At 44.6% G+C, this 104876-nt stretch overlaps 1 protein-coding gene across 1 annotated transcript; it reads right to left on the bottom strand.

Annotated features, from left to right (window-relative positions):
• Positions 1-10978: 10978 nt before the first annotated feature.
• Positions 10979-73965, bottom strand: NWD1 (NACHT and WD repeat domain containing 1). Its single transcript, XM_063113118.1, is given in 19 exon segments — positions 10979-11280; positions 13009-13114; positions 15634-16184; positions 18132-18408; positions 21615-21769; positions 26242-26332; positions 32337-32609; positions 35220-35428; positions 40995-41117; positions 43802-43999; positions 48753-48911; positions 50320-50437; positions 51777-51936; positions 52925-53128; positions 59402-60674; positions 65881-66178; positions 71412-71528; positions 73886-73920; positions 73923-73965. Coding segments are annotated over 19 exon segments (4692 nt in total).
• Positions 73966-104876: the final 30911 nt, after the last annotated feature.

Raw genomic sequence — 104876 nt, 5'->3', positions numbered from 1 at the left:
TGTTTCACCGCAGCAGCGCAACAGCGGAGTGAGTAGACGCGAAAAGCGAAAACTCCTAAGAACTGTGGAGCCTGATATATTTGCTATCTGGCCCTTTATGGAGATAGTTTTGGACTCCTACTTTAAAGGGTTGATGTGACTGTGGGGTTTGGGCACTGACACAGATTCTTTGCGTGGCCAAACTCTTATTTTTATTTTTTTAAGTTGTTTCATACTAGTTTATTTAGGGGTTCCATTTTTATTCCTCCATGGATTTTAGGTATTTCCCATATGCTTCCTCACTCATTAGTTCATCGAGTTCTGAAGGGTAACTCAATGCCATCTTGATTAGCCAACCATCTACATAACAGGGTTTGTTGACAAGTCCTGGATTTTCTGTAAGAGCTTCATTAATTTCAGTTACTTCTCGTGATAGAGGAAAATAGAGTTCATTAGAGGTTTTCACACTTTCCACTTTCCAAAATTTTGAATTTTGTCCCAACTTCAGGCAGACTACAGTAATAAACATTTCCCGAAGCTTCCTATGCAAAATTGCTGATTCCCATTGTTCCAGTACTGTTTTCTGTTGTTATTCATTCATGGTTGTGAATTTATGCACTGTTTCCAGGAAGTAGCTGAGTCTTCAATACGTTATCCTTGTTTTAGCTAGCAAAAATCCAGATCCAGTGCTTTAATTTTAACAAGTAATTTTACTTTGGAGTTCTCAATGATGGTCCATTTAGTAAACTAAAGACTTCCACATTTAGGGTCTCATAATGCACACAAATGCAAAATAAATTGAGGTCACTAAGAAGATTAGCGATGTTTGCCTGGCTTCTCCAAGCATGAGCAGCCAACGTCCTTAGGGGACCAGCCCAGACACCACCGCCTCGGAGACCTGCAGGCCTCCCCCTCCTGCACAGTACAAAGATCGCATGTGTCTTCTCACACCTACTTAAGAGGAAGAAGCAGTCACAAAACTAGGGCAGGGTTCGCCCTCTCTCTGCACTGCCAGGTGGCTCATTGCCCAAGTCCGACTCAGCTTGGGAAGAGAGAGTTAAGGCGGGGAGGGAGGTGCCCAGCTCGCCCCATGTGTCCACTGCACTTACCCGAGAACAGAGTGGGTGGCATGTGCAGTGTTCAGATGGCACCCGGTGTCAGCCTCCAGGGTCATCATGGGCTGGGCCCGGTGGGCACAGGAGTCACATGCAGCCTGCAGACCTTGGCCCTCACACTCCGCGCTGCTCGCAGTGCCACTGACTTCTGAATCTTCTTCTAGACCAAGCTGTGCACTTCCTTGTAAAATCCAATTTTAGTAAAGACCCTGCTAAAAGTTAACAAGAACCCTCCATCAGGCTCCTCCTCCTCCACCATCCCCCAGGCGTGTCTGATCAACCTGGCCTGTCTTCAGCAAGAATCCTGTTAGGTCAGTTTATCCAGAATCCTCCTTACCACTGATGTTTCCTTTTAGTAATTGTCCATCTACTGACCCCCACCCTACTCCTTGACTATAAATTCCCACTTGTCCTTGCTGTGTTTGGAGTTGAGCTCAGTCTCTCTCTCTCCAAATGCAAGACCCCATTGCAGTGGTCCCTATACCCATCACTATGGTCCTGAATAGAGTCTTCCTTACCTTGCTTTAACAAGTATCACTGAATAATTTTACTTTAACAGCATACAGCACCCTAATGCAGGGCTCTGTGGGGTGAATTTTTGCTAAATGGTCCTTGACTTTGTTCTACTCCTCTTTTCTTTACTTCCCTAGTCTTGACCCAATCCTTTCCCAACGGGACCAGTTCAGGGGCCTCCTACCTAGTTTTCCCAGCTGTGGTGCTATCAAGAACTCAGATCAGGGTTGGCCAGTTAGCTCAGTTGGTTACAGCATGGTGCTAATAACACCAAGGTCAAGGGTTCGGATCCCCATACCAGCCAGCCACCAAAACCAAAAGCACTCAGATCATTCTACCACTGTTACTAAACCTCCAAGGTCTTCCTATTTCTTATGAGATGGAATGTAAGCACATACATTGCAGACCTTTGGACCTGGCCCTTATGAACATTTTCTCGCAGAATTTTCCACCTGAGCAAACTGCCCTCTATCCATGCAGAATTCCTGCCATTGCGTGACCAGCCTGGCTGCTTCTTGGCTCCATGCATGGGCACACACCACTTCCTTTGCTGGAAGTACTGTTCCATCTCTTTGTCATCCAGAAAACACCTACGCATCCTTCAAAACCCAACCAAAATATTCTCTTCCCTGAGGAAGCTTCTCCTGACCCCTCCTGTGTCCTCTCGCTGTCCCTTATAGGTCATCTTCGTTTTGTGGTTCATCTCTAACACAAACCCCTGACACAGAGCCACATCAGTGAGCATTTGGCAGATGAATAAACATTCAATTAACAACCAAATGGCACCTCTTTTTCTACACGAAGAAGTGCAGGGAAGCAGATAATAAAATGGCCCTGAGCACACGGTTTACCAGGCACTGTGCTGGGTGTCAGGAATAGAAGAGTGAAAACCAACATGGACTTTGCCCTCACAGCTTTCAGTCTTTCAGGATAGACAAATAGAAAGCAAATAATCCCACATGCAAATATAAAGTTTCGACCGCAACAAATATTTCAAAGAGAAAGTGTGACAATTACTAAGTTCTTGTTACTATGGCTATGTAACAAAGCAGCCCAAGATTTAGAAGCTTAAAATGACAGCAATGTTTATTTCACTCTCAATCCGCAATTTGGGCAGGAATAGCTCATCCCTGGTCCTGCTGGTCGTCAGCTGGGATGGCTCAAAGGCTGGGGCTGGAATCATCTAAACATTTGCACCCAGATATCCGTCAGTTGCTACTGGCTGTAGGCTGAGACCCTTGCTGGGGCTGTTGCCTGGAACACCCGCACGGGGCCTCCTCATGCAGCCTGAGCTTCCTCACAAGATGGCAGCAGGGTCCCAAGAACATTTGTGAGAGTGAGTGAGCAAACACACCAGGTGAAAACCATATCGTCTTCTCTGACCCAGCTTCAGAAGTCACACAGAGTTATCTCCATTGCGTGGATGGAAAGAATACACAGAAGTTTTCCATAGAGGCTGTTACAAAGGCCCTCCCAAATTCAAGAGGAGGACAAATGGACTCTAGAACCTGAGGAGTGGCCAGGTTCTGGAATACCATGTGGAACAGGAAATACACTATGACTATTTTTAGAAAATACCACCTGCCTCTGGGGGGACTTAGTCTAGCAGGGGATGAAGGAGGCTTCCCAGAGGAGGTGGCATTCCAGGTGAGATCTAAGAATGCATAGACATTCACTATGAGAAAAGTTATGAGCAGCTGTGCAAAGGCCCTGGGGCGGGAGGGAGCACAGCACATTTGAAGAACTTAAACAAACAAACAAACAAACAAAAACCAGTGTCCCTGGACTGCAGAGAAGGAGGGGGAGAAAGAATGCAGGATAATTGTGGAGCGGTGAGAGGGGCGGACCATGCAGTGCTTTATGGGATGAGTTAAGGCTTTTGGTCTTAGCATTAGCACTGGTGGAAACCACGCATGGGTTTTCAGCAGAGAAACTGAACAATCAGGGTTGCATTTGGAAGTGATTGCTCTGGCTGCTCTGCAGGGAATTCAGGGGGAGCACAAAGAGGCTGTTTATCATTTAGGCGAAGGATGATGGTGGCTTAGACCAGGATGGAAGTAGTGGAGGAAGAGAGATGGGGGTGGAAGAGAGTGATATTTAGAAGATAAAGCAGAGGGATCTTGGTACTTGGTAGATGTGAGGGGCGAGGGGGAAGGAAGGATCGAGGATACATGACTCCCAGCCTAGAAAGGGATCTGCTTGGTTTCAGCACATTCCTGTAAGAACAGCAGTGAAGGCAGCCTAAATCCTTCATGGCCACCAGATGTCTGGACAGTCCATTTCACACCAATGCCGCCCAGCAACCTATCAGTCACTGTCCTCGAGGGCCAACAGAGTGTGTGCTATCAAGTCATGCCAATAGGGTCCTCACACAATGCCCTCCCTCCCCCAAAAGGAGTGTGCGTTCTATTCAAATTTGAAGGATCACTTGCAGTTTTCTCTCAGATGGTCAGATGAAGCCCTCATTCATTTGCAGAACAGGAAACCACAGGCAGTTCACCTGTGGCACATGTGTGCACATGTGCGTATGTGTGCGCATGCGTATGTCTATCACAAAGACAATAGTACAAGCATACTTCAAAAAGTTCGTGGAAAAATTGAATTAAGACTTAATACCAATCTTCCCATGAACTTTTTAAAGTACCCTCATCCACATACATCTTTTCATTCTTATTTTTATTCACCATAGAGAGTTGCTACACTATTTTCTTTTATTATTTTAAAAATTTTTTGCTATTTTCAGCTACACAGATTAAATTGAAAAGAGTTGACAATTTGGATAGACCAACTTTGGAATGCAAATTTCCTTACCATTTGTCAAATTTAATGCCATTAAGGCAAGATTCTTAGGTAGGTCTTTTATGGGACAGTATTTTGGCAAGGTTAAAATGACAAGATCAGAATACCTATTTTGAACTAATCTAATCTTCCCAGGTGGCAGACTTAGTGACCAAAATCTCTGAAGTCCAGAATCATGTGTTATAGTAGTCAAAATTCTAAGATGGCTCCCAAAATTCTCACTCTGCAGTATGCATGTCCCATCTAAATCCCCACCCTGGGATGTGCACAGGATCTACGAATATGACAGATGTCGCTGCTGTGATTACGTTACCCTACTTGACAAAGGTGAAGGGATTTTGCAGATATATTTAAGGTTCCAAAATAAGTTGGTTTTGAGTTCATCAGAAAGGAGATTACCCTGGTGGACTTGACCTAATCAGGGATGTCGCTTAAAAGACAGTGTGGAGGTCAGAGACTGGAAGCTGCAGAGAAATATGAACCTGCTGGCCTTGAATAAGGAACCAGCTGTTTTACGAACTACCAGTAGAGAGGGGCACCTCTCTAGGAGCTGAGGTCTGTTGGAGTGAGCAGGACTGAAGCCATGTTGGGACCTAAAGCTGCCTGGGCTGCGGAGGGAGGGAGGATTTTAAAAAGGGCAGTTTTGGGGGGCCAGCCCGTGGCTCACTTGGGAGAGTGTGGTGCTGATAACACTAAGGCCAAGGGTTTGGATCCCATACAGGGATGGCCGGTTAGCTCAATGGGTGAGCATGGTGCTGACAACACCAAGTCAAGGGTTAAGACCCCCTTACCGCTCATCTTTTTTCTTTTTTTTTTTTTGTCTTTTTGTGACCGGTAAGGGGATCGCAACCCTTGGTGTGGTGTCGCTCGCACCGTGCTCAGCCAGTGAGCGCACCGGCCAGTCCTATATAGGATCCGAACCTGCGGCGGGGCTCCCAAGCGCTGCACTCTCCCGAGTGCACCACAGGGCCGGCCCGCAGTCGTCTTTTAAAAAATAAAAAATTTAAAAATTAAAAGGGCAGTTTTTTTTCTCTCCACTCTTTCTTCCCATCCCCTGACTTTCTCAATCTCGCTAAGTAGGAAAACAAGGCTGAGAAGCTAATTAGTACTCTGCAAAGCTAACAGTTCTTTCTTTGAGGCTTGTAGAGTTTTGAGAAATGATCAAGGCCAAATGACTGAAGCTGACCTTGGGCACCAGCCAAGTACACTGGCACAAATCAAACTCTTTCAGGGTCCTGAGATAACAGTGAAGATGAGAACAGAAACCAGATGAGGCCTTGGCAAGACCTTGTAACTGACCCATAGAAACAGACCCCTCGTAACTCCCATCTCCTGCTCTCCTGCTTTTCACCTCCCACATTCCATTCCCTCAACCCCTCCTTTAAAAACCCCTCAGTAAATGCAAATCTTTGAGATGGGACAGCCTGCCATCTCCTTCAGCTGAATACATCTGCTTTTCTAACACCAACCGTTTGACTTCTGAGGTTTTTTTTTTTTCTTTCCTTTTCAAGGGGGCGGGCAGCCGGACCTGAGTACGGTAACAGGTACACAATCCTACAGCTTCAAGGAGTTCAATTCGGCAAACAGTCTGAACTTGGATGAAAACTCTGAGCCTCTTGATGAGAACCTTGTAAGACATCTTGTGAGACCCTAAACAAAGAACCCAGTCACGCCATGCCCGCAGACACCTAACCCACAGAAATTATGAGATTGTCAGTGGATGTTGTTTTAAGCTGCTAAATTTGCAGTAATTTGTTATGCAACGATAGAGAACTAATACACTTATTGTTACTGATTTAGGCTCTTGGGTCCCAAAGCCATAGAAATGAACAATGTACCCAGCAGTAAAGCAAGTAATGCTTTATTAAAAGAGGAGATAGACTTATGCATAAGGGGGTTTGCTACAGGAAAGCTAGTGCCTTGAGGGGAGCTGTTCAGGGTCTTTTATAGGGAAAGGAGTTAAGGGGTGCCGGCCAGCGTCACTGCAGGTGGTCCACTCTGTTCTTCCTGTTTACATCATGGACGCATGTTCAGTTAGGGCTTTGGTCCTTGCACCTGCTCAGTAGGTCCGAGATGGTGGTGATGTTCATCACTGTCACCCCAGGTGAGTCACTGTAGCAGTCACCTTGAAATTTTGTGCCCATGTGGGAATTTCTAAAGGGGTCTCAAGGTTAATCTGTAACTTAATGTTTACAATCACAGTAAACAAGGCTTGGGGAGGGGTTTTGCAACTCAGCGAATATCTGTTCCCCTCTTATCTCAGTCTATTTAATCAGGGCAGCCATCGGGTAATCATGTGCCCTGGGGGTCTCATGACTGAGGAGTGGAAAAGTAATGAAGTGTCCACTGCAGGAAAAGGGAGTCTGTGTGGTTCACAGGCCTGGCATTGCTCTGTTTCATTATGAAGTATCCTTATCAAAATGTCCACCCTGTGATAATGATGTGTCAATGTAGGTTCACCCATCATAACAAATGCACTGTGGTGGGGATGTTGAAAATGAGGGACTGTGAGTGTGTAGGGATGGGGGGATATGGGAATTCTCTGTACCTTCTGTTCCATCTTGCTGTGAACCTAAAACTGCTCTAAAAATGTTAAATCCATTTTTTAAAAAAGTTTATCCTAAATCTAATCAAACCTTAAGCCCAAGGGTTAACTTTTTTTTTTTTTTTTTTTTTTTTTTTTTTTTTTTTTTTGTAAAGGGCCAAATTGTAAATTTTTGGCTTTGGGGCCATGCATTCTCTGTTACAACTATTCAACTTTGCCACATGGAAGCAGCTGCAAGCAATACCTAAATAAATGAGCAATGCTGTGTTCCAATAAAACTTTATTTATAAAAATAGGTGGCAGGCCTGTGGGCTGTAGCCAGTTGACCCCTACTCTAGAATATAGAGACAAAATAACCAATATGTACTGCACAAACACATCTTGATTGCATCCTAGTTTGAAGGAAATGGCTGTAAAAGATGCTTTAGGGCAAATTGGGGAAATTTTACTCTGAGATGCCTATTAAAAGATACTAACTTACAATTGGTAGTTCTCTTAGGTATGTGTGGTTGTGTAGGAGAATGACTTTATTCCTAAGAGACTCACTCTGATGTATTTAGGGAGTGAGGTTGTTAGAAGGAACAGGACAGAAGCCATTTTGGCACCTAAAACTGCCTGGGCTTTATGAAAATTTTTGAAGACACAGTTTGCTTATTTTTCTTAGCATGCATTTCTCTGAGTTCCCACTTTTGCCGTGATTACTTGATATTTTGAACCTTGGTTGTGGGGCAGGATGACGTAATTAACATAAGTGTGGAGCTGTTTTTCAGACCATGAGAAACCAAGGAAGATAACAATAAAGCTATGCTGATTCCACCTCAAAGCAAAACATAATCCTGCAGGACCCTAAGATAACATCAAGGATGAGAACTGAAGCCAGATGGAGCCTTGGTGAGATTTTGCATCTGGCTCCTTACACAGAGCCGCCACAGCACACATCCCCCTCCCTCCTGCTTTTCGCTTCCTGTGTCTTACCCCATAAAAACCCTTGGTGAACTTGAGAATAGGAGATGGGTGAGGCTACCATCCCCTTCAGGTTACCTGGTCCTGAGTAAAGCTGCCTTCCCTTTTCACCAACATTTGACTTTGGCGTTTGTTTCTGTATTGCAGCAGGCAGCCAGACTTAGTTTTGATAACAAGGTGTCTTGATGTCACGAGGCCCAGGATTAGGGTAGACAGGGTGCAGGGTCAGACCCTACCTTTATATAAAATGTTGATATTTTGTTCATTATTCATTTTAAAATTCATTTTTTAAAAATACAATAATAAAATATGATTTGTCTTGATGGCTGAGTTTTTCGGCACCCCTTAAATTTTGTGCCTTAGATGAGTGCCTCACCTGCCTGAGCCTAATCCTGGCCCTCACTTTGAAACGGTTTAACAGGGGACTGACAGCAATTGGGCAATTGTTAAATCTCGGCGGTGTGATTACGGTCCTCATATTGCAATTTTGCTGTAGGTTTGAACATTTTCATAAAGGAAAAAGTTGAGATAAGGAAGTAAACAAAAAGCCTCTAGAATTTAACCTAAATTCATTTTTGCTGCAACTAAAGGGGATTTATATTCCAAGTGTCTTGGAGTAGTCCAGTTTATTTCAGTTGTCAAGGAGTAATTGTTAAAAGTGTCCTCTTTTTTTCTCAGAAAGTGTCCCAATTTGGATAATATGTGGGGATTTTTGTTGTTGTTTGTTTGTTTGTTTTTTGGCAGCTGGCCAGTATGGGAATCCGAACCCCTGACCATGCTCTAACTAACTGAGCTAAGCAGCCAGCCCTGGACGATATGTTATATGATCATGTTCATCTGTAAGACAGAAAGGTGAGGATGGAAATAACCATGCTGTCATCCTGGTTGTGCCATGACTGGGAGACCCTTGGCAAGCCACTCTTCTGCAAAGCACAGTGACTGTCAAACATTCATAGCCACCAAACTCTTTCTTGAATAAAAACTCACAGCAAAATCCTCCAATACAAGCAACAATTGGCAGTAGCATTTTATTAGTAAAAATTTCTTTCCCATGTTCAAATTAGTATTTATACAAAGCAATTGATTTCACTGAGGCTGTTGAGATGGACACAGAAATTTCCAACCAAACGTTGTAGATGAAATCTTACTGTCAGAATATCCACTTCATTTCCGCATTGGGTAAACCCCTGATTCACAGAAAAATGGTGGAAAAGAGTAGCTATTTTTTTCAAGGGCTCTCCTTGCAATCTAAATAGGTTCTTCATTTAATGGAGATAACAGGGGAATCCTAAATTAGTAATCCCCAACACTTTAAAAGCTGCTGCCCAAAGCACCTGAGCATTCATTTTTAAATTACAGTTTCAAATATTTTTAAAAAAATGGAATTTGACACTAACATTTGCAGAACTGCCAAAGCCCACCTGGTTTGGGAAATGAATGAATGAGATAGTCAGTAGGGTCTCATCTAGCTCAAAAACCTGTTTCTAAGGTTGCTTTTTCTGAAACTCCATCTGGAATTCAGTGGAGGAGAGAAGAAATAGCACCTTGAAGATTTGGATTCTCCTACCATTATAGCAAAAGCCCCAGAAGAAAGTGGGGCTTTTAGAAGGCTGTGGGCAAAGAAGAAAGATCCATTTATGTAGAATGGAAACAGTTTGTTTGACTGTTGAACTTGAGCAAGGCAGATGGTCCAAAAGTGAAGCATGGAGATGTCAACGGCTCTTCCTGTCTGCTTCCGAAAGCCTCCAGTTTCTGAGATTATGAAAAAGCATCTTTACACTAAAAATTTGGGAGCCAAGGAGTAAGGATAGAACTATAGCGTGTTTATTGTTTTAATGCCAGCTCGAGTCATGAGGTCAGTTTATGAACTAAAGACACATGGGCCAAAAGTGCCTATAGATAAAAGTTTGAGCCAATCGCCAATTTTTAAAAATGGGAACATTTTGCATAAAAGTTCAGGTCTCTGGATTTGCTTATCACAACAGGAAGATCTGACAACATGGGACTGTGTTGTCATGGTGATTCTGGGCTAGTCAGGATGCCTGCGCCCACCCTAGACACAACCTGTGCCCTCCACATGTCCACATTCTCCATTGCTCCTTGTTGCTCATACAGGTGCACGGAAATCATCTAGAATATTCGTTAGCCCCTGTGAGCATTTAAGTGTGCCATTAACATCTGTTAACACAGAAAGACCCATTGACATCTCTATGCTTCACTTTTGGACCATATACCTTGTGCAAGTTCAACAGTCAAACTGTTTCCATTCTATGTAAATGGATCTTTCTTCTTTGCCCATCTATACCTGTGGGATAGATGGATGTGCTTCAGAGACTAAAACTGGAGTGAGGTGGTCCAGCAAGGATTGGAACAAAAGGCTCCTGGCTCTCAGAGCTCTTGCACCTTGCACTTATAACCTGGAGCAAATCACAGCTACCTCTGCAAGGCTCAGTTTCCTCATCTGTAATATGGGCGCAGAAACTCCTGCCCTTCCTAAAGTATGTGCTGTGATGAGGATCAGATGACAGTAGCAGGTGCTTTTTTAATAGACTGTAAAGCCCTATGGTCCACATCAGTGGTTTGGTCTGGCTCACGTTCATCCATCACCCCTTCACCTGGTACCAGTACCCCAGTTTCCCTCTCAGAAATACCCTCTTCTATTCTCGGCCCACATGGTTGGGTGGTATTATCTCCAACCTCAGCCCCAATGATGGGCACTGGGTCAGGCCAGACAATCAAAGATAATGATTGGTTCAGAGATGGATGCTTGAGCCAATTGGGACAGATACAGTTGGGGCTAAGACTGGTTTCAGCTGTTAGGAAAAGGAAGCTCTCTTTTTCACTGAACTCGGGGATGGTAGCATAATGGCCACCATGTTGCTAACCTGGGGATGGCAGGTCTAAGAATGGAACCAACAAGGAGGAAAGAAGAATAGAAAGATGGGAAGAGGCAAGGTCCAGGTCACATAATGAGTTCTTGCACCCAAAGCAAGTGCATTCTCTTTGCTTCAACCAGATTAAACATGGCTAACTCACTGGCACCCCATGCCCCCATGGGGGTTTTCTACACTATAAGGCAGATTTGTGAGTGTTTGTTTGATTTGCATTCATTTCCCTGGGAACTCTCCAATCCCGGGTCCTGGGGTGTTCCTGTGGCTGCAGCCAGCTCTTCTCTCTGCCTGGATTTGACCATCCACACTGCCTTCTTGAAGTTCTTGAGAGGGTCATGCTGTGAGGCTCTTGATGAAGGGCACTGGAATCGCTCTCGGATGAGATAACCATGTCTGGTGGGGGCAATGAAGCCATTGGAGGTTGGGATGATTCTGTTTACCACAGCATGGACAAACTGGACAGCGAGCAGGGTGCCTGGGGGGGTGGGGAGGTGAAGCGCAGGACTGAAATGAGAAAAGTGGGGTGCAGAGGTCCAATCCTACATATTCTAGAGTTGGCTGCACAGGGTCAAATTCCTGCTATGCTCTTTACTAGCTTAAACATGACACATAACCTCTGAGTCCCTCTTGCTTCATCTGCAAAATGGGAATGATAACAGAACATACCTGTTCAGGGGAATTTTAAAGATTTAAATACATCATGCAAGACAGGTGCTTATTATAGGTTTCTGTCCCAGATAGAGCTCAGTAAGTATTATTATTATTGGAGGAGAAGTAGGAAGAGAGGTTGTGAACATGCTAAGGATGGGCTTTTAAGGTCACAATCCTCAGAGCTCAGCTTCTGAGACATTTGTGACTTTTTGCCAGGTATCTCTGCTGCAGTGTGTTAGACTAAAATATATTCAACTACAGTGTATTAGATTACAGTGTATGTAACTACAAAGTACTAGATTACAGTGTATTTGACTACAATGCATTAGGCTCTACCTGATATTTATTCAGTCACTTACTTGCTTTGTGATCTTGGACAAGTGTCCTAAACTCTCCAAACCTCAGCTTCTTCACTTGTTGAACAAGGATAACAATGATACCTACCCCCTTCTAGTGTCATAAGGGTTCAAAGAGGTAATACATGTTGACAGTCTTCTCAATGAGAGACAGTGTAAGAAAGTGACAAAGGTGAGCACTGGAATCAGGCAGACCAGCTTCAAATTGCAGCCTACCAGTTACTCACTATGTGAGTAATGACTTTGAGCAAGTCACACAGTCTCTCAGAGCTCCAGTTTTTGCTCTGTAAAATGGGGGTGACCATTGAAATAATTGAATGACTTGAGGACAGTACTCAGTACATGACACATGTTAACTTTTGCTAATGTGACCTTCACATAATGTTGAACAGACCAAAAGACATGGGGTTTTCAAAGTGATCAGTCTGAAAACAGGATGCCCCTAACATTTATAGGTCCTGGGGCAAGAGAAATCAAGGCCCACATTCTGTAAGACACAATATATAAACATCACAAATACAGTGAATAAACCATTTAATAAAATACACTCTATCCTCCTACATTGATGAAGGTACCTTCACAACCACCTGGGAGGCCAGGTTCAAAGTGAGAATTCTTGAGCTCTTCAGAGTTCAGTGCTGGAATGTAGTCAGTCCCCCACTGTTTGTGGTTTGGTCCCTCTCTCTTCCCACTCTTTCCAGCTCCATCCTACACCTTGAGGGGCCTCACACATATGTATATGTTATGGGTTAAAAGTGTCCCCCAAAAGTTCATGTATTGGAAACTTAACCCCCATTGTAACAATGTGAAGAGGGTGGGAAATACTATTATGGTAATTGAAAAGTGGGGACTTTAGGAGGTGATTAGATTGTGAGACTGTGCCCTGGTGAATGGATTGATCCATTCATGGAGTAATGGGCATAGTTCTGATGGCTTTAAAAGGAGAGCAAGTGAGGAGGTTAGCCTATGCTTGTCCTAAAGAGGACCCAAGGCCATGTGGGGAGGGTGTTCTGAAGTTCCAGACCCTGAGTCAAGGAAAGGGGTCATGGGTCAATGCCCTCGACCTGCAGACACCTCCCTACACAAGGGACCAGCTAGGGGAGGCCAGAGTGGGGTCCTCTAATACCCAGAACCCAGGACAAGGCCCTTTCTTTCCAGATCAAAGCTCAGTACTGCCTGAAGGCAAAATGACTCACCATCCAGCACACTCCAGACAATTATGGAACGATCCTTCAAGCCCACGTACACATATTTGTCGTCCTTGGAGAAGCAAGCACATTGGACCCCTCTGCAGTAAGAATTCTGTTGAAAACAGACAATATGATCCTGATTTCAAATGGAAGGATACCCAGAAGACAAACCCCAAGGAGCCAGGCTCTGAAGCAACCCACAGGGGATGGGTCAAGTGAATACCTGGAGAGATGGGTAGCATAGCTATTCCCAGGATCAAGGCACATCTCCGTAGAGATTGGATTGAAAGGAATAGAGACATTTTGCATTGGAGAGTGAGAAGTATAGGGTTCAATTTCTTAAATGACCTTGATTATACAAATGTTAGCTATAATTATATTTAATTAAACTTAAATAAACTGAATTTAACTTAAATATAATTATATTTAATTAAAATTATGTGCTAAATGCAATATAGATCCAGCATCCTGATAGCATCCTAGTACAGAAAAAGGGAATTAGTTGAAACACTAGTAAGATACCAATAAAGTCAACAGTTTTTAGTTCCTAGTATTGTTCCCATGTTAATTTCTTAGTTTTGACTTAGGTACACTTGTTACACATAATGTTAACATTAGGGGAGTTGGATAAAAAAGGCTAGATGGAAACTCTTCATACTATCTTTGCAACTTTTCTGTAAATCTAAAATCATTCCAAATTTAAGTTTACTCAAAAAAAAAAAGAAAGAAAGAAAGCTGTGTGTATTTAACTGCTGTGGTGAAATTTCTCATCTCAACAGGGCAAAAGATGACTTACATCCCAGTCTTATAGTGGCCTCATAAAAATAAATAAGTCGGGTGAGACAAGGGTCTTTTAAGATGAAACTACACATACTCCGCTCTCTTAATTACAAAATTGTCTATGTTAATTATCAATTTTTACATCTTGGAACATAAGGTATGCCCTTAGCTCCCCATCTGAAAAATTGGAATAATAACAACCACTTTATAAAACTGTTGTGAGGATTAAATCATATAATGATGTATATATATATATGTATGTATGTATGTACAGTCAGTCCTCTGTATTTGCAGGTTCTACATCCATGGGTTCAACGAACCACAGATTAAAAACATTTGGGGAAAAAAACAATAAAAAGTAACAGTACTACAATAAAAAAATACAGCATAGCAACTATTTACATAGCATCTACACTGTATTAGGCATTATAAGTAATCTAGAGATTATTTAAAGTATACGGGAGGATGTGCATAGGTTATATGCAAATACTTTGCCATTTACATAAAAGACTTGAGCATCCGTGGATTTTGGTATCTGCAGGGAGGTGCTGGAACCAATTTCCCACAGATACCGAGGGACTACTGTATATGTGGGGTCTTCAAAAACTTTACGGAAAGATTTGTATTATCTTTTAATTCTGTTTTTCCACAGACTTCTTGAAGTGCCCTGGTGTAAATTATAATGTACAAATATGTACATAAATGTATAACATATGAATATATAAATAAATAATATGTAATAAACTCTGAAGAATAATATTGACACAAAATGATAAAATCTCCATATGAGAGGACTCTAAGACACTTTGTATATAAAGGGCTTGTCATTTTCCTTCCTCAAAGCCTTCGCAGCTGCTGTTCCTTCTGACTAGAATGCTGTTCCACCAGATTTACATGGTGCTCCTAAACAGTAGCCCTTGCCACTCTCTACCCCCCTTACTTCTCTGTATTTGTTTCTGAAACCCTTATTACTCCCAGCTCTTCATGTATTTGCTGCTTTGTTTTATTTCACAATTACTGAGCACCGAGGAAAGGTCAGGGGCTCTCCCAGGGACAGAGAACACAAAAAAAATCCTGCCCTCCCGGAGCTCACTGTGTCCCCGCCACGAGAAAGTGGATCCACGATATGGTCTGCCCTGGTCGCAGCCACTTCCCCAGTGCTAGAAAGGGGCCTGGCAGAGGTTGTGCGGTAGGTATCAGTTGAATGAAAGAATGGCACGGTACTGGGATTGGGGTGAGGAGAGTGAGGTAGGGATGTGCCAGTGCAGGATTTGATCCTGTCTTTATCTATCATGTGGAAATTTTGCACCTTGTGGATTTTGGGCACTCATTCTGTGCTTTTAAAAAATATATATTGCGGGGCCAAGCCCGTGGCACACTCGGGAGAGTGCAGCGCTGGGAGCGCGGCGACGCTCCGGCCGCGGGTTCGGATCCTATATAGGAATGGCCGGCTGAGTACCGGTCACGAAAAAGACAAGAAAAAAATAAAATAAAATAAAAAAAAAAAAAAAAAAAAAAAAATATATATATATATATTGCGGGCTGGCCAGTTAGCTCAGTTGGTTAGAGCGAGGTGTTATAACACTAAGGTCAAGTTCAAGGGTTTGGATCCCTATACTGGCCAGCCACCTTCCAGCCCCCCCAAAATGTATATTTGTATGGCATTAATGTATTATTTCTCTTGGTGGCTGAGTTTTTTGGCACCCCCTTAACCTTGGCCCCCAAGGCTAGTGTCTCCCTTGCCTGACTTAGTGCCAACCCTGGTCGATGGCACATGATGTGCACTTAATAAATGACGGCTGTTTTCTAAAACCAGGAACGTGCATGAACGAGGTGGGGCAGGCCACGCACCGTGTATTTCATCTCAAATTTCCACTTGCATGCCTGCAGGTCCCAGAGACACAGCAGGGCTTCCTCAGACCCGCTGACTGCCAGCTGCTCCCTGTGGCTGACCTCCACGCAAGTGACTCGGCTCCCATGGGCCTCCAAAGGGAACACTTTGGAATTCGCACACTTGTAAAGAAAGAGGTCGCCGTTGGTCATGCCGTAGACCACACGGTAGTCGGTCAGAATGGCCACGCTGGAGATTGTCTCAGGCAGTTGGGTATAAAAGGTGTACGTGGGCCCATCAATGACTGGACAGGGGTCCCCAGGGCCAATGTCCAACACCAGGATGATGTTGTCATAGGCGATGGCCAGACGGTCCTCACTCTTGCTTAAGGACATGCAGTTGATGGCTTTCCGGGCCTCGGGAGGGGGGATGCACATCACATCCTGCCTGGAATTCAGGGGGAACACAAGGACGATCCCTGAAATCAGGCCAGTGAAAAGCAGCTTGGCCTGCTCGGCGACCTCCAGACACCTGACTTCATTGGACGTGTCCAGGGCGTCTTGTTCCTCACCTGCCAGGGGAGAAGACCACACCAAGAATGGATCATAGAGATACTGGTTCCCTGGTTTTCTTACTTTTAGGATTTTTTTTTTAAAACACTTTCAATCACCCATAGTCCTAATCTTGGGCACTGATAGTTTCCCTGATTCCATTTCTGATCTCCCACAATCTGAGGGGTTTTGTTTGCTGATTTGTTTGTGTGTTTTGCAGCTGGCTGGTACAGGGGTCCAAACCCTTCACCTTTGTGTTTTCAGCACCATGCTCTAACCAACTGAGCTAACCAGCCAGCCAATCTGAGATTTTTACAATGAAAATCAGGTCATTTCAACCCTCTCAAGGCTTCCTGTAACTTTCAGAACATAATGCAAACTCCTTTCCACAGTCTTAGAGGCTTTACATGACCTCTCAGACCTCATCCCAAACTTTTCCTTCACAAACTTCTGAAAAGGGCCACTCTCCATTTCCTAGTGTCCTGCTTTGCCCCCCAAGTAGCAGACAAGCACCTCAAGAATAGTGACCTTGGGCCGGCCTGTGGCTCACTCGGGAGAGTGTGGTGCTGATAACACCAAGGCCACGGGTTCGGATCCCATATAGGGATGGCCAGTTGCTCACTGGGTGAGCATGGTGCTGACAACACCAAGTCAAGGGTTAAGATCCCCTTACTGGTCATCTTTTAAAGAAAAAAAAAAAAAGAATAGTAACCTTGTCTGTCTTGCTCATAACCCCCTGAGCCCAGCCTAGCCAGTTGGCACTCAAAACATGTTTGCCAAATCAGTGAATGAATGAACTTGGGAATGAACTTGAGAATCAGAATTCTTTTTGCATGTCCCCAATCCCAGTGGGGACTGTAGCAGGTGCTGCTGGTGACATGCTCAGACCCCCTTCACCAGCCAGTTCTAAATGTTTGTGCCCCCCACCCCCTGAATTCATATATTGAAACCTCATCCCCAGGGTGATGGTACTATGAGGTGGGCCTTTGGGAGGTGGTTAGGGCATGAGACTGGAGCCCTCATGAGTGGGATTAATTCCCTTATAAAAGGGACCCCAGAGAGCTCCCTCACTCCTTCTGCCATGTAAGGATGCAGCAAGAAGACACTAGGTGTGAACCAGGAAGCAGGTCCTCACCAGACGCCCACTCTGCTGGTGCCTTGATCTTGGACTTCTGGTCTCCAGAACTGTGAGCAATAAATTTCTGTTATTTCTAAGCCACCCAGTCTATGGTATTCTGTTGTAGCAGCCCAGATGCACGAATATAGTGGTGCAATTCACCCTCCAGGGCTCCCCGCAGGACAAGGCTGGTGGGGGCAGCAGCTGAGTCCTCCCCCTGTTTGTTTCCCTCACTGTCTCTCAGGGTTCTCCTGGAAACACCCCCGAATACTTGTGCAAATATCCTCATCAGAGGCCCAGCTTCTAGGATACTGAACTAAAACAGGAATTGACAAGCAGATTATCAATTGCCTTATGTTGGAAATGGACAAAATCAAGTCCTATTTCTGATTAGCCACTTTCAACTTGGCTGAAGTTATGGGGGTGTTACGGATTGAATGATTGTGTCTCCCCCCACCCCCTGCCAAATTCCTATGTTGAAATCTTTGCCACCAATGGGCTGGTATCAGGAGGTGGGGCCTTTCGGAGGTGATTAGGTCATGAGGGTGCAGCAATCATGAATGGGATAGTGCCCTTTGTAAGAAGAGACACAAAAAGCTTATTCTGTCTCTCTGCCATGTGAGGACATAGCGAGAATGCAGCCACCTGCAAACTAGGAAGCAGGCCCTCACCAGACACTGGATTTGCTGGCACCTTGATCTTGAACTTCCCAGACTCCAGAACTGTGAGAAGTAAATGTCTGTTGCTTAAGCTACCCAGGCTGTGGTAATTTGTCATGGCATCCTGAATTAAGAAAGACTGGATTTTCTATTCTTACCCACATAAGTGATCATACTTATATCTTACAAACCTTCTGCCAAGTCCCAAATGGTGACTTTGTTTCTGTCTCCAACTTTGGGGAAGTAGACGTAGCTTCCATTGTGGGACACTGCTGTGAGGCCGGTGCGGTCCAGAAAAGGGGTAGAGGCCGAGGGCTTCTGAATTTTGCTGAGATCCCAGACTTTGAAAGATGAGGACTGCTGGGAAGCAGAAGCCACCAAAGCCCCACCCCGGGCCAGCAGGTTCACAGGTGCTCCAACGCCTTCCAGGATGCTCACCAGGCTCCCCTGCTCTGACAGACTCCACACCTGAGGATGGAGAACAGGAGGGCAGATCTGACCTCTTCCTGATACAACTGTAGCTCAGAAATATGCTTAAGCCCATTCGTCCACTTGAGGTGAATTTTTAGGCTGTTGCTTAAGGGTCTTTACATATCCCCATCTCCTTAAACTTCCCCATACCTCACGAGTCAGCAACAACAGCAGTTCCCAAAGTATGTCTCAGGGAACCCCTGGAGGGTACCCCAGGTCCTTTCAGAGAGTCTGCAAGGTCAAAACTATTTTCATAATAATTTGAAGATATTATTTGCCTTTATAACTCTCCTCTCATGAGTAAGCAGTAGAGTTTTCCAGAAACTCTATGACATGTGATATCAGAACAAATATGAGAATATAGAATCAAATATGAGAATCCAGCTGTCTTCTAATAAGCCAGACAATAAGGAGATTTGCAAAAATGTGAAATGATGCCACTCTTCTCATGAATTTTTTTGGGTTTTGGTTTCAGGAACTATAATTATTTTTCATGAAAACATTATGTGAACATGTCATGTTAATGCATTCATGGATGCTTACTTTTGAGTTGTCTCTTTTTCATTTTTAATATGGTAAATATCAATAGATACTAAATGCAGTGAGATCCTGGAATTAAGAAAGGACATTTTTTTGATTTCTGAACCAAAAACACTTTGTTCATGGTGAAACCTGAACAGAGTCTGCAGATCAGTTAATGTACTGTTCCCATGTTCATGTCCTGGTTTTGATAAATGTATCAAGGTAATTTGGGATGTTAACATAGGGGAAGGATATATGGGCACTCTCTGTGCTCTCTTTGCAACTTTTCTGTAAATCTAAAATTATTCCAAAGGAAATCATATGCTAATATATATATTAAATAGATATAACCTACACACACAAACTCTCTCTGGGGTCGTCAATAATCTTTAAAAATGTATTGAGGATATGACTTTAATCTCACACCATATAAAACTCAAAATGGATTAAAGACTTAAACATAAGACCTGAAACTATAAAACTACTAGAAGAAAACATAAGGGAAAAGCTCCATTGGTCCGGACAATGACTTTTTGCATCTGACCCTGAAAGCATGGGCAACAAAAGCAAAAATAGAAAAACAGGATTATGTCAAACTAAAAAGCTTCTGCACAGCAAGGGAAACAATCAACAGAGCAAAGAGACAACCTGCAGAGTGGGAGAAAATACAGTCAACCCTCCTTATCCGTGGGTTCCATATTCATGGATTCAACCAACCACAGATCAAAAATATCTGGGAAAAAAATACCATAAAAATAACAATACAACAGTAAAACAAACAAACAAACAAAAAACCCCAATAAAAAACAATACAGTTAACAATTATTTACATAGCATTTACATTGTATTGGATACAAGCAATCTAGAGATGACTTAAAGTATAGGGGAGGATGTGGGTAAGTTATATGCAAATACCATGCAATTTTATACAAGGGACTTGAGCATCTGTGGATTTTGGTATCTGTGGAGACTTCTGGAAACAATTTCCCATGGATACCAAGAGACAATTGTATTCGCAGACTGAACATCTCACAAAAGGTTAATATCCAAAATGTACAAGGAAATCAAACAACTCAATAGCAAGAAAACTACCTGATTAAAAAATGGGTAAGGGATCTGAATAGACATTTGTCAAAAGAAGACATACAAATGGCCAACAGGTATGTGAAAAAAATGCTCAGCATCACTCATCATCAGAGAAATGCAAATGAAAACCACATAGAGATATCACCTTAAACCTGTTCAAATGACTATTACCAAAAAGTGGAAAGATAACAGGTGTTGGTGAGAAAAGGAAATCTTTGTACTCTGTTGTCGGGAGAGTAAGATAGATTAGTGCGGGCATTGTGGAAAACAGTATGGAAGTTCCTCAACAAATTAAAAGTAGAACTACCACAGGACCCAGCAATCCCCCTTCTGGGGATATACCCAAAGGAAACGAAATCATCATGTCAAAGGGATACCTGCACTCCCATGTTCATTGTAGCTCTATTTCCAACAGCCAAGATATGGAATCAACCTAAGTGTCCACCAGTGGATGACTGGATTAAAAAAATGCAGTGTATATACACAATGGCATACTATTCAGCCCTAAAAAAGTATGAAATTCTGCCATTTGGGACGACGTGGATGAACCAGAAGGACATTATATTATGTGGAATAAACCAGGCACAGAAAGACAAATACTGCATGATCTCACTTACATGTGGAATCTAAAAAAGCTGGACTCACAGAAGGGAATGGTGGTTACCAGAGGGGTGGGATTTGGAAGGGGATGGGGAGATTTGGGTCAAAGGATACAAAATTACAGTTTGGAGGAGTAAGTTCAAGAGATCTATGGTATGGGGGCTGGCAGGTTAGCTCAGCTGGTTAGAGCACAATGTTATAACACCAAGGTCAAGGGTTCCAATCCCCGTGCTGCCCAGCCACAGGAAAAAAAAAAAAAAGAGAGAGAGAGAGAGATCTATGGTACGGCATGGTGACTCTAGTTAATAATTATGCATTGTGTATTTGAAAATCTCTGAGTAGATTGTTAAGTGTTCTCACCACCAGAAACTAAGCATGTGAGAAAATGCATATGTTAATGAGCTAGATTTAGCTGTTCCAGAATACACACATATTTCAAAACATCATGTTATACACCATACACATATACATTTTTTGTTTGTCAAATTTTTAAAAAGCTGCAAAGAAACAGCTCATAAAAAGGGAAAAAAGACATGTGAAGAGGTACTGAGACTAAACCATTGGAGAACTGATACTTTATCACATTTTTCTCACCAGCTTCGACAACTTTGAACTCCTCCCGCCCAACCCTGCTCCACTCTGCAGGCCAAAATCCTGCCGGTTTTTCAAGTTCAGTTGGCTACCTCCTTCACTGAACATTTTATTTTATTTTATTTTATTTTATTGGCGGCTGTCCAGTACAGGGATCTGAACCCTTGACCTTGGTGTTACCAGCACCACACTCTAACCAAGTGAGCTAACTGGCCAGCCCATTCATTGAATATTTTAGTAATTCCCACCCAGGTCTATTGTTGGAGCTCAGGAGACTCCCCCGTATGACCTGCTCTATTCTGTCTGCATTCATTTTTGTGCGTTTCTGTATTTTGCAGCCAAAAGATCCCTGAAGAATCACATTTTCTATTCCAGAGGCAGAGAGGTCCTGGCTGTCCCCTCACCTGAATGAAAGCGTCATGGGACCCAGTGACAATCAGATTGTTCTCGGGACCAAACACGGCTGTCTCTACTGTGTCCTCGTGCTGCAGATCGGTGGCCATGAATCGATGAAAGCCCTGCGAATCGGCCAAGAATATCCGCACGGATCTTCCGAAGCCTGAAACAGCAGGGACTGGGGTTATGCATCTCGTGCCCGGAGGAGCTGGGGAATCATTCATTCAATCAACAAAGGTTTTTTGGAGCACCTTCTATGTGCCCGGAGAAGGGATACAGGGACGAAGAAGGTGGACGCGGTCCTCATCCTCACGTAGCTGACAGGTGGAGGGGGGTTGATAATCAATGGTAATCAATCGTCTTAAGGAAACCTGTAAAGTTACTGATTATCACAAGACTATGAGTTTCCAGGGGGCAGGGACTGCCTGTTTAGGCTCCTTATGGTATCTTAGAAGCCACAAAGCTTGGCACAGAGTAGTCCCTCGATAAATACAATGGAAGGGAGTGAGGGAAGGAAGGAAGGCTGTTCTAGCAGCCCCAGGACATTTGAACTGGTTTTAGAGGAATGAGGAGGTGGCAGCTGCTGGAAAGGTGGAAACAACCTGGGACGACCAGGAGGTAGGAAAGTCCTGGGCATGTCTGAGGAGCAGCAAGGAGGCCCAAGTGGCTGGAGGGGAGTGAAGGAGGGGGAGACAGACGGAGAGACAGGCAGACTGAGGGAAAATAAAACCCACAAAGAAACAAAAACACAAAAGATAACCAAGACTCCCAGTTAAATCTGAATGACAGATAAATAATGCATTTTTATTAGTATAAGTATATCCCTAATAATTGCATGGGATGTACTGATCCTACAAACTTGATTTGTTGTTGATTTGCAATGCACATTTCACTGAGGCTCCTGTATTTTTCCTGGCAACCCTACCCAAGGGGACTTGCTCACTTGTGTTCCAAATATGGTCTGGGTGATGTTTTTTGGGAGGACCCCCGAGCAGGGCAGGGAGGTGGGCAAAGGCCAGATTATGCAGGGTCTCCAAGGCCCCATCTGGGAGACAAATCAGGCCTCTTCTGCTCGGTGAGTGAGTGCACCATGGGGTCCACCCCTGCAGCTGGAAAAGATGGCAAAAATACAGCTGGCAAAAATACAGCTGTTTATATGTATGTGTTATATGCATATGTTTATGTTTATATGTATAAGCCTGTGTATATTTTTGTCTCCTCTGCATAGGAAGGAAGCTACCTTCTTTCTTCCTTTAGGAAAAGAGGTCTGTTCCTGGGTAACCCATTGAGTTGCTCGTTTCCACTGGCACTGACAGTTCAGGTGTTGTGTGTGCTGGGTGAACACGGGCACCATGCAAGTGGGCACTCTGCACTTCCACGGGAATTACTGCTTACAAGATGTGCAGAAACAAAATATTATTGGTAAATAAACAGATCTTCTGATGCAGGGCAGCGTCGCGTTTGAGGGTGGGGAGTCAAGCCAAACTCTGGGTTCAAATCCCAGCCCCTCCACTTACAGCTGTGTGGCCTCAGGCAAGTTATTTAACTTCTCTGTGCTCAGTTTCCTCATCCATAAATGAGAACAGTGAAAACATCTACCTTACAGGGCAATCGTTGGGGACTAAAGGAGTTGGTACTTGTAAATGCTTAGGAAAGATTCTGACAAATTGTAAGCACCAAGTATTAGCCATTAATACAACAGTAACTTTCCTATTGAGGGCTTATGGTGTGAGTCGCTGGGCTATCTCAGGTTAGCCTCCTGACAACCTCTGGATTAAGTCAGGTCAGCTGGAAGCTGGGGACTGGAAGTCCATCTTACCGCCTTTTCCACACCTTCTGTGGAACTGTTTTTATTGGATTGTACTTGGATGTGAGGGTCCCCCAGAAGAATGTTACGGAAAACAGTCTGATAAAATGCATCAAAATATTTGCTGTTCAAGGGCATTTGCATGACATTCTTATGTAGTAAAAGATGAACTCGGCAGGCCTGGCTTGTCCACACCCTGCACATTAAAGGTTTAGCCTTGATCTGCTCCTGGAAAGTGACCTCTAAGCCCTTGGGATGTCCTGCCTGATAAGGGTGTCTTTATGTACTGGGGGAAGAGGGGGGGATTTGGGTCACACCAGATAGTAACAAAGTGATTTATGGTGGGAGCTTTGGGACATGCAGTATCAGCTCAACCTCTGGAAGGGTTGGAGACTACAGTCAACTGTGCAGACGGTCAGCCATGTCCTTGAAATTGACTCCCATCAAAAACCCTGGACACCGAGGCTCTGGGGAGCTGAGCTACCCCGCTTGGCAGTACACCATGCATGTTGCCCCACATCATTGCTGGGAGAATTAAGAGCCATCCACATGACCCTTCTGGGACAGAAGAACCTGAAGCTCAAACCTGGGGGTCTCCTGGACTCTGCCCCATGCTCCTCTTCTCTCTGCTGATTTAAATCTCTACGCTTTTGCTGCAGTAAATTGTAACTGTAAATATGAAAGCATTTGCTTTTTCTGAGTTCTGTGAGCCCTGGGGAATCACTGAACCTGAAGGTGGTCTCAGGGACCCCCAAACTGCAATTCTACTTACGACCCTCAAAAGAAATCCTTGTCTGATCTCAGCTAAGTCGGGGTATGACTCCCCAAGCAACAGATTGGCTCCCGAAACTGTGAGTAGAGAAACTGCCCAGACTCCCTCTTTTCACTGGCTGCTGGAAAGAGGCACACGTGAAGCCCAACCATAGCAAATTTCTAGGCCACTGAGGTCCTTGATGTCTTTGGCCTCTGCCCTGATTCTATTTTGTGCCCGTACCCGTTTTTCTTTCTTCTTTCATTCCTATTTCCTGTGCTATATATTACACACACACAAACCACCAAAAATTCTTTTGGAAACAGGATAGAGGGTATATACCAATCAATAATCAATCAGTCTAGGAAGATATACATTTGTCTGTAGACCTGCTCTGTCCAATGTGGCTTTTAATGTGACTGGTCTGAATTGAGGTATTCCGTAAATGTAAAATATACACCGGATTTCAAAACTTAGTACATTAACAATAAAAAAGAATGTAAAATATCCCACTAATAATTTTTTTTTGGAAGGTGGCTGGTATGGTATTTTTATGGGTCAAACCCTTGACCTTGGTGTTATAACACCACACATAAACTAACTGAGCTAACTGGCCAACCTCCATTAATAATTTTTATATTGATTTCATCTCAAGTTTTTGGGTGTATTGGATTAAATAAGATATATGAGTAACACAAATGCCAACTGTTTCTTTTTATCTTTTTAAATAGGATCACTAGAACATGCACAATTATAATTGAGGCTTGAATTATCAGACAGTGTTGGTCTGGTGTCTTTGACCCCTAGAAATAGTTTTGTAAAAATCAGGTTGCAGAGGATCTATCTGTTGGTCACCTCCCCTGGGAAGCCCTCCCTGACTGCCCCAGAGTAAGGAAGGGAACCCGTGACATGCTCCCATAGCCCCTAATTCTTGTCTTGTCATAACACCAACCATAATTTCTTATGGTGACCTGATTGTTCTTTCCTGCTAGGCTGGAGTTGTGTGCACTTGTTCCTCTGTATGTAAAAAGCATTCCTACCCCATCCTCTCACCCAGCCTCACTCTCAGCAAGATTGTCCCACAGGGATAACGGTTCCCATTTCAAAGATAATGAGCCCAAGTACCCCGGGCTCTCCCGAGCCAGGGTAGTGGGGGACCTTGGGCCTTGGCCACACCCCCCTGACACCCACAACCAGCCTAGTGGTGGCCACCGAGCTACTTTTGGAAGTGCCCCAGGCTCTCCCAAGCTGGGGTGGTGGGGGGCACGAGGGCCTCGGCCATGCCCCTTCAACATGTGCAACCAGCCCAGTGAAGACCACCAAGCAGCAGCAAGAAGGGCCCTGGGTTCCTGAGCTGGGATGGTGTGGGGTGAGGGCTTTTGCCACACCCCCCTGACATCTGCACCCAGCCCAGCAGTAACCAAGCCACTGCTGGAAGCCCCCTGGTCTCCCCTATGGGAATGAGGGGGTGCCACAGGCCTCAATCCCACCCCTCCTCCTTCCTCCTTCTTCCATCCCAATTCCTTCCCCTTTCCCCGCTCCCCCCTCAGCTGCTCCACAGCAACATCTTAGAATGTAAAAAATAATATTAATAAAATTAAATTTTATTAAAAAAAAACAAAAAACAAAGATAATGAGCCCAAAGACCAGAAAGGTTAGGAGATTCCCCAAGAACAGAGGTTGGCAAACTACAGCCCATGAGCCCATGAGCTAAGAATAGTTTCCATATTTTCAAATGGTTGGAAAAAATCAAAGTAAGTTTAATATTTCATGACACATGAAAATGATATGGAATATGAATGTGGATGTCCATAAAATTTTATTGGCACATGGACACACCCAGTTATTTAAAGAGTGTCCATGGCGACTTTCGTGCCATAATGGCAGAGTTGAGTTGGTGCAACAGAGACTGTCTTTTTTGAGCTCAAAAACCCAAAGATATTTATTACTCAGCTCTTTACAGAAAAAATTTGGTAGCCTCTGGCCTAGGACTCCTCTTTGTCCCCAAGGCCCATCCCCATTTCCAACCCAATCTTGACTTGCCTCCTCGACATTCCAAAATGAGAGCCAACGCTACCTGCAGCAAGAAGGGACTCATCTTCAGAGACCACCAGGAAACCCACAGCATCTGGAAGCTTCTCCAACAATCTGTCTCCTTCAGAGGATACCTGTGTAGAGTCAAGAATGTCCGTCAGGCGTATCCACAGGGTTAAAGGTCAAGAGCTTGGAGTTGACCCAGGGCTCTGTCACAACCAGCTCTGCAACTCTAAGCAAGTTCCTTAACCCCCTAGCGCCTCAGTTTCCCCCCTCTTAAACATGAGGTGATATCAGGACTCCCTCGCAGGGCTAGCATGGGCTGAAAAGTGTGTAGAGTCGTTCTCTAGCACACAGTCAGCCCTCCCAAAGTGGTGGCTGTTATTATTGTTGTCGACATCATGGTTGTTGGAAACACTCAGGGACCCAAAGAACATTCCAGCACACCTACTGCTATCTGGTGGGTGGAGGCCAGGGATGCTGCTAAACATCATAGAATGCACAGGACTTCCTCCACAGCAAAGAATGCTCCAACCCTAAATGTCAACAGTCTCAGGTCAAGAAGCCCTGCTCTTGGGGAGGGAGCCTAGCCATTAAGAGCACAGATTCTAGAGCCAGATTGCTTGAGTTCAGAATCACTCACCAGCTGTGTGACTTTGGGCAAATGACTTCTCCTCTCTGTGCCTCAGTTTACTCATCCATAATAGAGATAATGACAGCAGCTACATCTTAGTTAAATAAGTTATTTAACTAAGTTATTCAGGGTTAAATAAGTTCACAGATCGAAAGTCCTCAGAACAGTGAGCAGTACATGAAATTTTGTTGCTATTTCCATGAAAATGCCTCTAGTCCAAGGGTTGGCAAACTTTTCCCATAAAGGTCCAGATAGCTTTTGGGTTTGCCATCCACATGGCCTCAGCCCTGCCATTGTTACTCAAAAGCTGCCACAGACAACAAGTACAACGATGGGCATGGCTTTGTGCCAATAAAACTTTATTTATGGACACTGAAATTTGGATTTCATCGAATTGTCACTTGTCACAATGATGTTTATTCAACCATTTAAAATTATAAACATCCTTCTCAGCTTGTGAGATTACAAAAAGAGGCAGTAGGCCATAGTTTGCCGACTCCTGCTCTAAACTGAGTTTTTAATAATGTCATCTTGCATGCTATGAAAGTTCCTAAACTTATTTAACCACTTTCCCATGTATGAACATTTGAGATAATGTCAATGTTTTATTATCACAAAGAGCTGCAGCAAATGTTATCATCGAGGCTGGTCTTTTAAGTGAGGGGTATGTTCCTGAAGACCTCAGAAGACACAAAGCATGAGGAGTTTGAGAGAGATCTTCCCCTGGGTCTGATAAGGAACCGCAGTAGGTATTCTGCTCAGCAGCTACAGTGCTGACACTGCTGGCAGTAGCGTAAACACAGTCCACATTCACCTCTTCGCCCTGCCACCCGGCTGTGAGATCATGAGATGCTGGACACATTTTTAAATGTTTTTGCATTTTTACTATTTCAAATTTGCACATAAGACTGAATACTTTTATATTCTTATTTCAAATTTACCAAATTCAAATTCACAGAAAATGTAGCCACACTGTGTTCACAGTTATGTGCACATGTACAATATTTAGTATAGATTTCTGCAACCGGATTTGCTGAGTTTGATGAGATTGTGCTAGACACAGCAGGATTGCTTTCCCAAAGAGCTTCCCCAATTTGTACCCCCACGAAGAAGATAAAATAGAGCCCAAGAAATGGATTTTCTTTTTAAAATAATTTACTTATTGTGTTCAATATAAGAGCTTCATTCCATGCATCTTCCTAAACCAGATAATTCTTGGGAGGTGTTGTTAAAACATGAATATTTAAATAATAAAATAAAGCTCCCATCTCTGTAGAAAGCATCACTCCACACATAGATCAGTTAAAAAATGTCAGTAAATAGGCCGGCCCATGGCTCACTCGGTAGAGTGCAGTGCTGATAACACCAAGGCCACAGGTTCGGATCCTATATAGGGATGGCCGGTTTGCTCACTGGCTGAGCGTGGTGCTGACAACATCAAGCCAAGGGTTGAGATCCCCTTACCAGTCATCTTTAAAAAAAAAAAAAAAATGTCAGTAAATTGTAATGATGAAAGGTCACAGTTAGCGGATGGGTCTCAGAATTGGTACTTTGGTCTGGACTGCCTCGTGCAGTTGCCACATGCAATGGAACAGTTGCGCCCATGAGAGGTGTGTGTTTATTTCTGTGGGAGCAGAATGGAGTCTACCTGCATTTTTAAAACCCTTGCTCTAGAGTTTATTTCAATACCAGCCTCTTGGTGCACACATATGTGATCTTCATTTTGTAGTTCACAAGTCTAATGATTCTTCATCTTGGGGTTCACTAGGGGCTTGAACATTTCAGGGCCAGCTTGGATGAGGAGTTCTGGTTTGGGGGACTACTCAGGAACTTTGATGGCAGAAGACTGCTTTTCCAGGACCAAACAGTTCCAGTGTCTTTGAGTAACTGCCTGTTCAGTCTTCTGATTTTCCTAGAACACAGATAGCTTTGGGCTGAACTTTCTTTCCTAGTTACCTTTCTGAATATCTTCATTCATTCATTGAGTGTCCATATGATATTTTCTTTCAGCCTGAAGAATTACTTTTTAGCACAAATTTGTTGGAGATAAATTCTCTCAGATCTCATTTACCTGAAATGTCTTTATTTTGCCTTCAGTTTTAAAGGCTATTTTCACTGGATATAGAAGTCTAGGCTGGCAGGTTTTGTTTTTTCTTTCAAGTTACAGATGTCATTCCATTGTCTTCTGTCTTCATTGTTTCTGATGAGAAGTTGGCTGAAATTCTTATCATTGTCATACAGTGTACATAATGGATCTTTTTTCCTCTGGCTGATTTTACAATTTTCTCTTCATCTTTTTTTTTTTTTTTTTTTTAGCAGTTTGAGTATGATGTATTAAACGTGGTTTTCTTTCTTTTTACTCTGCTTGGGGCTTTATGAACTGTTGGATCTTTGGGCTGATGTCTTGCATAAATTTTGGAAAGTTCTCAACCATTATCTCTTCAAATATTTCTTCTGCTGCATTCTCTCCTCTACTTCAGGCACTTTAATTGTACTTTAGACCATTTGAGATTGTCCTATAATGCTCAGATTCTTTGTTCCTTTTCCCTTTGTTGGCTTTTTATCTTCACATATATGTTTCAATAATTTCCATTAATTTGTTTTTAAGTTCGCTGATCTTTCTCTTCACTGACTAGTCTACTTTTAAGCATTATCAGATGAATTATTCATTTATGTCATTGTGTTTTTTATTTATCACATTTCCATTTGATCCTTTTTTTAGTTTTTATTTTGAAATTTTGAAATTTCCCATCTGTTCACCTATATTATACACCTTTTCCACTTTTTATCATAAATATTTTTAAATTCTTGTCTGATCATTTAAACGTCAGAGTCATTTTGTGTCTACTTCTATTAATTGTTTTTGCTCTTGATTATTGTCCCATTTTCTTCCTTCTTTGTGTGTAATAATCTTTGTAATATAATGGGCATTGTATATAAAGGAACAGTAGTGCCTAAATATATAATATTTACCCTTAGAAGAGGACATGCTCCTTCTGTTAGACTTCTAGTGTGGAGGGGTCTGAATCAATCTAATTTGTACTCCAGCTGTGTCTTTGCTTTGTTAAATCTTTAGTTAAATTCAATTTATCATCATTTTCAAATGTTTTGAGGGTGGTATTAAGACTTTCCCTTCAGAAGGGCTGGGATCTGAGCACTGGGGAAATCCAAAGATCCCCTATTCATTAAAGCTTGGCCACCATTTTTCAGAATTACAAGGTTTTTCTCTCTACTTTAGGTCTGACCACCATATTTTGGGGTTGCTGGGGATTATCTTCCAGTTCCGCCTGCAGCTTTTTGCCCCAGTGTACATTTTGCCAGAAATCTGGTCTGGGTTCCTCCAGAAACAGAAACTGAGATAGTATTTGAATGCAAATAGTTTACTTGGGAATTGATCTCAGGAAATACTGGTAGCAAATGGAGAGCTGAGATAGGGAATTGAAGGCAGCCAACAAATGTGGCTCATCAAGCCAGTTAATGTGGGCAACTAGAGCTCAGTCCTACTGAGAAGCTCTAGGAGATGGTATAGAACATGCTTCAGAGTTGTCCCCACTGAGGGACCAGGAGCTGAAGTATTGTCCACCAGCCATCAGTGGTTGGTGGAGGGCTGCTCCCAAGAGCATTAACACATAGACCAAGTGCACTGGGCATGGAGAGGGAGTCAGGGGAAAAAAACAAGCCAGGTACAGAGTTGCAGGTATTTGCAGTAAGGAGCCTTCAAGAACAGAGAACACTAAGGGGTATGGATAGAACCCCAACAGTGAGCTATATAAGGAGTTGTAAATTCAGAAACCTGAGTTTAACCAGCACCATATTTTCAACTCACTCCAGTGATATCTTAGTGCCCCTCCTACCCCCCCCCCACAGATTGGAAGCCCGAGCAGGTGCCCATCTGTCCATCCCTTGCCCAAGCTCTAAATCTGGGTGTCATTTTATCCCCATTTTACAAATGAGGGAACCGAGGCTCAGAATAGGGGCTGAGCTAGCCCAAGAGCACAGCTAGTCAAAGGCAGGAGTGGATTTTCAAACTCAGGTGTGTCTGACCCCAAAGTCCAAGGTCCTTTCTGGCTTATTGAAGAGAATCAGTGAATGAAGGGAAAGTAGAGCTAAACAACCAAGAGACCTGATCAAAGGATTTGGGATTACGTTTTATTGTTGGGTTTGGTGCCCTGAGAGCTCATGGAGCTCATGAGTTCCAGAAATGTGGAGCTTTGTAATGAGTTTTTAGAGGTCATATTCCTCCCCTCTTCAAAGGCTCACCTCCTCAGCAGGACATAGAAGACCCTGTGATCTGTCTCCACGCCAACTCTCTTTTCCCTAAAATGCCAGGCATGCTCCTACCTCCCCACTACAATATTCTCTATTCCCTCAATCTTCTATTTTTCATCTGGGAAATCTTTCTTACTCCAAGCCTGCCTCTTCTGGGGAGCCTCCCCAGATTACTTTTCAGACATATTTGCTCCTTAACCAGACCAAGAGCACACTGTTTCTACCTCTGCAGAAAACAGACTCTGTTCCTCTTAGTGTCACTGTAAGTTGTTCACAAGCCCATCTTCCTCCCTTGATTGAGTTCCTTGAAGGTGAGGTTGGGGCTTATGTATTTCTAAAGCCTGTCCAGCACCTAGTATGGAACCCATGCTTCTCCACTATGACTCCTTATATAATTTTCCATCGACATCCCATCCACATCCCTTCAACATCCTCCTCTATTCCTGAAGTCTTCTTATTGCAAGCACCTTTGACTTTGCACAGGAAGACTTTTTCCCCCTGACTTACCCAGTGCTATGGTTTGAATGTGCACCCCCTCCCACCACCAAAGTTCATGTGTTGGAAATGTAATCCCCACTGGAACATTGTTGAGAAGTGGGACCTTTCAGAGGTGATTAGCTCATGAGTGTTCTGCCCTCATGAATGGATTAATGCTGTTATCGTGGGAGTGGGTTAGTTATTGTGGGAGTTCTGCCCCGTTTCTTTCCCAGTCTTGGGATCTCACTTCCTCTCTTGCCTTCCATCATGGGATGACCTTGTGAGATGCTGGTGAAATGCTCTTAGGCTTCCCAGCCTCAAGAACCACGGGCCAAATAAACTTTTGTTCTTTATAAATTACCCAGTCCATGCTATTCTGTTACAGCATCAGAAAATGAACTAAGACAGCCAGATTGTTTGGTCCACATGTTAGTGCTCATGGGAGCAGATGTCCACCAACCACCAATGGAGCTGGGAGATAGTACCCAGCTTTTGACCCCTCAGTAGGACAACTCTGAAGCATGTTCTACACCATCACCCAGAGCTTCCCAGAAGGACTGAGTTCCAACAGTTGCCCACATTGGCCCGCCCCCAGGAGACACCAATAGATGTTTACTGAATTGTAGATCCCTAGAATTAAGAAGACAAATGTCATTTATTAAAAGATATAAGGCAAGGTCATTTCTCTCAACTTCTAGAACGTCTGAGCACTTTTGAGCTGAGTTAATGTTGGTGTCGTGGTCAGTAAAGTTGCTTACCAAAGAAATGGAGCCGTTGCTAAACCCAATAACCATCTTTCCTTCTTTCTGAACTGACACTGCACAGGTAGATGTCTCTTCTTTGATACTGGACAAATGTTGCTTCCCCTGCAGTTTTCCCACAGCTGAGCTCCACAGACTGACCACACCATCCTTGGACACTGTCAGCAGCCTAGCCTGGGAAGCCAGCACAGCCGTGCACATCCAGGGATCGGAGGCATCTCCCAGGATGTGGAAAACCAGCTCTGCAGTTTCCAGATTCCAAGCATTGATCTAATGGAATAATGAAGAGGAAGAGACATATCAGTGGGAGACCTAGACTGCAAGTTTTCCAGAGCCAAATGCAAGACCTGTTTTCTTTTTTTAAAATAGTTTATACATTATATTTTCAACACTGTCAGTTCAGGAAAAAGCAGGGGAGGGGCAAATTCTGTACTGGATCCTGGAAAAACAAAAGGACATGTACGGAACAGTTGATAAAATCCAAATAAATTCTGGGGTTTAGTTGATAGCAATCATCAATATTAGCATCTTAGTTATGACAAATGTCCTCATGTAAGATGCTGATATTAACAGAGGCTGGATGAAGGGTATATAGGAACTCTCTGTATGATCTTTTCAGCTTTTTCATAAATCTTAAATTGTTCTAAAATAAAAAGTTCTAAAAATAAAAAAATAGGTTAGCAGCATCATATGCATTAACATATGGAGGAAAATGAAGGAAAACACCTGTTAAAGATGGAGGCACTCTTGCTCTCCTGTATTTTGCCTGTCTCAGCAGGATGTGAATACACCATGTCAGCAAGATTTTGCAAGGCTTAACTGCAAACCACAGACTTCCTATTGAGTTACCTAGGAGATGGGGAGGTGATGGGAGGGGTTTGCAGCTGGCTGAAACATATATAATACCTGCTTTTCCCCAATAAATTTGCTTAGTGTGTGCGCTAAGCCCCAGAACTTTGTGTCTGGTCTGTGGTTGACCACCTCCCCAGGCGGCAGCCCCTAGCTCAAGGGGCTAAGCAACTCACCTTCCTGCACTCTCTTGGCAGGGCTATGTGCAGCCCTGCTCCTGAGGGACTCCTGGCAGAGGCTATATGTAGTCCTGCCCCCTGAGATCCCCCAGGACCAAGAAAAAGGTGCAAACATATATGTTCACTACAAGTGATTATTGATTACAGCAGTTTTCATATTTGATCCCCCAGGACCAAGAAAAAGGTGCAAACATATATGTTCACTACAAGTGATTATTGATTACAGCAGTTTTCATATTTGATTTCACATCCCCAAAAGTATCTTTTTATCAACAGTAAACATTTAAATTTTAAACAGTTGCCCACTAACTCAACTTCTGGGGTTTACACTAAAGAAATAAGGAAAGATATAGGCAAATATATATGTATAAGGAAAGTTGTTTCAGTTATTTGTATGAGCAAAGAACTAGAAACAACATGTGTGCCCAAAAATAAGGGATTAGTTAAATAAACATTAGTGGAACCATACAAATAAATCGTATGCAATCACTAAGCATGATATTTTTGAAGAATATTTAAGGTTATGGGCAAAATGCTCATGAGCTCATAAAATATTAAGTGGGAAAAATAACTTTGTAAAACTGCATATATGGTTTAATCCTAATTTTGTTACATATGCACACACCACATGTGATTTTAAATGTTTTCATTACACACCTTAAAAAAGGTAAAAAGAAACAGGTAAAACCAGTCTTAATAATATCTTTTATTTAACCCAAGATGTCCAAATGTTATCACTTCAAGATGTCATCAATATAAAAATTACTAAGATAGTTTATATTATTTTTATTGTACTAAATCTTTTTAGTGTGTCCAAACAGCCACAGTTCAAGTGTTCAATAGCCACATCTGGCTGGTGACTCCCATATTGGATGGCACAGTTTATAAGCACCAATATTACTGTTAACAACCACTAATGTAATATAATAGTGAATAGATACCAATTATATGGTGCTTACTATGTGCCAAGCACTATGCTGAGTGGTTTGCAGTCATTATCTTATGAAGTAGAAAAGGAAATGAGACCCTGAATGGGGAAGTGACATACCAAGGTCACTCAGCTCCCAAGAAACTCAACAGGGAGTTAAACACAGATTTTCCCCCTGGTTTTAGCTACTAAGCTCTTACCCACTATGCTGTTGTGTCTCCACTCATAAAACTATCAAATTATAGGGTTATGATTGACATAATGGAATGATACAGTGGAATATACATTGTTTTCAAAGTCCTTATCTTTTTTTTTTTTTTGCTATTATGTGTTTATTTTTTTATTGACGCATAATTGATTATACATACTTTGAGGGCACAGTGTTGACTATCATTATTCGTGTACAATATGTGAGGATCAAATCATTATTCAGATGTACATGTAACATTTACCAAAAGAGACAATAAAACAAATCTCAGTAAATTCCAAAGGATTCACATAATACAAAAGGAATTCAATTAGAAAAAAAAAAAATAGTAGAACACTATCTGGGAGCTCCTCAAATATTTGGAAACGACAGCACACTTCTAAATAGCCCATCGATCAAATAAGAACATGAATCCTGAAAGCATTTTGAACTGAATGTAAATGTGAACACAGCATATCAAAATTTGTGGGATGAAGGTAAAGCAGTACTAAGAGGGAAATTTAGAGCCCTACATGACTATATTTAAAAAGATGAAAGGTCTCAAATCTAAGAGTCAGAAAGAACTATCAGGATCATCTAAACCAACTATGAAGTAATGTACCCCTGTTTACACTCATCCCCCTCTTTTCAGGGAGCCCCTCCTTACAGATGCAGCCTACTCTCTTTGAAGGCTCTCGTCCCTGTTTTCCTTTACAAACAGACAAATTATTTGTTACCTTCGTGCCAGAAGTCGAATACACAACCTTATTTGCTTCATCCACATGAAGGCTCCAGATCTGAGGTTCTGTGGGACTTTTTGAACCTCCATCCCAAATGACAAATTTCTCCTGGCCGGAAAGTAAGTTCCATAAGCGCAGTGTGTGGTCCTTTGAGGCGGAGATGGCGAATGTCCCTTTGCCAAACACTTTCACACACCTCACCTCTCCTGCAGCAGATCAGGGAGGGGGAAAGGATATTAGCTGGTAACACTTTGACCTTGTAACTACCAAAATGCCTGTTGGCTTGGAAATACCTTGGTTTAGGTGGTTTTTTGTTTGTTTCTTTGTTTTAAGATGGGGTTTTTTTTGTTTGGTTTGGGTTTTTTGGCAGCTGGCCAGTACAAGTTTCCAAACCTATGACCTTGGTGTTATTACCAAGAAAAAGATGGATGATTCAAACATATCCAAATTAGAAATAATGGAATGTGACAAAGCAAAAAGAGTGCCACAAATGGTTGAAATTCAATCAGTTGCCCCAAACAAAGCTAATTGAATTTGGAGGAGGCGGAGGGGGAAGGGGAGTGGTTGCATAAGGGGCATAAAGAATAAGTGTGATTTGTAACAATGAGGGGCTGGCCAGTTTCTCACTTGGTTAGAGCATGGTGCTAATAACACCAAGGGCAAGGGTTCAGACTTGTATGAATACGCTAATAATAAATAAATAGATAGATACATAAATAAATAAATAGAAGAGACGGGGGGGGAAAAAAAGAGGTTATAATGGCTCTACCATACAGCCTAGATGTGTGATAGGCTCTAGGTTTACATACGTGCATTCTACGACATTCGCACAACGATGAAATCGCCTAAAGACACATTTCTGAGAATGTATCCCTGTTGTTAAGTGATGTGTGACTATAGATACATTTTTTTCATATAAGTTTTGCAACTTCTTTTCTCTTCAAATAACACCACGTATTTTAGCTCTTTCCATATTTTATATTTATATATATTTATAATTCATCTTAACAGTGATATTGAGATACTGTTACCATATAAACAGATATATTTAATCTGAAGGAATATGAACCAAATAGCCTGTGAGGGCCGTTAGAACACGGATATGCTGGTAAATGTTCTAACAACTGGCAGCCTACGGGGGCGGGAAAAGCCATGACTTGTAGGATTTGACAATTTCCGTGGTGTAAATAGTCCCACCATGGCTGATTTCAAGCCGCTAAAGTGATGTCACTGAACGTGGTGGAGTTGGGAAGAGATACTCAGTAGCGCACTGTTTCCTCCACACAGACGCAGTAGCCAAGAGCATAGATAATAGTCAGATGTGGTAAAATAAGTAGAAAGTGATGAGTTTGGGGTATTTATTACCTTGTTTTAATATAATGTATTAACTGGAAGCTTGATAATTTAATATTTAATAATGGCTGTGTTTGACAACTGGCCTCACAAAATTCCTGAAATTTTCACAATCAGCCAGCTCCAGCCCGCCACTAGGAGACAGGAAACTTTCACTTTCCACATCATATATATCGATAATACTTTCTTTTTTTTCCCCATAAATTGATTACCGAGTTTTTCTGATCATAAACAATAATGGTTTGTTTACTTAAAAAATATATATATATATCAGCTGGCCGGTTAGCTCAGTTGGTTGGAGAGTGGTGTTATAACACCAAGGTCATGGGTTCAGATCCCCGAACTGGCTAGCTGCCAAAACTAAATGAATGAATACATAAATAAATAAATATCACCATTGGTAAATGAGGCCAGGTCATGAACTGACGGATCACACAAAAAGAAATACAAATATTGAACAGACCTATGGGAAAATAGCCATCCTGAGGAGAATAAAATGAATGGAGTCTGATTTGGCAGATATTTTGTCATTACCCACCTCACCTCCACCCCCAAGAAAAAAAATAGTAAAATAAAAACATCTAATGCTGGGAGCTTTGGGGTTGGGGGATGTTTTAACTTGGGATGGCCTGTTTAGAAAGCAATGACACTTCTCAAAAAACCCATAGAAATGTTCTTATGCTCCAGTTCAAGATTCCTACTCCTTGGAAATTTCTACAGAAGGGAAAAATATTGATTGCAGTAAAAAGAGATTCATCTCAGCATTACCCATAATAGCAGATAACTAGAAATAGCCTAAATATAAAAAAAATATTAAAAACTGTTTAATCAATTCTGGAACATGACTGCTACGATCTGAATGTTTGTGTCCACCTCCCCAACCCACACCGTTCCTATCTAATCTCCAATGTGATTGTATTAGGAGGTGGGACCTCTGAGAGGTAATTATGTCATGAGAGTGGAACCCTCGTGAATGGGATTTGTGCCCTTGTGAAAGAGACCCCCGAGAGCCCCCTCACTGCACCCTCCCCACCGTGTGAGGACACAGAGCGGAGATGCCATCTGTGAACCAGGAAGTGGGCCCTCACCGGAGCCTTGATCCTGGACTTCTCAGCCTCCAGAACTGAGAGAAATAAGTTTATAAGCTACCTGGTTTATGGTATTTTGTCATTGCAGCCCAAAAGGACAAAGACAGTGATCTTTTGGGAACAATGAAATATTTTTGCTGCATTTAAGCATTATAAAAATACAGATTCAATGGATCATAGCAGCATTATTCAAGACAGCCAAAAGTTGAAAACAATGTAAATGTCCATCAGCTGATGAATGGATACACAAACTGTGGTCATTCATGCAATGGAATACCACTCGGCATTGAAAAGCAACAAATTATTGATACATGCAACAGTATGGATAAATCTCAAACACATTTTTCTAAGTGAAAGAAGCCAGATGCAAAAGACCATGTGCTGTATGACTCCATTTATGCAAAATATCCAGAGCAGGCAAATCCATAGAAACAGAAAGCAAATTAGTGATTGCCTGGGGCTAGGGGTGGGAGTGGGGATTAACTCAAAGGAGCATGAGGTTTCTTCTTGGGGAGACGGAAATGTTTTTGTTTTTTTTTTTTAAAGATGACCGGTAAGGGGATCTCAACCCTTGACTTGTTGTTGTCAGCACCACGCTCAGCCAGTGAGCGAATCGGCCTTCCCTATATAGGATCCGAACCCGTGGCCTTGGTGTTATCAGCACCACACTCTCCCGAGTGAGACACGGGCTGGCCCGAGACAGAAATGTTTTAAACCTGGATTGTGGTGATGGTTGCATAACTGGGTAAATTAACTAAAAACCATTGTACCATATATTTAAAACAGGTGAATTTTATAGTACGTAAATTATACCTCGATAAAGTTGTTAAAAAAAATTCAATGGACACAAAAGAATGTTTATAGCAAAATGCTGAGAAAAATAGATTTAGAAAAATGGTGCCCATACTTAGATTGCAATGATATGATATTCTTAACATCTTTATCGAGTTATAATTCACAACCATAAAATTAACCCAATCAATGTACAATTACAAGATCCAACAGTTTTTAGTATGCTCACAGAGTTGTACAATCATCGCCACAGACTAAGTTCAGAATATTGTCATAACCTCAAAAAGCAGTCACTCCCTCCCATTTCTTTCTCATCATTGTAACCATTTCAAAGTGTCAATTCAGTGGCATTTAGCACATTCACGATGTTGTGCAACCGTGACCTCTATCTAGTTCCAGAACATTCTCATCCTTCCAAAGGGAAACCCCGTCCCCATGAGCAGTCACTCCCCATCCCCCTCCCACATTCTCTGGCGACCACCAATCTGCTGTCTGTCTTTATGGATTTGCCTGTTCTGGATATTTCATATCAATGGAATCATACGTTATGTGACCTTCAGTGACATTTTCTTTTATTTGATGTAATCTCCCGAGGTTCAGCCTCATGACTTCCTTGATGTTTTGTGGACTTGCCAGACGTGTTCCCCTCTCAGGGCCTTAGCACTTGCTGCTTCCTGTGCCTGGGAGACTCTTTCTCCTCCTGTGCCCTTCTCAAGCTTCTGCAGGGCCAGGACCAGGGTTAGACAAGTGAGGTATCCGCCTTAGGTGCAAATTTCAGGGGGTGCTAAACAACTGTGATTTTTCCTCTGGCCTCTGGCTCCAATACAGCACAGCATAATCACTGATCTCACCTTTATTTAAGACAGCTTGATATCATATTCATCTTGGATTTTATTTTGCATTATTTTTGACTTTTTAAAACATGGTATTGGACCGGCCCGTGGCTCACTCGGGAGAGTGCGGTGCTGGTAACACCAAGGCCATGGGTTCGGATCCCATACAGGGATGGCCGGTTAGCTCATTGGCTGAGTGTGGTGCTGACAGCACCAAGCCAAGGGTTAAGATCCCCTTCCCAGTCATCTTTAAATAAATAAATAAATAAATAAAAATAATAAAATAAAACATGGTATTAAAATATTCATCTTGCTGACCGAGCTTTTTAGGGCACCTCCTTAATTTAAAAAAAAATTTTTTTTTGAACATGTCATATTTAAAAGGAATTTAATTTTTAAAAAATTGGGGGGGGGGGAGGCTGGCTGGTACAGAGATCCGAACCCTTGACCTTGGTGTTTTAACACTGTATTCTAACCAACTGAGCTAACCAGCCAGCCCATGATTCAACTTTTTAGACCTCATCCACTCTCCCACCCTTTTTTAATTAATTGAAGGGCTTGAATTTGATTATTTGTAGAGCCAATGTTCTGTGGTTTGATCCTGTTAAATTTATTTTTTAAACGAATAGGGTGTTTTAACTTATTTATTCAATAAATATTGAGCATGTTAAAACATACCCCCTTATAATGTGTCAATAAAATTTAAACACACACACACACAGACACACATATTTATAAAGATATACTCCCTCCCCTCAGAAAATAGCAATAGGAATTCACATTAACAAATAATTGCAAATTTTAAGTACTAATGTGATCTGTGTACTATCAAGCTATGGGATAGCACTGGGGGACCAGTTATCAACTCTGCTTCAGCAATCATCTTTCCCAAAGAGATGACCCTTGAGATAAGTCTTTAAGGATGAATCATTTTCCATCCTACTTCTGGCCTGGTCTGTTTCTCTTCAGCACCTAGAACAGGATCTGGTACACAGGAGGCACTCAATAATCAATTGAATGAATGAACTGCACTCAATAATCCATTGAATGAGTGAACCATATCTGTTAAGGGGCTATGCAGAAATGAAAACCTTAGGTAGACAAATTGCAAAATGACCACAATTCTTTACCCTCCCTGATGTATATCCTTGGTAATGTGACTTTGCAGATCCTCTCATTGAGAGATGAAGACTATTTCCCTATTCATTGATTCTGTACTATTCTTGAGACTTCCTCTGGCCAATAAAATGTGACAGGGTACCAGCCCCAAGTCCAGGCCTTAAGATATTTTGTGAGCTTCTATTTGCTTTCTTGAAACCCTGCCTTTGCTGGGACTAGTCTCCTGGAGGATGACACACCACATGGAGCAGAGTTGAGTTGTCTCAGTTAAGAATATCCTGAACCAGCCAGCTCCCAGATGACCCAGTAACTGCGTGTGCACATGCAAGCCTGACTGAGACAAGAAGAACCACCCAGCTGAACCCAGCCTAAATTGCCAACCCATGGAAGGCGAGCTAGGGAAACAGCTTGTTTGAGGCCACTGTGTTTGGGTGGCTTGTTATGCAGCTCTAGCTAACTGATGCAAGAACAAAGGTCAGGGTTTCAATACAGAGAACAGAATCCATGGTGAAGAAGGGGCTCTGGGGACAGACTTAGCTGTGGACACTAGGAAGAAGTTAACCATAACCCCACTCCCCGAGCCTTACCTGTGTGTCCGGTTAAAACGTGGATCACCTGCTGCTCTTTTATGTCCCACACCACAATGATGCCATCCTGGGTGCCAACTGCCAGCAGCTTCTCTTCCAGGCCCCACGCCATGGCAGTGATGCCTGCGGCACACAGAGAAAATGGTAGTGACCTCAGCTCCCATGTTTGAGTGTTCAGCCAGAAGGTCCTCAAATGAATGCCCACTTCACAGATAAGAAAACTGAGGTACAGACAGATTCAGTCCCTTGCTCAAAGCCACACAGCTAGGAAGCAGTAGAGCCCCAGATTTCACAGCCAGTGCTGTCAGACACCAGATTTAGACTCTACACTGTGACATTACATTGCTCTTAGGTGGGAAAAGGGACCACACCACAACTTGGTTGTGTCTTTCTAGTCAATGATTCTCACCTGGGGTGATTCTGCCCCCCAGGAGACACTGAGCAATGGCTGGAGACATTTTTGAGTGCCACAACTGGGGATGAGGGTGGGTGGAGGCATCTGGTGGGTGGAGGCCAGGGACGTTGCCCAACATCCTACAATACACAGGATACTTCCATCCCAGAGAATGATCCAGCCCCAAATGTCAACAGTTCCAATGTTAAGAAACCCTGCTAGGACTAGTTGGCTAGGACTCAGAAATGGAATTATATTGGGTGAGAATGAGGACCCTGCTTGTGAGCTCCACCTGCATGGAAAAATAAAGGCTGGGGTCCTAAAGAAAAGATATTTACCAGTAGTTTGGGCAAACACAGCCCAAGGCTCTCTGCCAGGTGAACTTTGATGAAAACATCACTGAGGAGAGAGTGACACCAACTTAGACTGTGGAAAACACCAGCCCAGATATTAAAAAACCAGACTTTCTGAATGTCCTTGAGTCCTTTCTGAATGTCCTTTTTCTTCCCTTTGCCTTAGTTTGCCCATATGGAAAATGGTTGCGGGGGTGTTGAATTAGAGCTGATCCAGCTCTGAGGATCCAGGATTTTGTTTTCATCTCATTGGGACAAAGAGTGAGAAGAAGAGATTTGTTTCTTGTCATACACTATGTGACCTTAAAAATGTCAACTCAGGGCTGGCCAGTTAGCTCCATTGGTTAGTGTGGTGTTATAACACTAAGGTCAAGTGTTCAGATCCCTGTAATGGCCAGCTGCTAAAAAAATTAAAAAGTTAACTCAAACTTTTTATTTTAAAAATGAAGAAACTGAAACCCAGAGTGGGCAGGATCTTTTTGAACTTCGACATAACTACAGGGTGTACCACAAGGCACAGTGGGTCTGAGACACAAAACACTTCTCTGCTCTAGAGATGACAAAACATCACTCCAACCTCAAACTTCCTCTGCCCGTGCTGTGGCAGACATCATCAATCAATCACAGCACTATCTGTGATTTGTGCCCCTACAGCCATCCTATTATTCTTCCTTCTGTAATGAAGCCCAAAAGCCCATGGGTTTTTGCTGAGTACATGGTTACCCTTACAAAGACCATATTTCCAGGCTCCTTTAAAGTTGGAGATATCCAAGTTCTAGCCAATGAGACAGGAGCAGAAATGGTAAGTTTTACTTCTAGGTCATGCCCTTAAAAAAGGCCTGCCATCCACTTCTTCCCACTTCCCACTGGCTGGAATGCCATTGTGATGGTAGGAGCTGCAGCAGCAATCTTGGGCCAATGAGAGCAGACTCACTTTGAAAATGTCAGAGCAACCAGACTGAAGGGTCTGAGTCCCCAACACCCTGGGGACGACATTTTACCTCCGCTTATGCTTGAACTGTTACATGAGAGAGAAATGAACTCCTGATTTATTTAAGCCACTTTGGCCCTTGTTACAACATCTGAGCCTCTATCGTAACAAATGCACACACTTTCCCACTAAACCAGCTTCAGTCTCAGAATCCTTGAGACAGCGTTCTAGTGGCTGCCCCTAAATCAGTTCCTCCATGTGTTGTACTTAGCATGTCTTAGAATTTCTATTTTGGAAACATTGTGCCAGGGAGAATAGCTTTATCTATCAGGTCACATGGTATAGAAAAAGCCTGAGTGGTAATAACTGACATTTGAACCATGAACTAATCATATTCAGTGGTCTCACAATGAATGTGAGAGGTTGTAGATGGGCAGATAAGGGGATGGATGAATGGAGGTGGATGGGTGGATAAGTGGATAGACAGGAGGCTGGCTGGCTGGGTGGGTGGGTGAATGGATGGGCGGGCAGCTGGGTAGATGGATTAATCCATTTGCAGATGGTGGGCAAGTTGACGGGTGGCTGAGTATATGGATGCGTGGAGGGATAAATGAGTGGATGGAAGATGCCAGATAAGGAAAATGGAAGGATAGGTGGGTAGAGGGGTGAAGGAATGAACGGACAGATGTGGAAGTAAAAATGGGTGACAAATGGATGGCAAAACTAAAATCCTCTTCTCCGCTGGACGTTCTGGGTCCCAGGGGCAGTGTCCAGTTCCATTAGCCTCTCAAGGGCTGGTCAGGAATCAAGTCCTAGCCTCCAGACTTACTAGCATGAGCCTGTAAATTGCAGGAACTCTGTAAGATGAGTGCTAAGTTCTTTGAGATGGGAACCTTGGAGGCATCCTCTAGCTTCACGCTCATTAGTAGTATTTACACTCGGTAGTCTACAGTCTCTGGGGGGCAGAGAGAGCCCTGTCAGCATGAGACAGCAGGGCAGGCCCTGATGACACCCTTGGGGACTCCCGACTGGCAGAAGGGAGTCCCAGAGAGCAGCCCCAAACACCTGCCATCTGCTGTCCCCAGGTAAGAGGGCCAAGCAGGATTTTTGCTATGCTGGAGAGACTCACCTTTATGACAGCCAGTGAGGGTGGCCTGGAGGGGTCCTCCTGGGGGCTGGAGGAATCCTCCAAGGGGCACCAGCACAGGGTGTGGGCACACCCGGAACCAGCTCTGGGCCTGCTGGCACAGCTGTCCCACCAGTGCTGGATGAGAGGTGGCAAAGAAATGGAGTCTGGCCAGGAGTTCTGTGTACAGGATGCTCCTCTCTGCAACAAAGGGGATGCAGGTTAAGTTGCCTGGTTGAGTCCCCCCATGCTGTTGAGCCCTTACCCCTGCAGGGGCTGCAGGAGAGAAGACACAACACCACGGGTACTGGCCCCTGCCATCCTCTCCTGCCCCACTCTCTGCTCTCCAGACACACTCACTATTACATCAAGTGCACCAGGCGGTTTCCAGCCTCTAAGCCATCGCCCATGCTGTTCCCTCTGCCTGGAAGGCTTCCCGTTTCTCCCCCTTTCTGGTACCAATCATATCTTCATCCTCATTTTAGCCCGAAGGTCACTCCTGCCGGAAGCATTCTCCAGCCCAACCCTCCAGCCCCACCCCCAAGCCCAGGTTGTATCACACTTCAGATGTGACTTTGTTGTGGTTATTTATTTGACAGCCACCAGCCTGTACCACTACCCTAGACCTTTAGCTTCCCAAGAACAGAGATGGAGTCTGCCTTGTTCGTGGCTATGTTCCTGGTGCCTAAAACACCATAGACGCTCAGTGAGTAGCTGTTAGGTAAATAATGCTCAATTCCCTGGCAATTCACAGTTACAGCATATATTAGCTTCCTGTGGTTACTGTAGCAAAACCATCTGGGTGGCTTCAAACAATAGAACTTTATTCTCTCACTGTTCTGGAGGCCAGAAGTCTGAGGTCAAGGTGTTGGCAGAGCTGCACGTCCTCCACGTGCTCCAGATAAGGATCCTTCCCTGACTCCTCCAGCTCTGGTAGCTCCAGGAGATCCTTGGCTTGTGGCACATTGCTCCAGTCTCTGCCTCTGTCTTCATGCGGGATTCTTGTGTTTTCTCCTTTTCTGCCTCAAATCTCCCTCTGCCTCCTTCTTATATAAGGACACTTGTGATTGCATTTAGGGCCCAGTGGGGGATAATCCAGGACAATCTTCCCATCTCCAGACCCTTAACTTAATCAGATCTTTTGCCATCTGAGCTAACAGTCACAGGTTCCAAGGATTAGGAAGTAAATACATCTGTTGGGGATGAACAGTTTTTTCTGCCTACCACACAGAGGTATCATCATTCCAAGTTTATAAAATGGAAATCTGAGGCACGGAGAGGCTAAGCAACTTGCCCAAGGTCACACAGCCAGTTAGAGAAGGGAATTTGATCCCCAAAGTGTGATTCCAATGCTGAGTGGTGAAGACCAGGGACGCTGAAGTCAGACTGTTCATTCTGACCCTGTTGTTGGCACTTTCTAACTGTGGGGCCCAGGGCAATGCTGAGAATACCCATCGCCTTGGCTTGCTGGTTGGTGAAATGGGGTGGAACTGGAGACCAGAGAGGAATGTTCCATTCACCGTGGGTGCTAAAGGTGGCACCATCAAGATAAATACTGTTTTAATGCAATATTTTAAAAAATCAAAATTAATGCCCCCTAAAATCCATGATGCACTTTATATCAACCTTTTCCATAAAATCGGCGTCGGAGCAGGGGGTATAAGGGAAATCTCTGTACCTTCCACTCAATTTTGCTGTGAACCTAAAACTGCTCTGAGAAACAAAGTCTATTAAGAGAAGAAAACAGGATCAAAAGTGGCACCATGCTGGGTCATATTGGAGCCTGAAGCAAAAGGGGTAATCGGGGAGACTGATCCTGGTTATCTAGAATTTCCAAACTTGTGGAATGTGCGGGAATGTACCGACCACGCTGTTGTCCAACAGCGCTCTCTGGTGGTAGTATTTGTTCCTACACCTCCTCCTTGTGCTGGGGAGCCCCACGTTGTCAATCAAGGCTTTGCGAAGAAGATGCTGAGATATGGGTTTTTAAATCTTCCTTTAAACTGGGCAGCCAAGTGCAAGGCCATTTTCCCAGAAAGTCGCTTCGGTGAGATTTACGACTCCTGGCGAACACCTGTTGTCATCGTTCTTTCCAGTTGCCTTAAATTCCCCTCACTGTTCACCATGCTGTTTTGCTTCTCTCTTTTGGGAAGTGAGAGAAGACTTAACCTTTCTTGGGCCACCATGGGAGCCACCACCGTGGCTGGAGTAATAGGCAGGTGGTTGACAGGGGTTGCATGAATGAATAAGAGAAGCGCCACCGATTCCACTTGGGTGGCATCCTACACACGTTTAGTTCAATACCATATTTTGCAGACACCAAAACCAGGACTCCAGGCAGAAATGGCTTGTCCAAGGCCATTTACATTAACGATATTGATGTTATCATGTGACAGTAACAGGACCCTTGATAGCCGCCCCCCCCCCAGGCTCTGCATGAATTGATTTGCATACCCTTCCCAGCAGCCCGAGGTGAGAGGGTCAATCAGCATCCCCATTTTGCAGCTGGGAAAACTGAGGACTGTGGGGAGAGAAATGGTGGTAGTAAGGAGCTTACAAGGTCACACTTGCCAGTAAGTGGCACAACCAAGATCTGAATCGACACAGTGAGGTTCAAAATCCACGTTCTTGGCCAGGACTGGTCGATGATGCAGGAGCATGTGGATAATGGCACTATCCTTACACAGCTCTAAGTCTGGTGCGCCAGACAGATGATGCAAAAGAAAACCAAGGGAAATAATAATTAAGCATAAAGACAGATGGAAATGGGGTGCAGTGATAGAAAATGCAGGGGTAGGGGGTAAGAGACAAGGTGGTGTCAAGCTTCAGTGGTGGCCAGACAAGGCTTTTCTGAAGGGCAGCTCTTGGCTGAGCTCCAAAGAGACCTCGGAAAGTTCAGGGCTCCGGGAATGGCAGGTGATGTGGCTGGGCCTGGACACATAAGATTGAGCATTTCCATTGTTGTTTGGGGCAGAGAGGATGGAGACCAGCATCTCCCAGGAAAGTGGGTCATACAAGGCCATCTAGGCTGCAGTACTGGATGAGTCTTTACCCCAAGAGCAATGGAGAATCACCTAGAAGATTCAACAGGGTGCCACTTAGTGAGATTTGAGCTTTCCAAAGGTTCTCCTGACTGCTGGGTGGAAAATGACCTAAGGGGTGAGAATGGAGGTGCGCAGATGGGGAAGATGCTTTGGCAAAGGTCTGGGGGAGGGGAGCTGTGCTGGTCCAGGGCTGGTGGCCGTGAGGGTGGAAAGAAGCAAATAGTTCAAGGATGTTCTGCAGAGCCAGGAATAGAAGCTCTGCACAGGAATCACAAGCCACTACCTGTCCTTTTTGCCATGCTATTCACACTCATGGGAGGGACTTTGGTAACAGGGACTTAAGCACCTTTAATGTCCTCCTTCCTTTGTGCACTTGCTTCCCAATTTATAGCGCTTTGTTAAAATGGTATATTAGCCCCAGTTCTAACCACCTCCTTGGGTTTTCACTTTTTTTTTTCAGTACAGCTCCCATGCACATAAAGTTAAAATTTGTGTGCCTTTACTTCTGTTAATGTGTCTTTTGTTGGTTTAATTCACAGGCCCCAGTTACTGAACATAAAAGGGTAGAGGAAAAGTTTTTTTTTCCCCTCCCACAATTTGATTGTAAAATGGTGCAGTTGCTGTGGAGAACAATCTGGTGGTTCCTCAAAAATTAAACACAGATTTACCATATGATCCAGCAACTCCACTTCTGGGAATATACCCAAAGGAATTAAAAGCAGGGTCTCAAAGAGACATTTGTACACCCATGTTCATAGCAGAATTATTCACAATAGCCAAAAGGTAGAAACAACTCAAATGTCCAAAGACAGATGAATGGATAAACACAATGTGGTGTATCCATGCAATGGAATATTATTCAGCCTTAAAAAGGAAATTCTGACATGTGCTACAATGTGGATGAACCTTGAGGACATTATGCTCAGTGAAATAAGTCAGACAGAAAAGGACAAATACCATATGATTCCACTTGCATGAGGTCCCTAGAGTTGTGAAATTCATAGAGACAGAAAGTAGAATAGTGGGTGCTGGGGGGGATAGAGGAGGAGGGGATGGGGAGTTTGTTTAATGGGGGCAGAGCTTCAGTTTGGGAAGATGAAGAGGTTCTGCAGACGGACGGTGGTAATGGCTGCACAACAGTGTGAATGGACTTAATGCTGCTGAACTGTGCACGCAAAATGGTTAAGATGGTAAATTTTAAGTTACGTGCACTTTGCTGTAATCAAAAAAACAAAACCAAAGCCAAACAAATAAAGCCCCATCCTGGGTGTTCAAGCTCTAGGTCAGAGTTAGTAAATGGTCCCAAGCACCAGACTCAGCCCAATTTGCCTGAGAGTTAAAAATAGTTTTTACAGACCCATCTGTGTGCAATGGATCAGATGACAGGAAACACCAACTGTGAACCCCAATGAAGCAAAATGTTGTCCCCTGAAAAAGAAATCCTTCTTTCTCATTAGTTGACCTGAGTTACAAAAAAGTGTGCTCAACTATGATTATTATATTTTGAATTTCATTAATTAAAAAATGTGGGAACTTGTTTTTTCTCATTATGTAAATACCAGCTTAATTTCCTCTATTTTACTTGAAATATTTCCTATCTGGCCTTTTCTAGAGAAAGGTGCCAGTCCAAGGCAAAGGGACGGGCACTGCTGTGGTAGTTTTTCCTCTAAAGCTCTCCTAGGTTCAATTCAAAATTCCAGAAGCAAAAAAAAAAAAAAGAAAAGAAAAGAAAAGAAAACAGACAAAATTTAAAAAAAGAAAAGTTCTAGAAGCAGTGCTGTGAGAGAACTCACAGGTTTAGACAGAAAAGGTGTGAGAGTTAACAAAAATCCAGCTCACAGTTCAGTGTGGACAGCGGGTTTGTAAGTCAGTGCAGAGTGGACCCTCCCGGCCAGGGCAGCCGGACTCACCCATGCCCCGGAGCTCCACGGCGGGACGGCAGAGCTGGAGGGCTTCGCGGACCAGGCCGACCTCGGGAGAGTCCACGTGAGGGGTGCACAAGTCAAAGTCGTCCAGCAGGCCTTCGATGCCACTGGAGATGCCCCGGCAGGTAATCCAGCTCATGCTGCCTGCGGGGGAGAAGGGGAGGGTATGGGAAGCACACAGCTCTCCCAGTCCATCCGGGGAGGTGGAGAACCACCTGTCCAATTCCCGCACAGGGTCTCAAGCTCGGCAGTGCTGACATTGGGAGCTGGATCTTTCTCTGTGCTGGGGGCTGAATTGTGCATTGCAGGATATAGAGCAGCAACTTTGGCCTCCACCGACCAGATGCCAGCAGTACCCCTGTCCCCAAGTGTGACAATCAAAAATGTCTCCAGTCATTGCCAAGTGTCGCCTGGGAGACAGAATCTCCTCTGGCTGAGAATCACAGGGATGAGGGCCGGCCCGTGGTTCATTTGGGAGAGTGTGGTGCTGGTGGCACCAAGGCCACAGGTTCGGATCCTTATATCGGGATGGCCGGTTAGCTCACTTGGGAAGAGTGTGGTGTTGACAACACCAAGTCGAGGGTTAAGATCCCCTTACCAGTCATCTTTTTAAAAAAAAAAAAGAGAGAGAGAGAATCACAGGGATGGATGGATGGACGGACAGATAGATGACTGGCTGGCTGGCTGAATAGACAGATGGGTGGATAGACAGAAAGATGGATGGATGGATGGACGGATGGACGGACGGACGGACGGACGGATGGAAGGACGGATGGACGGATGGATAGAAGGATGGATGGATGGAGGATGGATGGATGGATGGATGGATGGATGGATGGACGGATGGATGGGTGGGTGGGTGGATGTATGTATGTATGGATGGATGGATGGATGAATGGATGGATGGACAGATGGATGGATGGATGGATGGATGGACAAATAGATAAAAGGATAGAAAAATCGACATACGGATTGGTGGATAGATATATAGTTAGATGGGTGGGTAGGTGGGTGGGTGGATTCATGAATACATAGATAGAACAATGAGTGGATAGACAGATGAGTGGATAGACAGAAGGATGGATGGATGGATGGACAAATAGATAAACAGATAGATAAATAGCCATACAGATGGGCGAATGGATAGATAGATGGGTAGGTGGGTGGATGGACAGATAGACAGATAGACAGGCAGACAGACAGACGGGGTCTCTCTCATGCTCAGGCAGGGTTTCTCACCCTCTGCACTATAAACATTTAGGGCCAGATAATTCTGTCTGGAGACATCCCATGCAGTGCGCAGTATTGAGCGGCATGCCTGTCTCCACACATCAGATTCCAGTAGCACCGCTTCCCTTAGTCGAGACAACCAAAAAGGTCTGCAGACACTGCCAGGTGTCCCTGGGTACAGACTCGCCCCTCGTGAGAACCTATGGCTTTAGAGGAAGCAAAGATTTCTACATTGCCCTTCTCCCTTCCCAGGCTGGGGAAGGTGGGAGCACGGTGGGGCAGCCGGATCTGCTCAGCCCCTCTAAGCCGGGGACAGCCTTACCCAACACCTCCTGCTTCAGCTCCTCGATGCGGCCCGAGCGGAGCAGGTGATAGGGCAGCTCCTCCAGCTTCCGCAGGTTTGCGACTGTGTCTGAGAACCACAGGGGCTGAGGGGCCACCTGGCGGAGAGAGAGGAGGCTGGCAGCTGGAGCCAGAAACAACCTCATTCATTCACTCCACACACACGGGCCGGGTCAGGCACCAGACAGTGCTGGAGGGGACAGGGACACAGGGCAGACAGAGATACCTGGTGGTCAGGGCTGGGGCAGAGGGAGGTACTTGGGACTCAGGGAATCCCACGTGGGAGGGCATGACACTTCTGGGGGAATAAAGTTTCCTGAAGGTGGAGGCATTGGAGCTGGGCCTCAGAGGATAAATGGAAATCTGTCTGGGAAAATGTGTCAGGAATCGATGGCATTCCAGGGCAAGGGAACAGCATGGGCAATGGCCAGGAGGTGTGAGGAAGCAGGCTGAGAGTTTTCGTAGGCAGGGTAGGGGGATGTGGTGGGGAGTGAGACTAGAGAGGCTGTAAATAGCAGGTCATGAAGACACTGAATATCAGGCTGGGACATTGGACTCAAGACAGAGGGCACTGGGGAGCTATGGGAGGTGTTAGAGGAGAGGCATGATCAGACTGGATTGTCAGAAGCATTTTGGGGGAAGACGGTCTCAGGCAAGAGGTTCTGACACTGGGAGACCAGAAAGGTGATGGGACCACATCCCAGAGGGAGGGGGTGGCGCTGAGCCTGCCGGGGCTCTGGACACACAGGAGACGGTCTGTGCAAGGAGAGGAGACTGTGCAGCATTGAGACCATCGGGCCTGGTCCCACCTCTGGCCTCCCCAGTCCAACAGGGGAGACAAAGAAAACAGAAAAATTGGTGGCAATCAAAGAATTAAGTGTCCTTTCCTAGTCGTGATAATCGTGCTACAGTTATATAAGATTTTAACATCTGTGGGGAGAGAGTCCATGGGAACTCCTGTACGCTCTTTGGCACTTTCCTAGAAATCTTAAATTATTTCAAAATTTAAAAAAGTGCAGGTTCAGTCTCACAGCAAAGGGAGTGCAGAGAAAAAAAACAAGTAATTGGGGCCGGCCCCGTGGCTCACTCGGGAGAGTGCGGCGCTGGGAGCGCTGAGGCCGCGGGTTCGCATCCTATATAGGGATGGCCGGTGCACTCACTGGCTGAGTGTGGTGCAGACCACACCGTGCTGAGGGTTGCGATCCCCTTACTGGTCCAAAAAAGAAAAAAAAAAAAGAAAAAATAATTGAGGAGGGAAATCCCAGAAGGCTTCCTGAAGGAGGAGGTATGTGAGCTGAGCCTTGATGTGTTTGAGAAATAAAAAACAAGGTCGTGACATCAAAGCTTAAGGATGTCAAGGCTTGGAGCTCCCGGACATGCAAGAAAAAGGACAGGGTGGAGGTTGCAGGTAGGGAGCAGGGGTCTCCGGCATCTCACCTTGCGGTCCAGGTTCAAGGGCTTCCCCACAAGCGGCAGGGTGATGAGTTTCTTAGTGCCCTGGCTCCAGGCTCCAGAGAAGAAGTCAGCCAAGATGCCATGCCTCTTGGCTCTCTCAGGCCCTGACAGGTAGCGCTCATGAACCACCTCGGCCAACTGTCTGCAGAGAGGGGAAACAGGCTGATGAGCCCGAGGGACCCAGCGAGCTTAGAGGTGACCACTGTCTTCCTGGAGGTAGTTCCCAAATGCCAGGCTGTCCTAAACAACCTTCGGGATGCTTGCTGTGTCTGTGGACCGCCTGTGCTATTTGTTACTTAATACTTATCTCTAAATCTGCCTATCTTTTTTTTTCTTTAAATAAATTTACATTAAAAGGAACCTTTGGGTTCTTCAATAAGTTAAACATAAAATAAGTTAAACATGACCCAGCAATTCCACTCCTGGGTGTATACCCAAAAGAACTGAAAAATAGGTGTTCAAAGAAAAACTTGTACATGCATGTTCATAGCAGCACTATTCACAGCAGCCAGAAGGTGGAACAACCCAAATGTCCATCAACAGATGAACAGAAAAAAAAATCGTGGTCCACCCATACAGTGGGATATTACTCAGCCATAAAAAAGGAGTGAAGTGCTGGCACACGCTACATGGAAGCACCTTGAAAACATGATGTTGAGTGAGAGAAGCCAGACCCAAAAGGATACACGATGTGTGATTCCATTGACATGAAATGTCCAGACAGGCACATCCACAGAGACAGATAGCAGAGTGGTGGTTGCCAGGGGCTGGCGGAGGGAGTCGGGAGTGACTGCTGATGGGGACAGTGTTTCCTTTTGGGGTGATACAAATGTTCTAGAACTAGATAGAGGTGGTGGTTGCACAACACCGTGAATGTACTAAATACTACTGAATCGTACACTTTAAACGTGAGTTATATGTTATGTGAATTTCACCTCTGTTTAAAAAACAGGTTTGTCGTGTTAAAGTCACTGATGTGGAGACCCTGGAATTCTGTGCTAACTGGACTTGATTCCCTGGGAATGGGACATGGACAAGGACCTGGTACAAAGAGGAGCCCCATCAGCGGGCCCTCATTCTCAGGGTCCCACCCGGAGAGTGTCGCCACCGCCACTGCCTCCTGGACCTACCTGTGGGCAATGGCCAGGAGCGTGAAGCCGTCCACGGGCCGCCGGGCCAAGTAGTGACCCAGATCGCGACGCAGCCGCACCCACAGCAGGGGTGGGAAACGCAGCAGCTCCCTGCTGGGCGGGCTCCAGTCCTGGTACACAGCCTGCAGCACTTCATCATCCAAGGACAAAACGTCCTTCAGCTCCGCCTCGGAGAGCCCGTGCCTGCAGGGAGGAGGTTGGGGCTTTGGGACACAAGTCGTGTCCTCTGCATTTGGAGGATGCAGAAGCCGAAAAGGGTGAGACACAGCCACCAGCACAGCGTCGGACACATCGCCCTGACGATCAGCATTTGGACAGTACCCAGCAGGTCCCCACTCCCAGTTACAACTGTACCCACCAAGTAACACCTTTTCTGATCTTTCCCTCTGCACGCGCACCTACAGAACCACGAACCGTGCGCTCCCCAGCCTCTGAGACGGGCGGCATGAGATGGAAGGAAGGTGTAACTCAAGACAGTAATGCAGAAGCCAGCTGCACCCACCCCAGCCCACCCTGTCTCCCGGCCCGAGAAAAGAGTTGGGCAGAGACAGGGAGTGTCTTTAAACAGGATGAGTGATTGAAGTTGTGTGATGCCCTTTATGTGAAATGTCCAGAACAGGCACATCCATAGAGACAGAAAGAAGATTGGTGGTTGCCAGGGGATGGGGAAGGGGGATGGGGAGTGACGGCTGATGGGGACAAGGTTTCCTTTGGGAGTGATGAGAATACTCTGGAACTAGAATGGGGCGATGGTTGCACAACATTGTGAATGTGCTAAATATCACTGAATTGCACACTTTAAAATGGTCGATTTTATATTACATGGATGTCATCTCAATTAAAGGAACAAACTCACTTCTGGTAAAAATACAACAAGGAATCCTGATTCAGCTCTGTAAGCTGCAACCTCAGGACCTGTTCCCCTTTCTACCTCCGCGTCCACGTAAGTCTCCAAACTCAGCAGGGGGGGGGGCAGGGTAGTCTCCCCATTTGTCAGATGGAGAGACTGAGGTTTGCATGCTCATGCCCTTGAGTGACCCCAGGGGAGAGGAATCAAACCCTTGCTCTGCTCTTGAAGATTTTGCAACCTGTGAAATCTAGAAGTACGATATCTCATACAGCAGCCACCTGTGGACATTTAAGGTTAAACTCATTAAAAATTAATGCAATTTAAAATTCAATGTCTGGGTTGTCTTTCAAGTGCTCGACTACCACATCTGGCTTGTAGTTACCATGATACAGAACATGTCCTCATGTAGATTTCTACTACGGGGTACCAGAGAGAGACTGGGGAATGTGCCCATGGTCACAGGTGAGCCACGGTCACTGGGTTGGAGCCCTTCTCCAGCCCCAAAGACATCGACAATGTGGACCCCAGGCCAGGCACCTGGCTTGCTCCACCCCCAGGGGACCCACCTGGTCTGTGTGTGCTCACGTGACCCTGCCTTGCATCCTAGCTGAGGGACCTTGGCAAGGGACATACCTCCTCCTTGCCTCAGTTTCTTCATCTGCACGATACACGCTAGTTCTCCGTACGAAGCTCTTATCCTGGGCCAGGTGAGCATGACCTTGTTTTCCCTTCCAGCAGTGCTAGGGGACAGATGGTCTCCCAACCAGCGCCCCTGTGCAGAGGAGGGAGGGAGGCTCTGGGAGGGCACCGTGGATACTGAGGCAGTGGCTCTCAGCCTGCATCGTGGGGTGTTCTGTACATTGTAAGATGTTTAGCAGCATCCCTGGCCTCCACCCACTAGAGGCCAATAGCATGACAGACAGACAGATAGATTGGTTGATGGATAGAGATGGGAAATAGCAAAAGATATATATATAGAGAGAGATAGGTGATACATAGATTATAGGTAGATATGACAGATACAGATGAGAGAGAGAGAGAGATAGGTTATAGATAACTAGAGCGATAGATGGATAGATAGATGGATGGAAGGACAGACAGATACACAGACGGACAGACGGACGGATGGATGGATAAATAGATAGATGTGGATAGATGAGGGTACTTTAGAAAGTTTATGGAAAGATTCATATTATCTTTGAATTCCATTTTTCCATGAACTTTTTGAAGTACCCTTGTATAGATATAGGGATGACGGGTAGAGATGGGAGACAGAGAGATCGAGAGATCCATATAGATAGATATAGATGGTAGATACAGAGACAGATCAGCAGAAGTAAACAGAACCGACAGACAGACAGACAGCCGGGGTCTCTCGCTCTGAGGCACCATCTCTCACCCTCTGCACTATCAGCATCTGGGGCTGGATTCTCCATGTCCTGGCTCTTAAGGGTGGTGAGTAGCATCCCTGGCTTCCACCTACTGGGGGATCCCAGAAACACCCTCCCCCTCCATTGTGACAATCAAACTGTCTCCTACCAGGTGTCCCCTGGGGGCAGAAGCACCCTGAGGTGAGGACTTCTAGCCTAGAAGGAACTTGGATCTGCTCCAAGAGCAAGACTCTCAACCACCCCGCCGCACCAACTCCTTGTGTAAGAGGAACATATTCTCATGGACCTAGAGGGACCAAAGTCATCTCCCTTACTATCACCCTCATAAACCAACTCCCCACCAGCCCTTAGGAGGGGCGGCCCTACATCCCATGAGACTCATGGCCGTACTGATTGGACCAGATGTGGGTCCTGGTAGAACAGATTGCTTCTATCTCCTGGATTTGGAATTGTTACTCAAAGAACAAACCGGAAGATGGAGCCTGATCCTGAAATAGGAGCTCATGATGCCAGCTGAAGCTGGAGGCAAGCTGAAGGTCCAGGAGGCAAACAGAAGCGTCTAGAAGAGGAGCCGATGTGCAGAGAGGACCCAGAGGGAGAGGGGATGAGAATAGGCCATGATCTCATGACTTTCCAGTTTCCATGACAACTTGCTTCCTCCATGTGGACTTCATCAGAGTGGACCGATGGGCCACCCCTCTATTCTGGAACATTCCCCAATCTATCTCTGTACTCTTGTGGAGTCTAGGAAAGTTGTGAAATCTGGGGTACAACATGAAATCTGGGGTACCCCCTGAACTTGGCTATAAGGTGGCCCTGGATTTTCCCAACTTTCCCTTGGAATAAAGCCCTTATTTTTTTAAATACTAGCATGAGCGGGCTTCTATTTCTGTCAATCAAATGAAAAGACTCCCTTGTGGAACTGACCACTGCCACCTTGACCAATCTGTGGCTCCAGACAAAGGTCTGAAATGGCACAGGCGAAGAAGGAAAAAGTTGCCCCCCAAAACTGAGAGGAGGCAAACCTCTGTCATCCAGCATTTCAGATGATGGGCTCGAGCACTTTCTGTTGGCCAGTTGCAGGAAAGGCAATGTTTTGTAGCTTGGTGTCGCTGCTAATTGGCCTCCAGCCGGCCCTCCTGGGTAAGGGAGCTTGGCTTCTTGGGTGCTTCTGAGAACACCCTTCTCTCTGCTGCTCATTATTCCTGATCCCCCTTCCACACCCACATCTCTGAGCAATGACTCTTAACCATTGCGACCCAGGTTTACAGCCCCAAGATTTTCATCCAGGTGATCAATCCTAGAAGCAGCCTTTTCTTTCTTCTTTAAGTATTTATTTATTTCCCCAGCTTTACAGAGGTGTAACTGATACATAAAAATGGTATCTATTAAAGGTGTGCAACATAGTGATTCGATGCACATATACATTGTGTAATGACTACCACAATCAAAATTAATTAACACATGCATTACCACCCAGAGTCACATTGTGTTGTGTGTGTGTGTGCATGGGTGGTGAGGACACTTAAAATCTACTCTCTTAGCAAATTTCAAGTCAACAGTACAGTATTGTTAACTATAGTCACCATGCTATACATTAGATCCCCCAAACTGACTCATCTTATCATGGAAAGTTTGTATCCTTTAACCAATATCTCCCCATGTCCCCCAACCCTAACCCCTGGCAACCACTGTTCTACTCTCTGCTTCTGTGAATTTGATTCTTCCTTTCTTTGACTCTATAAATACACTGGTATTGGATTTTCCTTTTTGCTGGTTCCCATGCTACAGGCTTGAAATTAAACTTAGACATATCCTTACAGTCAATCCTTCAGAGAAGTTTGCTTTAAAAAGATTTTTTCTGAAATCTCCCCACGTATGGCTTATTGATGACAGAGGGGATGTTGCAAATTTACAGTGGAAAAAAAAAAATCTGTGCCCAAGAAGGGTTGAGCATCACTCAGACCTGAATGCAATCATGAAACCAACATCATCCAAGCAACCTACATGGAGGGACATATGACAATCTCCCCACCGGAAGCTGTGGTCCCTGGACCAGGAGCATCAGCCTCTCCAGGGAGCTTGGGAGAAATGCACGATCCAGATCCCTGAGTCAGAATTGACAGTCACAGATAAGACCCACGATGCATATAGCCATTAAGGGCTGAGGAGCACTGACCTACAAAATAACTTCAAGAAGACAAAGACAGATGGTGGGGTCCCAGATTGAAGGAGATTGCAAAAGACTGAATGCTTGAATCCTCCCAAAATTCACATGTTATAATCCTAACCCCCGAGATGACGGTATCAGGAGGTGGAGCCTTGGGAGCTGGTTAGGTCATGAGGGTGGAGCCTTCAGGAGAGGGATTAGTGTCCTTATAGAAGACACCCCAGAGAACTCCTCATCCATTCCACCATATGAGGACACAGCAAGAAGACACCATCTATGAACCAGGAAGAGGGTCCTCACCAGAACCCGACCATGCTGGCACCCTGAGCTCTAACTTCCAGCCTCCAGAACTGCGAGAAAGAAATTTCTGTGGTCAATAAACCACCCAGTCTGTGGAACTTTGTTCAGCAGCCCGAACAGATTAAGACAGAGATTTGACAATTTGACTTCAACTGTGAGATTCTGGATTAGGAGCAAAGGGAGAGCAGCTGTAAAGGACGTTATGGAGGCAGTTAGAGAATTCTGAATATGAACTGTGTATTAAATAGTACCGTGTCTATGTTAATTTCTCACACTCTATAATTGTCCTGTGGCGATGTGAGATTCTGACTGTCCTTGTTCTTGGGAATTGTGTGAGTTATTTAAGGGTAAAGGGGAATGATGTCCACAATGAATTCTCAAGTGGTTTGGGGAAAAATTACATATAAGTCTGTGTGTGTGTGTGTGTGTGTGTGTGTGTGTGTGTGTGTAAATAGATAGATATGTGGATAGATAGATGATAGATATGTAGGTAGATGATAAATATGTTGATAGATGATATATAGATATGTTGATATGTATACACAGACAGATATGTACATATGTATATGTATATAGATGATAGATATGCAGGTAAATGATAGATATGTTGATAGGCGATATATAGATACATAATGGATAGATGATAGATACATATGTAGGTAGGTAGATAAGTAGATGCAGGAGAGACAGATGGAGGGAGAGAGACACAGTGAGAAAGAGAGAAAAAAAGCTAATGCAGCAAACTGGTGACTCTGGGGTAAGGGTGGATGGCAGTAGTTTTTGACCAAGGACTATTCTGCCTGCAGAGGACACTTAGTAATGTCCTGACACATTTTTGGGTGTCACAGGTGGGAGCACTACTGGTATCCGATGAGTGGAGGCAGGGACGCTGCTCGGCACCCTACAGTGCACAGGACAGTCCCCACAGCCAGGAGCGATCAGCTGTAGATACCAGTAGTGCTGAGGCTGAGAAACCCTGGTGGACGGGAACACTTCACTACCTAGTCTGTTCTTGCAATCATCTATACATTTGACATTATTTCAAAGTAAAAATTTTACAAATCCATAGAGACAGAAAGATTAGTGGTTGCCAGGGGTGGGGGAAGGGAAAGGGGAGTGGCTGCTAATGCAGGCAGGGTTTCCTTTTGGGGTGATGAGAATGTTCTGGAACTAGGTAGAGGCGGTGGTTGCACAACACTGTGAATGCACTAAATGTCACTGGATTGTATCCCATAAAAGGGTGAACTTTACGTTAAGTGAATTGTACTGGGTTGAATAGTGACCTCCTAAAATCCATGCCCACCTGGAGCCTGTGCATGTGACCTCGTTTGAAAGCAGTCTTTGGAGAAGTAATCAACTTAAGATGAGGGCATTCTGAACAAGGGTGAGCCCTGATTCAATGAGTGGTGTCCTCATACGAGGGAAATTGAGATACACAGACTCACAGGGAGGAGAAGGCCATGTGAAGACAGAGGCAGAGATCACAGTGTCGCATCTACAAGCCTGGAATGGTCAGCAACACCAGAAACTGAGAAAAGCGTAGAGAATAGATTCTCCCCTAGAGCTTTTAGAGGCAGCCTGGCCCTGCTGACACCTTGACTTCCAGCCTCCACAACTGTGAGAGGATAAATTTCTGTTGTTCTCAGCCACCCAGTTGGTGATCTGTTACAGCAGCCCTAGAACGCAAATGCATGAGTTATATCTCAACTAAAAAAAAAAAAAAGAGTTAAAAACCAGAGACTTACCGGGAAGATGCAATGTAGCCCAGCACGTGGGCCACCAGGAGCTGCCCGTGTGTTTGCTCCAGGCGCGCACAGAGCTGGTGTGTTGCTTCCTCTGCGGTGGTGGACAAAGGGGCTGGCATGGTGAAGGAGGCCCATTTCCGGGCCTCCTCAAAGGCCAGCCTCAGCCGCCCTGGGTGTCCGCACTCTGGGAGGCTGGCCCAGAGTAGGTCCCTCTGCACCAGGCTCAGTGTCCTCCTTGCGGCCACCAGTAGCAGCTGGATCATCTCTTGCCCTTGATTTCCAGAGAGGGGCTTCACCTCCCAGTAGGCCCCTGGGTCTGTGAGCATCTGTCGCATTGTGTCTAAATCCCCCCGCTGCCCTGAGCTCACCGAGAGAATGAGGTGCACCCTTGGGGGGCACCTGCGAGGCAGCCAGGGGACCCTCTGAGTGTGGTGGATGGAGTCCAGGTCCTCTATGGAGTCCAGCAGGAGCACAAGGGTCTCAAAGTTTCTGTAGGAGACGGTGTGGAGGAGAGAGTGGAAAAACTGGACCACCCTGGTGTGGGCATCCAGAACCTGGACAGGGGGCAGGGGCAGCCCATAGGCCAAGCACACCTGGAAGCAAATGCTTTTGAGCAGGCTGCGGGAGTCCGAGCTCATCTGTGATGTCCCCAGCAGCCGCAGGACGGTCACCGTCTTATGGCCAAGCAACCCTGGCATTTGCTCGGCCAGCTTGCACATCAGGGCTGTCTTCCCGATGCCCGGGGGTCCAAAGAGAACCTGGGGAGTGTGGGGGTTGCTGTCATTCTGCCTGAGCCGCTGCCCGAGCTGAGCCAGGAGCTCCTGGCGTCCACAGAAAGTCCGGGTGACCTCTGCACTCTGCCAAAGGTGGTGGCGGATCTCCTGGTAGAGCCACTCCAACTCCTGTCTGGCTGCCTCCAGCTCTCGGAGGTGTTCGAGGACCTGGTGGTTGGCCCTGGCCACAAACTGCTCACCCAGTTCCTTCAGGTAGCGGGCATGAGCCTTGTTCTTGGGGTTCACCAGGTCACGGCTCCACGGCAGGTGGTGAGCTTTGAGAACTCCGGGCTGTGTCTCAGCAATGCGCCCCTTGAGACTTCTGAGAAGGTTCTGGGCATCGGTGTCCAGGCAGCCATCCGCAAGTCGGTCTACCATCTTGAGGGCGCAGTCTTCCAGGATGTGTTTGTTGAGGTCTTGGATCTCTCGCAGGAAGATGGTGGCTCCCTGGTCACCGTCTGCTGAGCTCAGCACGCCCCTCTCTATCTCCCACTCAATGACTACAAAAGCAGAGGAGGCAGAAAGAAAGTGTGGTCATCATTGTGTCAGCAGCTGGCCTACATGGGGTCGCTGGGGAGACATTTTCCAGGAGTGGGGGTGAGGGAACATTGGTTCTCAAGCTTAACATGCATCAGAGTCACCTAGGGGACTCACAAAAATCCACATGGCTAGACCCCACCTCCAGAAGTTCTGATTTAGCAGATCTGGGTGTGGACCATGAATCTGCATTTCCAATAAGCTCCCAGGTGATGCTGAGGTTGCTGGTCTGGGGACTGCACCCAGAGTAACACTGATTTAGCCGATATTAATCGAAGAAAACAAAGACCCTGTGTGAGAAGCTACCCCATTGTAAAACAGTACAGTCATCCTCAGAAAGTTAGATGCGGAGTTACCACAGGACTCAGCAATTCTGCTCTTAGGTATCTGCCCCAAAGAACTGAAAACAGAGTCTCAAACAAATACTTGAACACCCTTGTTCATAGCAGCACTATTCACAATAGCTAAAAGGTAGAAATGACCCAAATGTTCGTCAACAGTGAATGGATAAACAAAACATGGTATATCCATACAATGGAATATTATGCAGCCATAAAAATGGAATAAGTACTGATATATGCTGCAATGTGGATGAACTTCAAAAATGTTATGCTGAGTGAAAGAAGCCAGACACAAAAGGTCACATATTGTATAATTCCATTTATACGCAATGTCCTGTATGTTCTGTCCATAGGGACAGAAAGAAAGCAGATTGGTGGTTGCCAGGGGATGAAGGGAGGCGAGATAGAGAGTGACTGCTGATGGGGATGGAGTTTTCTTTCGGGGTGATGAGATTGTCCCGGGACTAGACAGAGGTGATGGTTGCACAACATAGTGAATGTGCTAAATGCCACAGAATTGTTGAAAATGGTGAATTTCATGCTATGTGAATTTCATCTCAATAAAAAAAAGCCAGTGCTGTCAGTTTTGAGTGTCTCATGCATTCATTCAACAAATGCTTACTGAGTTCCTGCTTGTACCAGCCTCTACTCTCCACACAGGGGATCTAGCAGTGAGCAAAACACATGAAGTTCCCTGTCCTGGTGGGGTGGACATTCCAATCTGATTGAATAAATGGACATATTCATGGACATGAATGTTGTAAATAAACAAGTTGTTTTGCCTAGGCAGAGAAGGGCAGATGGGGCATTTGGGGCTGAAAAAAAAAAAATCTGCAAAGGCAGGGAGGCCAGAGAGAGACTTTTTAATGAGCTTGGAGGCTGGGTTCCCAGTGAGGTAGAAACCAACTCATTACTTTCTGAGAGCAAGAGTCAGCACACTTTTCTATAAAGTGCTAGAGTAAATATTTGAGGCTTTACGGGACAGACGGTTTCTGTCACAACTACTCAACTTTGTTCTTGTAGCATGAAAGCAAACAGACAACATGTAAAAAGAATGCACTTGCATATGTTCTAATAAAGCGTTATTTCCAAAAACAAGCAGTGGGCCAGACTTGGTCTGTGAACCATAGTTTGCCAATCCCTGTCCCAGAGCATGCAGCAGCTGCCCCAAGAACCCATATTTTCCAGAGCCACGGGCCCACACTGACTTCTCCTTGGAGGCTTTGTTTTGAAATAGCAGTCAGATGTGAGGAGTTATTTTTGAAGCTTGGCTCAGTGAAGGCTCCCAGCTGAATGAGCCAGGCCCTTGGAGACAGGGCTCAACCTCCAAACCAAAGACAAGAGTCACTCAAAAGTCCTCTTTGGAGAGATTTCACATCCCCTTCCTCGGCCCCATGGATGAAGGTCAAGGATGAAGGCAACTAATAGTCCCAAAATGGGATTCTTCTTGGACAGACTTCAGCACAAACCAACCCAAGACCATCTGCTCTGCCACCTGCAGGCTGTGTGACCTTGGGCCAGTCATGGCACCTCTCTGATCCTCTGTTTCCTCCCCTCTAATATGGGTGTATGAGTCCATCCTGATGGTGAGCTGTCATGAGAATTTTTATGGAATAATGCTTGTGAAAAGCTGAGTATGTTATGCAGAAGGAAAGAAAGCCAGTCTCAAAAAGTTAAGACTGTGTGATTCCATCCATCTTCTGTAACGTTGTTCAAATGAATTATTGAGATAGAGATGGACTAGTGGTTGCCAAGGGCTGGGGATTGGGTGAGGGGTGAGTATGGTTATAAGTGGGTAGCAGGAGGGACCCTTTTGACAAGGGAATGGTTCTATATCTTGATTGTTTTATAGGAAACTACATATATGACAAAACTGCACAGAATGAAATATATGCACATACATGCGCACACAAATTCGTGCCTGTAAGAGTGGTTCTCTCTCTGGATTGTAACAATGTCCATTTCTGAGTTGTAACATTGTACTCTCTTTTTGCACTGAGATGATGCTGGGGACACTGAGCCCCTAAATTCTGATAAATCTTCTTTCCCTTTGGGGGGTACCTGGGTGAAGGATACAGAGAACCTCTCCATCCTATTTTTTGCAACCTCGTGTGAATCTCTAATTATTTCAAAATAAAAAGCTTTTTAAAAAAAATCTGGGCTAAGTGCCTAGAAAGTAATACGCCCTGAAGACACAGTCACTGACATGCCCCTGAGCTCAGCACTCATCTGTGCTTTATGCTAATTCTGAGGAACTCCTATTTGTTCATTGGAGTGGGACTTCTTATTGGGTGAGCTTGGACATTGTCTGATGAGATCAAATGAAGTCATGGCTGGGACAAGACCCTTTGCATCCCCACGTGACACCATGAGATACTCCCTCTGACCTGTTTCACTTTACAGACGAGGAAACTGAGGCTCTGAGCTGGCTCCAAGTCAATACAGCCAGAAAGGAACAGGGCTGAGCTGCAAATACCAGCCTGTTCCAAAGCACAGACCCCAGATGCTGATTAGGGCCCCAATCACAAAACAATTGGTACAATTTGGCGTCACATCATAGAGCAAGCAATAGCAACATCATAAGTGCTCGATTAACAGTAGCCACTAATGTTATCATTCACATAAGCAGCGTATGCAAAATTGATAAGTCATGACAAGCCTTAGCCAAAGAAGGATGAAAGTTAACATCACCATGATGTCATGTGGGTATTGGACGCCCCTGGTATGATGGGATGAGGGGGTATTTCCCCTCTGTGATTTTCCTCCCAAAAACCTATAACCCCTCTTTAATTATGGCAAAATATCAGACACACCCAGATTGAGGGACATTCTGCAACAGGCCTGGCCAGACCTCTTCAAAAGTGTCAAGGTCACCAAAACCACAGAAGCTCTGAGAAACTGTCACACACCGGTGGACCAGAAAGAGACGTGAGGACTAAACACAGTGTAAGATCCTGGAACAGAAGGACATTCATGGGAAAACGTGAAATCTGAATACCATCTGGAGTCTAGTTAATAGAAACATACCAATGTTAGTTACCAGTGTTGATGTATTGGTTTTGGCAAATGGACCATGGTCACATAGGATGTAAACTTCAGGGGAAGGTGGGTGAAAGACATATGGGAACTAATACAAAAGAAAAAGAAAGAACTATATACTATATTTGTAGCTCTGCAAATTTGTAACTTCCCTGTAAACCTAAAATTATCCCAAAATAAATAGTTTATTTAAAAAGATATGTCATTGCTAGAATTTGCATATAATAAACACATTATATATGTGATATATGATATATATCATATATTAATGTATATAATTAATATATCATATCAATATATCACATTTTGGGCCGGTCCCATGGCTCACTCGGGAGAGTGCGGCGCTGGTAGTGCCGAGGCCGCGGGTTCGGATCCTATATAGGAATGGCTGGTGCGTTCACTGGCTGGCTGAGCATGGTGCGGACACTGTACCAAGGGTTGTGATCCCCTTACCAGTCAGGAAAAAAAAAAAAATATATATATATATATATAAATATCACATTTTGTAATTTATTTATAGATTAATTGTATTGATCACATTTTAATAAAATTAAAACTCTATTCATATAAATCACTACATTCAATATCTTTAAATAAATCAATATATTTAATGTTGATAATATAAATTCATATATTGAATATGTTGATGATATAAATTTATATATTTAATATTTTGGGTCATATAAATTAACATACTAATTGTTCATACGCTGACATCTTACTAACTCATAAACAAGAAGAAAAACCTATTTCTTCCTGGCAGCAGGCAGTGGAGAAATGACTGGATCATGCTGCATTTTTAGAAAAATCTTTCTGCTCAGTTGGTTAGAGCACAGCCTTATAACACCAAGGTCACGGGTTCAGATCCCCGTACTGGCCAGCTGACAAAAAAACAAAAAACAAAAACAAAGAAAAATCTTTCTGGTAGCCGGTGTGGAAGATTAGGGGGTGAGGCTGGTGTCCGCAGGTAGGTGAGGGGCACAGAAATGGTTTTCAGGTCTGCGGACTCATGGGGATGGGAGCTGTCACTGAGAGATGAAGTCCCAACCAGCTGGGAGCTGTTGGGTGATAAATTCAGACAGTCCCAAGTTCCCATCTTTACTCGTCCCCTTGGGCAAACAAGTCTCCTCCTTCCTGTGCCTCAGTTTCCCCCCCACAGGCAGGTGCAGAAAGGCCGGACGATTCACACTCAGAGGCAGTGTGCAAATAGAGTTCCTCAGCAGGGGCTGGCTCTTGGGCCAACACGGGGTGACCCACTCTTGCAGTTTGCCTGGGACTAACCAGGGATTAGCCCTGAAAATCTTCCTGCTGGGGACCCAGGCAAACCAGGTGGGTGGTCACTCTAGCACACCTGTTGCCAGGAGCTTCTCTGGGAGAAGGGGAGAGAGAACTGAAGGAGAAGAGGAAGATTTTGATAGACCAAGGTCGACCACGGTTCCATTGTGTAGTGGTTGTCCCGTCTGGCTTACACGCAAGAGGTCCAGGGTTTGCAGCCCAGTATGAACCCTGGGATGATTACTTTAGTCTTTGGCTGACTGGTTAGAGTGAGCGTGGTGCCAATAACACCAAGGTCAAGGGTCTGGTCCTCATACCAGCCAGCTGCCAAAAGAAAGACTGAACCATGTTGGATCAGTAAAACAACCTTTTTTCAGAACCAGGGGTCAGGGAGCTAGGTTGGTTTGGCATTTGCAGAAATGCAGACTGCTGCACTTTTGGTGGCAGGGGACGCATATTCTGAATATCTGGTCACTTTCACATGGACCCCCAAGGGGAGTCCTTGAAGCCTCACCTGACCGGTGGTAGTGGTGCCACTGCTCCTGGGTGATGAGGCCCAGCCTGTGTGCCTGCTGGGCTCCGGAGCGTAGGACAGAGCTCAGGGTGGACTCCTCGGGCCCTCGGGCCTCTCCGTCCCCTGGCGCCTGCAGGACGTAGGCAGGAGGAACGGCGTTCTCGTCCCTCCGGAAGCGTCGTGCCACCAGCTCCAGGTCATGCGGCCTGGTGGTCAGTTGGGCCCTCAGCGCCTCCCACTCCTTTTCCTCGATCAGAGGGGGGACCGGGCAGGGGCCATACTGGTCACCTACGAGGGCCTGGCAGAGAGGTGGACAGAAAGGGGAGCACAGATTCAAATCCTGACTGGGGCACTAACTCTGTGACTACGAGGGAGGACACTGAGCCCCTAAACATGGGTCTGGTGGCAGTGGCCTGGTGATAATTACATTAAGAAGCACAGGCAGAGATTGAGACCTGCACCTGCCCACGGAGGTACCCGAGAGCCCAGGACGTCAGACAGGTAAGTTTTGATTTCGATCAAGCACCAGGCATCACTAAATCTTTTTCCTGGAAACCCCCCTGTGGTCACTGAATCATGGTCCCCAAAGATATCAAGTCTTAATTCCTGGAACCCGTGAATGTACCTTATATGAGAAAAGGGTCTTTGCAGATGGGATTAAGTGAAGGATCTTGGGATGCGAAGAATATTTGAGAAAATATTTCAAATAATATTGGGATTATTTGAGTGGGCCCTAAATGTAACCACAAGCGTCATTAATAAGAGACAGGCAGAGGGAGATTGGACACAGAAGAGACAAAGGCAATAGAATGATGGAGAGAGACTGGAGGGATGTGGCCACCGGCCAAGTGTGTCACCTCGAAGGAGTTCCTGACTATTTAAGTTAGAGGTACTTGAAAAATGGCAGGTGCAAAAAGGTCTCTCTGACCTCCATGCTGTTTCTTAAAAGCAGAAGATGAGATTCCCATATGAATGGAATAAAATTTTCATCCTCAAGGATGACAAGACGAGACCAGAAGAATTCTGTTCAGAGCTTGTTAAAATAATTCTTTATCTTGTAAGCCTTCCTATGTAATTTAGTTGCTTCTTCACCATTTACTGTTCCTTGCCCAGTTCAACGTGTAAGTAACTTCTTTTTTTGGCGGGGGTGGGCAGCTGGCTGACAGGGCATCCTAACCCGTGACCTCGGTGTTACAAGGCTGCTCTCTAACCAATCGAGCTAACCGGCTGCACGGTAGCTGATTCTAACTGCATCTTCAGGTCTTCATTTCCTTACGAGGGCTCTTGTGCCAGGTAAAAGGTAAATTAAATAAACTGGCATGTTTTGTCCTGTTAATCAATCTCATGTCAATTTACTTTTCAGACTCATCTGGGACCGTAAAAGGACGGAGGTGGAGTTCGGCCACCCCTAAAGCCTGGAGCCACCAGAAGCTGAAAGAGGCAATAAAATACCCAGTTCGTGGTGATTAGCTACAGCAGCCGTGGGAAACTCACGCATCCCTCATTTTACACGACAAACTGCCGTTCCTCATACGCAGGCACTGGCATGTCCTAGGAACAGAGCTATGACCAGCACGAAGACCCCCTGGGGGCTGTGCAAATCTCATCCCGTTCCTGGGGGTGTGAGCCTCCCAGGTTGGGCAGGACTGTCCCCAACAGCAGCCAGGGAGCAAGGCTAGATGGGGGTGGGGGGTGGGACATGGTTCACGCAAGTGCAGAACGGATCCCGTCTTCATTTAGAATTTTGACATTTTGTTCTTTACGGATTTGGGGATTCACTTTATTATTTTTTTAATTGCATTAAAATGTTATTTATCTCAATCACCGAGATCTTGGGCACCGCCTTAAATTCGGGGTAAGCTCCTTGCTCTTATTCTGGCCCCCTCAGGGAGCATCCGAGCTTCAGCAGGGCTCAGAGGACCCAAAGTTCAGCAGTCTCCTTTATAGATGTGGACGTGAAGGCCTGGGAATGGAGGGGAATTGGTTCAAGGTCATGGGGTGCTTGAAGGGCTGAACAGAGCGAGTGGGGACATCAGATTCCAGCATAGAAGTTCTGTCTTCTGAGCTCAGTCATTGCACAAATGTTTATGGAGCTCTAGCAAAGCACCAAGCCCGTGACAACTGCTCAAGAGATAGCAGTGACTAAGACGGTCTCAGTCTCAGCCTTCCCAGACCTTGGAGTCTTCGTGGACCATATTGGAACAATACTGAACCATACTGGATCAGTAAAATAACTTTTTTCAGAAATGGGGGTCCGGGAGCTAGGTTGGTTTGGCATTTGCATAAATGCAGACTGGAGAGGCAGGCATTAATCTGAGAATCAGACTAATGTGAAATTGCAGCTGTCAGAGTGCTAGGAAGAGAGGGTAAATGTGGGTCACATGGGTGGTGGCCTCAGGGAACCTCGCCCGAGGAAGTGAGGGTGGAGCTGCAGAATAAGACATGAGAAGGAGCTCATGGAGCAGAACACCTGGCAGGCAGAGGGAATGGCATGTGCAAAGGTCCTGTGGCAGAAAGGAGTATGGCCAGTTCAGAGAAGCCAGGACGCCAGCAAGGATGGGGCAGTGAAGGGAGGTAAGGCCATTCTGTGGCCAACATTCTGTAGGACACAGTGAGGCCCTAAGATTTTGGCCTAAATGCCCAGAGCAGCAGGAGGCCCCCTTTCTGCCTCAACACACTCAGAGCTGATGCAAACTGGAATGCAAAGAGTTAACTTGGAGGTGGCTTAGGACTTCAGGCTAGAGCCAAAGTCTTGTTTCCTCATGATAAGATGGTAGGAATCATCCCTATCTTTTTTATTGGGTTGCTCCAGGATATTCCAGGAGTGTGCACCCAGGAAATCTGGATAAATGCAATCTGTGTTGACGGGATCTTGAAGAGGACTCTGCTCTCCAGGGGTCCTTCCAGCAGCAGGAACAAGAGAAGTTGGAAAACCACAGACCAAAGGTTTTAGGAAGGAGACAGCCAGTAAAAAATGCTCCAGTGTGTGGGATCAGAGCAAGAAAAGTAGGAAGAGCTCCCGCCAGGAGCAACTCTTGGACGTGCTGGAGCTGCTGGAGACCCAGGAGACGAGAGCCTCAAAAAGGAGCACCTGGGGACCTGGCTCCGGCTGCTGTGTTACCTAATGACTTATTTACCTGAGAGATGCCTCTCCACGGGCTCCCTGCACATCTCTGGTTTTCATGGTCCCCCAAATCCAAGCCATGGAGGAGAATGATGTTGTGAGTCTTGGGTGATGGGGGGTCAATGGCTGGCTCGAGAAGAAGCAGGAAGTAAGTAGAGGTCAGCTGGCCACAGGGCCTCTCTGGAAGGTCCCCTGGTTGGTCTGTTGGGCCTGGGGGAAGCTCGGAGATCATCCTCCGGTTCCCCATGCAACCTGGAAGCTGTGCTGTGCTTTTCCCTGCCTGCAATTCGGGTTGCAAAACCAAATTCCTCCTGGAGTTCTTTTTCTCCCTTGTCTCCCTGTTTTGTTTTTCCCTTAAAAAAAAAATAGCTGGGGGGCTGACCGGTTAAATCAGTCGGTTAGAGCACAGCCTTGTAACACCAAGGTGGAGTTCAGTTCCCCATACCAGCCAGCCACAAAAATATACATATATATATATATATATGTATATTTTTTTTCTTGGAAACTCAACAAAATAATCATTAGGTTCCTTTGGAACATTAAATTCAGAAGACTGGAAAAAATATTGTGAAGGAGATTTACAAGCAGAGCAGAGAGCCTGCCATACAGTAGAACATATTTTAAAGCAGTAATAATTAAAACAGATATAAAATCGAAATTACAATAAAAGAATGAACACACAGGCCCAACAGCATTTAAAACCTAATACCCAGTCAAGAAGCTTCTCATATTCCTTGCCCAGCTCTTAGTTTTTTTGTTTTTTGTTTTTTAAAGAAGCCTAATCTCTCTCCCTCTCGCTCCCTCTCCCTCTCTCTTTCTCTCCTTATCTTTCTTTCTTTTATTTATATGTTTATTATTTTAGCTCCCACTTATGAGTGAGAACATACAGTATTTCTCTTTCTGTGCCTGGCTTATTTCACTTAATATAATATTTTCTAAGTTTATCCACATTGCTGTGAATGGCAATATTTCATTCTTTTTTATAGTTGAGTAATATTCCACTATGTAAATACACCACATTTTCCTTGTCCAGTCATCTGATGATGGACATGTAGGTTGGTTCCAACACTTGGCCATTGTAAATAGAGCTGTGATGAACATGGGGGTGCAGATACCCCTTCTACATGATGATTTCCATTCCTTTGGGTATATACCCAGCAGTGGGATTGCTGGATCGTACAGCAGTTCTATCTGTAGTTGTTTAAGGAATCTCCATACAGTTTAAGGAGACCTAATCTCTAAGTGCTGTTCAGTAGAACCTTCTGCAAAGCTGGGCGAGTTCTAATCTGTGCTGTCCCATACAGTGGACACTCACCATTACAATGTGGCTAGTGCACTCGAGGAACTGAAATTTTAATTCTATTTGACTTTAATTAATTTAAATGTAAATTGCCACATGTGATTTGTGGTTACTGCATTGGAAAGTACAATTCTAAGGCCAGATAACCCTCATCTACTTCTCTTTATTTCCTTAGAAAACAGCTTTTAGAATGGGAACCTCTCTCTTCTACCTGCTATCTTATTTTCAGGACATGTTCTGGAGGATTTTTCCCTTTATTTGGAGCTGCTCAAATATTCTTTGTAAGGTGTGTTAGGCAAAGATTCTTCCTTTACTTTTTCTCTCTTTACTGTCTAGGACAGGGATTGGCAAACTATTTCTGGAAAAGGCCAGATAGTCAATATTTATGGTGTTGTGGGCCAGACAGTCTCTGTTGAAACAGCTTGGACCTCTAAAGCAGTTATAGACAATGGGTAAATGAATGAGTGTGGGTGTGTGCTAATAAAGCTTTATTTACAAAAACAAGCAGCGGGCCAGATTTGCCCCACCAGCTCTAGTTTGCTGGCCCCTGCTTTAGGATTTATGAAGCAAAATGTCATAGTTCTTAGATGTATCTGGAATATGATGGTGTAATAAATTCAGACTCTGGGATATCATTCTTCGGTAACAGTCCAAACCATGAACTGTGGACTGGGGTTCATTTTTGTGTTAGAGGGAACGCAGTTGGGAGGGGGAAAAAGAGGGGCACTCAGAGGAAAAAAATTTTCCAAGACCTTGTGGGTTTCCACCTTCTTTATGCTTTTCCAAGATCCCAAAGTGGATGATGGGATGGAGAAGATGGGGGAGGGTTCAGATCAAAGTCTAAGATTCCTTCTAGTATCAACATTCTACTCTCCAGCTCCTCGGCTGTGTCCATTTGACTGTTCATGTCTAGATCTCAGCTAGCTCTGCAGAGAAAGAATGTTGTGGTCTATTAGCAATGTCTGCCATGGGCAGGCTATAGGGATAGGGTCTGGTAGCAGGAACACCACCCACTTCCCTCTTGTGTCTGGTCAGCTAGGGAACAGGGCACATTTCTGGTGACAGAAGGAGGAATAAGAGCTAACCCATCCCTCCTGAGAGACTCACAACAAAAGCTGGCCCTATGGATGTTTTGCGACACCGGTCGAGCTCCTCCAAGCAGAGTTCCGTGGTCATGTGGTCAGTGGCCTCCGTGTTCCGAATACCCCACCTCAGATCAACGACCTTGGGATTACAAGTGAGGGTTTGTCAGGGAGGTGGCATGGTGGGTGATTTTTTTTTCAATTCCCTTTGACAAAAAGCTCTTTCTTTCAATCATTTTTGACAGCCTTTCCCTCTCGGGGCATGTCTAGATTAAAAGAACTAGAACAGGGCTGGCCAGTTTAGCTCACTTGGGAGAGCACAGAGCTGAAAACACCAAGGTCAAGGGTTTGGATCCCCGTACCGCCAGCCGTCCCCCAAAAAGAACTTGAATGAAACCCATAACCTCAGTGTAATCATGAGAACAACATCAGACAGACCCAGATTTGCGGGGAAGGGCATTCTGTAGGATGCCCTGCCAGTTCTTCCTAAGACTGCCAAGGTCATGAGTGACAAGGAGACTGAGAAACTGTCCCAGACCAGAGAATACTGGGGTGATGTGACAACCACATGCAATGGGATACCCTGCATGGGACCCTCCACCAGAAAGAGAACTTGAACTGGCAACATCCAGATAAAGTCTGGGGGTTGGTTAATAGTAATACACCACGTGGATTCGACAGTTGTAATAAATACTACAACTATGGTAACATAGTTCTCTGTACGTGGTTAGGTGAGATGTTGACAATGGGAGAAACTGGGTGCAGGGTGTATGGTAACTCTCTGTACCGTCTGTGCAAATTTCCTGTGCATCTAAATTTCAAATCAAAAGTTTGTTTAAAAACAACATTTGAAAAACTTTTAAAAAAAAAAGAGGAACTCAGGCATTTTCAAATTGTTCCTTTTTAAGCGAGGACATGTCCATGCTTGTTTGCAGACTTTTTTTTTTTTTTTTGCAAAGGAGGGTGTTTAGTTTGGCCAGAACTGGACTCAGCAAAGTCTCCTTGACAACCGCACGCCTGCGGTCCCTTTTCGCCTGCTGGCCAGAGGGGAGTCCAGCAGAAAGGCTCACCAGAGCAAGCGATGTTGAGCCTGGGGAAGGCTGGGGTGAGGGGCAGACGGTGGGACTGGGACTTGGAACAGCCCCTACCTACGAGAAAACACATAAATCCAAACGAGCTACAACACAGGGTGAAAGGCCCCCAGTACTGAATGTGACTGGAGGAAGAAAGGGGGAGGGACAATTAGTTGTGGCACAGGGAAGGAAAAAGGGTCAGGGACCAGCCTCAGGCAAGAGCTTCGCCTCTGGACCTCGGTCTCCCCATCTGCATGCTGAGGATGTTTGCAACATCTTCCTCATAGCACCAGAGGGGACAGTAAAGAGGAGAGCACGGCCCGTTCCCAGCTGCTGGTGTATATGTTTTCCTCTTTGGCACCTCTGACATTGAACTCTGTCTCCTGATCAATGGCAGGAGGAGAAAAATTCCCAGCATCGCTTCTTTCTTGGGAATGTATACACAATGGTGCTGCTTCTTCTTTTTTTTTTTTTAAAGATGACCGGTAAGGGGATCTTAACCCTTGACTTGGTGTTGTCAGCACCACACTCTCCCAAGTGAGCTAACCGGCCATCCCTATACAGGGATCTGTACCTGTGGCCTTGGTGTTATCAGCACACAATGGTGCTTCTTTTATTCAAGGGGAACTTTCATGTGAAGAATGGTCACAAACAGCAAGGAGAGGGCTGGCCGGTTAGCTCAGTTGGTTAGAATGCTGTGTCATAACACAAAGGTCAACGGTTCTGATCCCCATACCGGCCGGCTACCAAAAAAAAAAAAAAAAAAAAAGGCAAGGAAGGGCAGCCTCCATTTAAGCTGAGACTCCAAAGACAGATCATTGGTCTCTGCCTCAAAATGTGCAAGCCACAACATCCCCAGCCCAGGATTGGCTTGAGAGTCGTAGGAGACACTGTTTGGGGTCGATAGTGATGCTGCCCAGCAGGTACGCCATCAGCACTCCAGAAAAAGGCACATCCCACCTCCACATCCTCCCCCAAATCCCACAGCCCTCATATGCCTCATGGAGCTGCCCCAGTGGGTGCAGGAGGCCTGAGGGCAGGACAAAGACAACAGAAACCAAAGACAGTTAAGTGACATGACCAAGGTCACACCGCAAGAGAGTCAGTGGAGGAGCTGGGTTCCAAAGCGTTCACTGCTAGCCACTGCGCTGCACCGCCCACCATGCTGGTCACTTAATCCTTCCATCTGCCTTTCCACAGTCCCAAGGACTTTCATCTCCATGGCTGTATCATGAGGACCAGCTACAGAATTTGCAGAGCCCAGTGCAAAAAGAAAATGTGGGCCCCTTGTCCAAAAATCATCATGAATTTCAAGGCTCAACAGCAAAGCATTGAATGGTACGTGGAGCCCTTCTGAGTGAAGGGTCTGGTGTGACTTCCTGGGTCACACACCTGTGAGGTCAGCCTTGCTCATAGCAGACCTTACCTCGAACATCAAGCCGTGTTTCTGGCAGAAGGTTTGCACTTCGGGGTAGGCCATGCTCTGCAGAGCTTCTCTCTCTGCATCCATATCTGCAAGGAATGGCATGGAGGGGGTTAGCAGGTGGAACCCAGAACTCTTCCCAGCCCCCCAGCTCTGCTTTTAGTTGCATTTGCCCCCAACAGGGCTGGACCCTTCACTTCAAATCAAAAGATACAAAAAAAAAAAAAAAAAAAAGATAAAGTAAACCCAGGGAGGTCAACCATCGTGGATGGGCTGGGTGTTAAAGCTAAAAATCCCACATCCCAGGAAACCGCGCAGTCCCAGCCAACCAGGTTGGTCGCCCACTCTTGGTTAGGGTTGCCAGATAAAATACAGGATGCCCACTGAATTTGCATTTCAGATAAACAGTGAATCATAAGTCATGTGACATAATCATATATCAGCATAAATATGTCCCATTCTGTGCAATATTTGGATACATTTGCATTTCAGATAAACAAATTATTTGTTAGCGTAAGTAATATTTGGGCTATACGTATACTATGAAATGCAAATTAAACTGAGCATCCTGGTTTGTTGTTTCTTTTTTTTTTTTTTTTGGCAGCGGTCTGGTAATTACAAGGCTGCACTCCAACCAACTGAATAACCAGCCAGTCCTTTTGTTTTGATCTTGTTTGTTTGTGCTAAATCTAGCAGTCCTACCTAGGGCAAACCTGGATTCTAAGACCTTTTTCCTCCCCTAACTTCACTGTGTAGCCTTGTGCCAAGTGTCAGGCGATCCTTAGTTTCTGCCTTTGTGAAATGGGGGGTGATGCCTCTCCTTTGAAGGGCTGCTAGCTCCCCAAAGTCAAAACCTCTGCTCGCCTTGGTCATTGCTAAACTCTCAGCACTTAACACAGGTGCTCAGAAAATGTTGGTTGGATCACTGACTGCTATAAATAAATGTGGGTGTTAAAGAAACATTTATGTTCTCCATGTGGTCAGGGGGAGCTCCTCAAAGCCACTGGTATAAAAAAGCTGCCAAGACCCTAGCACGGACGCTAACCTGGAGGCCAGTGCTGGATCTGTCTCCTACCCACTTCTGTCACTTTCCTCATCTGGAACGTGATGCAATCATGCCCACTGTACAAACTCCGCAGGCTATTTAAATGTGCCTGTCAAGTATTTATTAGGCAGTTACTTTATGACCAGACCCTTTCTAAGCGTTGAAGGCATAATGACAAGCAAGATATATGTAATCAACATGGTAAGCTACGGCCGGCCACTACTGGCTTGGGAGAGCTGACTGCTAAATCTTCAGAAATTTCGTGAGATGGTTAACACAGCCATTATACACTTAATTAATTAAAAAATTAAAAATTGAACTTACAATGGAATGCAGTCTACTAAATGCAGAGAGAGAAAATATTCAAAACTCACCACTTCCAAATTATTTTACTATGTTTGACCATGAGCTCTACTCTTGAGGTTGTTGATAAATAATGATTTGGTATAACGGAAAGATGAGACAGTGAGGTGGCACTGAGCATCTCTGCCCAAGTGTGTGTTCAGTGAAGTCAGTGGGCAGCTTGAAATTGACCTTGGTGGGAGTATTTACACCACAGAAATTGGCAGACAATGCAAATCAGATTTTTTTTAAAAAAAATTTTGGAGAACAGATTATTATACATTTGCCAGAAGTAGTCTTTGCCCCCACGAAACCTACAGCTTGGTCAGGGGAGCTGACATATAAATTAAATAATTGCATAGGGCTGTCCTGTTAGCTCAGTTGGTTGGAGCAAAGCCTTGTAACACCGAGGTCATGGGTTCGGATCCCCATACCAGCCAGCAAAAATAAATAAATTGTTACAGTTTTGGATGAGTGCTGTCAAAGAAATACGGTTGGTTTGTGCTGGGAGAAAAACAGGGACAAAGGTACTTTAGATGCTGGGCAGAGAGGGATCCCCGAGGAGGAGTGTTTATGCTGAGACCCCAAGAATGAAAAGACGGAGGAGAAGAGGAAATCCTGAGGGTGAGGGTCCTATAGGGGCAGGACCTGCTAGAGGCTGGTGTGTCTACAAAACTTGGATGAGGAGACAATCATATGAAATAAAGTGGGGGAGGTGAGAAGAGTCCAGTCACACAGGGCCACGTAGCTGTGGCAAGACTCTGGACGTTTTAAGCCAAGCACATGGTACCTTTGTCATCAACATTGGTGGCAATATCATATGCCGTTCACAGCAGCTCTATCAAGTCAGGCTCTCAGTCTGGCTTATCAAGGAGGACACAGAGGGTCCAGGAGGCTCCCCCTCGTCAGTTCCTACTTGGCTATCCAGCCCAGCTGCATTCCCATCCAGGTCCCTTAGGGGACCCTGTGAGCCATGCCCTTGGCCCTGGCACTCCCTGAGAGTGCCCACTGGCCTCTAAGCCCCCAGCCCTGCCCTGACCTTACCTGAGACTGTGGAGCTGACGAAGATGGCCACACCACTGGACGGGGATGCCGGGAGGGGGCCTGCCTGACAATGGAGAAGCCGCCGGCGTGTGCCCGGGCTGAGGGGGCCCACACTCATGCTGCTCGCCCACCTGGGTGATCCCTCCCTGGGAAAGGGCCTGGGGCTCAGAGGCCCCACACCAGGGGCCGGGTGGCCTTCCTGGGAAGCCAGCTGGGCAAGGCCATCTGGAGGGGGCTCCTGTCTCACTCTCCAAGGCCCCCTCAGCAACCTGCAGCCTCGGTCACCTCCAGCGCCTCCAGGGAGCTAAGCCAGCTGCTCCCTGCTCCTCTCCTTGATTTGCGAGCGCTATTGGGGGGACGCTGGGCAGTGGCCTCCCAGCCAAGGCCCCTGGATGTTGGCTCCACCAGGCACAGGAGGCTTCTTCCCAGTTCCTCACCCTGAGTGCTCAGTAGTCGCCACAGCAACTGTGGTTTCCCTGCACTGAGCATTGGGGCCAGAGAGCCTCTCGAGCACCTGGGTCCCCTGGGAACTCTGTGTAAGTTGAGCCTGGGCCCAGGTGTGCAGAGGGAAGGTATGGGATGCCAGGAGCCAGGCCCAGCCCCCAAAGGGCAAGCACAAAGGACAAACCACTGGGTGAAAACCCCACCCCAACCTGCACGCACCGCCCCCTCCAATGAGGCAAAGTCCTTCTAAGTGCGGGCATCACGTGTCCTATTTAAACCAGCAGTTCACACATGGGGACCATTCTGTCCCGAGGGGACACTTGCAATGTCTGGAGACACTTTTGGTTGTCACGACTGGGGGATGCTACTGGCATCAAGTGGGTGGAGGCCGGGGACACAGCTGAATATCCTGCAATGCACAGGTTGTCCCCACGACAAAGAATGATCTGTCCCCAGGTGTCAGTAGTGCCAAGAAACTGAGAAACCAGCTTTAAATCAACTCTAGCCAGATACCCTCATCTGCAGGAGCCTGCGGCCAGCTGTCTTTGATAAGAAGAGAGATGAGCAAGTCCCCACGGGCAGGGGGAGGACCTCCCAGTATCAAACTGCGTGCACTTTGAGAGAATCAAAAACGTGAGCTGTGTTGTCAGGGAAAGGCTCTCCTGATTTGACATTTTTAAATATGCCCTGGTGATCTGAGCCCTGCCTGCTCTTCTCCCAACAGTAACAAACCACTGCCAGAGGTACAGAGAATGAATGTATACCTTGGTTTGAGTGCTGGCTCCTCCACTGCCTTCCTGGAGGATTTAAGCAAGTGGCCACATCATCTGTAAAATTGGCACAAGAACCACTCAGGGCACTCACTACAGGAGCAATACATAGGGAGCACTGTATGCCAAAATATCCACACAAATGCCAAAATACCCACAATGAACAAAATATGCACAAGGCCTATTGGGAGACGGGTCTGTAAAGTGCCCAGTGTGTATGGACACTCGATAAAATGTGATATCAGTTCTGCTGAACAGTCCAGGCTTTTTCGTACCTTTGTGTCTTTGCTGATACTAGCCTCTGTGCCTCAACTTCCCTTTCTTGCCTTGTTCACCCAGCAAAAACTTTGTTCTTCAGTGCTCCCCAAGACCTCCCTCAGGTTTGATAATTCCCTAGAAGGACTTGCAATTTCAGAAAAGCCCTTATGCTCGTGGTTATGGTTTAGTACGGTGAATGGATACAGATTAAAATCATCCAAGAGAAAAAGCAGATGGGGCAAGGTCCAGGAGACACCGGGCGTGAGCTTCTAGGTGTCTGCTCCCAGTGGGGTCACATGGACAATGCTTACTTCTTCCAGCAATGATGTGTGACCACACACATGGTGTACTGCCAACAGGGAAACTCCCCCGAGCTTTGGTGTCCAGGATTTTTATTGGGGATCAGTCGTATGGTCATGGTGAACCACCCACATGGCTGACCTCTATCTCCAGCCCTTCCTGAGGTCGAATGATACTGCATGACCCAAAGCTCCCACCATAAATCACACTGTTACTATCTGGTGTGACCCGAGGACCTCCAGTTTAACAAAGATATTTGTACGAGGCAGGACATTCTAAGGACTTAGAGGTCACCTCCCAGGAACAGGTTAAGGCTAAACCATTAGCATGCAGGGTGTGGAGAAGCCAGGCCTACCGAGTTCATCCTTTGCTCAGCAGTAAAGACCCAATAAGTAGAGTTGACTGTCACCACTTTACAGATGAGGAAACTGAGGCTCAGATTGAGAATTTTCTCACTAGCCAGAAAAACAGAGTTGGGGAGTGAGTGCTGGTCTGGCCCCCTCTCCTCCAGGGACCGCTGGTTTAACCACACCCTGCTGATCTCCTCTAGGCCTCAGCTCCAGGCTCCAGCATCTGTCCAGGCCTTTTATTAGTACCTCCTCACCAGTCTTCTGACCTTGGATTTGCCTCTCCCAAAATTTCTGCTCCCTCCCCCACTTTCCTGGATCTCACCTGGCCCCTTGGACCTGACCCCAGTCCAATGTGTAGTCGTGCTCTCTTGGTTTCTGCCTTCTGATGCCCATAGGATGATCAGAAGGCTTGGACCTTGACATTCACCTCCTGGCTTTTTTCTGTTCTCTAGCCTAGACGTTCTCTTTCTCATCATGATTAACATTGGGGGCTCAGTCATTCTTTGTGGTGGGGATGGTCCAACACATTATAGGACGTCGAGGAAAATCCCTGGCCTCTACCCACTAAATGTCAGTAGCACCCACCCCCACCCCCGCCAAAGTTGTGACAACCAAAAATATCTCTGAACCTTGCCATTATACCCCAGAGGGCAGAATCACCTCTGGTCTAACACATCTAGCTCATTTCAGCCTCACGGCCTTTGCATGTGCTAAACCTAACTCTCTATCTGCATTATTTCATGTCATTCCATTTTCAGCCTAAATGCTACCTCCCGTGAGGCTCTCCTGATCATCCTGTTGCTCCCTGAATCCTTAAGTCACTCCTGATGCCATCACCCTGTTCTAGTCTTCTGCATGGTACTTACCACCAGCTGATATGTTTCTACTTGGTTACTGTTGGTCTCCCGCAAGAATGTGGGTTCCATGAGGGCGAGGATCTTGTCTGCCAAGGTCGGCATGCCTGGCACACAGTAGGTGCTCAGTAAATAATCGTCACATCAACGGGTTCAGCCACAACTGTCCATCTTTCTTGACTACCGCAGATAACTGAGCAAGACTGGACTTCCCCAAGGTGGACAGAGGCCCTTTGCAGTGCCCACCTTCTGGCTTGCCTTGGGGGCTCCAGACTCCGTCTTGTTCTTGCTGGTGGTGGAAGGGCCAATTTAGAATCCTCTGGGGATGTAGGTTGGAGAAGAAAGTTTTCCGGGCCTGGCGCTGCCCGGTAGACAAGCCCCCTGCAATCCTAGTAACTTTTGTCTTGTGTATTTCATGAGTCTTTCTGTGCCCAATTCTCCCAGCAACTGGGATAATGAAAGAAATTGTTTGGCTCCCGGGCACCGGCTTAGCTGGGCGCTCAGCCAGACTTGGCGGTTAACTGTTGTGTGCTGGGCAAATATGGCTCATTGTAACAGATGCCATTTGTTGAGGGTCTAGGAGGTACCAGCAGGTTGGCATTTGGCATTGGCATCCCCACAACAACTGCAAGAGGTGGATATTAGGATCCCGTCCCACAGGTGAAGAAAATGAGATTTCGAGAGATGAAGCCCCTTACCTGTGTCGACCTCAATAACAGACAGAGAGGCTTTCTAAAAGAGAACAGTATTTGTTCCAGAATAGGCGTTGCAAAGCCATCATAAACTATGTGTGTATTAAGGGAGGTAAAAAAAAGATAAAGGGTTTTAAAGGAAACGTGATGGAGGATCACATAGTTGTTTTGAGATTATTATCCTCGGCCACCAATATCAATAGTAAGGGTGTCACCAGTACGAGGTTGGATAGACAGTTGCTGGGTGGTTGTCTTTATAGAAGTATTTTTTGTTAAGGTTTTAATGGTCTCTGTGTACGGTTGTGCTTTTGCAGAGTCTTTTTTCTTTTTCTTTTCTTTTTTTTTTTTTTTGACAGCTGGCCAGTACAGGGATCTGAACCCCTAACCTTGGTGTTACAATTCGGAGTCCTTCTGTTAGTTCCTGTTATCGGGCTTTTTTGTGCATGAGATCAGTCTCTTCATGGGCTTCCCTGGCTCTGTTTGTCAGAGGTTTTAACACAGGTGGCTCCATTTTGAATCCGACAACATTTACACCTGAAAAAGTGATGCTTCACCTCTCCCGTCTTGAGTCCTCTCAACAACCTCCTGGATTGGTGAGAGAATGAAATACATTTGTATAGACAGTGAGCCTATTACCATGCCTGGGTCATGGGAAGGGCCCACGAGATATTGGCCATGATCAATTCGTATTATTACTGCTGCCAGGCTCACCCAACAAGTAGCAGAGTCGGGAATCAAACCTAGCTCGGCTTTCAATGTCAATGTTCCAGCAAGCGTTACTGAAATCTAAGTCTCTGGAACAGGGTTTCCCGACCTTGGCACTGCTGACACTCGGGGCTGGATCATTCTCCGTGGTGGGGTGTCCTGTGCACTGTACGGTGCTGAGTAGCATCCCTGGGCTCCACCCACTAGATGCAAGTAGCACCCCCTCCCCCCATCACGACAACCAAAAATGTATCCCAACATTGTCAATGGTCCCCTGGAGAGCAGAATCTCCTCCCCCAACTCATTGAGAACTACTGCTCTGTCCCTAGTAATATATTTTGAGGGATTCAATTTGCAGGTGCTAATATAATATACATACTGTTTCCAATTCTCCCAGCAACTTGGGGACTTCAATGTGCTACTCTGGTTGATCGATGATGCAAATAAGCTTCAGAGAAATTAAACTATTTGCCCACAGCCCCCCAGCAAGGAATTGGGCTGACAGTCAAACTGAAGTATGATTGCAAAATCCAACAGTCATCAGCTAAATTGGAATCTGTGGCTATTAAAGAATCCTTGGCAAAGTTTTGAAGTGTGACAACAGGATTGTGGTTAGGTTTTTTAAAAGAGTCTGTATCTTTTAGAGACACAAAATATTTATGGAACGATAAGATGATTGGGATTTGCTTCAAAATAACACTAGTCAGGGAGGTGGCTGGGGTGGGGATGGGTGGCGTTGGGTAGGGGGTGATGGTGGCCAGGCCTGGGGCTGCGGGTTCATTAGACTATTCTGCCTGCTTTAGTGAGTATTTGAAATTCTCTGTAGTGCACGTGTCAACTATTCTATTTGTACTCTTCGAGAATAGTCAGGATTAACTCGATGTGTCGAGTAGGCGCTGAACCCTAAGCCAGGGGATTTCTTTACTCCCTTTGCCATCTCTGCATTATCACAATGTTATAATTCCCACTTTGCAGAAGAGGAATCAGGTTGATTGCAGAGTCAACTCTGAGCTGGGAAGGAGGCGCCTGAGCGGGGAAGCAGCGCCCTCTGGAGGCCAGAGTATGAATGGGCAGATGCAGCTGGAACCCATTGCAAGGGACTGGGTGGAGGGGGCGAGGAGAGGCACTGGCCAGGGCCAACGTTTGGCTGGGTACCAAAAAAAAAAAAAAAAAAAAAAAAAAACCACAAAAAACCAGCAATAAAGATAAATAACATTTTTTTCCCTTTTTTTAAAATTGTGGCCAAATGATAAAAAAATTTGTCCTTTTTAAAAATTTTTAATTGTTCATTTTATGAAATTGTTTTCATTTTATCTTTATAGTTACCTTCTCTTTATGGCATGAATACTAGACTTTAATTTACAAAAATAACAGTTTCCTTTTTAAGATAATTATTTAAGTAAACAAATGAATTGGCATAAAAATTATTAAATACATAATAGTACAAATGGTATGGTATGCAAATATGACTAAAATAATAAAGAGGTTTCTGAAATGGTTTGGAAATAATAGCTCATGGAATTATTTGCTTTTTTTCATTAATTTTATTTATTGTATTTATTATTATTAGTTTTGGTGGCTGGCCAGTACGGGGATCTGAACCCTTGACCTTAGTATTATAACATGGCATGCTAACCAACTGAGCTAACCGGCCAGCCCATACTTTTATTATTAATTTTAAAAATCGAAATTAATGCAGAAAACATCAAAAATTTTTTTATGCAATAAAGAATTTTTTAGTGCAAAAACAAATACCACAAACAGAAAACAAACAATAAACTTGAAAACATATATTTGCAACAAATATGACAAATGGTTATCCTTAATATATAAATAGGTCATACAAATAGATGACCGAAACTCAGTTGCTATTACTGAAATAGTAAAATAAAAATGAGAAAGCAACATAAGTGAACAATTCACAGAAAAAGAAATAATGGGGTCGGCCCCTTGGCTCACTCGGGAGAGTGCGGTGCTGGGAGCGCCGAGGCTGTGGGTTCGGATCCTAAATAGGGATGGCCGGTGCGCTCACTAGCTGAGCGTGGTGCAGACCACACCGTACGAAGGGTTGCGATCCCCTTACTGGTCAAAAAAAAAAAAGAAAAAGAAATAATGATGGATAATACACACAGGAAAAGTTTTTCACCCACAATAAAGAAATCTAATTAAAAACAATTGCACTTCATACATTGTTAGTGGAAGTGTTCATTTGTATAATCTTTCTAGAATAAGTTTAGTAATACATATTAATAATCTTCAAAAAAAATCCTTTGACCTAATAATCTATCCTGATGAAAATCAGAAAGTCAGACAGGAAGTTGTGTGCCAAAATGCTCATCACAGGAATGCTTATAGAGTGAAAAAGAATATCTAGTTGTTTAATAAAGGGTTAATAAATTATGATACACTTATAAGATGAAGTAAAATGTATCAATAAAAATAGTCTTAGTGTTTAGTAATAGTGACACGGAAATGAGCAGGGTACAATATTGCATATATACATGATATGAATCTAATTTGTTTAAAACACACACACACACACACTGACATGTATTCAAAATGGACTTCTAGTCTCCCGCCACATCTCTAGAATGAACATGTAGTTACAGATTCTGTAATTTTGAAAAACTTTTAAAAATGACTTTAAAACAGAAATACATCATATATTAAAAGTAGTTAAATGGGTGCTATTATTATAAGAACTTTATATTCATATTTTTCGGCATTTCTAGTGGTTGGACTGTCTGTATTTTTAATTTCATTTGATTTTTCTAAACAGTAATTCCTTTCATCGGAGTTGAATTCAGAAAATTTTGTTGACTAATTTTACATACATTTTTCCTTCAAAATTTCAGGTGCAAAATGTAACAGTAAAATGGAAATTGAACCATTCATTATACCTGAAACTTAAAAAATTTTTTTTATCAGCATATTCGTTATTACAAATCATACTTATTCTTTATGCCCCTTATCCAATCTCCCCCTCCCCTCTCCCTCTCACCTCTAATAACCATAGATCTGTCCTCTCCATCTGCTAGATGAACTGTTGCTCTGTTGGTTCGTTGCCTGGATGATCTGTCCAGCACTGAGACAGGTCTGATCAAGTGCTCCCTTGTTATCGTAAAGCAGATGCTGCTTCTGTTACTCTGGAGTGTGCTTTGTGGAGAGAGAGGACCTCTTCTATTTTGGGGGGCAGTCTCCACTGGTGCCTCTCCTTGTATCAGTGCACTTGAGAGTCTGGCATGCCATGTGCACGGTGGCTGTGACTGCTGCTGTAGAGACTAGCAGCTTTTGTGGTAGCCATGGCAGTTGCGGTGGCTATGACGGGCTACCCACTTGAAAATGGTGTTTTTGGTGTGCTCTTTACCCGGTGGCAGCTAGGTTTGGCTTCCCCCAACTCCATGTCTCCTCAGGGCACCAGTGCAGCCCAGAGAAAACATCAAAATTTTAAAGGGTTGTGAGTCAGGGGAACCTGCAAATGTAGAGCTGGAGCCTGTCTTTACTAAAATGTTGATATTTTGTTTATCATGGATTTTGTTTGCATTTATTTTGACTCTTTAAAAATATTACTTTAAAAATATTTTTAGCTGCAAATCAAAACCACAGTGAGATAACACCTCACAGGTATTTTTTAAAAAGCAGAAAGTAACAGGCATTGACAAGGATGTAGAGAAATATGAACCCTTCGTGGTAATCAGTGCAGCCACTGTAGAAAACACTCTGATGGTTCCTCAAAACATCAAACATCGAATTACCATATGACCCAGCAATTCCACTCCTAGGTATATACTCAAAAGAACTGAAACAGGTGCTCAAACAAATCCTTGCACACACATTCATAGCAACACCATTCACAATAGCCAAAAGAGGGAGACAGTCCAAATGTCTATCAACAGATGGTTAAACAAAATGTAATAAATCTGCACAATGGAATATTACTCAGCTATAAAAAGGAACGATGAACACTACAACGTGGATGGACCTCAAAACATGATGGACCTCAAAAACATGATGCTGAGTGACAGAAGCCAGTCATGAAAGGCCACACAGTGTACAATTCTGTTGATATGAAATGTCCAGAACAGGCACATCCATAGGGACAGACAGCAGATTGGTGGTTGCCAGGGGCTGGGAGAGGGGGAGTGACTGCTGATGGGGACAGGGTTCCCCTTTGGGGTGATGAAAATGTCTTGGTACTTGCTATGGTTTGAACAATATTAAGAGGTGGGACCTTTAAGAGGTGATTATTGTGTGACAGCCCCACCTTCATGGATGGGATTGGTGCTGTTTTGAAAGGGCCAGTTAGCTGCCCCCTTTTATATCTTGCCTTCTACCATGGGATGACGCAGCGAGAAGACCCTTGCCAGGTGCTGGCGCCTTGATCTTGGACTTCCCAGCCTCCAGAACAGTAAGCTAATAGATTTCTGTTTGCTATAAATTACGAGGTCTCAGGTATTCTGTTACAGCAGCACAAAACAGACTAAGACAGTACTAGACAGAGAGCTGATGCTGTACAACACTGTGAAAGTACTAAACGCCACTGAATTATACACTTTGAAATGGTTTATTTTACATTATGTGAATTTTACCTCAATTTTTTTTTTTTTTTTTTTTTGTCTTTTTGTGACCGGTAAGGGGATCGCAACCCTTGGTGTGGTGTCGCCCGCACCGCGCTCAGCCAGTGAGCGCACCGGCCATTCCTATATAGGATCCGAACCCGCAGCGGGAGCGCTGCTGTGCTCCCAAGCGCTGCACTCTCCCGAGTGCGCCACAGGGCCGGCCCTACCTCAATTTTTAAAAATTGATTTAAATAGAGAAAATAATATATCTTGATCATTAGGGGTTTTGCACCCCCAAGTGTTGTGCCCAAGGTGAGTGCCTCTCCCCTATTCCAGCCCTTCTCATGCTTCCCTCTGGGTGTGGGCACCATTATTAACTCCGGTATATAAATAGGAAAGTGGAAGCCTGAGGACATGAAGTCCTTCCATCACACAGCTAGTGACTGTGGGAAACCAGGTCCTTATCATCGTGTTTTTCAAATTAATCACTTTGTGTGGTTTGTTTAATTTAAGCCTTATGACAACCCTTCCTACTGATCAGCAAGCTGCATTTGGCCACCTGTATTCAGGGCTACTCTGTCCCCCAGCTTGAAAGTCTCTGGTTTGTCTCCTGTCTCAGTGTCTAACAAAGAGCCTAGCAATAATCAACAGTTGTGTTCACTTCTAGACAGTGATTCATAAGCTATTTGAGGTCACAGGCTACTCTTTGAGACCCTCAATAAGAGCTTTGGACCTCCTCCTTGAAAACAACATATACAACAATTTTGCCTACAGTCTCAGGGGGTTCAGGGAACCTCTAATTCCTGTTCTTGGATTCACTAGGGGTCAATGCCCAGGTTAAGAAGCCCAAAGTCAGCCAAATACTCTGAGATTCAGCCATCTAAAAAAATGCCAACAGCATAATTTGCTGCTGAAGAGACATGCAAAAGGACTCATGCCAGGCACATGTAACAGCTGTCACCTCTCAAGAGCGTGCTATCTGACAGGTGCCATTCTAAGGCATTTACTTGTACTAACCTATTTGATAATCGGGTCCTAGATTTTATCCCCATTTTCAGGTGGAGAAATGGAGACAAAGTGTCTTATCCCATTTTCTATTGCGTATAACAGAATACCCGAAACTGGGTAATTTATAAAGAAATGGAATTTATTTCTCACAGTTCTGGAGATTGGGATGTTCAAGGTTGAGGGGGAGCATCTGGTGAGGGTCTTCTTCCTGGTGGAGACTCTGCAGAACCCCAAGGTGGTGCAGGGCATCATGTCACCAGAGGGCTGAGCATGCTAACATGCTCGCTCAGGTCTCTCTTCCTCTTGTTATAAAGCCACCAGTTCCACTCCCATGATAACTCGTTATTCCACTAATCCATCAATGGATTAATACATTCATGAGGTCAGAGCTCTCATGATCCAATCACCCCTCAAAGGCCCCACCTCTCAACACTGTCATGTTGGGGATTAGGTTTCAATATGCATTTTGGAGGGGACATTCAAGCCGTAGCCCAGAGGGAGGTTAAGTAACCTCCTGTATTAGTCTGTTTTCTGTTGCTAATAACATAATACCTGAAACCGGGTAATTTGTAAAGAAACAAAATTTAGTTTTCACAGTTTTGGAGGTTGGGAAGCCCAAGATCCAGACAGCGCATCTGGCAGGGCCTCCTTGGCGCAGAGTCCTGTGGAGTCGCAGGGTGTCACATAACAAGGGCTGGGTGACAGAACTTACCTGCTCACCTGCTCTCCTTATAAAGCCACCAGTGGCCCTCCTGCAACAACCCACTTATCCATTAACCCATTATTTCATGAATGGATGAATCCACTCACGAAAGCATAGTCATCATGATACAATCACTTCTTAAAGATCCTACCATTTTCTCTCTCTCTCCTTTTTTTTTTTTTTTTTTTTGTAGTTGGCCGGTACAGGGATCCAAACCCTTGACCTCGGTGTTATCAGCACCGTGCTCTCCCAAGTGAGCTCACCAGCCAGTCCCCCTAGGTCCCACCTTTCAACACTGCCATAGTCTGGTTTCCCACCCTCTTAACACTGTGACAATGGGGGTGAAACTTCCACATGACTTTTGGAGGAGACAAACATTCAACCCCTGTCACTGGTTCAGATACACAGTGTGGTGTTGTTAAACATGCCCACAAATTTCCTGACAATCCTTTCAAAGGGTAGAACCTAACTGGCTTCTTCTTGACTCTGGGCTAGACTTAGCGACTTGCTTCTAATGAGTAGAATAAGACAGACATGCTATGTGTGATTCAGAGACTAGGTCATAAAAGGAAGTAGGTCTTCTTCTTTGGTCTCTGGGATTGCTCCCTCTGGGGAAGTTAGCTGCCATGTCTTGACAACATTCAGGAAGCCAATGGAAAAGCCCATGGTGAGGAACTGAGACCTCCAGCCAACATCCATTTGAGGGCACCATTTTGAAAGCTGATCTTCCAGCCCCAGTCCAGCCTTCGGATGACAGCAGCCCTGGCTGACATCTGACTATACACCTCATAAGAGACCCCAAGCCCAAGCCACCCAGCTAAGCTCCCAAATTTCTGCCCCACAAAAACTGTGAGAAAATAAATATCTGTTGTTTTAAGTGGCTAAGTTTGGAGGGACATTTTTTACACAGCAATGGGTAACTGATACAACGTGTAAGCAGCAGAGATGGGATTTGGAACCAGGTACTCTGGTTCCAGAACCCAACATCAATTATATGGAAAGTTAGAAATAACATAAATGTCCATCAATAGGAGATTGGATAAATAAATTGTACCTAATCCATTCAATGGAATTCTCTGCAACTTTAATTCAAATTAAAATGAATGAACGAGGGCTGGTCAGTTAGTTCAGTTGGTTATAGGCTTGTAATACCAAGGTCATGGGTTCAGATCCCTGAACTAGCCAGCCACCAAAAACAAAGAATGAACTAGAACTTCAGGAGATTTGCATGAAAAGATGTCCATGTCATATATCACGTGACAAAAGCAAGGGGACAAAGGGAGCATCTGGTATGATTTTGGGTCCAAAAAACTCTTCTTCACATGTGTGTTTATATGTGCATAATAAAAGGACTGTTCGCAGTCATTATTTCAGGGGGGGATTGGGTGAGAGAAGGTAAGTCTCTCATCTTTTTAAATTTTATATACTTCTTTAGTTAGTCTGTCTCTGTTGCTTATAAAAGAATACCTAAAACTGGGCAATTTATAAAGAAATAAAATTTATTACTTATAGTTCATAGGCTGGGAAGTCTACAGTCCAGGGGGCACATCTGGTGAGGACCTTGGTGGTGGTGGTTCTACAGCAATGCAGGGTGTCACATGGTGAATGCCTTGGGAAAGAGAGAGCTCATCTGCTCACTGGCTGTCCTTATAAAGCCATCAGAACCACACTCATGGCCACCCATCAATGGATTCATTCATTCACGAGGATACAGTCCTCATAATCTAATCACCTCTTAAGGGCCCTGCCTTTCAATTACTATAATAGGATTCCCCTCCCTCAACACTGTTACAGTGGAAATTAATACATGAAACTTTGGGGGACAAAATTCAACCCATAGCACTTCTCTGTAGTTTGCATTTTTAACAACCAGACTGTATTCTTTTTTATAATTAAAAAAAAAAAATCTAAAGATATGCAAACACAAAAGACCTTGCCTGGTCTTTGTAAGGTCTAGAGGAAAGCACATCCCTTTAGGTAAAAGTTTAGGATAGGCTGGCCAGTTAGCTGAATTGGTTAGTGTGGTGTGAATAACACTGGGGTCTGGGGTTCGATCCCTGTACTGCCAGCAAAAAAGAAAAAAAAAATTGTCTAGGATGTTCGGTGAGGGCGATCCATGTGACCACCCAAGAAAAGGTGCCCAGCTATGCATCCAGGCAGCATGGTCCTCGTAATTCACCCCAGAAACCTGTCTTATTGGTTGCTGTTTTGTTTCAGGTTTAGGCTTCACGAAGAGGTTCATATTGTTTAGCGTGTTCAGGAAGAGTTGTTTAGGGTACCCCAAGCCGGGAGGCATAAACAATAGGAATGTATTCTCTCACCATTCTGGAGGCCAGAAGTCGGAGATCAAGGTGTTGGCAAGCCTGGTTCCTTCTGAGGGTCGTCGAGGAAGGATCTCTTCCAGGCCTCGCTCCTTGGTTTGCAGATGGCTGTCTTCTTCCTATCATGTTCCTTCTGTGTGTATCTCTGCATCCACATTTTCCCTTTTTATAGGGACAGCTGTCGTATTGGACTAGGGCCCACCTAATGACCTGATTTTTAACTTGACTACCTTTTTAAAGGCCCTATGTCCGAGTAACACATTCAGAAGCACTGGGGGCTAGAACTTCAGCATACGAACTTTTGAGGGGGACACAGTTCAACCCGAAACAATGCATGTTTAACTTACATGGGTTGTTAAAGTATGAACTTGGCTTTGGGAAAGACAGTTTCCCTTTTGGCTCCATGTTGGGGTTCATTTATGGCCACCACATCATTAAAACCTTGAGTACTGTCCACCACATCCCAGCTGAATCTAGGACTCCCAGTGAGGGAGACATGCCATCTCCCATGGAAACTCAGAGAATCCAACAAATGGGTATCTCTAGCTATAGGAGGGGATGGTGGAATATTCCAGAATATTACTCCCAGGCCTGGATCTTCTCTGGCCATCAGGAAGACCTCATGGGGTGGTCTGGTCTCACTCTGGGTCCACCAGATGTACTTCTGTAGCTTGGGTATCCCTGCCTGCCCCAAGCTTGTCAATGGCACTTGCTCTGAGCTGTATTGGAAACCAGTCCCCATGCCCTGGTAGAGGGGACCCATCACCTGTGGGCAGCCACCCCTCTGAAGGATAACGTTGATCTGGTGAGTTAATATCACCTCCAGAGACAGGACAGCAACGTGGGGACAGGAGCAGGTGTTCCTGTGGATGATTCTGTCTCCAAAATATATCTTGACCTTTCCTCTGCTTCCCCTACCCTCTGCTACCATTGTCTGCCAATTCTTGTGCCTCCCCGCCCTCAAAAGTCTGTTAGAGAAGGCATTCTAGTCAAGATGGCAGAATAGACGGTCCCCAGCATCACTCTCTCCCACAAATCAACCAATTTACAACTATAAAAATGTAACATCAGCCAACCTGGGGCTGGTGGAGCTCAGGGGAAGAGGAGGAGAGACCGGCGGAGTTCATGAAGGCAGGAGAAACCATGATGAGAGAAAGAAAAAACTGCTCTGAACATTTTGGGCTGTGGCAGCTTTAATGCTGGAACTGCTGAGTGCATGGAGCAGGAACCGGCAGAAGCCTCAGCTGCGTCCTTCAGATGGAGTTACTTGGAGGTGGCAGGAGAGGAGAGGACCTTGGTGGCCTCCGGGACAGCAAGACCACTAATAGGGTTCCCATGGACCCACGCAGGAGTGAGGAGCCAGAACAGCTGAAAAGGGGAGCCATTCAGAGGCCAGTGAGTCAATGCAAGGGACCGGAGCAGGGCCCGTCCCATGGGAAGTATTTGGAGCACAGGCGGTGGGTGAGATGGGAACACCAGGAGAACACTGGGACACAGCAAGGACAGCTGATCTGCCCCCCGGTCAGCACAGGACCACTCAGAGGAGACTGGTCGGGAATGCAGAATTGCATGGGGTACAGTTTGATGAAAAGATTCAGGCCCAGATCAGAGTTTCTACAAAACCCAGGTGCATCCATTCTCCGGAGAGCTGGAAGTACCTGTAAGGTCAACCATTAAACCCTGAGCTGCACAAAAATTCTTCCCTAAGGAAACAGCAGCAAAGGAGCAATTTAGCTCAACCACGGGGCTCAAGTACTGGTTCCCACGGGAAGTTCCCCCATGTTAGAAGCAAGAAAAGGACAAAAAATTAGTTCTGGCCCAGGCACACCACAAGTGCCTTGGGGCCCACAAGGAGACAGAAGGTATGGAGCCAGGGGCAGGACTCCCACCCACAACTGCTCACACTGCCAGTGCCTTGGGGCCCACTCAGGGATCTGAGGTAAGGAGCTGGGGACCAGACCCCACTCCCACAACCGGGTACATCGTGTCAGCACCTTGGGGCCCACCTGGGGATCCGAGGTATGGAAAAGGGGACCAGACCCCCTTCCCACAACCAGGCACACTGTGCCAGTGCCTCAGGGCCCACCCAGGGACCCAAGGCATGGAAAAGAGGACTGGACCCCCCCACACACAACCAGGAACACTGTACTAGTGCCTTGGGGCCCACCCAGGGACCCAAGCCATGGAGAAGGGGACTGGACCCCCCTCCCACAACTGGGCAAACTGTGCCAGCACCAAGGGGTCTGTCTGGAGACCCGAGGCATGGAGAAGGGGACCAGACCCCCTTTCCACAACTAGGCACACCACGCCAGTGCCTTGGGGCCCGCCTGGGGACCTGAGGTATGGAGCCAGGGACTGGACACTTCCACAACCAGGCACAGTGATAGCACCAAGGAGCATGCCAAAAACATCACCTCCATGTGGGCGGCCCACCACAGCCACCACAATAACTATGGTTGCCGTAAAAGTGGCTAGACACCACAACTACCATGCAGATGGTCTGCCACCCACTGGATTGCATTGAGACAAGGAGAGTCACCAGCAGAGACAAAGAAAAGATGAGGACGTCTCTCTCCACAAAGCCCATTTCAGAGTGACAGAAGAAGCATTTGCTCTGTGATAATATTGGGGGACCTGATCACACCTCTCAGCATTGGACAGATCATCTAGGCAACAAATCAACAGAGTAATCATTACACTTTAAGAAGAAGAGAAGAAATCTAGGGCAACTAGAGCGGGGAGGGGGCAGAAGAGGGAGATGGGGAGAGATTGGACAAGGGGCATAAAGAATAATTATGATTTGTAACAATATATATGCTAGTAATATTGATTTGATCAAGATATCTCAATGTTGAACCTCAAAAATACATATTATCAATTTTGATTCAATAAAAATTTTTAAAAATGAAATAAAATAAAATAAATGAAAAGTCTGTTAGGGAAAACCCATAGCCAGAAGGAGCTTTGAAAAATGTCAGTCATGATCATGTCACTCCCCAGCTTTAAGCTATGCAAACACTTGCTACTGCTCTTAGTTTAAGTCCAAAGTGCTTAATCCCAACCAAGGCCCAGCAGGGTCTGCAGCCAGCTTAGCTGTCAGCCCTGTCCTCTCCCTCATGCTACCCCAGCCACCATGACTTTCTTACTGTTCTCCAAAAAAGCCACAATGTAGGCTGCCCCAGGGCCTTTGAATGTAACATTCTCACCCACCCAACTGGCCCTGCCATAGATTTTTTAATGCTGTGTCTTTTGGGTCTCTGCAAAGGCCTTAAAAGTGGTTCACTCCCGTGCCTAGTGACTTTCAGCTCACCACTGTGTGTGATTTTCTTTGTCTTCTTTTGTTATCTAAATTATAAGTTGATATTGTTTACATCTGTATCTGCTTGTTTGTAGTTAGTCTCCACTGCTAGGCAGTGACTGGGTCCTCCTCATTCATCACATAGAACCTCTATGCCCAACACAGCACTTTGCACACAGTAGGTGCTCATTAACATCTGGGACTGACTCAATGAGTCTCTGGCCTCTGTTGTCTCCTCCCCTTCTCGTAAGTCAGTTGTATGAAATTGCCACACTTGGAGGTTAAAAAGAATCAAGGTTAGATACTGTGTTCTGGGGCCCCCAAGACCACCCTGAAGTTCTATGATTCACTAGAAAGACTCACAGAACTCAGAAAAGTAGTCATACTCACAGTTAGTTTATTATAGTGAAAGGCACAGATTAAAATCAGAAATGCAAAAAGGTATATGAGACAGAGTCTAGGAGACAGCAGATGCAAGCTTCCATTTGTCTTTTCTGAGTGCAGTCATGTTGCTTATTTCTCCCAGCAACAATGCGTGACAACATGCATGGTGTACTGCCAACCAGGGAAGCCCCCTGAAGAGTTTTATTGGGGGTTGGTCACACAGACATGGCTCACCACCAGTGTGGCTGACCTCAGTCTCCAGCACCTCCAGAGTTGAGCTAATACAATGTGGTTCAGGGACCCCACCATAATATGCTCTCATATTATGGTGAGCTCATAAAATATAATATATATTACAATATATAATATAATATATCACATAATGTGCTCACAGTGTGAGCACAGACTATCCAGTGTTGTCCAAGGTCTCCCAGGTGAACAAAGACACTCTTATCAGGCAGAAAATCTTAGAGGTCACCTTCCAGGAACAAACCAAGGGCCAAACCTTTCTTCGGAAAGTGGACAACCCAGGTCTGCTGAGTTAATCCTGCACTGCACAGCTACAAAGAGGTTGCACAAGGGAGCTTTTCTGGGGGGTTACAAGACCCTCCAGATCTTGAGAATGGTGGTAGTTACCTGGCTGATTTGCTAGCAAAACCAGGGAAGCCACATTAGCACTTTCATGGGCCCCAAGTGCCATAAAAATATATTACAAGTTACATTTTACAATTATGTTGGTGTAAAGATTAATATAATCAGATGTGAGGGTGATCTGGCTGCGACATCTGTCACCCCATTAATCGCCAGGGTTGATTTGGCTGATCTGGCTGGCTAAGCAGGTGTCCCCTTTCTCCCTCACTGCTCCATTTGTGTCCTCCTGAAGCTGTGTGTTCGGTTGAAGAGGACAACCTTCCCCCATAGAGGAGAGGACCGTCCTTCGGTCAAGGGTATACGAGTAGCTGCGTTCCCCTGCTAGAACCTCCAAACAAGCTCTCAAGATTAATATAACCCAGGAGGAATTACATTCATTTTTCTTTTTACTTTCAAAGAAATTAAAACATTTCTGGGGACTCCTAAGATTCCCACGGGCCCTGAGTCCTGGGCCCTAGGTCCCTGAGAGAGGAGTTGTTCCTGGTGACAGAGCTGTACACCAGAAGGAGGGAATTTTGCTGCATGTAAATACAAAAACAGCAAGCATAGGTTAAACACTTTCTTTACATAAAAATGTTTCTATGTTAAAAAAGTAAATAAAAAGGGGCATGAACAGATATTTGTACACCCATGTTCACAGCAGCATTATTCACAACAGCCAAAAAGTGGGAACACGCCTTGTGTTCATTGATGCGTGAATGGATAAACAAAATGTGGTCTATCCATACTACAGAATATCATTCAGCCTTGAAAAGGAAGAAAATTCTGACACATGCTACAATGCGTATGAACCTTGAGGACATTCTGTTAAGTGAAAGAAGCCAGTGACATAGAGACAAATGCTGTATGATTCCACTCATATGAGGTCCCCAGAGACATCACATTCACAGAGACAGAAAGTAGAATGGTGAATGCTAGGGGCTGGGGAAGGGAGATGAGGAGGGAGCATTTAATGGGGACAGAGTTTCAGTTTGGGAAGATGAACAAGTTCCGGAGATGGGTCGTGGTGATGGTTGCACAACTACATGCATGTACTTAATGCCACTGAACTGTGCATTTAAAATTGGTTAAGATGCCCTTTAATTGCTTACTTGACCCACTCATTGAGTGTTTTTTATGATTTTTATCATTGTTTTAAAAGCATGTTGCTTAATTTTTACATGTTTGTACAATTTCCAATGTCCCTTCTGTTATTGATTTCTAGTTTTATTCTGTTGTGGTCAGACAAGATAATTTGTATGATTTCAATTTTTAAAAATTTGTTGAGACTTGTTTTATGACCTAACATATGGTATGTTCTACAGAATTTTCCATTCTGTTCCATGATGTTGAGAAAAATGTGTATTCTGCAGCTGCTGGATGAAATGGTCTATAAATGTCCCTTGTGTCTGACTGGTCTAGAGTGGAGATTAAGTCTGATGTTTCTTGGTTAATTTTCTGTCTGGATGATTTGTCTTTTGCTTTCAAGAGGGGTACAAAGTCCCCAGCTATTATTGTGTTGAAGTCTATTTTTCCTCTTAGGTCTAGTAGTATTTACTTTATACATCTGGGTGCTCTGGAGTTGAGTGCATATATATATATAGAATTGTTATAAACTCTTATGAAACTGATCCCTTTATCATTATATAATGACCAACCTTATCTTTTTTTATTTTCCTTTGCTTGAAGTCTATTTTATCTCATATAAATATAACTACTTCTACTATTTTGATTTCCATTTGCCATTTGCATGAAATATCTTTTTCTATCCCTTCACTTTCAGTCAATCTGTGTCCTTATAGGTGAGGTGAGTTTCTTGTAGGCAGCATATTATTGGTTCGTGTTTTATAACCCATTCAGCCATTCTGTGTCTTTTAATTGGAGAATTCAATCCATTTACATTTAGAATTATTATTGATAAATAGAGACTTGTTACTGCTTTTGTTACTTTTTTCTTCTGGTTGTTTTGTAGATCCTTTTTTCTAGTCTTACTGCCTTCCTTTGTGATTAAGTGGTTTTCTCTAGTAGCATATTTTGATTTCTTGCTATTTGTTTTTAGTATGTCTATTATAGGTTGTTGTGCTATGGTTCCTATGAGGCTTACAAAAAAACACGTTATAGCAGATCCAACCTGTGACCTTGGTCTTATAAGGGTGCACTCTAACCAACTGAGCTAACCAGCCAGCCCCAGTAACAGATTATTTTAAACTAATAACAAATCTAGCTTTGATCACTGAGAAAAAGGAAAAAACCAAAGCCATCTCTATGCTTTGACATTATTCCCCCCACTTTTTGACATTTTGTTGTTTCAATTTTGATCTCTTATGTAGTTGCCAATCTGTTATATGGTTGTTGAAGTTGTTATTATCTTGTTGGGTTTGTCCTTTATTCTTTACGGTAAGGATGTAAGTGGTTTTTTCACCACACTTACAACATTGGAGTGTTCTGAGAATGTCTGTATATTTACTTTGCTACTGAGTTTTATATTCTCTAATGTTTTCTTGTTACACTTTAGCATCATCTTTCAGCTTGAAGAACTCCCTTTAGCATTTCTTGTAAGGCAGGTCTAGTGTTGATGAATTCCCTTAGCTTTTGTTTGTCTGGGAAAGACTTTATTTCTTCTTTGTATGTGAAGGTTAGTTTTGCTGGATACAGAATTCTTGGTTGACCTTCTTTTTCTTCAGCACTTTGAATTGATCATCCCACTCTCTCCTGGCCTATAGGGTTTCTACGGAGAAATTCCCTGAGAACCTTATTGAGGTTCTGTTGAATGTTATGTGTTTCTTTTCTCTTGCTGATTTCAGTATTCTTTCTTTGTCTTCGGTTTTTGATAATTCGATTATGATGTGCCTTGGAGTGTTCCTCTTTGGATTGAATTTGATTGGTGACCTCTGTGCTTCCTGCACCTGGATGCTGTTATCTTTCTCCATACTTGGAAAATTTTCAGTCATTATTTCTTTAAATATGCTTTCTAGGTCTCTTCCTTTTTGGTCTCCTTTGGGTACACCAATTATGCAGAAATTATTTCAGTTGAAGGAGTCCTATAATTGCTGCAATTCTGTTTCATTTTTAGAAAGTCTTTTTTCTTTGTGCTCCTCTGATTGGATAATTTTGTATGTTCTGTCTTCAAGCTGATTAATTCTTTCCTCTGATCAAATCTGCTGTTGGCACTTTCTAGCGAGTGTTCCGATTTAGATAATGTATTCTTCATTTCAAAATTTTCTGTTTTGGGCTGGCCCATGGCTCACTTGGGAGAGTGTGGTGCTGATAACACCAAGTCAAGGGTTAAGATCCCCTTACTGGTCATCTTTTAAAAAAAATTTTTTTTTCTGTTTTTTTTTTTTAAGCCTGATTCTATTTCTTTATCAAGTTTCTTGTTCTGCTCCTGTGTTGTTATCCAAATATCATTTAATTTTCTATCTTTATTTTCTTGTGAATCCCTGAACATCTTTATGAGGGTTATTATGAATACTCTTTCGGACATTTCACAAATCCACTGTTCTTCTGCATCCATTGCTGGTATGATTTTTGTTGTTGTTGTTTTTTGTTTTTATTTTAAAGATGACTGGTAAGAGGATCTTAATCCTTGACTTGGTGTTGTCAGCACCACACTCATCCAAGTGAACCATGGGCTGGCCCATTGCTAGTGTTTTATTGGTTTTCTTTGGTGGTATCATATTTGTCTCTCCTTTCTCGATCTTTTTGTCTTTCTGTTGATTCCTAGGCATTTGAGGAGACAGCTACCTCTTCTTATATGGACACAGTCATTGGATGGAGGCCACCCTAATCCAGTATGACCCCATCTTAACTGGATTACATCTGCAAAGATCCTATTTCCAAATAAGGTCACCTTCACAGGGAAAGAAGGTTAAGACTTGAATGTATCTTTTTGAGGGGACATAATTCAACCCACTACACCTGGGTTTGGAAGAGGTGGACATGGGGGTTAATTTAGTTAGTGCTGTGACTTTGGGCAATCTGTTCCCCTTCAAGACTCAGCTATAGCATGCGGGTGATGACCAACACTCTCTCCCCATCCATCTGACACTCGCCCAGGATTCTCCATCTGAAGGCAACACTATCCACCCAGTTGCTCAGGACAAAAATCAGGAGTCATTCTTGATTCCTCTCCCTCACCCCAAGTTCAGCACCTCAGGAACCAGCTATATGGGCATCCCTTAGCCCAGTCAAGTTGACACATAAAATTAAACATCACAGCAGCCTGAACTAAGACTGATTATGGTCTCTCTGTATTGAGGAAATGTGGACACTCACGGGATGGAGAGATGACCATTTGTGCAGTGCAGAGTTTGATACATCTCTCTTGGTTTCACCTAGTTAATTGTACTATTCATTTCTTCCATGAATTATTTGATTTTTAGAGTTAGAAAGAAATCTTAAAAATCACCCAGTCCAGGGTTTGGCAAACTTTTTCTGCAAAGAGCCAGATAATCAATATTTTCAGCTCTGTGGGCCAGATGGTTGCCAGAATGACTCAACTCTGCTGTAGCAGCACAAGAGCATATACAGATGGTACATAAACAAATTGGTGTGGCTGTGAGCCAACAAAACTTTATGCACAAACACAGGTAGGGGGCCAGATTCAGCTCACAGGCCATAGTTTACCTAACCTTGACCTAGACCAATGTTTTCTTTCTTTTCTTCTTCTTCTTCTTCTTTTTTTTTTTTTTTTTTTTTTGGTTGTTGTTTTTTTGGAAGCTGGCCAGTACAGTAAATCGGGAGGGGTTCACCCAGGGACACAGGGCAAGTTAGTAGCAAAAACACAACTCACTCTCAGGCCTGCCAACAACCTGTCTTTGTGCCTTCACTTTGACCTCTCAGCTGGCTTCTGTGGGCTCAATTAAGTGCTTGTTTCCTCCACTAATTGAGCTGGGACTTTTCCCAGATGCCTCCAGGCAGGTGCCAACAAGAAAGCACAATGTAAACACAATTATAACCACCCACGCCTGCAGAAACCACTGGATGACAGCCTGAGGACAACAGAAGTGGGGTGGGAGCTTACTTCTGTAAATGCCTGCTCAGTGTTGGGATTATGCTAAACTCATCCCAGGTGTGGATTTTACATATCCCTAAAGAGAATTTGAGAAGTGAACTGGAGAGGAAAAAGCATGCACTTTAGAATTAGATGGGTCTGGATTTTAATTCAGCCCCACTATTAGCAATATGTGACTGATGCTGGGCTGGCTGGTTAGCTTGGTTGATTAGAGCACAGCCTTGTAACACCAAGGTCAAGGGTATAGGAAACTCCCTGCACTGGCTAGCTGCCAAAAGAAAAAAAAAGTAATTAATGTCAACTCACATCATCACAGTATTAGCTTGTTTTCTGTTACTTATAATAGAATACCTAAAACTGAGTGATTTATAAAGAAACAAAATTTATTTCTTACTGTTTTGGAGGCTGGGAAGTCCAAGATCAAGGAGGTGCATCTGGTGAGCACCTTATTCTTGATGGGGACTCTCTGATGGGAATCTTTGGTGGGGAATCTTGATGCAGCAGAGGGTACCACATGGTGAGAGAGTAAGAGTGTGTTAAGCTGCTTCGTCCTCTCCTTATAAAGCCACTAGTGGCACTCCTGTGATAATCCACTCATCTATTAACCCATTAATCCATGAATGAATGAATCCATCCATGAGGGCAGAGTTCTCATGACCCAATCACCTCCCAAAGGCCCCATCTTTCAAATACCATAGCCATAGGGCCAGTCCATGGCTCATTTGTGATGGTGCTGATAACACCAAGGCCATGGGTTTGGATCCCAAATAGGGATGGCCGGTTAGCTCACTTGGGAGAGCGTGGTGCTGACAACACCAAGTCAAGGTTTAAAGTCCCCTCACTGGTCATCTTTAGAAAAAAACAAACAAACAAAAAAAACCCATAAAAACCAAATACCATAGCCAGATTTCCCACCCTCTTAACACTGTTACAATGGGGATCAAGCTTCAATATGAGTTTTGGGGAGATGTTCAAACTATAGGAATGACAAAGCCTCATTTTTTTTCCTCATAAAGTGAGGGTAACAAATCACATTGAAGACACAGTGTATGTAAAGTATCTGCTTCTGTGCTTGGCATCTTGCAAGTGCTTAATGGAAACGTCTAGGCTTAGCTGCAGCCTGTATTTGCTTAGCAGATGTGGTAGGCAGCTTCTAGGATGACTGTTGATCCCAAGCTCCTGGTGCTCATATCCTTGTGTAATTCCCTACCCTTGAGTGTAGAGGGCCTGGGATTTATTTCTAAGGAATATAACACAATAAAGGTAATGGTATGCAGTTTCTCAAAAAGTTAAACATTGAATTACCATATGACCAGCATTTGCACTTCTGGGTATTTACTGCAAAGAATTGAAAGCAGGGTCTGAAAAAGATATTTGTACACCCATGTTCATAGCAGCATTATTCTCAATAGCCAAAAGCTAGAAACAACTCAAGTGTCAACCAACAGAAAATGAATAGATAAACAAAATGTGGGGCTGGCTGGTTAACTCACTTGGTTAGAGCATGGTGTTGGTAACATCAAAGTCAAGGATTCGGATCCCTGAACTGGCCAGCTGCCAATTAAAAAAATGTGGTATTTCCATACAATGGAATATTATTCAGCCTTTAACAAGAAGTTCTGACACATGTTACTACATGGATGAACCTTGAGGACGTTCTGCTAAACGAAATAAGCCAGTCACAGAAAGACAAATACAGCTGCTCCTTGCCTTACAATGGGATTACATCCCGATAAATCCATCGATAGTTGAAAATACTGTAAATCTGTAAATCGAAAATGCATTTACGACACCTAACCTCCTGAACATCATAGCTTAGCCTAGGGTGCCATAAATGTGCTCAGAACACTTACATTAGCCTGCAGTTGGGCAAAATCATCTCACACAAAGCCTATTTTACAACAAATTGTTGAATAGCTTGTGTTATTTACTGAATATTGTACTGAAAGTGAAAAACAGAATGGTTGCGTGGGTACTTGAATGTGCATTGCTTTCAACCATTGTAAAGTCGAAAAATTGTAAAATCCTAAGTCAAACCATTGTAAGTCTGTCTGTACTGTCTGTACTGTGTGATTCTACTTATATGAGGTCCCTAGAGTCATCAAATTCATAGAGACAGAAAGTAGGATGGTGGGTGCCAGGGGCTGGGGAGGGGGATGGGGAATGAGTGTTTAATGGGGACAGTGACAGTTTGGAAAGATGAAAAAGTTCTGGAGATGATGGTAGTGATGTTTGTACAACAGTGTGAATGCACTTAATACCACCAAACTATACACTTAAAAATGGTTAAAATGGAAAAAATAAAATTAAAATAAAGAAAAATTGCTTAAGATGATAAATTTTAAATTATATGTACATATGTATCTATTCTTGTTGTTGTTGTTTTTGGTGGCTGGCCAGTACAGGGATCTGAACCCTTGACCTTGGTGTTATAACACCTTGCTCTAACCAACTGAGCTAACCAGCCAGTTCTTATGTTGTGTATTTTATCACAATGTTTTTAAAAGGGTAGAAAGTACCTTTCTCTCAATCCAGGACCAAGGAAGTTTCTGAGTGTGATTCCTACAGCTAAAATAAGCCTGGACTAGAGAGCCAGCCCCCATGGTTCTCACACCTACAGGGGACGGCAGGGCCAGCCTGCCCTGCCAGTCATCCCAGGACCAACCAGTGGCTTTCATGCCCCTTCCCAGAACAGGCCGGCAGGATATTTTTGGTACAACCTGTTCTTGCAGAAAATGAGATTCCAGAACATTCGTGCTGGAAAGCAGGGAGCTAGTTTATCTCCAGCACATTACCCGGTGCTAAAGGCTTTCCTGATGTTCCTCCCAGGCGTCCTAAGAGGACACTGAGGCTCAGAGAAGGGAAGTTACTTGCCCAACGCCACACTTCTCAGAGGTGAAAAGCCAGGATTTAAACAGGTCTGGGGGACACCAGAGCCTGATCTCTTTTTCCTTTTCTTTTATTTATTTATTTATTTATTTATTTATTTATTTATTTATTTATTCATTCATTCATTCATTCATTCATTAAGATGACTGGTAAGGGGATCTTGACTCTTACCCTTGACTTGGTGATGTCCGCACCACGCTCTCCCAAGTGAGCTAACTGGCCATCCCTATATAGGGATCCGAACCCGTGGCCTTGGTGTTATCAGCACCACACACTCCCAAGTGATCTTCGGGCTGGCCCTATTTTTCCTTTTCTTTTTAGATTAAAGTAGAACTGAAGCATACAGTTCTGCAAGTTTTGACAAATATACACAGTTATGGAACTCCCTCCCAAAATCCCTGTGGCTCCTTTGTAGATAATCTCTTCTCCAGCCCCTGATCTTTTTTCTGTCCCCATAATTTTGTCTTTTCTAAAATGTCCTACAAATGGGAACATACAGTATATAGCCTCTGGAGTCTGGCTTCTTTCACTTAGCAAACGTGTTTGAGATTCATCCACACTGCTGTGTGTATCAGACATTCACTCTTTTTCATTGCTGAGTGATGTTTCATTGTGTGGATTGACCCATTTGTTTATCTATTTACCAGTCGATGGACATTCTAGATGTTTCCAGGTGCTGCTATTTTTATTTCACTCAGGAATGGGGTTGCTGCCTTATATGGTAAGTGATGTTTACTTTTATAAGAAACTGCCTGTTTTCCACCTGTGGCATGTGAGAGTTCCAGATGCACCAAATCCTTATTGGCACCTGGCATTGTTAATTATTTTTATTTATTCATTCCAGAAGGGATTGTACAAGTTTTCTAGGGCTGCCATAATGAAATACCGATGTCGGAGGCAGGGTCCGGGGGGTGCCGATAGTTGGCCTCAACCCACCCAGTCCTTACCAGGTTCTTGACTCCGCCACAGGAAAGAATTCAAGGGCAGAGTCACAGGAGACAGTGAGAACAAGTTTAATATAATAGATAAGAAATACAGATTCCACAGAGAGAGTGTGGCCTAGCTCCAGAGACTGAGCAGGGCCCACACCAAGTTTAATAAAAAAGTCAGCTCAGTACAGGCATAAGACTAACACAAAAGCAAGAAAAACATACTTAAAGTTCAGTACAAGGTGCAGGCTGGCTCAAGAGAGTGAGCAGCCACCTGCTGAAAGTAAGTTTGATACTTAAAGTATACACACCTTAGCCAGCTGCCTGCAGTTGCCTTCAGGAAAGTGAGCAACAACCCCCCCTTTGCCTGGGATTTGGCCTTTATAGTTTCTCTATCTAATGAATATTCAATTAAGTGGTGGCCCCCAGTTATATGCACCAGGCACATTCCAGAATATTCTGTGCTCTCTATTGAACATGCCCAGTCACTGGATTGTATAAACCAGCCCCCTATGGTTTCATTTTCCCCATGATGGTGCTGAAAATAAGTCTAACTGACAACAGTAACTTTCCTCCAGGGGAGAGCCCAGAGGAAGGGACCTGAGACCTAGGGAGTGGCTGGAAACCCAGAGGTGTGTCCTGATGGAGCCCAGGGAAACTGAGCACCTCCTATATCAATACCACAGAATGGGTAGCTTAAACAATAGAGATTTATTGTCTCACAGTCCTGGAAGTCCAAGATCAGGGCTTGCCAGTTAGCTCTTGGTTGGAGTACAGCCTTATAACACTGAGGTCAAGGGTTCAGTTCCCTGTACCAGCCAGCCACAAAAAAAAAAAAAAAAAAAGAGAGAGAGAGAGAGAAAGATCAAGGTGTCCCCAGGGTTGATTTCCTCTGAGGTGTTTCTACTTGGCTTGCAGATGGCTATTGGTCTCCCTATGTCCTCACGTGGTCCTCCCTCTGTACGTGTTTATATATAATTTCCTCTTCTTATAAGGACACCAGTCCTATTGGATTAGGGCCCATCCCAATGACCTCATTTTAACTTTATCTCTTTAAAGACTTTATCTCCTATCTTAATCTGTTCAGCCTGCTGTAACAAAATACCACAAACAGGTAGCTTATAAACAACAGAAATTTATTTCTCCCAGTTCCGCAGGACGGAAAATCCAAGATCAAGGCAGATTTGGTGTCTGGTGAGGACCTGCTTTCTGGTTCATAGATGGTATCTTCTTGCTGTGTCTTCACATGGTGGAAGGGACAAGGGAGCTCTCTGGGGTCCCTTTTATAAGGGCACTAAGCCCATCATGGGGACTCCATCCTCATGACCTAATCAGCTCCCAAATCAGCTCCTAATGTTATTACTTTGGGGGTCAGGACATTAACATATGATTCTGGGGAGGACACAGTTGAATCCATAACAGGTATGCAGTGGCATTTTGTTGTGTGGGGTTTTTTGGCTTTTGGGTTTTTTTGTTTTTGTTTTTGGTGGCTTGCCAGTATGGGGATCTGAACTCTTGACCTTGCTGTTAACAACACCACGCACTTACCAACTGAACTAACCAGCCAGCCTGGCCAGCCAAGCTTTCTGTTATTATAGATTAGCTTTCCTTTTGTATAATTTTATATAAATGGAATCATACAGTACAGTAGTCACCCCTTATCCTTAAGGATATATTCCAAGACCCCTGGTGGATGCCTGAAACAACAGATAGTACCAAACCCGATTGTGGTCAATCAGGACATGTGTCAGTTCAGGTCTTTCACCCACAAATGTAAAGCCTTTTCCATCTCAGCTAAGCACTTATCCTGCACTGTGACTGTAACTTATGCAGTGTGAGGTACAATAGCAAAACTAGCACGAATTTCTTTCCTTCTTCACCTTCTCACGAATAGAAGGTTCACTCTTACTATAGATCTTAGCAACCTCAGTAATTGTTTTCTTTCCTGAAGTCAAGAACTTTCACCTTGTCGTCTAAGGGAAAACTTTGCAGCTTCTCTTTGGCATATCCAAATTACCATCATCACTACTCTTGTGCTTTGGGGCTATTATGACGTAAAATAAGGGTAACAAACAGCACGACTATCCTAGGACAGTCAATCTGATAACTGAGAGAGCTACTAAGTGATTAACAGGTAGATGATGTAGACAGTGTGGATCCGCTGCACAAAGGGATGATTCGTGGCCCAGGCAGGACGGAGCGCGATGGCATGAGATTTCAACATGCTACTCAGAATAGTAAACAATTTAAAACTTATGAATTGTTTATTTCTGGAATTTTCCATTTGATATTTTTGGACTGCAGTTGACTGCAGGTAACTGAAACCTCAGATAAAGGGGGAGCACTGTATCCTTTTTTTTGTATGAATTTTTCCACCTGTCATGATGCATTACAGTCTTATTCACATTGCTGCATATCCGCCACCCCTTTTTCTATTGCTGAGCACTATGCCCTT

This window comes from Cynocephalus volans, chromosome 10 (assembly GCF_027409185.1).
Source record: "Cynocephalus volans isolate mCynVol1 chromosome 10, mCynVol1.pri, whole genome shotgun sequence".
Classification (NCBI taxonomy): domain Eukaryota; kingdom Metazoa; phylum Chordata; class Mammalia; order Dermoptera; family Cynocephalidae; genus Cynocephalus; species Cynocephalus volans.
This window is presented reverse-complemented; position numbering and strand designations above follow the sequence as displayed.